Source organism: Vigna umbellata, chromosome 1 (genome assembly GCF_029865625.1).
Source record: "Vigna umbellata cultivar VRB3 chromosome 1, Vumbellata_1.0, whole genome shotgun sequence".
NCBI classification, from domain to species: Eukaryota; Viridiplantae; Streptophyta; class Magnoliopsida; order Fabales; family Fabaceae; genus Vigna; species Vigna umbellata.
In genome coordinates, this window is record NC_142165.1 from 90,752,343 (window position 1) to 90,878,451 (window position 126,109).

Here is a 126,109-nt window from a genome sequence, read left to right on the forward strand (position 1 = left end):
TAATTTTAGAAGGAGAGGTTCAAATTTTTGGTAACTTATTTAGTAAATTTTTTTAAATTGAATAGTAAAAAGTAAATAGTAAATAGTAAAAAGTAAATAGTAAATAGTAAAAAGTGAATAGTAAAAATAAATTTTCAGCATTTGGATTTCTTAGCATGGAAGAAAGTAGTAGGTAGAAATTAGGATCAGATTTGGTGAGAAAATGATTGAAATATTATTTTTAAATAATATTAAAATAATAAATAATATTAAAATATTAATGAATAGTAAATTTTTTTTTACTATAAATAACCATGGGAGGGAAGATTATTCTGCACCAAGAGAAGAGAAATCAAGTGAGAGAGAGTTAGGGAGAAATTTTTAGTTGCAAGAAGAGTAGAGGTTCTGAAAGGTTTCGGAGAAATAAATTCAGAGCAAGAGACGTCTGGAATAGAGGTAGGGGAGCTAACTTTTCTATGCTTTTATATTATGATTTAGTATTTCTATGCTTTTATATTATGACTTAGTATTGTTTTATTACTATTCATATCTTGAAATTATGTATGAATACTGTTAATGCTTACTGTATGTTTATCTATATTGAAATTCGGTGTTAATATTATATGCTGTTGTTTTGAATCTGTAAATAAGAAATTTGTTAAAAACTAGTTGAGGAACACTTTGGCTAAGGAAAGATTTGGTACTTAAGTTGTCCATTGTGACGCACCTCTCTTTCCTGGAAGTCTACTCGACAAGTTTTTAACTTAAATCTTATTGAACAGATTTTGTACTATTAAAATATTGTGCAATATATCTTGTTGGAATGGAAATGTCTGATGAATTCATTTTTGTGGTAGATATGGAATTATGAATTATAATTGTGATAATTGCATTTTATTATACTGCATTTGAATTTATGCATCTGAACATGTTATGGGGAGATTTTGTAAGGGTATAATGTGAGTTGAGGAATATTAGTATGGTATGAGTCTTGTGGAGAGATTAAATAAATGTTATGGTATTTGTGTATATGTTGATGTTGAGGGTCCCGTAGTTGGAGGTTATCCTGATACTCTAATAATCATCTAGTCTCAAGTAGAGAGGGATGAATTATGTGGTGAGAGGAGCAGGAGGTCCTGGTCTATGTGCCGGTTTTGGACATAGTGAGGGGATTAACCTTGTAAATGGTATGAAGTATTTTGAAAGTATATTAAAAAAAAGAAGAAGTAGAAGTCATTACAAGTGCATAACTTCCCGTGACCGCTCATCAACTTATCATCCGGATGAGTGTCTATTGGGTATTGTGGTGTCTATTGGGTATTGTGAGACGAGTGTCTAATAGGAATTGTGGTATGAGAGTGTCGAACATAATTATTATATGATGTTTATATCAAGGTAATTATGCATGATTTATAAATGATTTGTTGCATGTTAGCTCACCCTACTTGTTTGTGTTTGTTTTGTGTTTGGGTATGTGCGATGATCGTATAATTCGTTATACGGGAGCAGATGAAGGAATGTCGTCTGAAACAATACCAAGGAAGAAAGAGATCGAAGAATAAGTTAGAAGAATTCAAGTTATATTTAGGAGTTTATAGTTGAAATCTGAGTTTAAAATATATCAACTGTGAATTTTTAAGTGTGAGATTACGGGATGTTACCGTAAATGTAATGTTACAATATATAAATTATGAATTATCCAATGTGAGATATTGGGATGTTACAATATATATATATATATAGATATATATATAGATATATGTACATATATATATAGATATATGTACATATATGTACATCTATATGTACATATATGTACATCTATATGTACATCTATATGTACATATATGTACATATATGTACATCTATATGTACATCTATATGTACATATATGTACATCTATATGTACATATATGTACATCTATATGTACATATATGTACATCTATATGTACATCTATATGTACATATATGTACATCTATATGTACATATATGTACATCTATATGTACATATATGTACATCTATATGTACATATATGTACATCTATATGTACATATATGTACATATATGTACATATATATGTACATATATATGTATATATATATATTAACAGGAGATGAGTGAAAAGAAGAAAGGATAAGAAAATGAAGAGGTGGAGGAGGAGGGGTCAAAGTCGGTGACGATAACAAATACACAATGATAACCATGCTCAGTAATGACATGTAATGACGTAGAGATACGACGATGATGACTATTAGAGTTAGAGAATGTGGAGAAGGAAAATGAGAGAAAAAGGAGGAGGAGGAGAATGAAAAGGAAAAGAATGAGCCAGAGATGACAACCATTGATGAGGCGGTGATGATGATGGTGGTGGAGGTGGGGCAAGGAGGAAAACAAGAAAAAGAAAAAAGAGGAAGAGAAAGAAGAGGAGGAGGATAAAGATAAGTCGGAGGTGATAACAATTGAAGTAGTGGTAAGACCATTAAAGTGGTGGGGATGACAACGATGGTGGAGGCGAGAGGAGGAAGAGGAGAAGAGGAAGAAAAAGAAAAAAAAGAAAGAGAAAATGGAAAGAGATAAAAAAGGTCAATTGAGATTTTTACCGACAAATTTTATTGACGGTCAGAATATGTTAATAATTATTAGTATATATTGTTGGGTCTATCGAGGAGGAGGTTCCCTGTGCATTACACAAACACCAATAACATTAGAGCCAACTATATAAGAGATCAACACCACTCTTTACCAAAAACCTTAAGGCAATGGGTTAATGGGTCTTCCACCTTTATATACACGACTCTACTTTCTCATTTCTATCCAATGTGGAACTTAGAGCCACACTTGGATTCCCAACATATATTCGTCCATGAATACTTAATGATAGATTTTTGGTCGTTGATAATTACTAATGGACCGCGACATCTGTACAATCTATTAACAACTATTTTGCTAACGAATTTTTAATTGTCCATAATTTGTCAATAAAATTCAATTATTGATAAATTTTTGCTATGTACATTGATAATACACAATTTTTTTTGTAATATTATATAAGAAAAGGAAAAAAAATTGAATAATCAATATTAACATAAGATAAGTGAAAAAAAGAAGAGAAAAATAAGAAAATGAAGAGGTAGAGGAGGAGGATGCAGAGTCAGTGACGATAACAAATACATGATGACAACCATGCTCAGTATTAACATGTAATGACGTAGAAATGCGATGACGATGACTATTAGAGTTAGAGAATGCAGAGAAGGAAAAAGAAGAGAAAAAGGAGGAGGAGAAGGAGAAGGAAGAGAATGAGACAGGGATGATAACCATCGATGAGGCGGTGATAATGGTGGTGGTGGAGGCGGGACAAGGAGGAAAACAAGAAGAAAAAAAAAGGAAGAGAAGGAGGAGGAGGATAAGGATGAGTCAAAGGTAATAACAATTGAAGCAGCGGTGAGATCGTTAAAGTGATGGGGATGACAACGACAGTGGAGGCGTGAGGAGGAAGAGAAGAAGAGGAAGAAAAAAAAAAGAAAAAAAGGAAAAAAGAAAGAGAAAATAGAAAGAGATAAAAAAGGTCAATTAAGATTTTTACTTACAAATTTCATCGACAATCAAAATCTGTCAATAATTACTACTATATATTCATCAACGAATACTTATTGATAAATTTGTGATGATTGATATTACCAGTGAATAACAACTATTTTATTAACAAATTTTTAATCATTGATAATCGGTCAGTAAAGTCAAATTATTAATACATTTTTGCTATGTCCATCAATAATACACAGTTCTTTTTTGTAATATTAAATAGGAAACGGAAACAAAATTGAATAATCAATATCACAATGGTATGAATGATAGATTAGGTAAATATTGTTAGAAATTATTAATAGTAATTTCTTAATTAAAAAAAGAAGAACCCCTATCCCACATGCAATAACAGTAGAACCCCCTAACCCACATGAAATTTTTAAGTTTTTGAGACATTCACTGTTACAAGATGACTCATGTAAGATTTTACTATTGCAGGTTTTGACTTCTCTTTGTATTCATAAATGTGTTGTCTCATGATGATGAAGTATTGACTCACAAATTGATTTATTTCGTATCTTACATTTCTTTTTCTTTCTTTCTTTTTCCTCCTTAAATTTGTATTTAAATTTAAACACTCAGTGAATATCTACCTATCTTTCTTGTTTTGTTGTGAGTCTCTTACGGAGTTTTAACGATTCATCCTATTTTTCTGTCTTTTCTTTAGATTTGGAGGCTCTCTGTCGAGTATATTGTTCTTGAAGCTTTGATATGTTTCTATTTTGAGTGGTGCCTAGCAATTGCTGGATTTTGTATGATACAACTATGTATATAGGGATAGGATTCCCCTGTTCTTTCATATGTTAGCTGGTCCATATTCAGAGTTACCGATTCATATAAAACTACCTTATTGTTGTGAAATCTCTATCGAATTTCTGATCATTCTTTGATTTAGTAATGCCCGAGTGAACTATTATATATCACCCTTGCCAAGCTAAAAGTTAATAAGAATGTATGGCTCAAAAAAATATCTTTCACCAGGAACTATCACACTCCTTTTTCATTACTGCCCCCACCTTAGAAATCACCATTCAGGGGTAAAAATGACAGTTTTTAATGGCGAATACTCAGATAATCTGAATTATTTAATAAAGAAAGTGTCTTTGTTAAGGTAAGATTATATTAATTGTTAAAGAAATGGAATATGAAGTTAGGTTATCGATTGTATATTGATAGAAATAAAAAGGTTTAAGAAAAATGTAATGGAAGCGAGGAGTGAGATAGAAGAGAAGGGAGGAAGATTTTTATTTGATTTATTAGTTAATTGTGGGAGTGATGGAACAAAGAGAAAAAAGAAAGGGTTTGTAAGGATTGTATGTTATTATTGTTGATGGCAAAATACATATTCCATTCGATTTCCTTGTAGGTAAAGAAACCGAGATTCGTGAAGACTGCGGCCCTTTGAATTTTTTAAAAATAAACTGGAAACCACGAATTGAGGATTCTGGTTATCTTGAGCTTTGATGCACCATTCTGTCGTCCATCAATTGCGAAAAGTGAAGAAAAGAATAAATGAGGGCACACACACACCTCCCACACCCCTCCATCTCCCTCCACTGATCTGTCCACGCTTACACCGGTCAATTCTGCTACAATTCCCACCCCTTAATACTTTCTTTATTATTATTATTATTTTCTTTTATCCTAGCTCAGAAAACAAAAACAAGACACTGGTCAATTCCCCGGAACCAATAAGCCTCTGGACAACGCAGATTTATAAATTGTTTTCCTAGCGACAGAAAGTTTACACCCAGAGAATCTTCTCACCTTTCCTTTTAAGTGCAATTTGTGAGGATGTTAACCAAGTCCAAAGACTCCGCTGCTAATCACCTTAGGGTGTTGATTCCACTCCCACTTATGCCTTCGCTACTCTGTCTTTCCACGCTAAATACGTGCACCAGAAACTTGGGAGTGATTGGACTCATTATTTCCAACCCAGCAGGAGCTCACTCACATATGCCAAAGTCAAATTTTGGACCCTCTCAACTCCTGCATAGCGATCACTGCGCCTGATTATTATTACCATCAAACACTTTCAGTCAACAACTCCCTCCCATAGGTCCCACACCCAAAATCCCTTCACCGTTCATTTTTCCCTTCTTTCCTCCTTCCCTCTTAATATGTAAACCCCCTTCCCTTCCCTTCTCCAGATGCCATACCACACCGATCTTTTTATTTCCACCCGAATAAGCACTTCAAGGTTCAAACCTTGAAGCTGCCTCAACCCTTCTCCCATGAGGCTCTCTGTTTTACTTCTACTGTTCCTCACCGCTCTCGCTGCCACTTGGCCTACCCATGTACACTCCAGACCCCTTCCACCCTCACCACCTCCCAACACGCACACCGCCCCTCACCACCCTCTCAAACTGCTTCCATTTCTCATCACCTTAGTCATCACTGACAAGCCCCACACCGACAGGGTTTTGACTGAGAACCAATTCCAAACCATGTCCTCCGGACCAAGCAGAAGAGGTTCCGGTCACTAGTTCCATGCTCCGCTCCATCACTATCACTGCTCTTTCATTGCTTTACTACGGTCGGTTGGTTGGATTCACATGATAGGCCATCTTTGTACATGAACTACATATATATGGAATGTGTAACTTCTGTCTATAAGGTATTTATGGGTTGATTTTTTAGAACAAAAGTATATTAGAAAGGAAATTCGAATTTCGCACATTGTATGACAATTTCAAAGCTTGTTGAACATATAGTTCTTGGATGGATAGAAGGAAAGTTTATTGAATGTTAAAGCTCTCGATCAAGACTCCGGTCTTTTCTTATTCGAAGGATCGTTCTTTTTTACCGAGTAAGAAGTCAAGGTGTGTGAATTTCATTATGTATTTGACAGTGTGAAAATTCTGATATAATTAACGTAAAAGCAACCGATAAATAATTGTTCTGGCGAGGCATCATGCGGATTCAAACATATGGGTAATTTGCTATGGATGGTTGATATTGGTGTTGTAGGTGCCACCAGTACCATCACATAGCAGTAACGAAAATTTTCATGCCATTAGGTAAGGGTTATGAGTTCTGGTGTGGTGTGGTGCATGCAGTAAAATAAAATCAGCATGAAGACTAAACAAAGCGCCAAACCTATCAAAATCAAATGGGTAGTTTCCTTTGTTGTACTTGGTCACCAAACTATGACAAGGTAGTTGACTAGATTTTGTGAGATCCAACCTTCAGCTTGCAGGTCAATATAATGGACTTTTATTCCTCCCTCAATCTGTCCCCGCTAAAGAATTTTGAATTTAATAATATTAAAACTTTCCACTGCAACTTTGACACCATAGTGAAAGTTAGACCCTCTTTACTTGAATTCAGCACTAACTTCACTTTTTCATCATACATACTCAGACACAGACATACTTTACATTTTTGTTCCGGAAATTCAATTGCTCTAATATTTATGCATTAAATCGTCTAGTTTTATGATCACATAGTCTCTTTTCTTCTTATCTTTGCTTAACTGCAATTCCTGTTCTTAATAATTTAACAAGAAAGTTGAGACAAGGTGACCCTATAGCACCATTCCTGTTCTTAATAGTGACACAAGGTTTATTTGGAATGGTAAATCAGACAACTAGATTACAAACTTATACAGTGATAAAAGTAGGAAACAATAAAATTATGGTTAATTTACTACAATTTGCAAATGATTCTGTGTGAAATGAATAATCAGAATATTTTGGCCATAAAAAGCATGCTTAGATGCTTTGAGATGGTTTTAGGACTCAGGGTTAACTCCCACAAAAGTAAAATTGGAGTCTTAGAAGTAAACAAGAAAATAACACAAGTGTTCTCTAATATTCTGAATTATAGTATTAATGGAAGTTCCATTTAAGTACTTAGGAATGATAGTGGGGTAATCCAACAAAATAAGTCTTTTGGCAATCAATGATCAACAAAATCCAAAGAAGTTGCCCACATGGAAGGGTAGGACCTTATCATTTGAAAGACGAATGTGTCCTATAAATTTTGTAATCAGAGCCCTACACTTTACTATTTCTCCTTTTATTAAGCTGAAAAAGGAGTGTTCAAATGGGAGGATTTAAGTGAATGAAAAATGAAAGGAGGAATGGAACAAATGACATGGAGTTGTTCAATAAAGCTTTCTTAACCAAATGGAAATGGAGACTAAGTAAGGAAGAAAATGGTCTTTGGAAATAAATTCTGGAATCAAAATAAGGATCATAGAAAGACCTTATTAAAAAGAGTAAACATAAAAATAGGTCAACATTATGGAAATACTTAAGAGAGATACGCGGGGAGAGGGAAAAAGAAAGATGGATTGACCAAAATATAGAGGGGAAAGTAGGTTCAGGGTCTAGGATAAATTTTTTGGAAAATACTTAGGACAAAATCCCTTAAGCCTTAGGTTTCCGAGACTATATAGGAATTCCTAATTAAGAATAGAGCCATAAAGGAGCTTGGGAAATGGGAGAATGAGGAATGGAAATGGAAAATAACATGAAAAAGAAGATAGTTTAAGTGAGAGTTGCCTAAAGTAGATGAATTTTCGCACCTAATACAACAAACAATTGTAAAGAAGGAGGGTGAGGATGAATGTACATGAAAAGATGAGGAAGGTACATATACTGTCAAATCTGGATATGGAAAAATGCAATGTTTTGGAAAAGGAAAATGGTATGTCGACAACGATTTTTTGCCAACAATTTGACAACACCAGGTGGCGTCTTTGCATTGGCCAAATTTAATAAAAAGAAAATAGAGAGAGGTTATCAGACTAAGGGCAAAATTGGAAGAAAAATTTACAAGTTTAACATTTTTGGTTTCGCGGTTTTCGTTTTCGTTTTTTCGCTCTCACCTCTACACTTCTTTCATCCCTTTTATCTTCTCTCTCGATCTAACCTCTATCTTCTCTGTCGTTCTAACCCTATTCTTGTATCTTTTTTCTAATTCGAAGTCTGGTGGCGGTTTGAGTGTCATGAATTTAATTCTTTTTACGTTGTGTGTTATAATGAATAAATGTGTTATATTGAAAAAAGAACGCAGAATATCAATAAGTATTTAAAATGTAGGCAATGGTTTCAGAAATGAATATAAGTTGTGGAATTTGTTGACCAAAAAACCATACAAGTGAATTTAAGGGTCATTACTGGTTGGGAGGTTATGTTTGGTGACCCCAAGAAGTGGGGAAGAAGCCATTCTTACTGAGGGGACCAAGTTGGACAAGTGCAGAGCTAATCTGCAGAAAAAACATTGTCGTAATCGTTTACAGTGGCCTCGTAAACGATTACACGAGAGAAATCACTGTTTTGTACAGAAAGTTGAACTGAAGTAGTCAGTTGTGGTGTCCTAGGTGATCATTGGCAAAAACTGTTAATTTAAAGCACAAGTCCACTTGTATTTACTTGGTGTTGGTGTTTGACTAGTGGTAGAGGGTGGTAGGTGATGGGAGGTGACCCCAAGAAGTGGGGAAGAAGTCATTCTTACTGAAGGGACCAAGTTGGAGAAGTGCATGGCTAATCTACAGAAAAAACACTGTGATAATCGTTTACAGTGGTCTAGTAAACGATTACACGAGAGAAATCACTGTTTTGTACAGAAAGTTGAACTGAAGTAGTCAGCTGTGGTGTCATGGGTGATCATTGGCAAAAATTGTTACTTTCAGGCACAAGTCCACTTGTATTTACTTGGTGTTGGTGTTTCAGTGGTGGTAGAGAGTGGTAAGTGATGGGAGGTGACCCCAAGAAGTGGAGAAGAAGCCATTCTTACTTAGGGGACCAAGTTGGACAAGTGTAGAGCTAATATGTAGAAAAAACACTATGGTAATCGTTTACAGGGTCCTTGTAATCTATTACAATGGAAAAAAGGCCTAAACTTGATTACCATGACATAATTTGAAAGGTCTTTGAGTATAGATTCCAACAAAACAAGAATCAACTCATTTGGAGTTCGGTGGAGAAAGTTATGAGCAAAAGAACAAGCAAAGGTCAGAGTTGGCAAGAATATATGAAACGCTAACTTGAAAGAATAAACTGTACCAACTCAGATGTCCAAAAATTACAAATTAGTAGTCATTGGAAAGCTTTTTGAGTCTAGTTTCTAATAAAAAAAGAATCACATCATTTGGAGGTCGGTGAGAAAAGTTATCATTAAAATAGCCAGCAAAGGTCAAAGTTGACAGCATGTTATCTAACTCAAATTGCCTTTGGCTACTTATGTGCGCACAGGTGGCTCCTGCAGCACAAGTTTTTGTATAAAACTAGACTTTTGTTCGTGTGATCGTTTACAAGGATCTTGTAATCGATTACAAGACACAAAATGGCCTGCACTTGTTTCAGCACTTGAACCAACTTGGTCTTGACACCAACATTGGGTCTTTCCTTCACCATGGACTGCCCAAACCCTAGTTTCCTCCCTCTACTCACACTTAAGCACTAAAAACAACTCTCATCAACTGAAGAAATATGGAAAAATAACGTAAAATGTCTTTGGCTACCTGTGTGCCCACAACTAGCTCCTACAGCATAAGTTTTTGTACAAAACCAGATCTTTTTTCCGTGTAATCGTTTACAGTGTCCTTGTAATCGATTACAGTGTCAAAAAAGGTGTAAACTTGATTTCCAAGGCATAATTTGAAAGGTCTTTGAGTCTAGATTCCAAAAAAACAAGAATCAACTCATTTGGAGTTCAGTGAAGAAAGTTATGAGCAAAAGAACAAGCAAAGGTCAGAGTTGGCAAGAATATATAAAACGCTAACTTGAAAGAATAAACTGTACCAACTCAGATGTCCAACAATTACAAATTAGTAGTCATTAGAAAGATTTTTGAGTCTAGTTTCTCATAAAAAAAGAATCACATCATTTGGAGGTCGGTGGGAAAAGTTATCAGTAAAATAGCTAGCAAAGGTCAAAGTTGACAGCATGTTATCTCACCCAAGTTGCTCATCTCATAAACATTGTTTCTTTCCTCCATCATGGGGTGCCAAAACATGACTTTTGAACAAAAAAATCGTCTATAAAACATTATTACTTTTATGAATACTGGGTGCTCAAACATGACTTTCCAGCCTATACTCACACTCAAACACTAAAATCAAGTGAAAACCAGTTGATTTATGCCAAAAAATTAAAAATTTTGACTATGGTCACCTAGGTTACCACAACTGACTCCTCCAGTACAAGTTTCTGTACAAATCTTGGATTTTGTTCGTGTAATCGTTTACCAAGCATCTGTAAACGATTACAAGTGTATTTTTTGGTGCAGAAGTTTCAAGACTTCATCTAAGTTGTTCATCTCATAAACATTGTTCATTTCCTCAATCATGGGTGCCCAAACATGACTTTCCAGCCTATACTCACACTCAAACACTAAAATCAAGTGAAAACCAATTGATTTATGCCAAAAAATTAAAAATTTTGACTATGGTCACCTAGGTTACCACAACTGACTCCTCTAGTACAAGTTTTTGTACAAATCCTAGATTTTGTTCGTGTAATCGTTTACCAAGCATCTGTAAACGATTACAAGTGTATTTTTTGGTGCAGAAGTTTCAAGACTTCATCTAAGCTGTTCATCTCATAAACATTGTTCATTTCCTCAATCATGGGGTGCCCAAACATGACTTTCCAGCCTATACTCACACTCAAACACTAAAATCAAGTGAAAACCAGTTGATTTATGCCAAAAAAATTAAAATTTTTTACTATGGTCACCTAGGTTAGCACAGCTGACTTCTACAGTACAAGTTTATGTACAAATCCTGGATTTTGTTCGTGTAATCGTTTACCAATGAGTTGTAATCGATTACAATCGTGTTTTTTGGTGCAAAAGTTCCAGGACTTCACCTAACTTCATCATGTCACAAGCATTGTTTCATTCCTCCATCAAATATATCAGTACTAATCAAAGTGGCCACTTTATTCATTAACAATTCAAACAAAACCATATTTCACAATGACAATAACAAAGGAAATTCAATTAACATTAATAATATGTACAATTTTGTATTACTTTCTCTTAACATTGAACAAAATATATTCCAAATTACAAACATTTGTTCATCTATGTACAATTTTGTATTACTTTCTCTTAAGAAATCTATACAAATATCACTCATATTTTATTCTAAGAAATCGAGTGTAAGGAGTCCTAAGCACTCTGCTCTTGTAACGCCTTCGTGACCCTATCCTCACGTAAGTTTTCATTGGAGGTGGATTGGTGGACATGCCTCCCGGGGAAAAAAATCCAATGTTCATGACGGTTCTTCACATAAAACACTCTGTCCACCATCTCCGCAATTAGTGACCGGTGCTCCTCTGTCAAATGCTCGTTCAAAGTAGAAATATACTTTGTTAAAAAGGAGTGACTAACCCTCAACTGCATGAACAACAAACAAAATAACCAAAACATAAAAGCCCTAAAACAAAAACAACAAAAAATTTAACAAGGAAAACCCAAAATCCAAACCGAAAACGTAATGTACAAAATGAAGGAAGAATGCATTTACCTTGCTCGTTGAAGGACGATGGTTACCAGAACTTGCCATTTTGCACAATACACTCAACAAAGAGGACGACATTGACCAAAACGAAGAGATGTAACAAAAACGTAGAAGGAGAACGACAAGGAAGAGCGACAACCACAAGGAAGAGGGAGACAGAAAACCAAAAGAGAGAGCTAGAACGAAGATGATGAACGAGAAGGAAGAAAGAGAACGGTGATTTCTAATGAAATAGGGCAAGGGGTATATTTTTTCTGAAGCTCTCGTCAATTTCGATGTCACAATTTCAGAAATAAAAGAAAAAAAATTGGACCAATGCACTGCTGACACCTGACGTTGTTAAAAATGTGTTAAAATTTTGTTGTTGGAATATCACGATCCTTTGGAAAAAAACTCTGATTTGTACAAAATGTTATGGAGTGTAAGGGTAACTCCCTCAACATAAATTTTTGCTTGGAGAGAAATCATGAATAAAGTATCAATAATGACAAATCTTAGGAGGAGAGAAGTAATTAAGGCTTTGTTCAATAACGTCTCTTAATTACTGGAGTCCGTATAAAGAATATTCCTATGAATCCCTCATCTCCGTGTAAATGGAAAAGATATATTCTCCAAACGCGTGCAAGCTGATATATATTAGTAATGTACACTATGGTTTTATTAAGACCGTCTAACAGTTAGACACATGTTATAAGTATTTTGTGTCAAATCTAAATTGAGTTGCTTTTTCAGTTGTCCTCTGACCCAGCTAAAGTAGATTGTTCTGATGCAAGAGAAGAATGCATGAACGATTGTAGCCATGCTAAGCAATCTACGGCTAATTATGTGGAGATGGATAAATTCTAAATTAACATTTCAAGCACATTCACCAAATATTGCTTATTCACGTGTATAACTTTGTTGTTGTATTTTTCAGTACAGGACGATTTAGGTTCATCAATTTAATAATTGAAGTCCTAGAATTTTTACAGGAAGCTAAGGGTTAATGTTTTTTTCTTTTTCTTTTTTGATTGGATAAGGAGAAAAAGGAGGGTTTTAGATGAGACTGTTTGGATATAAGAAAATTGACTTCAAATCAATAAAAATTTGTATGAAACTTAATTGATGTGAAAGAAAAACAATGGATATTTTAATACATCACAAAAGTACCCTTGTTTAATTCTAATAAAAAGGGATATAAATTAAATTTTTAAAACAATTAATTATAATGCAATCAATTTATAAAGCTAAAAATAATATTCAATTTTTCTGTGACAAACACTCTATAAAATACATAGGTTTAAAGAATAATCAAAATTTTGAATAGAGTTTTAGTTTATTTTGTTAATTATTTTACAAAAAAAAAATTACTAATATCAAATTAATATTTAAATAAACTTAACTTTATTTCAATTGAGTGATTAAAAGTTTTGCGATCAATTTAAATATATATATATATATATATATATATATATATATATATATATATATATATATATATATATATATATATATATATATATATATATGGGGTTTGCTAACTTGCGTCCTTCTGTTTTTCAGTTGATACATTTTAGCGATGTGTACCGGATTTTAGTTGACAAAAATACTCTAATATATTATGGATTCTAAGTTATAAGGTTAATGGCGTTTTAATAATTTTCATCCTCAAAACTAAAAAAAACTAAATCCTTAGTCACCTTCCTCATTCCTCTCAACTCTTTCTCTTTCATCTCTCTCACTCCAACATTTTCTCTCCTTTCACTCCAACATTTTCTCTCTCATCCATATGCTAGTCCCAATTTTAGAAACACTTGTCTAACCTTAATCTATCTTTCTCACTTATCCAATTTTAAATTTTAGAATTTTGTTGTGTTACAAACTCCCCCTCTGCAGGCACACGATCATCAATAAACCAAGATCAAAATCAAACCAAGTTTAGCCAATTAAAAATTTAGTCAGAAGAATGTAATGGTAAATAAAACCTTTAGCTTCATAAATCACATAGGAATGAGAGAGAAAATGTTGGAGTGAGAGGGGATGAAAGAGAAAGGGTGAGAGGAATGAGGGAGGTGAGCAAGGGTTTCAGAATTTTTTTTTAGTTTTGACAATGAAAATTATTAAAATACCCTTAAATCTTATAATTTAGAATCTATCATATATTACCGGTACACATTACTAAAATGTAGCAACTGGAAGTTAGCAAACACACACACACACACACACACATATATATATATATATATATATATATATATATATATATATATATATATATATATTTAATAAAACGTTTAAGATAATTTTATCAAGAACAAAGATGTTCAGTGCATAATCTATTGTGTATTTAAGTTTATAAATAATTAATTATGCATCTTTCTCCTCTAATATTAACTTATACACGTTCTTATGAAATATAGTTAATTTCTATACAATTATAAAATATAATTAATTTCTAATAATAACAATTAAATCGAATATTTCCATTCTAAATTCAATTCGAATATATTGACGATAAATAACAGAGTTAGATGATTCAGTCTACCAATTTAAAAATGGTAACCCAATTTACATAAAAATTTATTTGACTCATTGGTCATTGATATATTAAAAATGTGGGTTAAATTTCATAACTTTCTAATAGCAGTTCACCGTAATTAATCCATGAGCCAAAAGCTGCGAAATGGTAATGACATAAACATATAAAATAAAAGGAGTAAAATGTCAAATAAATCATTATTCCTTAATTGTATTTATGAAATTTAAGCAGATGATTTTGTTTTTATTTATTTATTTATTATTTTTAAGTTTAAGAAAATATATATTTTTTCTAATAATTGCATATTTATTTTCACTTTGAATTAATTAATTTATTAAAATAAAATAATTTATTTATTACAGAGAATTTGCAAGACCCAGAAAAGCTATTAATAAATATATAAGTGTGACAAAACTTTACCTCCGTAAAAATTAGACTGGTCTCATGAGTAATTAAATTTTTAAGCAATTTGAAATTACATTACTTAAATTGATCTAGTCAACAATTTAACTTTGGTGATTTAAACTTTTAAATTATTATGATAAAAAATTAACTAGATTAAATAATATAAGTCTTATTTATTTTTTGTTGAAATTTAGGGTTGAAGAACTTGCTTTGTGTGGTGTGTGATACAAAAGGTGATATATTTAGAGATTTAAAATAAATATATATAAATGGCTCAAAATTTTGACTCTACTCAACGTATCCTACTTATCAAAATTAAGCCTTGTTCACTTGAATAGATTTGGATAAAATGATCGAATGAATATGAATTTGAGAAGATTTGGAGGTACATTTTTTTTTGTTTATTTGAGTGGATTTTGGAAGCAAGTGAGAATAAATTTGGAAGTAAATTTTTTTAATCTGTCACATCAATCAAATTTTACATTAATTCTTACAAACTTTACTTACAAATCCACTCTCACTTACCTCCAAAATTCACTTAAATAAACAACAAAAAATTTATCTTCAAATCCTTTCAAATTCATTCAATCACTCTCCCTCAAATCCGTGATCAGGAATATATTAGTTATTATATTGCTTTGCTAGAAAAAATAACAGTGTCCATAATCTTAAAGTGAAAATTTTACCTTTTTAATGATTTATTTTATCTTTTATAAGAACCTTTACTATTTTTATTAGTTTATCAGGTATAATTTATCTTTGAAAGGTTAGTCACTGTACATTGTTGATAAATGAATATGAATTTGAGTTGAAAAAAAATAGTGTTCCATTTTTTTTAATAAGAATGCAATTCAAATAATTAAATTAACTAAAATAATATGGAATGCAGTTCACTGAGTTATAAACAATAATTAAATTTTTCTGAACAATATTTGAGTTCAAGCATTAAGTTTGTTTGAACTATATTTTAGTTATTTTGACAAATTATTTATTTGACTTTTGATTTTCAATTTTTAATTTTTATAGAATTTAGTCTAGTTAAACTCTTTTACGGAAATAAAAGGAATATATAGTCGATTTTTTTCCTTTTTAAATTATGTTTTTATAATTTAGAAAAATAAATCAAACAAAAAATAAAAATAAACTCTTGATTAATAGTTCCTCCCGATTTAAAAGTAAATATTTCTTGATAAAGTCTTGGTAGATAATTTCTTTTTTTTTTTCTATTCTTAAATGGGTTAAATATGTTTTTAGTCCCTAAACTATTGGTTGGTTTTCGTCCCTCTTTCAAAGTAAGGTACAATTTGGTCCTCATTCTTTTCGAAACGTTCGTTTTAGTTCTCGAACGTTTCGAAAAGAATGAAGACCAAATTGTACCTTACTTTGAAACAGGGACGAAAACCAGAAACGGCCAATAATTTAGGGACTAAAAACATATTTAACCCTTCTTAAATAAACCTATAACAACCTATTCATATCCTATTTTCCCTAATAAACCTAATCATATTCTGCAGCGACACCTTGCCCGCGTTCCCTTCCAATTTGTCCCACATCGCACATTACGACTTATTCAACTATTAGATACAATGGAGTCATTGCAATCATGCTTTAAGTGTAAACTTTTATTTACATTATTTCTTTAAAAGCCAATTTCGGAGCCATTTTCCATGGAGAGATCGTGGCGACTCTCCCCCCTTGCACGGCGTCGCCAGAGGGTGGATGGAAGGCAGTGATATGTTTCCGGCGTCAGAAGCAAGACCGATACAACCTCCTTGAAAGCAAATGCAGCAAGTAAGGATGCTTTATTTCAATTAATATTTCAGAAATTCAGGATTCGTTCACGTTTTCAATATCTAAATTCCGAAATACGGAAGATTAGAATGATTTTTCAAAATTAAATTCTAAATGTATGTCAACTGTAAATAAATTTCGAAATTTAAATTTTTAGTTATGAACTCTGTTTGCATTAGATAGAGTATTATTGAAATGAAAACAAAGAAAAATTAGGATGTGCAAACAGCAAAAGGGGTGCAAAACCACACTGCCTAAATGACTTTCTATTTCATTGAAAATGTATTGTCTTTCCTATGGTGGCATACCATTTGTTTAAGAAGAAAAAAATATTACATATATTTAAATAAATAAAAAAACCCTAGTAGGGGCAACTGCCCCCATCCTTGTAACACAGATCCGTTTATTGTTGATCATACAGGGCTTTTAGGATGTTGAAATGAAAAGAAAAAAATGAGAAGTAGTAGTAAATTTGAGATTGGTTGATGATTAGAAGTGTTGATTACATCAAACCGCCCTTAGCTTGTACACAAAATGTGTAAAAAGGAAAAGGCTAAATGGAAAGATTAATGCAGAAATCATCTGTATTCACGCACTCAGTTTTCTTTTCACGCACTGGATTAGCAGCAATGTGTGAAGGGCGCTTTGGTTGTCACAGAATAACATTGTAGGCTTGGAACAAGTGACTTTAAGATCATGAAATAAATAAGACAACCATTGGAGTTCACAAGTGGTGAATGCAAGTTCATTGAGCTTGTTTGTAACCACAAGAAAGAAGTAAAAGCGAGAGCTTTTCATACCATTTACGTGCTTGAGACCATAAAGTGACTTCTTCAATTTGCAACATTAATAGGAATCATATAAATCCAGCCCGGGGGAATGGTCATGTACACATCTTTAGTAAGATCTCCATGAAAGAATGTGATTGATGGAGGCAAGAGCAAGAATAAGACGAATGGTTGTCATTTTTACCATAGGGAAAAATATTTCAAAGTAATTGAGCCCTTCAATTTGGGAAAAACCCGGGCAACAAGACACGCTTTATAGTGTTCAACATTTCCATGTGGTTTTCGTTTGATGCGGTAGATCCTCTGCAACCAATGGGTGTGACATTTTGAGGCTTGTCCAAAATATCCCAGGTTTTATTCAAGACCAAGACGTCAATTTCAGCATTCATGGCTTCGATCTAGCAAGGATGTGCTTCATGAGAGGTACGTGGCTCATGCTGAAAGACTCCTCAAACAGTGACGATGAGATTATGAGAGACGACTATAGTTGGCAATGGACTGTATTGGATATGGACACTTTGAGGATGATTGATTTTTCATCCTACATCCCAATTTTTTTCTAAAATGCCCATTACACCCCAAATTTCTCTAAAATGACCATTACATCATGTTGTCCAAGGGTTACATTTAGGGATGACAAAAAAATTCGCGTTTGCGGATATCTACAGAGAAATCCGCAACGGATAGTTGATATCCGCAGATATTTACTATCTGCGGGTTGCGGGTAGCGGATATTTTAATACCCGTTTATAAACGGGTCGGGTTACGGTATTACATTATCCGACCCGCGGATACTCGTTACTCACTAAAAAGTTAAAAATATGTTTTTATCCTTAGGTTTAAACTAAGTTTTATTATTTTTCCCCTTTGCCTCTTTCATCTGTGCAACAACCTCCCCCTCCTGCTTGTGCTAACGTTTTGTGCCACCATCAGAGTTCTGTGTTGGACTGTGTCAGCCACCATACGCACACTGTACCATCCTTGGTGTTCAATGTCGGAGTCGCACTTTACCGACCAAGAACGATATCTCTTCCAACTACTTCTTTTTGTTTTCCCTAATTTCTTCTTGCCTTGAGTGAGTTCTATTACGAATTTTGGAAAATCTGCATGCACATACCTCCCTCCTCCGTTTCTCTGCACGTATAGAGGACTTAAATATAAGGGCAGAATCGAAAGTCAACTTAAAACTGAAATAGGGTTTTGGAGTTTTGGGTATAAAGGGATGAAAACGAAATGAGAGAGACTGAAGTGGGGATGACAATGGGTCGGGTCGGGCAAGGATAGTGCCTACCCGCAACCCGACTCGCCGGATAAAACTTTACCCGTTATCCGACCCACTACCCGCTGGATATCCACATAAAAAAATTCGCGAATCTTGTTCAATCTGCGAAAATTTTAAAAAAAATATTTTATAAGTTTTAAAATGAAATCCAAATTAAATTGCAAAAAAAAAATACAAATAATATTTAAAACATATATCCAAAAGAAGTCAATTGATAAGTAAATAAAAGTTAAAACATAAATTCAAATTAATACAAATTAATAGTAAATCATATATCCAAATACAAGTAATTTTAAAACTAATTGTTCTAAAAATAATATTCCAAAATTTATATTTCTTCTCCCATATCTTCATTTTTGCTACTTAATTCTTGAAACAAATAAATAAAAATAAAGTCATCAATCAATGACAAAGTGACACTATTAATAAAATTATATTAAAATATTATAAACAAAACTACTAACATCATCATCAATTATCTCTTTTATTATTGTATTAAGCTTCATGTTGTCCGCTTTCAATTTTGAAGAACCTGAAAAAGGAAAATAAATTCATTTGTCATAGCCAATCCTTTGAATGAATATAAATATGTTATTTGAATTGTTCATCTAATTACCTTGTATGTCACTCCATAGCAAATCTTGAACACACATCAATGCCTCGAAAGTGTCTGGGTGTAATATACTCTGATGTGGAGTAAGAAATCGACCACCAGTACTAAAAGAAGACTCAAAAGCAACTGTTGAGAGAGGAATGGCTAGAAAATCTCTTGCAATCATTTGTAAGATTGAATAATTTAATCCATTAGTCTTTCACCAAATTAAAATGTCAAATTCTTCATCTGAATCCGGTAGTGTCGGTTCCTCCAAGTAACAATCAAGTTCTAACTTATAATTTGATGGTTCATTTTTCTTTGCAATATGGTGTTTTGCAAAATCTCTCCTCCAAGCACAATTTTTTTCATCAACAATTTGGCCTACATTTATGTTTGAATTTTAACATGAAGAAACTGACTTTTTACCTTTCATGTACATTTCATATTCTCTTACCAAGTCCTTAAAAAAAATCTTCACCTTTTCAATTTCACAATCAGACTCAATACCATATATCTGAAGGAAAAAATAATCCAACAAATCAATTTTGTACTTAGGATCTAAGACAATACCTATAGCCATCACTCCACTGATCACACTCCAATACTTGTTAAACGTTAAAACCATAGATGTAGTCATTTACTGAATAATAGAATTGGAAGAGTTAAGTCATTCCATCAAAGCCAACTTAATTTCACATACCTTTGAAAAGAAAATGTTCCAGTTGGATAAAAGGTACCAGAAAACAAGAGTGTCACATAATAAAATATTTCCAACTTTTGGCAAATTTCATGTGTCATTTGCCAATCATATGCGCTAGACAAAACTTTATATTGACTCTCTCGTTATGATAAACGATCAAATACATCTTTGTATTGTATGGCTACTTGACGCATTAAAAATGTAGAATTCCACCTAGTTTTGCAATCAACTACTAATTTTCTTCTTAATGAAATATTCAATTGAGCACATGTCTCTGTAAATTTCTCTTCTCTTTTAGGTGTAGTTGTCTAAAAATTAGCACTTTCTTTGACATTTTCAATGACATTAGCAATTATGGACAAACCATCCTTCACAATCAAATTCAATATATGTGCACAACATCGCATGTCGAATAATTGGCCACCCAAAATAAGAGACCTAGGTGAAACCTTGTCTAAAATGCGATCAATCATGGCATCATTTGTAGTGCAATTATCAGCTGTCAAAGTAGAAACTTTTCTATCTAGATTCCAATCCCTTAAACATTCAACCAACAATTCAGCAAGAACTTGACTAGTATGAGGAGCAGACACATACATAAACTTAAAATTGAAGGTCATATTTTATTAATTAAGTGAAGAACAATGTTAATATAAAAATTACACTTAAAATAGAATATAGTATTATTACCTCACAAGTCGACTTTGTAGTTTGCATAAATCATCAATAAAGTGAGCTGTTATAGTCATGTAGCCTCTATTTTGATTATTAGTAGTCCACATATCAGTTGTAATTGCAACTCGGCTTTGAATCCTTGACAACAATAATTTCAATTTCTCTTTTTCGGCATTGTAATTCTTTATAATGTCCTTTTTTAATGTGTTTCGAGAAACCACTTTAAATAGAGGTTATACAACAGCATAAAATTCTTTAAAACCTATGTGATAAACCATTGACATTGGATACTCATGTAGAATTATCATATTATGGAGTGTATCTTTAGCTATTTGTTGATTAAACACATAATTGCCAACAACTACGATTTCACCACAAATAGCTAGAGATGCACTCCGTAAGATGATAATTCTACATTAGTATCCAATGTCAATGGTTGATCACATAGGTTTTAAAAAATTGTGTTGTTGTATTTAAAGTGGTTTCTCGAAACACATTAAAAAATGATATTATGAAGGATTACAATACCGAAAAAGAGAAATTGAAATTATTGTTGTCAAGGATTCAAAGTCGAGTTGCAATTACAACTGATATGTGGACCTCTAGTAATTAAAATAGAGGTGACATGACTATAACAACTCACTTTATTGATGATTTATGCAGGCTACAAAGTCGACTTGTGAGGTAATAACACTATATTCTATTTTAAGTGTAATTTTTATATTAACATTGTTCTTCACTCAATTAATAAAATATGACTTTTAATTTTAGGTTTATATATGTGTCTGCTCCTCATACTAGTCAAGTTCTTACTGAATTGTTGATTGAATGTTTAATGCATTGGAATCTAGATAGAAAAGTTTCTACTTTGACAGTTGACAATTGCACTACAAATGATGTTATGATTGATCACATTTTAGACAAGGTTTCACCTAGGTCTCTTATTTTGGGCCAATTGTTTAACATGTAATGTTGTGCACATATATTGAATTTGATTGTGAAGGATGGTCTATCCATAATTGCTGATGTCATCGAAAAGGTCAGAGAAAGTGCTAATTTTTGGACAGCTACACCTAAAAGAAAAGAGAAATTTATAAAGACATGTGCTCAATTGAATATTCCATTCAGAAGAAAATTAGTTGTTGATTACAAAACTAGGTGGAATTCTACATTTTTAATGCCTCAAGTAGTCATACAGTACAAAGATGTATTTGATCGTTTATCACAACGAGAGTCAATATAAAGTTTTGCCTAGCACACATGATTGGCAAATGACACATGAAATTTTCCAAAAGTTGGAAATATTTTATGATGTGACACTCTTGTTTTCTGGTACCTCCTATCCAAGTGCAACATTTTCTTTCCAAAGGTATGTGAAATTAAGTTGGCTTTGATGGAATGACTTAACTCTCCCAATTCTATTATTCACCAAATGGCTGCATCTATGGTTTTAAAGTTTAACAAGTATTGGAGTGATGACTATAGGTATTGTCTTAGATCCTAAGTACAAAATTGATTTGTTGGATTATTTTTTCCTTCAGATATATGGTATTGAGTCCGATTGTGAAATTGAAAAGGTGAAGATTTTTTTTAAGGACTTGGTAAGCGAATATGAAATGTACATGAAAGGTAAGAAGTCAGTTTCTTCATGTCAAAATTCGAACATAAATATAGGCCAAATTGTTGATGGAAAAAAATTGTGCTTGGAGGAGAGATTTTGCAAAACACCAGATTGCAAAGAAAAATGAACCATCAAATTATAAGTTAGAACTTGATTGTTACTTGGAGGAACCGACACTACCGGATTCAGATGAAGAATTTGACATTTTAATTTGGTGGAAGACTAATGGATTAAATTATTCAATCTTACAAATGATTGCAAGAGATTTTCTAGCCATTCCTCTCTCAACAGTTGCTTTTGAGTCTTTTTTTAGTACTGGTGGTCGATTTCTTACTCCATATCGGAGTATATTACACCCAGACACTTTCGAGGCATTGATGTGTGTTTAAGATTTGCTATGGAGTGACATACAAGGTAATTAGATGAACAATTCAAATAACATATTTATATTCATTCAAAGGATTGGTTATGACAAATGAATGTATTTTCCTTTTTTAGGTTCTTCAAAATTGAAAGTGGACAACATGAAGCTTAATACAATAATAGAAGAGATAATTGATGATGATGTTAGTAGTTTTGTTTATAATATTTTAATCTAATTTTATTAATAGTGTCACTTTGTCATTGATTGATGACTTTATTTTTATTTATTTGTTTCAAGAATTAAGTAGCAAAAATGAAGATATGGGAGAAGAAATATAAATTTTGGAATATTATTTTTGGAACAATTAGTTTTAAAATTACTTGTATTTGGATATATGATTTACTATTAATTTGAATTTATGTTTTAACTTTTATTTACTTATTGATAATGCTAATTCTTACCATTATCTAAGCGTCATTTTAGTAGCAAAATCAACTCCTTTCTAGCTTGTAACTTGCTTAATCTTCTTCTTTTGTGTTGTTTTCTAAATAAATGTGTTTTAGGCTACATAGATGTAACTTCATCACTAATCCCATTATTTTGTAGCTAAAACTATGCTTGGAAGAATCTCTAACAATGTAGAGAGTTGAACCAGCCACAAAAGCAAACAAATCTGCAGAGAAACCAGAAAAAGAAGCAGTGCTGCTGAACCTAGCTGGGCCCTCCTAGCTCAAGGGCGTTGGAGCGCCACTACATCATGATTGTCGCGCTGGGGCGCCCTCCACACAGGGCGCTGGAGCGCCATTTTTTGCTGACATGACAGATTTGTCTATTTAACTCAAAAATGCGAAGAGCTTTAGGTCTTTGGTTCTTTGGAGGCGTGATTTCACTGTTGGAGCTCATGGAGGCCGTAAGGAGCTCTGGGGAACATCTCCTCCTCTTCCTTTGGGTCTCCTTCTTCCATCCATGTTTGTAACTCTAGGGTTCTCCATGGAAGTGGAGAACCAAATTCATCTTGTTAGGGTTAGATGTAGCCTTTGAATTCTTGTGTAATGGATGATTGATTTGAATATATATATGCGTTTTCTATCAATTGCTAGTATTCTTGTTTCCGATCTTAAAGGTTGCATGTAATAAGAATGTTCATGAGTTGATTTTGGGGTTTCATGGATTATGGGAACGTAAGATGGAACCTTGAACTGAAACATGAGTCCTTGTGGTCATTGATTCTAGGGATGGAAGATGATTCACATGTTGTCTTAAGATCCTAGCTCTTTAATGCGGGTTTGCTTGTTAGATTTTCCAAGGGATTGGAGTTTAATATGAAAAAACCTAGGCTCTTCCACCTAAGGGATTAGGGTTAGAGTTTGTTTGTGGATTGACTTTAGTAAATTGATGGAGAGGAGATGAAATTGGGTAAGCACAAGAGTGAAACAGGTGAAAACTAACTTTAGCAATGTCACTTCATACCATTTCTAGTCTTGTCCATATCTAAGTGCCTTTAATGACCAAAGTCCAACCATTGTATATTTGTGAATTTATCTCTTTGCACATGCTTGTAAATGAATGTTATTATTCTATTGAGTCTAGATGAGTTGTTAATCGCACAATTCTCTAGTATTACAAGTCTCTTGGAAAAACGATACCTGATCTTATCATGATTTATTACTTGAAGTGATTCGGTGCACTTGCCGAAATCACCCAACACTTATCCATTGACTTCTTTTGGATGTATGTTTTAAATATTATTTGTATTTTTTTGCAATTTAATTTGGATTTCATTTAAATATTTATAAAATAATTTTTTTAAAATTTTCGCAAGTTGATAACGGATATCCAACGAGTATCCTCGAGATGAAAAAGTCTACAGATTTTTTTTTATGCAGATATCCAACAACTAGCGGGTATAGTTTTATTCGAGTTGCAGGTAAGCACTATGTATGTGTGACATGACTCGTCATCCCTAATTACACTCTGCACACCAAATCTTTTCTAAAATGTCCATTACGCCTCGCGGTGAAAAGGTTAAAAAATTGAAAAGAATATTTGATTTTTAAAATCGATCTGAACGAATTTTTGTAAAATCGGATGTGGAAACGCAAAACTACTTTTATCGAATTAGAAAACTGATTTTTAATTTCATTTCTTAATGATTTAATTTAATTTTAATTAAATTATGCCTTTTTAATTTCAACTTTTTAATGATTTACTTTTATTTTAAATAATTTACAATTATTTAAATTTTATATGATTAGAATTTGTTTTATTGTTAATAAAATTTTAGTATTTGATACATATATATTTATTTTAATTAATTAATTTTATTTTTATTCTATTTTGCATTATTTAATGTTTTTATTTTTTTTTAGTTTTTAAATTTTTTTATAATTTTAAGATATTTTTTTATTTTTTTAATGAAATTAGAATTTTATAATTATAAAAGTATTTTAATTAATTAAATTTTTTTTGAATTAAATTTTTTTGTTTGTAATTATTTAATATTTGTTTAAATTTTTTATAGAATTTAAAGTTTTTATTTGTAATAATATATTAGTATTTGATAATTACATAATTATATTAATTAATTAATTAATTTGATTTGAATTAAAATAATTGTTTTGAATGATTTAATATTTTTTTAACTAATCTCTTAGTTGTGTTTTTCAATTATGGATTTATTTTTTAAAATTTTAAGTTATTATGATTTTTTAATAATATAATTGAATTATATAATTGTATAATTATTTTAATTCATTACTTTTTGTGTAATGTTCTTGATAAAAAAAATTTAGAAAAGATATGGTTCGTACTCGAGGTGCATACTAATATAAGTAATTTAATCAAGTAGATGTCACACCAACAATCTCTAGCAATGACAATCGATATTTATTGTTCTGTAAGTTAAATCCATCAACAAGCAATATTAACTGGATTCAATAATTTGATTGCATCTGGATATGTCCAGAAGAAGTCACTAACAACCTCATATTCCTCCACACATCTACTCCAATGAATGTAGTTGTCATGATCCAATATCATCATCAACTGCTGCACTTCAGTTCCAGATCCTCTTATTTTCTTTAAGAGTCAACAAATTATTTTCAAGTGTTATTTGAGGTTTAGTCATACCAACAAGTACTATTTGTTTAGTAAAATTTAACCTACTAGCAAAAGGATGATCTATTAAAGTTTCTGCGAAATCGTGGTTATGGTATCCACATATCACCTGCAATAACCACCCATTGTCATTACAAGATGGATACCACAACCACGATTTGGCAGAAACTTTAATGGATCATTCTTTTGCTGGTAGGTTAAATCCTACTCAACAAGCAGTACTTATTAATATGACTAAAACTCAAGTAACACTTGAAAATATTTTGTTGACTTTTAAAGAAAATAATGATTGTAATGTCACTACAACAAAACAAGTTTACACAGCAAAATATACATATAAACGGTCATTGAGATGATCAAGAATTGAGTTGCAACACCTGATGATGATGTTGGATTGTGACAACTACATTCATTGGAGTAGATGTTTAGAGAAATCTGAGGTTGCAATGACTTGTTTTGAACACATCTTGATAAATCAAATTATTGAATGCATTTAATATTGTTTTGTTTGATGGATTCAACTTAGAAAACAAATAAAAATTTATTGTCGTTGTTAGAGATTGTTGGTGTGACATCTACTTAATTACCTACTCAACGACATTTACATTCTTATCAAGTGAACGAAAAAATGATTTCACTTGGGCTTTTAAAAAGTTGAGAGCCTTATTTGTAACATCTTAGGACGATTTATAAGTCATAGTTAGCAATAAAGACTTATCTTTGATGAATTACATATGTACCTCGAGTAAGAACCATATCTTTTCTAAATTTTTTTATTACCAACATTATACAAAAAGTAATCAATTAAAATAATTATACAATTATAAAATTTGATTGTATTATTAAAAAATCATAATAACTTAAAGTTTTAAAAAAATCCACAATTAAAAAACACAACTAAGACATTAATTAAAAAAACATTAAATCATTCAAAACAATTTTTTTAATTCAAATCAAATTAATTATTTTATTAATATAATTATGTAATTATAAAATACTAATATATTATTACAAATAAAAAAAATTAAATTCTAAAATATTAAAAAGTAAATATTAAATAATTACAAACAAAAAATGTAATTCAAAATAAATTTAATTAATTAAAATATTTTTAGAATTATAAAATCTAATATTTTATTGCAAAATATCTTAAAATTATAAAATAAATTAAAAATCTCTAAAACAAATAAAACATTAAATAATTCAAAACAACCAAATTTAATAAAAATATAATTAATTAATTAAAATAAATATATATGTATCAAAGACTAAAATTTTATTAACAATAAAACAAATTCTAATCATATAAAATTTAAATAATTATAAATCCTATTTAAAATAAAATTAAAATTAAAAAGGCAGAATCGGATTTGAAAATGCAATTTTGTGTTCATCGGATCTGGAAAATCGACTTTTCTTTCATTGGATATTCGGTGAGGAAAAATCGGTTTTCCATATTAGATTAGGTAGTTTCGCGTTTCCAAATCCGATTTTACAAAAACCCATTTCCAGATCAATGATTTCTCTAATCTAAAACACTTTTCTAACTTATTCCCTCACACAATGCAAATTCTAATTCTACACATACAATCTAATTCTATATATATATATATATATATATATATATATATATATATATATATATACATACAATAAATAAATAAAAAATTGAACTTTGGAAAGAATGTAACAGCAACCGGAAGAGGAAGGAAGAAATGCACAAAATAGAAGAAGTTGGATCCACGAAGAAGAAGGAAGTTGGATTTGTGTGTGAGAAGAAGTGAAAGAGCTACGTAGAGAAAGGAAAGAGGGTGATAAAGTGAGAGCCGAAAGAGAAATGAACGTGAAATGAGATGGAGAAAGATTTTAGGTTTAAAAAGAATCTGGATGGTTTGGGGATCAATGGTGATACGGATCTGGTTGAAAAGGAAAAATAAATTCATCAAAGAGAACGTCTCGTAATATGAATATGTTTTTTGAAATTAAATCAAATTTGACATGGCCTCTGGTACCAATTTCAAAACTAAGAAAAACACCTTGGCAAGAACGAGCATCAAATTTTTTATGTAGGGGGTGTGAATGCATAGCATAAACAACCGTAAATTTTGAGCATAGAAAAATCAGGCGTTTGCTTTGGTATAAGTTCGTAGGGCCACGTGTGTTTAACAGCATAGGACCATAAATATTTGGGAAGATGGCATTGAAACCCCGAGCAACATCCGATGTTTTCGATCAACTCTTCCATTTTGATGGGGAGTGTAAACACAGATTGATGCTCTACTGGTACTGGTACTGGAAGAATAAGGCAATCTTTTTCGTTTTGCAAGATGGCAAATGTTGCAATTTTCATTAACATGTTTTGAAACAAAAGAGAATTGTTTGTGTAAGGCATCGAGACCTTTTCCAGAAAGGTGGCCTAACCTAAAATGGCATAGGTTGATAGAAGACACAAATGATTGTTAATAGATGAAACTTAGTTTCCTTCTTCCTTCTTGTTTTCCAAATGGTAAAGTCCTGTTGTCAATTTAGCCAAACCAATCATGCCATGTGTGTCCATTCCTGTATTTGACAAGAATCATGAGAAAATGTAAGTGAGAGTACTTAAGAGAGGAAGTTAATTTCGATCCAGAAAGAAGGTTGAAATTGAAATCTGGGACATATAAGAAATCATGGATGATGAAATTTGGAGAAAATTGGATAATACCAGTAAAGTGAGCTTGGACGACAGGTTTTATTTTGAACAATTTAAAAAAATATTAAAGGGAGGAAGCAATGTAATCTGTTGCTCCAGAATCAATAATCTGTGGAACAAGTGATGAAGGTGATAGTGTGTGCTTACTTGAGTTAAGAACGTGCATGGTAGTGCAAAAGGCAAAAGAAATACAAAGAGTTTCAGTTTCAGAGAAAGGACTCTTTTGTTTGATTTCGGAGAGGTTAACTCTAGTGGGTCGGACGTTGTTAGCTGAGCCCGTACTATCAGAAGACCTTGGTTGCTGAAGGAGGTCTCTTATACGCTAATATTGAGCCTAGGTGAGAGTAATCCCTAAGTCATGTGGATTTGCCTCTGCTATATGTGAACCTGCATGTTGCGCAATACTGTTGACAGAAGTTCCGCCAATGTTGCGGCTATTGATGCTGTTAGGGTCTGCCTGGGAAGCGAGGATGAGAAGGATAACCATGTTTGCTATAGCACACAGCAATTGTGTGACCTGTGCGTTTGCAATAAGAGCTATATTTATTGGGGTTCTGTTTGGAACCTCCATTTTGAAGAGCATCACCACCTTGACCTCTGCCATAGGGAGAGGAACAAATTGGCCCCCTCGACGGTTGAAGACGAAGAAGGAAAATGTTGATGTTCTTGCTGGACCACCATGGAAAAGACGCGATTAATGGAAGGAAGAGGATCCAAGAGCAAGATTTGGAAACGTACAACAAAAAAACGCTCATCAAGACCCTTCAAGAATCGTATGATGAAATCATGTTGATGATAGGTCCTTGCGGAACAGGTGCATACATGGAAAGGGCGAAAGTTGTCCAACTCCTTCCAAAGGGATTTAAGTGCAGTGTAATAGTCAGAGACGAATTTGGAACCTTGTTGAAGGCTATAAAGATCTTCTTGGAGCTCTGCAATGCGAAGCAAATCACCTTGAGAAAAAGTTCTCGAAGGTGACGCTCTGAGCAATGGAGGGAGACAAAAGAGTGGATGAGCCAGGACATGATAAAGTGTTGCAACGTTCCCAGGAAGGATACAAAAAATCTGAAGGAGAAGGAATGGGCATAGAACCTAGCAGAAAACCCATTTTGTTTTTAGAAATCAAGGTCATTCGAAAGGAACGAGACTGTGAATTGTAATTGCTTCCAGTACGGACAGGCATGACAGAAACAGAGTTAGGTCTGGAATGAATGTAAAAAGGACTGGATGGATTGAGGTCTAGGATCTGATACCATAAAAAGGAAAAGGCTAAAAGGAAGATTAATGCAGAAATCCTCTGTATTCACGCACTCAGTTTTCTATTTCGAAAGGTACAATATATAAAGAATGACCTAATAGGATAAAGAAAAAGGGAAAACATTACAAATTTGTCCTATATACAGCTCACTACATGTCAGGACAATTTTCTGTTATGCAACTCAGAATGTGTTGTCTGTTTTGCCATTTTCATTTTGCATTTCTGTTATGACTCGATTGTGTAACAATTTGGGCCTTTCGTTCATTGATGTGGAATAACTAACTTTTCTAACTAAGAGAGATGATGATCACTTTGCTAGAGGAGTTTAGTCAGTGTGTGTGTTCTGCCTTTGGTCATTTACCAATCTTTTTTTATAGTTCAGATCCATTTCCCTATAATTTCATACTATAACATTCAGATCCATTTCCCTAAACTTTTTTGCTTCATTTATTTCCTAATTACTCAAACTATAAATTGCTATATTGTTGAAGAGGTTTGTTCTATATTAGGTAATTATTCTAATTTAATTTGTTCCGATCATGTATTTAATTGTGATAAAATCTTTCCATATTTACATCTTCCAATATAATATCTTGATATACTTAATTAGTCTTTAGGCGAGTCAAGACTTTATCGAATCGTTCGGGATCAAGTTTATCACCACACTGGCTATCTAACCAAATTTTTAAATAGCTAATTTCGAGCTAGATTGTAAATAACAAATTGAAATAACCAAGTGTAATACCCATTCAATATGTCAGAATCAAGATGTTTAGTTGATGGCTTCCTCCTTCACACTCGGGTACATCTTTCTTAGTTCCCTCGGAAGCCGTGAAATATGCACACTGGTTTCCTTCTCTAAACTTTGGTGAACATCTACTATTTTATTTGGTAGTGGTATATAATTAAAAGTTTCAGCAGGCTTCATTTTTCTGGATTTTTAACTCAATAGGCACCTCCTTTTTTGTTTTACTACAAATTATCTCTTTGTAAGAATTGAGTGCAACAGTGGTGTCGACCACGTATATCTTTGAAATAAAAAGGAGTGTGACTTGATTTTATTTAGTGGATAGGAAGGAATGGCCATTGTTTCAATACAGTTTTTCTCGCAATAAGATATAGAAAGACACAAGATCAAGTATTAGGTGATGATAAAGTCTTGGCCAAAGGGACTATCCACACAAACCCAACATATAGGAATGTATAAAGTATAACTAACACATACGCAGTATTTAGTGGGATTTCACCCCACAAATCTAACTTAGAAGTTAAGATCCAAGATCACGTAAAGCGTTGTCTTTCAAGAACCAATATCTCTAGAGGGAATTAGACATATCTGTGGGATCTTCATCATTTTAGGAGGTTTCACTTTAAACGCTGTTACTTAAAGTGACTGTTTTTTTGGCTAGAACAACCATGATAACCATTCTTTCAACCCGATGCAGGAAAGCTTTTTCAATACCGTAATTACTGTCAAGGGTTTTCTTTTCACATAAACAATTACCCATTTTTTATTCATTTTTACACAGGGAGGTATGTTCACTGGCTGTTGATAGGATATGTAATGTATTGGACATTGTAGACAGTTTTTAGATAGTTTGGCAAAAATAAAACACAGAAGTTAGTATGAAGTGGTTAGGAGTAGTTAGGAGGAGTTTAAACCGCAGTTAGGGGAAGTTTTAATTAGTAGTTAGGCAGTTTTTGTCTTTTAAGGAGGGGTGTTCTAGTTCTGGTTGTGGAGTGTATTTTGTTTCAAAACAGGGCTTGTCCTGTGTAGAAGGGAATTTCTTCACTTGGAAGCTGTTGGATGTTTTCTTGTATTATGTTTTTCAGAATTAGAGTGTTATTTACATTGTGCAATAAGATTTGTGTGTTAATTTCTTAAACTGAATTATAAATCTGGTTTCTTGTCTCCAAGAAACCTAACAGGCATCAGTGCCACTCTCCTCTTCCTGTACAAGCTGATTTATATGCCATTGAAACCCGAAAAGGGATGATGAAAAAACGAAAGTATGTATTTAATATAGCATGGTTAGCCGCAGTCTATGGTCTATCCACCAGTGCAAACAAGTGTTGTATGAAATGGAACTATTTATCAATAATTTATTGCCAGCATAGGAATTGATTAATAATCGATGGTTTTACAATTGCTTTCATAACGTTATTTAAACCATAATAGACTGACAACAAAAACTACAGAAAAAAAAAGGACGAAAGGTTGAAAAATCTATCTTAAAAGCAGGTACATACTCAAGACATTTGCCAATAGATGACTACCTTGAAGTGCTCGATACTCTATCTGGCATCATCAATCTTCAACTGGGAGAAAACGGAATCCACAACACTATCGGATTCATCACCCCTCACAATGGTATCATCCGCTTCACTCAGTGTGGAGAGTGAAGGAAGACGCCGAACATTGGGCAATTGAAGTGATGCAGAAACACTACTAGAACTATCCTCATACGGCTCTCTCTGTATTGCATTTGCACCTTTCTGAAGCTGCAGCGCATACTCCAAGTCCCACAACACATCGCCCATGGATGGCCTATCAGAACCATCTTCTTGCAAGCATTTTTCTATCGTCTCACTAAATTTTCTGAGTGAGTTTTGATCAATTTGGTCCTTGATGGAAGGATCGATGATCTCTTGGAGTATCCCCTTGTTTTTGCAAAGCAATCCCCATTCTGCCAAGTTTATCTGATCTCTTGGAAGAGATGGGTCAATCACTGCTCTTGCACACAACACTTCCAAAAGAACTACTCCAAATGAATAGACATCAGATTTTTCTGTCAGTTGTTGCGACCTGAAATACTCAGGATCAAGATACCCAAAAGTGCCTTTAACACCAGTGGTGACATGAGGTTGAGTATCAGCAGGACCTGACCTTGAAAGACCAAAATCAGCAACTTTAGCAACATGGTTCTCATCAAGCAATATGTTTGTGGACTTTACATCACGGTGAATGATTCCCCCAGATGCTCCTTTGTGAAGGTAATGAAGACCCCTGGCAGAATCAATGCATATTTGAAGCCTCACCTTCCAGGATAGACTTGGGAACTTTGTATTATACAAATGGTCCCTGAGTGTCCCTTTTTCCATGTATTCATAGACCAGAATCATCTCGAACCTCTCATCACAATACCCAATTAAGGAAACAAGGTGCTTGTGGCGAATCTTAGACAAAACCATGATCTCTGTCTGAAATTCTGGAAGGCCTTGACCTGAACCTGGCTGGCTTCTTTTCACAGCCACTGTCATGCCATTCTTGAGAACTCCCTTGTAGACGTTGCCAAAACCACCCTTGCCAATTAGCTGACTTGCGTGGAAGTTCTTAGTTGCCAGTTGAAGATCAATCAAGGGAATTTTGAGCCCTAGGTTTATATTGGGAAGGGGAGAACCGTGACTGGTTATATCAGTCAATCTGCTGTGAGAACTCCCTCCAGCATTGACGGGGATTGGCAACCAGTCCGAATTCTCAACGGGCTTTTCCTTCCTCATTTTAAAACGCCAAAGAAAGCCAAGTAGCACCACAACAACAACAACCAAGACTGAACCACCGAGAACTGAACCAAGCAACACAGGAAGACGGCTATGCCCGGAACCGTTTTCGTCCAAGTCAGCGGGGACAGAATTTGATGATTCAATCACTTTCATTATTTCCAGCCCGTTTAAAAAGGTACTTGGTACGGGAGCGGTTCGATTAGGTGTTAGGCTGACCTTAATATATCCAGAGTTGTCAGAGCTCACCACGAAATCATAATAATAAGGGGCAGGCAACTCCTTAGACACGTTTCCGTCAGTATTTACCTGCATGACATGAAAGTCATAAATGGAAAGTTCGAAGTATGTAAGGCCAACTTGTGCACTGAGATAGTCACAGAAGTGAAGCCGAAGGAAATTATCTGTGTTGTTGTCCACCGGAAGAGCCCATGTCAGGTTGAAAAGCCCCAAGTCTGTGACATTGTCAGAGCTGTTCTTAGACTCCTTAGCAGTCCCGTACACCTCAGATGGCGCAGTATAACTAGTTGCGTTTGGACCATCGGCGTCATCACCTACACGGGGCACGATTTGACCCTGGTAAGCGGAACGATTCTTGGCGTTTTCCGGATAAGTGAGATATATATCATCTGGAATCCAGTTTCTTATTAAGATATCTCTGGTAGATTGGCCACCAACGTTAAGCCTGTGTTTGGTCTCCAACACCCGAGAGTACAAACCTCCGCTGAGGGTAGATGTACCCCCAATCGGAGTGAAACGCGACACTTGGTCGGATATCAGATGGAGGGGAAGTACGAACAGTTCTATGGCATTCACAAACGCAAACGATGATTCCAGAGGTCTGAAAGTTATTTTTATGCTGGGGGTACTGATTTCCATGAAAAACTCTTTTACTAAAGCAGAGTTGTTATTGGTATCATTTCTACCATTAAAATTTTGCAACAACCAAAAGCCAGGAACTGAAACGTTGAACCTGGCAGAGGAAAGATTAGTGGGAGAAGAGAAAGGGAAGAAATGGAGGCGTACCAGGTAGGTGCCATTTTTATCGATGTTGAACTTATACGAAGATTCCCTTAGAAAAATCCTTGCTGTTTGGTAAAGAGGAGAAGGAACCGATGACTGGTTCTTTTCTGTGTTACTGCTGCTAAAAGTGGCTTGAGGTGTTGATTCACCAACGTAGACCTTTCCACTTTCGGTGACACTGTTGTCTGACCCACAATTTATGAAGTACTTATCTGGGACGGTGTAGCCGAGTGAGGCGAACTGCAGTGACGAGAGCTGAAGAAGGAAAAGAAGTGCTATACAGAGAGAGTGTTGAATTATGTGGAGCTTAGGAATCTCCATGGAAATATGGTGATTGGGGCTTAGTATCTGCTATGATTATTGCATCTTCTGAAACTAGACTCTGTGGACTTCAATGAACACGGGACACATATGAAAGGAAGACTTCAGCAGAGGTCAAGGCGTCAGCTTTGATTTTTCTTATTATTTCCTCTTTTCCCTTTTTTTAATTCTGAAGTGGATTTATCAACTACCGGGACTATTAGGGCCGTGAAAAAGATAATCGAGAAGTATGGTTGACGTTTGAAACTTTCCATTACTTTTGTCTTTAAGCATTTGCCGAAGAGCGCGTGCATGGATACTTACTACTGTTGTAATAAATAATTAAAGGGCAAATAATGCTGCAAGGTAAATAGAGTACAAATATCTTTCCAGAATGATAAAAATTTTCCAATGGTCCACTGGCACCTATTTTGTCCTGGTTTTCTTGAATACATCATAAGTCTTAAATTCCAAAAGAAATGTCACTGTTAAGGTGTGAGACTAAACAAGTAAACTAAATAAACGACATAAAAGACGTGTTTATCTTATAAAAGTATTTGTTTATTCATTACAAAATAATTGAACAAAAGATTAGCAAAAGGGAAAAAATTACATGGTTGATTTGCTAATTATTGTTTTCTATTTTTTTTTTATTAGGCTTAATGTATGCATGCAGAAAAAAAGAAGCTATACATGATGCTTGGACCAACTGGACCGCCTCATGTTTTGTTCAGCATATTTAGAAAAATAATAATTTATTATTTTTTTTCATAAGTATAACATTTAGAAAAGTAATAATTTATTAATTTTCTTTGAGTTGTTCTATCTCGTTTATATATTGGTTTACTGTAACAATATTGAATACATAAAAGAGTAAGAACAACATGTTTCTTCTTTCTTTAAGATGTAGGTGCAACTATCACAATTGCATTTATAAAACCCTGTCTTCCTCCAAAAAATTATCAAACCATCGGAAATTTGTTTCACATCCTATAATGATTTCTACAATAAACACACCTTGATTTTCAATAAACTAGTTAGATTGTTACATACAGGCAAACTCACAAAATTTCATGAAAAATGTTGATTTATCATCCAATTGTTCTAACACCAAATTGTATTGATTAACATATGATATTAAGATCTTTATTAAACAATGTTTTAGTATAGGTGAGAAATTTTCATTATAATACATTCCTCAATTTGTGGAAAACCTTTCACCACCAATCTTTTGTCTTAAATCTTTCTTTATTTGCACTTGGTATCCCTTCCTTCTTCTTGAATACCAACTTCCAACCAATTTTTGATTTATGAGTACAACCAAAAGCAGCATCCATGTTTGATTCCTCTTCACATTGACACTCTTGACCTATTACTTTTTCTTGTGCCTCTTTGAAGCTTCTAGATTCAAAAGATTTTATCTCTCATGTTGCATTAAAGGCCTAAAAACTGAGATTAAGATATCCAAACCATTTTTGTTGGTTTAATTATCTTCCTCTCTCTATCATAAGTAAAATAGAGTCTCTACATATCTCATCTTTTTTAGTGAAAAGTAAAAGGTCGATCCTCGTTGATGATCCAATTTAAAATTGAAAAACTCTATCTCAACTTTAACTCTCTCTTTTTCTATATTTTTATCATTTGTGTTACTCACGTTTCAACTAATATAGGCGTGTCAAAATAAATAACTCAGACTTACACAAGTTTGTTTACTCGAATTGACTCACTTTGTGTCAAGCTAAAATGAGTCAATTCAATTCAATTTATTATTTGGTAAGTCAAAAATTTTATAATTTAACTTGATCCACTATAAATTGGTGATCTAGGTGAATTGACTCACCTAAAGATATTTTGTTTTTTCCAATTTATTTTATATATTTGATTCATATTTTTTTTACAACAGAACAATTAAAGTATTCATATATTTTACCAGACATTATTATAAAAATACTAACTAAAAGTTATAGTATCAATCTACATAGTTTTACTAATAAATAAATTAAGCATATAAAGTATTTAAATATTGTTTTTAATAACATATTTTTTAGAAATATCAAATTGTCAATTTACATAATTATAAGAAAATAATAATAATAATAAAAAAACTTATAAAAAAATGGTAAGAAAACAATGAAGGATTGTTATTTGTGAGTTACATATTAATACACCTTCAACCTAATTTAAATTCGTTTAACTTACGAATTCTGTAAATAAAAATAAATTTAACCCACGTTAAAAGAAAATTATTTTTTTAATCCAATTTGACATAAACTTGTGGTGATTGTGATCGACTTTCAACCTATTTTAACATATGCAATCTAATATTATAAAAGATCAAATTTTCCCAGGTTCCAACCTCCATAACTCATATATACCTTCGCTCTTTGGTATATCCTATAAAGATTCATTTTTCTACCAGTGCTTCAACTTATCTTGTTTAATACGTACAAAGGTCAACATATTGAGCATCCTTTTCCATTCCATATTTTCATGTAAGTTTTAAAATTCAGAAGAGATGACAGATAATTATTCATCGAATAGACCAGAGCTTTAGTAGTTTCTTGCAAGTATAATTCATTCTTATAAAATTAATTTATAAGATAAATTTTATTCCAACCAATAAAATTAGTAGATAATATAAAATGGATAATGATACTTTAATAACATTTTTTGACAATATTTTAACACCATCTACATTCAAAATCACTCCACAATCAATAATAATAATAATAATAATCATAAACACAAACATAAACCAATTATAATGAAACATAAATAACGTTAAAATATTGTCAAAAATATATTATCAAGTATAATTGTGCTGTAAAATACAAGATAATGTAAAATATAGAAAGATATCAACTAATGCAAACATTCAGAAAAGTGTTTTATAAAATTATTTTATCCACGAGCGCAAAATTCAACCCAAGTGTTGTATAAAATGAAAGTATTCGTCAATAATTTATTACGGCCGCGGAAATTGACTAATAATCAGTTGGTTTACAATTGCTTTGTTAACTTTATTTAAACAACTTACAGAAAAGAAAAGGAAGGGTTGAAAAATCTATCTTAAAAAGCAGCTACCCAATCCAGACATTTGCGTAATCCATAGCAATATCGGATTCATCACCCCTCACAAGAGTATCATCCGCTTCAAGCTTCACTCAGTATAGAGAATGAAGGAAGACGACGAACATTGGGAAGTTGAAGTGATGCAGAAACACTACTAGAACTATCCTCATACGGCCCTGTCTGAAGCTGCAGCGCATACTCCAGGTCCCACAACACATCACCCATGCTTGGCCTATCAGAACCATTTTCTTTCAAGCATTTTTCTATCGTCTCAATAAATTTTCTGAGTGAGTTTTGATCAACTTGGTCAATGATGGAAGGATCGATGATATCTCGGAGTATCCCCTTGTTTTTGCAAAGCAATCCCCATTCCGCCAAGTTTATCTGATCTGTTGGAAGAGATGGGTCAATCGCTGCTCTTGCACACAAAACTTCCAAAAGAACTACCCCAAATGAGTAGACATCAGATTTTTCTGTCAGCTGTTGCGACCTGAGATACTCAGGATCAAGATATCCAAAAGTGCCTTTAACACCAGTGGTGACATGAGGTTGAGTATCAGGAGGACCTGACCTTGAAAGACCAAAATCAGCAACTTTAGCAACATGGTTCTCATCAAGCAATATGTTTGTGGACTTAACATCACGGTGAATGATTCCCCCAGCTGCTCCTTTGTGAAGGTAATGAAGACCCCTGGCAGAATCAATGCATATTTGAAGCCTCACCTTCCAGGACAAGCTTGGCTTATTTGTATTATACAAATGGTCCCTGAGTGTCCCTTTTTCCATGTATTCATAGACCAGAATCATCTCGAACCTCTCATCACAATACCCAATTAAGGAAACAAGGTGCTTGTGGCGAATCTTAGACAAAACCATGATCTCTGTCTGAAATTCCGGAAGGCCTTGACCTGACCCTGGCTGGCTTCTTTTCACCGCCACCGTCATGCCATTGTTGAGGACTCCCTTGTAGACGTTTCCAAAACCACCCTTGCCAATTAGCTTAGTTGCGTGGAAGTTCTTTGTTGCCAGTTGAAGATCAATCAATGGAATTTTGAGCTCTAGGTTTATTTTGGGAATGGGAGAGCAGTGATTGGTTATATCAGTCAATCTACCATGAGAACTCCCTCCAGCATTATCCAGAATTGGCAGCCAGTCCGAATTCTCTGCGGACTTTTCCTTCTTCATTTTACAACGCCAAAGAAAGCCAAGTAGCACAACAATAAAAACCAAGACTAAACCACCGAGAACTGAACCCAGTAACAGAGGAAGTCGATTATACTCGGAGTCGGGATCTTCCAACTCAGGGGGGACAAAATTTGATGATTCAATCACTTTCATTATTTCCAGCCCGTTTAAAAAGGTATTTGGTACGGGAGCGGTTCCATTAGGTGTTAGGCTGACCTTAATATATCCAGAGTTGTCAGAGCTCACCACGAAATCATAATAATAAGGGGCAGGCAACTCCTTAGACACGTTTTCGTCACTATTTACCTGCATGACATGGGCGTCATAAATGGAAAGTTCGAAGTATGTAAGGCCAACTTGTGAACTGACATAGTCACAGAAGTGAAGCCGAAGGAAATGATCTGTGTTGTTGACCACCGGAAGAGCCCATGTCATGTTGAAAAGTCCCAAGTCTGTGGCATTGTCAGAGATGTTCTTAGACTCCTTAGCAGTTCCGTACACCTCAGATGGCGCAGTATAACTAGTTGCGTTTGGACCATCGGAGTCATCACCTACACGGGGCACGATATGACCCTGGTAAGGGGTACGATTCTTGGCGTTTTCCGGATAAGTGAGATATATATCATCTGGAATCCAGTTTCTTAATAAGATATCTCTGGTAGTTTGGCCACCAACATTAAGTCTGTGTTTGGTCTCCAACACCCGAGAGTACAAACCCTCGGTGAAGTTAGATAGACCCCCAATCGAAGTGAAACGCGACACATCGCTGGATATCAGATGGAGGGGAAGTACGAACAGTTCTATGGCATTAACAAACGCAAACGATGATTCCAGAGGTCTGAAAGTTATTTTTATGCTGGGGGTACTGATTTCCATGAAAAGCTCTTTTACTAAAGCAGAGTTGTTATTGGTATCATTTCTACCATTAAAATTTTGCAACAACCAAAAGCCAGGAACTGAAACGTTGAACCTGGCAGAGGAAAGATTAGTGGGAGAAGAGAAAGGGAAGAAATGGAGGCGTACCAGGTAGGTGCCATTTATATCGATGTTGAACTTATACCAAGATTCCCTTCGAAAAATCCTTGCTGTTTGGTAAAGAGGAGAAGGAACCGATGACTGGTTCCTTTCTGTGTTACTGCTGCTAAAAGTGGCTTGAGGTGTTGATTCACCAACGTAGACCTTTCCACTTTCGGTAACACTGTTGTCTGACCCACAATTTATGAAATACTTATCTGGGACGTTGTAGCCCAGTGAGGCGAACTGCAGCGATGAGAGCTGAAGAAGGAAAATGAGTGCCACACAGAGCTGAACAGTCGCCATGCAAAAATGGTAATCAATGTTTAGTTTTGCTTACGATGTTGCATCCGATGAGAATAGCATGGAATTCCAGCGGAGGGAAGACTTTGACACAAGTCAAGCTCTGTTATGTATGGCAGCTTTGATTTTTCTTTCTTTTATTTTAATTCTGAAAGTTTATTTATTCACATCGGTGTCCCAAATAATATCATTCATGAAAATCAAAATAGAAAATTCTTTCCTGAGAAATTTGAGAATTATGAGTCCTTTCAACATATATTCCAACAATGAAAAGACATTTAATAATGTGATTTATAATATGTTATTTTTATCTTCAATAAACAATAGAACAATTATCTTTTAATGAATGTTTGCCATTTAAGACATGCTTGAAGTCTTATCAATAATATTTATAAATTCATCTCACTAAACAATGTTAATGCGAGGGTGAGTTTTACTTGAACAAGTGATCTATGGATGGACCATGAATTCACGGGGAGATTACTTATAAATGATTAATGAGTGCGATTTCTAACTATACTAAAGATACACTAATATACTTTTATATTCATTTTGATATATAATATAAGAATAAAATATTTATAAAAAATTTATTTTTATTTTTTTTAAAATAAAGAATAAAAGGTATGAAAGAATAATATCAAATTAATGAAAAAAAATTATGTGTGTCATTATATTTTTTTTTTTGTTAAAATTATCTTTTGTAATCCTTTTCAAGGTTTTTCTTATCTTCTACTTATTATCTTGATTGATTTGCATTATAGTAGTTGAAATAAAAATATTATTTTTTAAAATAAAATATAATTTAAGTCCATTTATCTTAAAGTAGAATCCAACTTAGGTTGATTATTAGTTAAAATATTTATTGTATTTAATATTTAGTATATTACTATTTTGTAAAAAGTAAAATTGAATATTTAAGGATTCGAAAACATAAGATGCAACCTGAAAATATAATCGAAATAGAAATCACAACCTAAAATTAAGTAATGTAAATAAATCAATCCACAACCGCAACAATCAAACAGTTCTCATGTTACATTTCTTTAAAGAATCATGTACAAGTTTAAAAAAATATCTAATTTAATTAATCAATTATATCGATTATACAAATTAAAAAAAAATATTTGTTATCCCTAATTTGATTTTAGAAATCATAAATGCAATTTGCCAATTTGCAATCATAAAAAGCAAAATCATAATTAGAGCAAAAACCAAAAGTAATAAATAATCGATGCAAAACTTAATTCAATATGTTTGATTTTAATTATGTGAATCTATCTTCAAAGATTAGTTCTTTATTAATGAGAACAAAAAACACATAAGAAAGCAGAATACAAAAAATGAAGAACAAAGATTAAAAAATAAAAATAGAAGAAAAAGAACAGACAACTCTTTAAATATCTTAAATTTAACAAATGATTTGTGTCTATTAGACTGCTGCACTATTTAAATGTTCTAAAATTTAATGTAAGTTATAATTCGGTTAATAAGCCCAATTAAAAAATAAAAATTAATCAGAATAGATTCTTTATAAATTTGTCTAAACTTTTAAAAATTATAAAAGATATATTTTCACTGAAATTGTAAAATTTAATACAACTAGAAGCATTCAAAATAATATCTATGAAAAAAGTTATAAACCAAGAGCAAAGATATTATGAGTACAATCTTTAAACAAATATGTAGATTGAGCCTAATTTATTATGATTAGAAAGAAACTATTTAAAAAATGAAAATAAAAATATAAAAGTACATAATTATAAGGCTATGTTTGGAGTGAGGGATGAATTTGAAAAAGTCGAAAAGAAGAAGAAAAAATAGAAAGTGAAGATGTTTAGATTATATGGATTTGAAAAAATGAAAATTGATGAAAATAAGGAGAGAAAAAAAATGAAAAGTTGGTTGTTTGAATTAAATGAATGGTGAAAGTGGAAGAGAAATAAAGAAAAAGTTTTTAAGTAATTTGAAGGGTAAAAAAAATTAATTGATAAAATTTGAAGATTACAATTTTGTCTTTATGATTAAAATCTATTTAAAATAAAATCTAAATAGTTGAAAGTGTTGAAATATAAACAAAGTCTTACGTTAAATAAAAAAAAGTTGAATATAAATTTATTTATTGAATATAAATTTATATATAAATACATACTTCTATTAATATTAATATGAGATTTTTTCGAGTGATACTAAAAGCGAGCTCTTAGGTAATTTCATATGATCTTTATATATATTACTATATTATATATATTACTGACAATTTGTAAAAATGTAATGAAAACAACAACCACGGTGAATTTGCTTCCAAAGACTCTTGCTCTTTACTAACATCAGAATCAACATTCTTCGTCACTTATATATTCCTTATCGCCCTTCTTCGCAAACAAGGAATAGAATAGTAATATCTTTCTGAAGAAAAAGTTCCGAAACTTTGGTTAAATTCTTTTGGCAAGTGAATTTGGATTTTCAATTGTTACAAGTAGGTACATTAAATGATAATTTGTGAATGATTTGTTTATTGATATGTAATTTCGCATATTCTCAATAATATTAATTTAGCATAATGGGGTTCAAATTGGTGTATATTAGCTCTTAATTAAAGTTGTAACATAATGAATATTAATAGAACAAAAAAAAATTAAAATAAATATGTAAGTCATGATCATCTATTTAAGTTATTAGGAATCAAGTTTGATTCCTTACTGTCAAAGGAAGACAGTAACCTTGTATTTAATGTTTTCTGTTATGTTAGTTTTTAGCTTTTATTAGTTTGTTAACAGAGCTCTATAAATAGAGCTCTTCATCTCTGATCAGTGTAAGAAACAACATACAGCTTTGCAGATTCAATATACCAGAAAAACACCAAATAAGAAAAGAGAACGTTTTTCTTACCTGTCTTGTTGTGCTCTTCATTTTTCCCTTCTCCGCCGTCGTCAACCACCGTCTCCTCCGCCGTCGATCTGCACTGGAAGTCCCGGAGCCTCATCGCCTGGAGTGTTCTCTCTTTTCGCTCTGTTCTCTCTCATCACACACCTTTCAGACTTTGCTTGCGTGGCTGGAGGACTATCCATACGTTTACAACGTATGAGACATAATGGGCTGGGCCGTGTACGTGTTTACACAGTGCTGGACCAATCCTAAAATGGTATCAGAGCAGGTCTAGTGCCTGCTCTGTTTCCGTTGCCTCTGATTCATTTCTTGGTATCTTCTTGGCCAGTCTCTTCCCTCTGATTCATCTCTTGGTATCTTCTTGGCCAGTTTCTTGCAAATATTCCTTATGGAACGAATTACTGATCAGTCTTGTAACCCGTCCAGCCCATACTACCTACATCCAGGTGAGAACCCGGGTCTCACTCTCATTACACAAACTCTAAATGAGAACAATTACTCCTCATGGAGCAGAAGCATGAGAAGAGCCTTACTCTCCAAGAATAAGACTAAATTCATTAATGGGTCCATAAAGAAACCCCTAAAAACAGATGCATTGTTTGATGCATGGGAAAGATGTAATGTGATGATACTTTCTTGGATAACCAAGACTCTCTCTCCACAGATTGCTGAGAGCGTCATATACATTGAAGATGCCAAAGAATTGTGGGATGAACTAAAAGAACGGTTCTCCAAAGGAGACTATTTCAAGATCTCTGACTTACTACAAGACATACATTCTATTAAACAGGGAGAGAGAGGGGTAAGTCAGTTTTTCACTGACCTTAAAATCCTATGGGAAGAGCTGGAGTTTCTAAGACCCATACCCACCTGCACATGTAAGGTTCAGTGCAGCTGTGAACTCTCTAAAATCTCCTTAAAGTACAGGGAAATGGAGCATGTGATATGCTTCTTGAAAGGGCTAAATGATTCCTACAACACTGTAAGGACACAAATTCTTTTAATGGATCCTCTACCCAATGTCAATCGTGTCTTTTCTCTCATTATGCAACAAGAGAGACAAGAGAAAAATAGCTCTCCCGAAGTCAAGGTTCTAGCCAATGCTAGTGATAAAAACAGCCAATGGAAGGGCCAGGGAAGAGGCTCTGGTTCTCGTGCCCAAGGGAGAGGAAGGGGTAGAAATCCTAACTATGGAAAGCAATGCTCTTTTTGCAACAAGATGAACCATACCGTGGATGAGTGTTACTCTAAACACGGATACCCTCCTTGGTATAAGAAAGGGGACAACAATCAGGACAAGAGGACTGACTGGGGCACTGCAAATGCCTGCCAGAACAGCACCGAGACAGAAGGGACTCAAAGCACACAACAGACCAATAATGGAAATGTTTTCAGCTCATTCACAGCTGAGCAGATGCAAAAGCTCCTCAGGATGATGGACAAGATTGATGAACCTTCTCACAAAGTCAATCAAGTTCAAATGGGAGACACTGAACATAAACAAGGTAAGTTTTCATGGATAATAGACACTGGTGCCACAGATCATGTCACACATGATAGGGCAAATTTTGTAACCTTTTATAAAATTAAACCTATCTCTGTGAAACTACCAAATAATACAGTTCTAACTGCTGAGCATGCTGGAACCGTATGTTTTTCAAAAGATTTTGTTATTTTTAATGTTCTTTACATCCCTGAATTCTGTTTTAATCTGATATCTGTTCAAAGCCTCACTAAGGACTTGGACTACAGTCTAATTTTTTCCTTAAGACTTGTCAGATAAAGGAGAACCATACATTGAAGATGATTGGATGTGCTAATTCTTGGAAGGGTCTCTATTATCTACAAGCTCTTCCTAAATTTGATCAAAGATACACTGCTAAAACTGTTTTTTCTTTTAAGAACCTTAATGTAAACCTGTGGCACTGTAGACTGGGTCATCCAGGTGACAAGGTTATGAAACATATATGTGACATTTTTCCTTATGTTAAAGATGATGCTAATACTGTTTGTGAGACTTGCCACTATGCTAAGCAGCGAAAATTACCCTTCTCTAAAAGTGTTTCTGCTACTAATGATTGCTTTGAAATTGTACATTGTGATATATGGGGTCCTCTTAGTACTATTTCTGTCCATGGTCATAAGTACTTTCTAACCATAGTTGATGATTACAGTAGACACACTTGGGTCTTTCTCATGAATAATAAGGGCCAAACTAGAGAACTGTTGCAGAATTTTGTTATTAAAATCAAAAATCAGTTTAACAAACTAATTAAAACTATAAGATCTGATAATGGCCCTGAATTTAATTGTGTGGATTTTTATAATGTGCATGGGATTAACCACCAAAGAAGTTGTGTTGAAACCCCAGAACAGAATTCTGTTGTTGAAAGGAAGCACCAACATATTCTGAATGTAACCCGTGGCCTTCTCTTCCAATCCAGTATTCCTAATGCTTACTGGTCCTATGCCGTTGGCCATGCTGTTTATCTGATAAACAGATTGCCTACTGTCACTCTCAACCACAAAACACCTCACGAAATTCTCCACAAACTACCTCCCACCTTTTTAGATCTCAAAACCTTTGGTTGTCTATGTTTTGCCTCCACTCTAGAGAATAACAGAAGCAAGCTTGACCCCAGAGCTAGAAAAGGAATTTTTCTAGGATACAAATATGGTGTGAAAGGATATATTGTACTTGATCTACACAGTAAGGAATTGTTTATCAGCAGAAATGTCCTCTTTCATGAGGACATTTTCCCATACAAAGAGCCACATGACAGCAATCATGACAACAGAACCCACTGTGATGTTGGGAAGGACAGAGTTGAAACCCTGACTGATCTCCTACAAGATCAATACACTACCAGCAATGGTAACCATGGTGAAGTCACTGACCAGGCAGCAGCAGGGCAACCAGAAGAACAGCCCTCAGATAATGAAGAAAACAGAGCTGGCACCAACAGTAGTCCCAACAGCCAGGAAAATAGAAGGTCTAACAGACCGAGAAGGACTCCCACATACTTGAAGGACTATATCCACCAGGTGCATCAATCCTCAACTACTAAAAATAACCTGAAAACTCCCTATCCCATCTCTGATTTACTGTGCTGTGATAACCTTTCAGAGAAACACTTCAAGTACACTATGACTGTCACTGGGAACAAGGAACCCAGATCTTACAGTGAAGCAGAAGCAATGACTGAATGGGTGGAGGCCATGCAGAGAGAAATCCAAGCTTTACAGGCCAATAACACATGGGTTATGACACCACTGCCTCCAGGGAAGTCCGCAATAGGATGTAAATGGGTATACAAAACCAAATATAAGGCTGATGGTACCATTGAAAGATACAAAGCCCGTTTAGTGGCAAAGGGTTATACACAGCAAGAGGGCATAGACTATCTAGACACCTTCTCCCCTGTAGCTAAACTTACTACAGTCAGATTACTTATTGCACTTGCTGCCTCCAACAGCTGGTTCCTACACCAATTGGATGTTGACAACACTTTCCTACATGGAGACCTCAATGAAGAGGTCTACATGGAACCACCTCCAGGTCTGGATGGGTGTAATAAAGGACAGGTTTGCAAGTTAACAAAATCATTGTATGGCCTAAAACAAGCCAATAGACAGTGGTTTGAAAAGCTCTCCTCTTTTCTAATTACTGCTAATTTTACCCAGTCTAAATCTGATCACTCTTTGTTTATTAAGAAAACATCTACAAGCTTTACTGCTTTACTTGTGTATGTAGATGATATTGTGTTGACAGGAGACTCTATGATGGAAATTAACTACATAAAGGAACTACTCCACAATAGGTTCCGAATAAAGAACCTAGGAGAACTTAAATACTTCCTAGGGCTGGAAGTGGCCAGATCCAAAAAGGGCATCCACCTCTGCCAGAGAAAATATGCCTTAGACATACTAGAAGAAACGGGAATGTTGGGGTGCAAGCCTTCATCCACTCCCTTCCTGAGTGACACAAGCACCTTGTACAAAGTGGACAGCTACCTGGATGACCCAGGTCCTTACAGGAGGCTGATAGGGAAGTTGCTTTACCTAACAAATACAAGACCTGATCTATGTTTTACAGTCAATTTGCTTAGCCAATTTGTTCAATCACCTACTGATTATCACTATCGGGCCATTCAACACATTCTCAGGTACATCAAATCCAAGCCCTCTGAAGGATTATTTTTTCCAGCTGACTCCCCTATGCAACTGAAGGCTTTTAGTGACTCTGACTGGGCAACATGTCCCAACACTAGAAGATCCACAACAGGGTTCTGTATCTTCCTTGGATCCTCACTCATCTCTTGGAAATTAAAGAAGCAGAAGACTGTTTCCAGATCTTCCACTGAAGCCGAATATAGGGCTCTTGCAGCCACTGTATGTGAGATACAGTGGCTCAGTTATCTACTTCAAGACCTTCAGATAGAAGAGTCAGGAACGCCTGCCTTGTATTGCGACAACAAGTCTGCAAGGCATATAGCTCACAACCAGAGCTTTCATGAACGGACTAAGCACATCGAACTCGACTGCCATGTCGTCCGTGAGAAAGTCCAGGAACATTTACTCAACCTTCTACCCGTACGCTCTGACCAACAGTTGGCCGACATCTTCACAAAGTTCCCTCACCGCGTCAGATTTAGGTCAACTGTTCCCAAGCTTGGACTGACGACCATTCATCGTCCAGCTTGAGGGGAGGCTATTAGGAATCAAGTTTGATTCCTTACTGTCAAAGGAAGACAGTAACCTTGTATTTAATGTTTTCTGTTATGTTAGTTTTTAGCTTTTATTGGTTTGTTAACAGAGCTCTATAAATAGAGCTCTTCATCTCTGATCAGTGTAAGAAACAACATACAGCTTTGCAGATTCAATATACCAGAAAAACACCAAATAAGAAAAGAGAACGTTTTTCTTACCTGTCTTGTTGTGCTCTTCATTTTTCCCTTCTCCGCCGTCGTCAACCACCGTCTCCTCCGCCGTCGATCTGCACTGGAAGTCCCGGAGCCTCATCGCCTGGAGTGTTCTCTCTTTTCGCTCTGTTCTCTCTCATCACACACCTTTCAGACTTTGCTTGCGTGGCTGGAGGACTATCCATACGTTTACAACGTATGAGACATAATGGGCTGGGCCGTGTACGTGTTTACACAGTGCTGGACCAATCCTAAAATAAGTAATTTTTAAAATAAATAAATCAGTAATACTAATAATAACAACAACACTAGAGAATTATGTATTTCTTTTTTTAAAAGGGAATATTATAATAACTTGGTTTTTGTTCTTCGTTTTTTCTTCTTCCCTAGATTTAAAGAATAGTAATAATATATTTAATAAAAATTAACATACTTCATAGTAAGATATAAATGAAAAAATCACTTACTTAGATGTAGCATATTTGTAATCCTCAGTTTTAAATATGCATATTGTGACAATATGCAATTTTAAGATTATTTTTAAAATTAGTTTCTTTTGAAAATAAACAGCATAATAAGAAAAAAAATTCAAATATACATCTTAGAAACAATTTAAACAACAAGGAAGGTTTGGAAAATCTATCGTAAAAGACAGCTACCTACTCCAGACATTTGGGAATACATGACTGTCTTGAGGTGATAGATTTTCTATCTGGCATCATCAATCTTCACCTGGGAGAAAAGATAATCCACAGTGCTATCGGATTCATCATCCCTTACAATGGTATCATCCGCTTCACTGAGTGTGGAGAGTGAAGGAAGACGCCGAACATTGGGAAGTTGAAGTGATGCGGAAACACTACTATCCTCATACGACTCTCTCTGTATTGCATTTGCACCTTTCTGAAGCTGCAGCGCATACTCCAAGTCCTTACCAATCTTTTGTCTTAAATTTTTTTTTATTTGCACTTGGTATTCCTTCCTTCTTCTTGAATACCAACTTCCAACCAATTTTTGATTTATGAGTACAACCAAAAGCAGCATCCATGTTTGATTCCACTCTTGAACTATTACTTTTTCTTGTGCCTCTTTGAAGCTTCTAATTCAAAACATTTTATCTCTCATGTTGCATTAAAGGCCTAAAAATTGAGATCAAGATATCCAAACCATTTTTGTTGGTTTAATTGTCTTCCTCTCTCAATCATAAGTAAAATAGAGTCTCTACATATCTCATCTTTCTTAGTGAAAAAGTAAAAGGTCAATCTTCCTTAATGATTCAATTTAAAATTGGAAAATTCTATCTTAACTTTAACTCTCTTTTTTTCTATGTTCTTATACATTTTTATTATTCACGTTTCAACTAATATAGGCGTGTCAAAATAAATAACTCAGACTTACTCAAGTTTGCTTACTCGAATTGACTCACTTTGTGTCAAGCTAAAATGAGTCAATTCAATTCAATTTATTATTTGGTAAGTCAAAAATTTTATAATTTAACTTGATCCACTATAAATTGGTAATCTAGGTGAATTGACTCACCTAAAGATATTTTGTTTTTTCCAATTTATTTTATATATTTGATTCATATTCTTTTTACAACAGAACAATTAAAGTATTCATATATTTTACCAAACATTATTATAAAAATACTAACTAAAAGTTATAGTATCAATCTACATAGTTTTACTAATAAATAAATTAAGCATATAAAGTATTTAAATATTGTTTTTAATAACATATTTTTTAGAAATATCAAATTGTCAATTTACATAATTATAAGTAAATAATAATAATAAAAAACTTATAAAAAAATGGTAAGAAAACAATGAAGGATTGTTATTTGTGAGTTACATATTAATACACCTTCAACCTAATTTAAATTCGTTTAACTTACAAATTCTGTAAATAAAAATAAATTTAACCCACGTTAAAAGAAAATTATTTTTTTAATCCAATTTGACATAAACTTGTGGTGATTGTGATCGACTTTCAACCTATTTTAACATATGCAATCTAATATTATAAAAGATCAAATTTTCCCAGGTTCCAACCTCCATAACTCATATATACCTTCGCTCTTTGGTATATCCTATAAAGATTCATTTTTCTACCAGTGCTTCAACTTATCTTGTTTAATACGTACAAAGGTCAACATATTGAGCATCCTTTTCCATTCCATATTTTCATGTAAGTTTTAAAATTCAGAAGAGATGACAGATAATTATTCATCAAATATACCATAGCTTTAGTAGTTTCTTGCAAGTATAATTCATTCTTATAAAATTAATTTATAAGAAAAAATTTATTCCAACCAATAAAATTAGTAGATAATATAAAATGGATAATGATACTTTAATAACATTTTTTTGACAATATTTTAACATCATCTACATCCAAAATTACTCTACAATAAATAATAATAATAATCATAAACACCAACATAAATCAATCATAATGGCACATAGATGACGTTAAAATATTTTCAAAAATATATTATCAAGTATCATTATACTGTAAAATACAAGATAATGTAAAATATAGAAAGATATCAACTAATGCAAACATTCAGAAAAGTGTTTTATAAAATTATTTTATCCACGAGCGCAAAATTCAACCCAAGTGTTGTATAAAATGAAAGTATTCGTCAATAATTTATTACGGCCACGGAAATTGACTAATAATCAGTTGGTTTACAATTGCTTTGTTAACTTTATTTAAACAACTTACAGAAAAGAAAAGGAAGGGTTGAAAAATCTATCTTAAAAAGCAGCTACCCACTCCAGACATTTGCGAATGGATGACTGTCATCATCGATCTTCAACTGGGGGAAAGCGTAATCCATAGCAATATCGGATTCATCACCCCTCACAAGAGTATCATCCGCTTCACGCTTCACTCAGTATAGAGAGTGAAGGAAGACGACGAACATTGGGAAGTTGAAGTGATGCAGAAACACTACTAAAACTATCCTCATACGGCCCTGTCTGAAGCTGCAGAGCATACTTCAGGTCCCACAACACATCACCCATGCCTGGCCTATCAGAACCATTTTCTTTCAAGCATTTTTCTATCGTCTCAATAAATTTTCTGAGTGAGTTTTGATCAATTTGGTCAATGATGGAAGGATCGATGATATCTCGGAGTATCCCCTTGTTTTTGCAAAGCAATCCCCATTCTGCCAAGTTTATCTGATCTGTTGGAAGAGATGGGTCAATCGCTGCTCTTGCACACAACACTTCCAAAAGAACTACCCCAAATGAGTAGATATCAGATTTTTCTGTCAGCTGTTGCGACCTGAGATACTCAGGATCAAGATACCCAAAAGTGCCTTTAACACCAGTGGTGACATGAGGTTGAGTATCAGCAGGACCTGACCTTGAAAGACCAAAACCAGCAACTTTAGCAACATGGTTCTCATCAAGCAATATGTTTGTTGACTTAACATCACGGTGAATGATTCCCCCAGCTGCTCCTTTGTGAAGGTAATGAAGACCCCTGGCAGAATCAATGCATATTTGAAGCCTCACCTTCCAGGACAAGCTTGGCTTATTTGTATTATACAAATGGTCCCTGAGTGTCCCTTTTTCCATGTATTCATAGACCAGAATCATCTCGAACCTCTCATCACAATACCCAATTAAGGAAACAAGGTGCTTGTGGCGAATCTTAGACAAAACCATGATCTCTGTCTGAAATTCCGGAAGGCCTTGACCTGACCCTGGCTGGCTTCTTTTCACCGCCACCGTCATGCCATTGTTGAGGACTCCCTTGTAGACGTTTCCAAAACCACCCTTGCCAATTAGCTTAGTTGCGTGGAAGTTCTTTGTTGCCAGTTGAAGATCAATCAATGGAATTTTGAGCTCTAGGTTTATTTTGGGAATGGGAGAGCAGTGATTGGTTATATCAGTCAATCTACCATGAGAACTCCCTCCAGCATTATCCAGAATTGGCAGCCAGTCCGAATTCTCAGCGGACTTTTCCTTCTTCATTTTACAACGCCAAAGAAAGCCAAGTAGCACAACAATAGACACCAAGACTACACCACAGAGAACCGAACCCAGTAACAGAGGAAGTCGATTATACTCGGAGTCGGGATCTTCCAACTCAGGGGGGACAAAATTTGATGATTCAATCACTTTCATTATTTCCAGCCCGTTTAAAAAGGTATTTGGTACGGGAGCGGTTCCATTAGGTGTTAGGCTGACCTTAATATATCCAGAGTTGTCAGAGCTCACCACGAAATCATAATAATAAGGGGCAGGCAACTCCTTAGACACGTTTTCGTCACTATTTACCTGCATGACATGAAAGTCATAAATGGAAAGTTCGAAGTATGTAAGGCCAACTTGTGCACTGACATAGTCACAGAAGTGAAGCCGAAGGAAATGATCTGTGTTGTTGACCACCGGAAGAGCCCATGTCATGTTGAAAAGTCCCAAGTCTGTGGCATTGTCAGAGATGTTCTTAGACTCCTTAGCAGTTCCGTACACCTCAGATGGCGCAGTATAACTAGTTGCGTTTGGACCATCGGAGTCATCACCTACACGGGGCACGATATGACCCGGGTAAGGGGTACGATTCTTGGCGTTTTCAGGATAAGTGAGATATATATCATCTGGAATCCAGTTTCTTAATAAGATATCTTTCATTGTCTGGCCACCAACATTAAGCCTGTGTTTGGTCTCCAACACCCGAGAGTACAAACCTCCCCTGTCGGAAGATGAACCCCAAGTAGGAGTGAAACGCCTCACGTTGTCGGATATCAGATGGAGGGGTAGTACGAACAGTTCTAAGGCATTAACAAACGCAAAAGATGATTCCAGAGGTCTGAAAGTTACTTTTATGCTGGGGGTACTGATTTCCATGAAAAACTCTTTTACTAAAGCAGAGTTGTTATTGGTATCATTTCTACCATTAAAATTTTGCAACAACCAAAAGCCAGGAACTGAAACGTTGAACCTGGCAGAGGAAAGATTAGTGGGAGAAGAGAAAGGGAAGAAGTGGAGGCGTACCAGGTAGGTGCCATTATTATCGATGTTGAACTTATACCAAGACTCCCTACGAAAAATCCTTGCTGTTTGGTAAAGAGGAGAAGGTACCGATGACTGGTTCCTTTCTGTGTTACTGCTGCTAAAAGTGGCTTGAGGTGTTGATTCACCAACGTAGACCTTTCCACTTTCGGTGACACTGTTGTCTGACCCACAATTTATGAAGTACTTATCTGGGACGTTGTAGCCCAGTGAAGCGAACTGCAGCGATGAGAGCTGAAGAAGGAAAAGAAGTGCCACACAGAGCTGAACAGTCGCCATGCAAAAATGGTAATCAATGTTTAGTTTTGCTTATGATGTTGTATCAGATATGAATAGCATGGAACTCCAACTAGAGGAAGACTTCAACACAGGTCAATGGCGGCTTTGATTTTTCTTCTTATTTTTTCTCTTTTATTTGTATTCTGAAAGTTTATTTATGTACAACGGATGAAAATGGAAATGGAAAAGTGTTGCCACAAATTTCAGAATTATTACGAGTCCTTACAACATTTCCTCCAACAATAAAAAAACATTTAATAATGTGATTTATGACAGTATTTTATATATATATTAAAAGAACAGAACAACTATCTTTTAATGAATGTTTGTCATTTATATTTTAGCCCATGTTTGTCATTTAAAATGTCACTTTTAATGATGTCTTACATTTTTTTTCGGCAAATTCGAAACATATATTATTTTATGAGAATAAGCAATGCAGACTTCACACAACTTTATAGTGCACCACCCCAAAACAATTTCTCTTAAGCCCTCCCAATGTAAAAAGTGAAAGTAGTCATGTTCCTTAACAACTTCATCGCGATGTAATCGAGTACGACATATGGTAATCGATTACGTAACTGTTGTCATCCCTGTCTTCATTTCAATTTCTTTATTAGTACTGTTGACTGAATTGTAAGCCGATGCATCTACCAATACAAACTGTTTTTTACAGTTTTGGAAATTTTGCGTCATAAGAAATTTGATTTCTTGGAAAAATTTATTAAACAGCTGAGCCAGAATTAGGACTTCATCATTTGTTAATTAAGAAATGGATTAATGTATAGGTTGAAGATCACAATGATCCTGAAATGGGAAAGGAGGATCAGAGTAGGATCCGTTAAGAATTGCAAAGGTAGTAAGCTTGTTTGCAGCTTCTGTGGCATGAATTCCATCCCAGCTCACGTAGTTGTAGGGGTCATTGCATGCAGTTGCTGTCACTTTGCTGCCTTTTATCACTTTGGAATTGCCACAGTAAACTTTAGGATCGAAGTTGTAGTCACCACCTCCATAGCCGCAGCAAGCTTTTGTACCATACTTAAGCCCTGTTTCACAAAGGAGATAAAAGTCAGAAAAATAATGAAGAAATTCCGGTACTCTTAAACAAGTGTAGGGATTTGTGTTTGAACCATGAGAATTGGGATGCCGGAAGAGCTCCAGCAGAACAGTGGAAGTATCCACATAAACGACAGAAGCATTGGAAAGACTTTCTCTGATTTGTCTCAGTGACTGTTTCAACATATTGTTGTATTCCCTTACTGCATTATTGTAAGAAACCAAGCATCCAAACTCATCAATGTCTGAACTGTTATGAGGAAGCTGGACCAAGAATGAAGGGTAGCATCCCACTGGTGCAAGATTAAGAACCAAAAATGTACGTCCTCCAAGATTGTATAACTCCTATAAATTCATTGAGCTAAACTCAATTATACATCTTTTCTTTCACTAATTATAGATTTTAGTTGTTATTGACTGTTATGGTAATCTCACCTTAATGGTAGCAGCAATTTGTGAAACAACTTGAGGGAGGTATTGCTGTACTCCACCTATGCCAATGGAAGCTAAGTTGGAAGTAAAATCATTTTGGCCAATGTAGAATGTGTAAAGAGACTTTCCAAATATATCTGGTGAAGGAAGCTTGGATCCTGAGGAACAATCAAAAGAAACTATTACAATGCTTTAGAATTAAAAGACAGAGTGAGAACTAGGAAGTTTATGCATTTTGTACCTTGTTCATGCACTTCATTAACTTTGGTTTTGAACTGCTTCATTTGGTTGAGCTGGATGGCAAGAGAGAAGGGACTGATCCCAGTGACAAACAAAGAAGTATTAGGTAGAAGCACAGTAGATGCCAGTGTAGCATAATTAGCTCCATGTGTATAATCAGATCCAATTGATTGCAGATATGGACTCAAAAATGGCAATCCAAGAGCTTGAGCTGCCCAATGAAATGCAACATATAGCTTCTCTAATATTAGTGCTGTACTACTGATAGAATGGTTCTCATATTGCAGTGAATAAAACAGATTTTATTGAGAAAGAATATACTAAATTGACTGTTTGCTCCACATATAACAGCTCAAGCAGTAAAGCATGTCTTTAATCTATGAAAGATAAATGGCAAAATACACGAGAAAATTGTCAATTTAAAAATTTTTCTTTTCTTGAACTCCCAAAAGGAAAAAAACTGAAACATTTGAAAGGTAGGAAGGTGAACATGTAGTTCAGGAAGTCCCAGAGACGTATTAAAAAGTGACACCATTAATTACTAGGGATGTCTAGAAGATAATGACAACCCACAGCTATTCAACTCTTTCTAGCTGGGCGTTTTTTCTTGTGAGTAAGAGTGTGACAGCAATAAAGACAAGTCTTAGATTTTCTCATTAACAGACGAAAAATGTAGGATACATACAAATCTATAACAGATTAGGAGAAATTTGCTAAACTCTGTTAGATTTCCCAATTTCAAGCAGATATATTACATCCAAAGATCAAGGCACCGACTTTATCACTATGGTGCAGTCAGTTTCTTTCTTTTGTTAAATTTCAGTAACATGTTTGTCTTGGCTGTTAGAACTTAGTACCTGCAATGCAAATCAGAAGCACTGATACTGTATGAAACACCAACGAAACACTGAAACAAAATCAATAAAATCTGCTGATCCATGTTTCCCACTGGCGCATGTTGAATTTTTTCATGACCTTGTCACGTGAATCAATAAAATCTGAATGATCTATGTTTCCCAGTGGGGATGAGAGTTTAATTTTCACATAACTTGACTATGTTTGTTTGTACTAAAAAATAGCAATGGTTAAAAAATGATTTTTATAAAACTTAAGTTGCTTCTGAAAACAGAAGTCCAGACAAGATAATAATCGCAATAAGTGATTATTTTATTAAAAAAGATACTTTCTTTATATATAAAAAGGACTTAAGCGTGCCCTTGTCACGTGAAATTGTGTTTATCTTACCCTTTATAAAAATCGATAAGGTCTCACCTAATGAACAAGGAGAGCAGAACCAAAAGCTTAAATCTTTCCTTAAAATTTTCATTCTTCTTCGTTTAGCTTCAATGTCCAGACTCATAAAAGGCGAGAGATATTATATAAAAACAAAGAAAATGAACATATTCTGACAATGGTTAAACTGAAACATTAGAAAACCTAAAGAAAACTAAGATGACAGAGTTTTAGTTACCAAGAAAATCAACTATGAGTCTCCCATCAGTAGCTCTTCCTACTGGTTTCTTGAAGTAAGTCACTCCAAAGGGACCAGATTGAGAAGGAAAAGCTGCCCAAAAGCCACCAGTATCTGAATTTGAATCACCAAAGTTGAAAATTGCCTCGAAATCACACTTGTTCTGACTTGAACCGATCATGCAAAGCAATACAAGGGTGAAAAAGACCAAGAAATTGGAGGATGCCATTGAAGTCATTTTTGTGAGCTTTAAGACACTGTCCGATGAGATAGTGCTGGAGGAATAATGGATGACCTCTCCTTCTCTAGTTTTGTTTCTTATGGCAGTTTTAACTGCATTCATTTTACAATAATGTATCACAATAATTGATATTCAACATACACATTCCACATTTTCAATATAGTACATATGGTATTAAAAATTATTACTGTGTTCGTATAACTAACTACCTTTATTCTCTTGGAAATATTAGATAGATGATATATGTAACATTTTAAAACAAAGCATAAAATATATAACATAGCCTAATTATGGTTCATATATAGTACAAAGCATGTCAAAGTATTACATAATATAAGCACTATATATATATATATATATATATATATATATATATATATATATATATATATACATATATATATATATATATATATATATATGTATATATATTTAAAGTCCTAATAAAAATCAGTAATTTTAAGCAATTCAATTAAAATTAATTTTTTTAACACAAAAAATATTTAAAAATATAAAATTAAACATTAAATGAACGAAAATAAAGTCAAAAATATTATTATTTTCAAATCTATTTTGGCTTGAATGAAAATAAGGTGCAGAGTAAAGTTATGTCTTTATGTTAGTTTGAGTAGAAAAATCAATCCTTACACCAGAACCACATAAATTCCACGTCCCCCTCCAAAAAGAAAAAATTAATTCAAATCAATATTTAAATATATTTTTTTACTAAATTCAAGTATACATGTTCACAGTCACATTAAATTCATAAAGAAATATATATTAATTTTCTCTACTTATCTAAACCATATTCAAAAATTCAATTTAAATAAACTTTATACTTAACATGCATGATCTAGTTACTGAAATCAAAGTATTAAAATAAAAAATCCATCAAATAAACATTTACCAAACATAATTCAATAATATTCAGATTCAATCATTCAAATAATTTTTTAATTAATAAACTAAAATTAATAATCAAGTCACTTTCACAGTCAGATAATTTATCCTAATGTTATATATATAAAAAAACATAAACAGTTTTTCTTACATGTAAAAATTATTTTCTAAACAGAAATTATAAGTTCAAACAATAGAACTACTTGTTGGAAGTCTCACATCTACTAAAGATAAGGTTAAATTATAATATATAAGTGAAATGCAAATCTCATTTTACAATGTTAGACTTAAACTCATTTTCTAATATGGTATCAGTATGTTAGTATTGAAAATTTCACATCTCTTAGAGATAAGGCCACGTTAATTCTATCAAAATTTTATTATCATCAATCTTTTTATGAATTTTATGGTGTTTTCTTCAAATGTTCATTTTTTTACTTTAGAAATAAAAATTAAAATTGTTCTTTCCATGTAATTTGTTAGATACAAGCTTGAGAAATCCTAATTTGATGTGTTGATTAATGGAAACAAATGATAATAATCTTAATTAAAAATATTTTTTTTTCATGCCTACTCGTGGATATACATATATGTGTTATGTTTAAATAATTTGTTTGTCTTCGGTTTTTTATGAATAAATTCTTCTGCATGTGCTTATTTAGAATTATGTTGCATCTATTAAATGTTAAGACTTATCATAAAATAAACATTTTTATTATAAATGATTGGTTAGTACATGATTTAAGGATATACATGCACTTATATTTAATTTTATGCGAGGAATATTTATGAAAAGACAAAGTAAGTTAACAAGACTTAATATCAAATTTGTCCTTAATTTTTGTTAATTGTATTTAAAGTGGTTCTCCTATTTTTGAGTTGTTTAGAGTGATATCCTGTCTTCCAAAAATGATTTAAGTTGATCACTAAATGACTTGTCTAGTTTTTCATTAAGTGCTAATAGGTTGAAAATTTTGGTGAAATTTATCATCTAATTAATTTCTCTTTTATTAGTTCAAATTCCAAATGGTAGTTTATCATTTACCTTAATTAGAATTTTAGAAACTCTTTCATTTTTGGGACTTTATTTTCTCAAACAAATCCAACAGTGTGATTCCTTGTCGTGTAAGGAGACACCCTCCTTCTTCCTCTCCTTTGTTTTTGGGTTGGTATCTGCAATTGTATTATGATCTTACACTTTTCAAATTTTTGGAATATGTGATCTTGCGTTTTGAGGTTCTTTGAGTTATGTTTTTGAAATTAAGCTTTGATAGTAGATTGCTTCTAATCTAATTGTAATTTTAACTTTAATTTTTCCACATCAATAACTTTAACTAATGAATAATTGGATAGATCATTCATTATGGGCTAAGGTGAATATTACACCGTTAAAGTAGATAATACACTGATAGACGCGATCAACAAAAATGATTAACTTGAACCATTTATAATAACATGAGACCACTTTGAACAACTCAAAAATAGAAAAATCATTTTAAACATAACTAACAAAATTAAAGACCAAATTTGATATTAAACCAAGATAAAATTATAGTAGAATACATTAGATCTTTTTAACATAGATATGACAGAGTTAATTTTGTGGATGACAAGTCAACTGACAAATCAAGCAAATTTGACAACTTTATTTTTTTTGTTAAGAATACTAGCTTCCAAGATGTCCAAGATAAATTCTTAAACTAGGTTAAAAATATGATATATGAATTCCTACACTTTTTTTAACATAGGTAGACGTTCTTGCCATATTTAATAATTTATATTTTTAAGAATCGAAATTAAATATAATTTAAATATTTTTTTCATTGATCAAAATATATTTTAGAGACAAAATCATAGTGAAACATAAATTACAAAATGACAATATTTCAATAATAATTAATTTCAATAATATCTTTAGACGGACTTGAAAATACAAATATCTTAAGAAAACAAAATCCCAATTGAGTATTGTCACGCCCCAATAATTACTCCGCTGAGTCACCACTGTGCTCCCATAAATGCACCGTGACACGCACACCATTCCATTAAAACGCACTCACACTCACACTGCATGCATGCTGACAAGTGTCACTTTAGAACGTTCTAAAACGTTAATGGAATCCAAGTGGCAGCAGGCGGTTGGACGATCGTCCTGTGTGGGGAAAGAAATGATTTTCTGAAAAACACTCTTCACATTCCTCTGCACGCTTCATCTTCTTCCTCAAACCTTTGATTTCCAGATTCTCTGCCTTCTCTCTAGAACCTCCACCTTCTCTCTACCATAACTCACTTTCTTCTTCTCCGATTACGTTTCAGAGACCACAGAAACGTTCCCTGCACCGTGAGCTTCACCTTGAACCGAACCATTTCCAGTTCTGGTAAGTTTCACTTGAACGCTCGTCTCTGGAATTTCTGCAAACCATAATCATCTGCATGCATGGGCGTGAACTCAGTTCTTTCGTTTTCTTTTGTAAATTTTAGTTGAAGAGTTTAAGAGGAACGTTGAGAATAGAAAGTCACCTTGGACGAGTAGAAACCACTCATCTTAGAACGTTCACTACTGAATCCGGGTAAGGGGAGCTTATTAAATTTAATTCTTGAGTTATGCTGTGTTGCATGAACGATCCGTGATGTTGCACTGTGTTAAATGCATGTTCTGTAAATATTATTGAGTATGAATTATGATATCAGATTGTACTATATGATTTTGATGAGGAAATATGCTATGGTTTGATTTATTGGAAACATGAACTGTATGATGAGATGATGCAATGAAAATGTTTGATTTGTACTATGATAGTAGTGAATTAATGCATGAAAGTTTTGCTGGAAAATATGGTTACTGTATGTAGAATTTAAATATGAGAATCCTATGAAAATGAACGTTCGTTATCGAAACGGTCTTTGACCGTTCGGTATTCGTAGTAAATTCTTTTAATGAGTCGAACCCTTTCATTTGGAAAGGATTATCCTCGAGGACGAGCGCTCTCTTATATAACTTTACGTTGTGCGTTCGGCCAGACGTAAACATCACGAGTGTTGTGTGAGAATTGAGAAGCCTGATAATATCCCTTTGAATTCTTATTCAAATTTATTAAAACATAAACTTTAAATATCTCATCTTATATAAATCCCAATTTTCTATGATTTTGAATTCAGCTAAGAGCCTCGACCTGAAAACGTACGTCCTAGGTAGCGCTTGGTCTTATACCGAACGCTCGTCCCAACAGTGTAAATGATAAGTAGCGCTCGGTCATTTACCGGACGTTCGTTCCTTCCGTAATTATCAACGAGCGGTAATAGCGTTCGTCCATAAATTTAAATAGCGTTCGTCCAATAGTTCTATTGATGTTCGTCCAAGACTTAAGTGACGTTCGTCCAAACTTCATTAAATGCCTAATTTTGCGCTCGGTCATTGACTAGCGATTTGTCTCCTAAATTAACTCGTGTTCGATTTATTTATTTAAACAAGTTTGTGATATGTCTATCCATTGGATTCGGTCCAGAGTTATTGAACTAAAATTTTTCTAAGTATTATTTGGATCGTACTAGAGTCAGTCAATCTAACTGATTCAAAGGAGTCTTTTCTCGGTCTCACTCTGAACGTTCGTCCTCGTTATGAAGGGGAGTGAACGTTCGTCTTTTTATACAAGTGGAACATAGAATGAAAATGTATTTAAGAGAAGGAATTAAGATGTGCGAAAACCATGAGAAATGAAATTGTGATTGTGGATTTTGAACGAGCGTTCCAGGGGGGAACGACTCTTGGTTGGAAATTGAGATTTTGTAAGTATGAACGTGGTAAGCTTAGATGGTGGTTCATCCTGATATTCCGTGAGTGCTCGTTCTCAAGTAGAGAGGAGTATGTCATGCGTGGGAATGGCAGGAGGTCTAGTCCATAACTGTAACTTGGACAGAAAAGACTAACCTCAGGTGGCTACTGATGAGCATTCCAGTTACCCCACCTGAGTGCACGGACGCCTTAGCTACACATGATTCATACAGTCCGGACGGTCGGTCTAGTATCAGGATTTTGGATTGAATAAATGTATGAATTGTATGAATATGTTATGAATTTACTTGCTGGATCTTGATATGTATGGAATGTATGTTTGACTTGAATTAAATTCAATAAGCTTACCCTTGTATTTTCCATTGTGTTGTCTGGTCTATGTATGTCCGTCTTGTCAAATGCAATGATCATCCGTGTGGATGTGAGCAGAGGGTGATGCATCTTTGGAGCAAACACTCGAGGAGGAAATCATTGCTGAAGAAAACTTAGTGGAAGTCGAGGTGAAGGCCGAACCGTAAATGCGTTCGGTTTTAGTTAGTATAGATAGGATATCGAGCGGCTGTGAGCGAGTTGCTGTACATATTTGGACGTTCGGTCAATTTTTGTAAACCGTTCGTCCTCATTCCTTTTGTAAACGCTCGATTAATTTATACATGAAAGGCCGTTCGGCCATTTATTTAAATCTGTTTCCTTCACTTTTAAAACTGTTTTGAGTTATTGATACGTGTAATTATTCTAAGTATATGGTTGATGACTGTATAATTTTGGGATGTTACAAGTACAAAGTTCTTTCCCACCATACAACATAGTTTTGAGAATTAAATTAACGCAAATCTTTGTTTACATGTTTCATTATCTACTACCGAGAGGATAATCTCAACCCATAAAACTTGGAAGAGTTAAATTTCTCGTTATTAAGTTCGTTTGGTAATTCTCTTAGAAAAACAAGTTTTTTAAATAAAACAATCACTTCTGAATTATTTTAGAAACAAATAATTGCTTAATTATTTTAGAAAAAAAATGCTTTTTTAATACAACAATCAATTCTGAATTTTGAATATTTGAGAAACAATTTGAAATTGCTTTTCATAAAAAGTAGGTACAGTAAAAGAAAACAAAATTACAAAATATATCTTTTGACACAAAAAATAAACACACTAATGTATACTTTATAAGAATCATTTAAATGCATAAAATACTTTTTAACAATTACTTTTTAAGCACATATAAACACGTTCTTTATGTGATCACACTTGGACACAATGAAATAATTAATATTGTGAGTTGGGTCGTAAAGCCATTAAACCAAAAGAATGAATGCGTAACTAATTATAGAGTTCACACAAAACTCATTGAAGAACTAACTCTACCATACAACATTTTTTTATTTATTTGAATAAAATTGTTTGTTATTAAAAAACACACATTCACACACACACACACACATATATATATATATATATATATATATATATATATATATATATATAATTTTTTAATTCGTTCTTTTTAAATAAACGCTATGTTATGCTTAAATATAAAAGAAAACCCAGGTTTTTCTTTGAAATCAGTCTCATTTTTTCTTCTTTTTTAAAACTCAATTAAATATTTACCAAAAAATTTTGGTTGACTATTCATATCATTTCACATCTTAAATGAATAAATAGTGTAAACCAGTGCTAAAAAAACACCACCATTCAATTATAAACTATTATTATAATAGATATATTAACTTTTATCTAAATTTCTTAATAATTATTATGTCAGCAACAATTTCTTACGCATTTAAGGTGAATTAAGGAACAAAAGTTTGATTCATTGATTAGGAGAAACGGACACAGACATGCTAGATTACAATTAAGCTTAGTTTTTGTTTATTTGTATCCTTTTGATGAAAGTAGTTAAAGAATAAAAATGAACATAAAAAAATTAACCCTTTGGGGTGGGTGTATGTCCCAAAATTGCACGCAACTAGCCGTATCAGGCCTAAACGACATTTATCAGTCAATTATAAAAAAAAATTATTAGTGAGCAAGAATATTGGAAAAATTAGGATTAATTCATATATATGGCTGTATTTCGCCGTCGTCACCACATTGTAAACTCGGTGGTCGTTTCCTTCTTGGGCAAAGGAGTCTGTTTACTTGTCTTTCGACGGCTCCCAATTTCTAATTCCATTTTTCCTTAGCCGCCTTAAAGTCTCTGCCCTCATCCTCTCTCATCCCCGTCTCTCGCAAGCCTTGGTTCGTTGGTTGTATACGATGCTGTTTTCTCGGATATCGAAAAACCTCAGAGGAAGCTTCAACTCATGTCGGGGGTTTCTGTCCATTGGAGACCACAACCACCGGTTTCTTATCCCGCATAATTTTCATTCGCGCGGAGATTCTACTCATCAGGTTTTCTGTTTTATCATACCTTTTTTCTCTGTGTTGTTTCACTTAACATGCGCGTTTTGGGATCCTCATTTTTTGTAGTCCGATTTCAAGTCTCAAATTTTGTTGCTTCTGCTTCCGCCCCTTTTCTTTTAATTGTAATCTCGTTTCGGCAATGCCGCATGCGGGATCACTTTCTGAATTCTATTGGTAAACATCAACGATGTGCCTACTAACTGTTTGAAGTTATACCGGTAGAACTTGTGATTGGGACTGAGTTTTAGTAACGCTGCCTGGTCTTGGGAGCTCAAATTTAGAATTGTCTTGTTGCAAATCAAAAGTGAAGAACTTATAGTATGGTGATTTAACCTTTTGAGGAAGTAGAATCTGTTGTGGTGAATTGTGAATGGTTAAGCTATTTTGTGGTCACTGAGCCTCCCTGCTTGTACAGGAAGTTTATGTTTTGCTAGTAATTAACAGTTATGTTTATATCATATAATGTAATTTACAAGTAATGGATATCTGTGCCCGGTGGAGAGGAATCTCTTTAGTAGATTTGGAGGTACAAGAGAGCTCTATTATATCAGTGGTTTAGGTCTGATTGGTTAAGAGCATTGGAAAATTTGGGTTCTGAAATCTCTTTTGGCGGCTCCTTGTTGTCACATAGGATTTAAGAATACTCATTAATTTTTATTCTAATGGTAGAACTTGAGTTCTTAATTTATTTTTAGTAGATCTCATTCTATTGTTCTTCTTCCACAAATCCTCATTTTAACTTATATATATATATATATATATATATATATATATATATATATATTTATTTATTTAATCTTTAAGTGACCTTGGTGGTAGTTGTTATGTAATATAAGAATGTTATTCAAACGTTCGATCAATGGTATTCTCAAGGTGCTCAACTTATAAGGAACTTCATTTCAGACTCACTAACGTCAAATTATGTTTTGCACTATTGCCTAGAGACTATTCAGGGAAGGAGAAGTTTTGTCCTTTAGTATTCAATCGGGCCCTAAATTGCGGTTGTGTTTTGCTTCTTTCGTAGGTTCATTTTTATTTTTATCAATTTACCTAAAGAAAACTTCTTATCCTCTTTCTGTTAATTAGTCTTCTTTCATCATCTTAATATCATCTTTTTATCTTATTTCATTCTCATAACATCGTCTTCTTCTGAAGGAAAACGTCTTGCAACACTTAATTTTACTTGCAAATGATTATGGTGTGATGCAGGTTATGAGAAGTTTAAATTTTTCAAATGGCCTACCAGCATTGCATAGTTGTAGATATCTGATCCATCAACAAAGCAGCTCCGTAGTTGAGGTTAGTTCTGTGTTCTTTCTTGGTAACTTCTCATTTTTCTGTTCATTGGTTGGAATCCCCATTTCTTATTGCTTCAATCGGTTATGCTGTTTTTATATGGCCTGGTTGCATTATAGTTCCTTGGATAGATTGTAGAATTTTGTTCTGCTAGTTTTCAAAAACACCAATTGTCCCTCAAGTTCTCTCCCATCTACAACCAGGTCCCTCCATTCGATATTTAACAGATTTACTGATGTGGCAAACTAACATGTCATGACAGAGTAAATACAATGTATATGCTTAAAAACACATATTTGAACACTAAAATCATCTTATGATTGTATTGAGTTAGTTGTTATATTAATGAGGCTCTGAGGGTAAATTATAGTTTTTATAACACCAACGAACAACAAAAGGAATGTCTTTTCATTCTAAGCAAATCAATGACTTAAAATATTAGATGGAATTGGGATGGAGGGACTTGATTGTAAATAGGAGAAAACTTGAGGGACTTGTTGGTACAATTGAAACATAGGATACCAAAGTCATACAATCGCAATACTTGAGGGACAGAAAATGTAATGGAACATTTTTTTTTCCAAAATTTTATTATATTCTCTTACTAAAAACCCTAATTACAAAGAGTTTCCCTAATCATGTTGGTGTGTTTATGAGTGTGGTCACATGCATATTTATTCAAAGGAAAAAAGCAAGGGCATTATAACATAGTTATCAATCATGGAATTTAGTGTGGAGTGGCTGATTCCAAGACTGCAATAGTAGGATGAACTCTATTGTGAAATTTTAGATACAATGTAAGTTACACTGAAGTTATCAACAACTTCATACAAAATGTGATTTTATCAATTGAAGTGTTGAACTATAACTATATAACAACTTGGATGTTCTTGTCAAATTTTATTAAAATTAAAAACTATAAGTATGTGATCAAATAGTTCTCACTTAACATATTAAAGTTATATGTGACATTGATTTTGATGTTTATCAATGGAATATTAAACTATTTTTGATAAATGTAAAATTTTGTAGGTATGATCCATTTAATAAGACTTTTCAATTAATAGTAGATTTTTGGATAATATTTTTTAATAAAAATTTATTGAATGATGTAATGGTTGAGGTATCTTGTAGTGGTGTAATTTGGTTTCTTATCTGAAAATGGGTAGCATCCCAGGGCTGTAATAAAGTAGAGTGTGATCTATATAATAAGGCTTTAGAATTAATAGCAGATTGAGGTAATATTTTCTAATAAAAAGTTATTCAATGATATAATAGTCGGGGTAACTTGTAGGGTGTATTTTGGTTCCTCCTTATCTAAAATTGGGTAGCATCTCAGGGCTGTAATGCAATAGAATGTGATTGACAAACATAAGTAATACAAATTTCATTATTTATCCACTGTGCTATTCCCTATCTGTTCTCAGGAACAACTTAAACCTTTTTTGTTTTGAACAAATACTGATAGATTTAGGGCTGCTTGTTTTTCTATTTTTAATTTTATTTTTTGAGAAAAATAATCTTGTTTGATAGTAGTAGTTTTGAAGCCTGTTTTCAACGCTAATATACCTTTTTTTTTTTGTTTTTTAAATAAAAAACAATATCGTTTAGTTTTCTTGGTTTTCTATTTTCAGTTTTTTTATTTTGACTCATTTTTTAAATAAAAACATAATATCTTTCACATCTTCCTCTACTACCCACTAAAATAAATAGTTTTTGAAATTTTTTATATAAAATACTTTTTAAAACTAAAAGACGAAAATACAACCAACCAAACACATCCGTAATAAAAATTGAAAGATTCATTGAAGACTCTTGTATGTATTTTTCAATTATCTATCTATATTTAATTCTCCATTATGATACATGTGCTCTCAGGATGAACATGATCCATTTTCACTGGTTGCTGACGAATTGTCACTTCTTGGTAACAAACTCCGAGCAATGGTAGCTGCTGAGGTATGAGATTGTTCTTGATTTACTTTCTAGTGTATGCATTGAATCAATGGTTCAGTGCTGGGTCATTTGCTGCCTAGAAATCAGACATAATTCACGGTGAGAATTGTTTATTATGTATCAGGTTCCTAAGCTTGCCTCCGCTGCTGAATACTTCTTCAAAATGGGAGTGGAAGGAAAACGATTTCGCCCTACAGTAAGCATATTCTCAATGCTATGTAGATGTTCTTATATTCTTTTGCATCAATGTTTGCTGCAGATCTTCTATGCTTGTGCAGCAATTACTTTGTTGGGTTTAATATCTGCACATCAATTGTTGTAATAGTGGGAGCTAAACGAGCATTAAGTTATGCTTGGAAAGTTGTGAATTCTTTTACAATCACTTGACTATCAAGTTACCCCTTTGAAATTAATACAAGCAAGCTTACACATCCATACTTACTGACTCTTTTCCTCTGTTGTATCGTGAGCTCAGGTTTACCCAATTCTGTGAAATACAATTATTGACAGTTGACAGATGTTTTAAGGGTGTGCTTGGGTATCTTGCTTACGTGATTATTGAATAAATTCTTATCATACAAGAGCATTAAAGTCAGTTTTATAATCAAAGAAGAAAAAGGGTTAGATTGTTTGTGTTGTAAGGCTGTAAGCTGTTTTGACAAGTTATCTTAGGGAGTTTACTGAAATAAGCTAAAACAGCTTATGGACACATCATAAGCAATTTCGTATGTTTAAGCTTAGTAGTTTGGGCTATGTTAGGGACAATGATATTTTTAACAATAGGTGCAACTTATGTTTAAGCTTATTTTTACTTGTTCTGATGTCAGAATCAGGAGGTCTTCCTAGCATTATTACTTTTTCACTTCATGGTGCTATTTAACTCTGATGACTATGGTGTTTGTTTCTCCATCTTTTTTCCCTTTTGAGTGTGCATATAGTTATAAGGTGATAAAATATCTATTTTATTATTTTGTCTTTGTTCTCCTGTATTGTTTAGTGTTAATCTTGTTTCGTTCTTTCACATTCAGCATTCAGGTTAACGATTTGATGTTTCTGCAGGTTTTATTGTTAATGGCAACAGCCTTAAATCTACCAATAAATGAAGCATCTGCTCCTATTGAGCTAGGAGGTGACTTGACAACTGATGTACGGTCAAGACAACAACGGATAGCTGAAATAACTGAGATGATTCATGTAAGTCCTTCAGAAATTTTATCGCAGTGTATGTTTTTTACAAGTTAGCTTTGATTTTGACAGTTTCTCTATTGGAAATATAGAGCTTTTTCCAGTGTAGAAACTTTTAAAACCCTTCTAGCTTTGTATCCAATTAGACTCTTGTTAAATAAAACAATGCTTCCCTGATACTACTGATAATATTAGTTTTTAGTTTTAGAATACATATAAATTAAATTTTAGGGCATGGCCCTGATTTAGGTGATATCCGATGTTCATACTTTGTTTAATGATATGTTCTTGACTGCCAATAACTTCACAAAAAGAAGTTCAGACATGAATGTGTGAAAAGAGATTATTACAATATTGCTTTACATTTTTTTTTATTTCCATCTTTGAGGCACTGCTTATTGCTTCTGTCTTTTAGTCTAATTTTGTTGATTCTTTTCAAGCAATGTGACATTGGCTAAATGATGTGTCGTTTTCTCCTGTAATGTTTAATAAACACACGGATTATAACTGGTGAAAGCAAAGCACTGCTTCACAGTTTATTGGTTTGACCATGGTCAAACTGGTATATATTAAATTAATATTTTAAGTAACGAAATAATATAGAATTATAGAAATCATGATATAAAATTGTGCATTAATATAAATGTATAAGTTTTATGTTTTATATAATAAAAAACGTTTTATTTATTGTAAAAACGTTTTAGATTAAATTAAAATTTAAAATACTGATTCAAACCAATATTTTATATATTTTATCAGTTCAATTGGTTCTTTACTAGTTCCAAATGAGCCAATTTTTTGGGGTTGGCAGAACAATTCCTGGTCAGACTGGCTGATCTGGCTCTCCATTTATTTGTTTTCTATACAATATTGTAATTTATTGTTTTATGAACACTGTTATTCTCTGGTAGGCTTGCTGTTGACATTTTATGCATCTTTCTGGCTCTTGTGATTGTATGATAAAAAATTCTTTGGGGAAAAAGAATAACCTGAACTACTCAGTTTATTAACTGGTGGTCAGAATTGGAAGAAATTGGAAGAAAGGGCATTTACTTGTCATAACTCTGAGGAAAGCTCATGATTGTGTTTATGGTCTCGATCTATTTGTGGTTATGGTTGTGGTAGAAGATTAGTAAGGGGATCATATGATAAAAGAAAAGTGAAGAATGAATGAATCTGGAATGTCACATATTGAGGAGAACGTTACAGAAGACAAATAGATGCTCCAGTAAGAAGGCCAATAGAGGAAGGCTGATGAAAACTCCAGGAGAAACTGTTAAAAAAATCTTGCATTAAATGTATTTATTGAAAATTTGTTTTGATAAAGCTTACTCACCTTGTGAGATAAAGCAAAGTTTTTTTTTTCTTTTTTATTCCAAGAGGTAAGGCTTCGTTGTTGTTTCTATGGAAAGGGAATAACAATTTCAGACAAGAAAAAGACTAAACAACTCTATTGCAAATTTTTCCTTGGGTCTCTGTAGTTCCCTTTTTATTCGTTTGTGCTTTCTAGTTTAGTTTTCCTTTTATTTGTTTGAAAAATATCATTTTGATAAACCCTTGTACCCACTGTGCATGACCTTTCAGATTTTTGGAAATTAAATTTTTGACCAAAGTTGTGTTTCCCTGCTCTTGCGCATATGAGAAAGATTCTTCTGAAGCAGAGAGAGCTATTTTTTTTATACCACTCCAGTTTTGTGATATTAATATCTTCCAACTTAAATTCTAATTATATTAATTTTGTATTCTGTATGTGGTCGCTGAAGTGATAGCTACTTATTGTTTATGTTTAGCCATGTTAACAAACTGAAAAATTCTGTATATGAAAATGAGAATCATGCAGGTGTGATATTAAATACACTGTTTGACGTGCTCTGTCAAATAAGGTTCTCATTATTGTTATTATTTTTAAGATACCATATCAGTTTAGCATTGGGTAAAGTACCTGTTATAATGACTATACAATTTTCTCCACTTGAGTTAGTTTTTGAGGCTGAGTTAGGTTGAGTTTGTTCTCAATTCCAATAAAGTAACAAGCGTATTCAGTCTTATTTTGGGTCATCTGCAAATGTCCAAATCAGAAAACTTAATGCCTCAAAATATTAGTCCTAGGAATGGGTCGTGTATAAATATACCCAAGTGGGTGGTTGTATGGTTAAAGTCCCTCTTTATACTGTTGTAAGAATATTTCTTTTTATCATTATTACAAATAATGTTGACATGATGTCATCACAGGTGGCCAGTCTTCTTCACGATGATGTATTGGATGATGCTGATACCAGACGTGGTATTGGTTCCTTGAATTTTGTAATGGGCAATAAGGTATATATAAAGTTGTGTTCCGTTTGCCAGCATATTATATGCCATTGGTGCAGTGTTGTTTAGTTATATTTTCTATACACATACTGTCAAGTGGCGGGCGTAGGTTGTTTATTTTTTTTTTCTTTTTCTATGCAGTTGGCAGTATTGGCTGGAGATTTTCTTCTTTCTCGGGCTTGCGTTGCTCTTGCCTCTTTGAAAAACACTGAGGTAAGTTAAATGGGTGCTATGCTGTGTATGCATACAAAACTTGTAAAGATGTGTGATGTATCTAGTTTCCTTGATGGGGGCACACAATTATTTTTCTGTCATCTGCCTATGGTAAGGATTGCATCCCTGTAGGTTGTATCTTTATTGGCAAAAGTTGTAGAGCATCTTGTCACTGGCGAGACGATGCAAATGACTACAACGTCTGATCAACAGTGTAGGTATGCTTGAGTCCTTTTCTGTCATGTATGTATGCATTTTCTTTGCCGAGAGGTTAACCTTAGTTTTGTAGATTTTTATATCCTATCAGTGGTTAATGTTTTCTTTATAAAAATTCATTGATTTTCCTTTGCCCAAACATTTATTTATAGATCAGTCTTAATTCGTTAGAATGTGGGCATGTAAGGCACCGATATATGGTTAGAATGGTTTCTTATAATTGTTAATGTTTTCAGCATGGAGTATTATATGGAAAAGACCTACTACAAGACTGCATCTTTAATATCAAACAGTTGCAAGGCAATAGCCATCCTTGCAGGGCAAACAACAGAAGTTGCAATTCTTGCTTTTGAGTATGGAAAAAATCTGGTTTGTATTATTCAATTTTTCATGGATTTATACTTGGAAGTATGATACTTTACATAGTAAATAGTTTGTTTAATTATTAATAGTTGAAGGCTTTGCATAATAAGATTAATGGAACTACTGAAACGTCTGGTACTGGGAAATTTTTTTCATGCCACTGGAAATTATGAATCCCCAAAATATGATTTCTAAGAATTACTAAAATATGTTCAGTTGGTCCTGAATATTCTTAATATACACACAAACATAGGAGCCTTGGTAATCAAAGAGTAACATCCTGTTTTTGCCCTAAAAGTTATTTAATATATTGAGTTATCTGATAAGAGTATTGTATTGTGTTATTTTTACTGCAATGAAACTGTTTTTTTAACTCGAAAAAAGTTAGATTCCCATATCTCCCATTCGAAACAATTTTGTTGGAATCAGCTAAACACATTTTCATTCCTAAGAATTAAACATAGTGTAGATTACAAACTTTTTTTTTTATTTTAAATTATTGGAAAACTAGAAATTTTGTTGTGCCAAACGCTTATCCACCATTTTATCTGGCGACATTTGGTTGATATCTATGTTCCTGTCTGTACATGTTATGCATATGTTGCGGTTTATAATTTACTGGAAACTTATTTCCCTCTGCACTGTTTTGCAGGGTTTGGCATTTCAATTGATTGATGATGTTCTTGATTTTACTGGCACCTCTGCATCCCTTGGAAAGGGTTCTTTATCGGACATTCAACATGTAATTTCATAATTTATTACTTATTTAAATTTCATCCACTTTTGAATTTTATTCATGTTTAAATAAATCTTACCAAATGAGATAAAGAATAAAAAAAAAGTAGGCTTAATTTCACCTTTGGTCTCTCAGATATGGCAATAGTGCAATTTTGATTCTTTGGCTTCCTAGTGCATGAATTAGAGTGTTCGAGTATCGTAAAAGTATGATTTTGTTCCTATATCTGTCTTGCATTAAATATTAAATAAATTTTGTTGATGTGACAATTGATGTGTTGCTTGACACGTGTTATTGTGACTTAATTGCATTTTTTGTCTCTTTGGTATTGCAATTGTGAGAAACCGTTAATGTAATTAAGTCTTGTTAGCATATACATCTAGCAAAATGCCAACAAAGTCTGGGAAAAGTTTAATGGAAGACTGATGAGGGGATCAAATTCATATAATCGCAATACTTGAAGGATCCAATTTGCATACTTTCAATTGTGGGAGAACTCACATAGGAATGACCGAGGGGATTAAAAGGGCATTTAAGCAAAAAATTATATGACTTGAAACATTTCATTTGATATCCGTAAACATATGTTATTGTGCTTATTTCTTGATCCTGTTTTAACAACATGCAGATATTTATTTTTACACTGATATTAAATTTCAATGCTAACAAACCTATGTTGGGTTGGGTGTCATTTAGAAGAAAATATTTTATTATTACTTTATGGTTTGCTTTGCCTTTTATTTTTCGTGAGACCTGTCGTGTTTTGTTTTACCTGCTGAATGACTAAGTGTCCAAAAAATGAATGCAGGGAATTGTGACAGCTCCCATACTGTTTGCGATGGAGGAGTTCCCACAGTTGCGTGCAATTGTTGACGAGGGCTTTGAAAACCCTGCCAATATTGAGCTTGTAAGTTAAATTATGTTTCATGGCTGCGTTTATTCTACATAATTAGTTCTTGTGCCTCTAAACAAAAGAAATAACCATGTTTAGATCAGATAACTTCCGTGAATCTGTCATTTAAGTGATTGCAGTTGGTTTTGTCATTTCTACGATTTTAGTTTGATGATCATTGATGGCCTTTCTGACAGTCCCGTAGTCTCCTACTTTTAGATTGCAGTAGGAGAAAAAGTGAGGTTGATTTTCCCTGCTTTTATTAAGGTCAACAAAATCCATAATTACTGTGTGTTTTATTTAGTTTTCGTACCATAGTTACTTTCAAAGTTCAGGAATGCAAATATGAGGATCCTTCACGGTAACCTACAACTATGATTGAATTAAACCCTTTTCATCTATCCTCCAAACCAAACTCGTGGTGCAGAAAATCCACATCAAACTAGCTTAATATTACGCAGTTCACATATTTTTGTATTTGCAATCTTGGTTTTGTAGGCTTTGGACTATCTAGGGAAGAGCCGAGGCATACAGAGAACAAGGGAACTAGCCGTGCAGCATGCTAACCTTGCAGCAGCAGCAATTGATTCCTTACCCGACAGTGACGACGAGGAAGTAAGAAAATCAAGGAAAGCCCTAATAGATCTAACTCACAGAGTCATTACACGAACAAAGTGAAAGCAAAACTCCCCCTCGCCCCCTTCTTTTTTTCTTTTATGTGGGTAGTTAAAGGAAAAAATATTTGGTAATTCAAAACCAACAGTTGTCTTTTCTATAATTGTTCCCCTGAGCCCAATTTGTGGGGGAAATAAGGTGTTTCTAGGATTAATGGCGTTGTTCGTTTTTCTTAATTGTTTAGATTAAATTATCTTAATTGTTTCTATCACAATAATGACCTTTGGTAAGTTTTGCCAGTTTACCTTGCTGCTGCTTCTATTCGGAGCATGGAACAACTGTATAGACTCATTATTCATAAATTTACAAAAATCGTCTTGTAAATTGTATGCTCATAATCAATTGAACAGCATAAAAAAGGATTTTTTCAATTCAGCTCAAAATACTCAAGAAATGGTGTTTCGCTACTGGTTTGACACTTTAGTTTTTTAAACAAAGTCTAGGGTTTGAGTATGGTGGGAGATATTGTTTTATCCAAACAATGGAATAATCCAGTGGTAGAGCGACTTTGTCGCCAAAGAAAGATTACATATAAAATGTCTGCTAGAAAAAGAAAATCATAAAATTCTTTTTTCAATGTTAAATCATTTTATCTTTTGACATAAATATTTGCAACTTGCTTAGAAATTTTAGGCAGCGTATTTTCTGACATGCACGGTTTACTAAGTTAAGCCAATTAATATTTCCTTTGGTTTGAGTTTAATCTTTCTTTCTTGTATTAAATATTATAATTATAATAATATGAAAAATTAGATAGTTTTTAAAATTAATAATACTTTTCAAAAAAATTTAAATAAATGTAATTTTATGGATTCATTAAAAATTATTAATTATAAATACACGTATCTGTTAACGTAATTTCCATAATATCAAATAATTATGTGTTATGCATTAATATTTATTGTATTTATATTCCTAGAGAACTATAAATATATACTTATAATTAGCATTGGAAGAAGAATAAATCAACAATAATATTTAGTAGACTTAATGTTTTGGAAGGAAATATTTGTTTCATTATAAATACAGTTAATCGTTAGCTCAATTTAGTGTAATTATATTTAATATACTCCTAAATATTTGAAAGTAGATAATTTTATTTATGTATGATGTATATACATTATAAATATATTAAAAACAAATAAAAAGTATATAAGTAAAGTACAACTGACGAGGTTTAAAATCTAGTATTTAATAGTTTCTCAAATATTCAAAGCCTATATTATTTGCTCAAACATAGTTTTTAAAATCGTTAAACCTATTTGACAAACGGTCAGGTTTATTTCCACCATTAACTATACAGACTCAATTATCAAATGTTTAATGTATTAAAATAATGGATAATTCAATCAAGTCCTGAAAATGGGATAAGTTGATTTGAAGTGTAAGTTTAAGGAAAACACACTTATAAAATTAAACACATTTTAATGTTTTTTAATTCAAAAAATTAAACGTATTGTAATAAATACTCCTTCCGTTAAAAATGACTTTAGTTTTGACCATGTAAAACGGTTTTAAATTAATTGCAATTCCAATGAAATATTAATGTTATTTTCTTTCTATCAGGCTTTGATATTAATTAATATTTTTCTGGTGTAATTGCTTTGAATTTTTTTTTGAAAAAAAGAGAAATTAGACGAATTTTTTAAACGAGTAATATGTATTTTTAAAAAGTTGAAAAAGCGGAGAATTTTTTCTCTCTATACTGTTTTTTTCCTTGTTTTTTAGTCACTAAAAAGAATCGTCTAAAACAAATCTAGATACCATTGTCTAAAAGACTAAACACTCAAAGCATATGTTAATACGGAGGAGAAAAAGTAAAATAAAATAAAAAAACATATTTCTCAAGTAAATGACTTTCTTTTTCGTATGACTTAAAACAATTAAATTATATCATTTCACAAGATATTCAGTCATCCATAAATTTGAACAAAATCAAATTAATTTTCCCAATACTTTAAATGAATATCGAACAAATATAAATTTGCCTAAGCTAATTCTGAATTATTTGAATATTTAAACCATTCTTAACAAACATCTAATTTTAAAAAAATAAATATCTCGCATCTTCTAACATGATAAATAACTTCAATAATTTATAAAAGATAAAACAGTAAAAAAATAATTTCAATAATGTTTTTTTCGGTGAGAGTTGAGGTGACATGATTTGTGTGTGAATAAAATAAAATAAAAAAACATGAAAGAGCATGACACTGTTTTTTAGGTTTAAAAATAATGAATTAATGAATTAATGAATTATAAGAAGGGAGAAGTAGAAGAAACGGAAAAGCTGTGTAAAGTAACAGAGGCAGACGGAAGGAAGGGAAGCTCTGAAACCCGTGAGCTGAGCGTGACTGTTGCAGTTTATAATCCGTTCCTCTGCTACCCCTTACCATAACATAACCGTTCACCTTCGCATTCACCTTCACATTCACCTTCATTTCCAATTCATACCTCAATTTTCCTCTTCATTCTCTCTCTTCAGCTACTGCTACAGGACTCATGCTCGTGTAGCGGAGGACATGGCTTCAATCTCCGCCGCCGAACTCAACTTTCTAGTTTTTCGTTATCTTCAAGAATCAGGTTTTCTTCCGCGTCTTTTCTTTTCTTCTCTTTGTTTTTTCTTTTTGTGTTTCGAAATCTATTCATATGCGGTATACTTGTTTCTTTCTCTTCTCTTTCCTCTTTTTATTTCCTCTTTTTGTTCTCTCGCTCCTTCTAAGATGTTGTCAATTTCCTAGTTTTTTTTTCTTTACCTTCAAGAATCAGGTTTAAATGCGCTTTCTTTTTTCTCTGTTTGTGATTCAAATTTTATTGATATTTCATATATTTGTATCTCCTTTTTTTTCCTCTTTTTTCTCTTGTGTGTGTGGGGTCTGGAAAATGTTAAGGTTTTAAACGTTTCGACGAGTACGGAGTCCTTTGTGTTTATAATTTGACATTTTTGTGCTTGTATGGGCATTTCAATGTTGTTCCAGTGGATTAGGGTTTCGTATTGCTAGAAAAAGAAAATTACTCACGAGGGAAAAAAACTTGCTTTCCCTCTTCTTTATTGTTTTCTGGGTCGAAGATCTAAGAGGGCTGGGAATTGTTAGATCTGCAACTGAAAAAAATAGGTGTGGGGTGTTTAGGGTTGATATTTAATGTTCTGAAATTCTCTGTTTTGTTTGATCAGCTAAGGTTTTTAATTAAGATACATTGAGGCTGCAGTTATATTTTTATACTGAGATGGTGCTGCCTTGTGTTTGGTATAGGTTGAAGTTCATTTTGTACCGAATGAAATGGGTATAGTGAATGAAAATGACGACTGTGAGGAGCTATAATTTTTTTCTGCTCCTATTTAAGTATCTTTTAAATGAATTATATTGCAAAAAGATGGTGGGATTGTTGATTTAAAGGAAGCTTGATGAAGCTTTGAGCTATATGAAACTGAGTGCTCAAGGTAACTTTGAAAATGACTCTTGGGTGCTTTGAAGAATAAAATTTTGCTTGATCTTTGGACTAAATGACATTGTTTACAGAACTGCTTAACAAGCGATATATAACGTGAGATATAAAACCATTCCATGCCTTTTTACCAAACAGTTTAGGCAGGTATGTATGTTTGGATTTAAGTTGGCAAAGTACTTTTAGCAAATTCCAATTAACAATTGCGAATTCCAATTCACAAAATGGAAAATGAAGATTTTATAGGTTTGTTTGTAAAAATGGGATGTACTAACTGCTTATCAGTAGTGTGTGGAAATTGGGGAGGGGGTGGTGTTAGGGATTCGGAAAAAGAATTCCTAACCAACACTCTCTCTATCTCAAACACCACAATCCAAAATAGGAAAAGAAAGAATAGTATGAATGATATTCATAGCAATGAATCACGAATACACTATATCTTAGGAGCTTAACCTCCTCCACCTGGTGCTAAGACCGGTCTACACATACAAACTACTCAACTAACTCCCTGAAACATTAAAGGATCCTAATATATAGGCCTTTTCCCGCTCCCTCACTTAATTGACTAGCAGTTAAGTGTTCTGTTTCCCTTTTCTCCTTTTCTGTACTCTCTAAGTCCTAACATTACTCCCCCTTGAAGATCAACCTTGTCCTTAAGGTTGGAAACATGAGATTTGATCTCGTTGCGTCGCTTCATCATCGTGTACTTGTATGAATGGAACCCTTTGGCAACTGCCCTCCAATTCAGGATTGGAGGTTTGGGTGGTGGCAATTCTTCCTCTAATAACTTCCATCCTTTTTGGATTTTATTAGCTTCCAGCATTCTGGTCACCTCATTTCTAGAATTATAAGCCGTGAGGAAATGGTTTTCGATTTCTTTCAAAGCTTCAAAAAGTTCTCTCCCCTCTGCAGGTGCCTCACGAACGACAAGGCCCTTCTTTTGTTCGCTGGTCCACTTCTTCACCAAGTCTGTCCTTCTCTCCCGGGCATTGATTCTTCCATCCACCTTTCCCTCCTCATCCTTCATTCTAATGGTAAGGCCATTTGGCCAATTACTGAGAGGTTGTTTGGACGGTAAGACCGTTCGACCAATGACTAGGAGACCGTTTTGAGTGTAAAACCGTTCGGCCTTTTACTGTAGTTATAAGACCGTTCGGTTCCTCCCGTCCTCCTCCATTCTGGTTCAACTGTCCTCTCCCGTGCGGATTTGGCAATCCTCTCACGTTGGCTTCCCGACGTCCTCTCCTGTTCGGTTCTAGCAGTCCTCGATCGTTCGGTTCTAGCAGTTCCCTCACGTTTGGTTCTGGTCTTCTCACGTTCGGATCCAACAGTCCTCTACCGTGCGGTTCTCTTCTCCATATCTTTATGCCGTTCGGCTCCTCCCCCTTGCATGCAACAGTTCGTTCTTTAATGACCAATATCGTTCGGTTCCTTGCAGACCGTTCGGTTCCAACAGTTCCCTCACGTTCGGTTCCGATCTTCTCACGTTCGAATCCAACAGTCCTCTACCGTGCGGTTCTCTTCTCCATATCTTTATGTCGTTCGGCTCCTCCCCCTGCATGCAACCGTTCGTTCTTCAATGACCAATACCGTTCGGTTCCCTGGCAGACCGTGCCTATTCCAAACTGACCCCACACTCTTGGCGGCTCCCGATCGGCCTGGGTGATTGGTTTCGAACCACTCGGCAACTCCCGATCGGCATGGGTTATAGCAATCGACCTACGACTGTGTCACCTCACCGCTTGTTCGTCCCCAAGACGACTGGTCTTCTATGGCCTCGGACTGCTTGGCCAATGACTGGTAGACCGTTTTGATTGTACGATCGTTCACGTTCGATGCTGGGAAGTATTCTTCTGCGGTTCCCGACTGCTTACTGGCCGCCACCCTTTCAAAGATGGTACCCCCGTTCCATTCTCCGAATCGCACCACCATTGCCCCCTTCAGACCTTCCCAAGAACGATTCTTGGCTTTCTCCTCCCAGGCTCTGAACCAGTAGCCAGCGCTCCCCTCCATACTGATGTCAGCCAGGCGCACCTTTTCCTCCTCTGCCACACCTTGCAACTCGAAGAACGTCTCTGCCTTAGAGACCCATCCCAACGGATCAAACCCTTCGAAATTGGGTAGTTCTACCCTTTTTCCCCGGCTAGGTTGGGCGTCTCTTCGGTCTTCATCCAGTTCCTCCTCCGAGCATTCCCTTCTCCTCTGATTCTCGTTAATAGAATGTTGATCTTCATCTACAGACCCTGGAATGCCTTCTAATCCCTTTTCCTGGGTCCACACCCTTCCTCCAAGAACTCGCAAGAGTTCTCTAGTTTCCTGCCACAATTCTTGCATATTTTTTTCCCATTCTGCTAGCTCCCTTTTTTGTTCGCTGATTCTCCTTTCCCAAGAATTGTCTCTTCCTTCCATCATGCTCCTTCACCCCCACTCCGATCTGGTAGGTCGGACCACTTTGTTAGGGATTCGGAAAAGAATTCCTAACCAACACTCTCTCTATCTCAAACACCACAATCCAAAATAGGAAAAGAAAGAATAGTATGAATGGTATTCACAACAATGAATCAAGAATACACTGTATCTTAGGAGCTTAACCTCCTCCACCTGGTGCTAAGACCGGTCTACACATACAAATTACTCAACTAACTCCCTGAAACATTAAAGGGTCCTAATATATAGGCCTTTTCCCGCCCCCTCACTTAACTGATTAGCAGTTAAGTGTTCTGTTTCCCTTTTCTCCTTTTCTATACTCTCTAAGTCCTAACAGGTGGTGTGTGGGAAATGTTTTAGAGAATAGTGGTATAAATGGATAAAGGTGGATTAGGTTGGGCTAAATTGAATTTGGGACCCTTGGGAGAATTTATGGCTCTTGAAGTGCCTAAGGGGGGTTCTCTTATTGTTTTCTTCCTTGTGAATATGTATATGGTATAGGGGTAGAGGAGACAAAAGGAAGATATCAGTGAAATCCATCATAATAACTTACGGTCAATAATTTTTTTATAAATGTGGTTAATGCGGAATGTTATCAGTGTTTGGTTTGGTCCATGTAGACACCCTCTTGTAGTGGGAAAAGACTTGGTTATTGTTGTTGGTTATACCTTGCAAAAGCTTTTGGGAGAGTTTGTCCTTCAAAACATCTGTCTGAAGTTATATTGTAATGATAACAATATGTTGGTGTTCACAAGAATAAGGAAAACTGGATGATGTTGTGTTTATAGTATAATTTGTTTACTGGATTATAAAAAGTCATGCTTTCCATGTATATGAAATGGCCATATTACTTGCAATTGAATTGGTTTAAGTGTTACTTGTTCTGCATCACTACTGCAGGTTTCACGCATGCTGCTTTTACTTTTGGTTATGAAGCTGGTATCAACAAAAGCTCCATTGATGGAAATTTGGTGCCACAAGGTGCTCTTGTTACATTTGTTCAGAAGGGTTTACAGTACTTTGAGATGGAAGCCAACTTGAGTAATGTTAGCATTTTCTACTTTTTGTATTCTTGATTTATATCAACATAACATTTATCCATTTGAATAGACCTTTTTAAGCTTTTAAACCCTAGGTATCATGTTGATCAATGTTTCTTTTAAGCCTGCCAGTGTGATGCAGACCTGGAAGAAGATTTTTCGTTCTTACAACCTTTGGATATTATCACAAAAGATGTGCATGAACTTAGGCAAATAATAAGTGAACGAAGAAAAAAACTACAGAAGGAAAGAAAGAAAGAAATTGAGAAGGAACATGAAGGAGAACGTGTACGGGCAAGAGAAAAGGAAAGACGTGAAAGAGAAAAAGAAGTTGAAAGGGATAGACGTGAAAGGGAGAAGGAAGTTGAAAGGGATAGACGTGAAAGGGAGAAAGAACTTGAAAAGGAGAGGCGTGAAAAGGAGAAAGAAGTTGAAAAGGAAAGACGTGAAAGAGAGAAAGAAGTTGAGAAGGAGAGACGTGAAAGAGAGAAGGAACTTGAAAAGGATAGGGAGAAGGTAGAAACTGATAAAGACCGAGAACAACAGCATGGAGATCAGAATGTTAGAGACATGATTATAGATCATGAAGATAGGGTCCCTGTAAAGCATGAAGAGAATGGAGCAGTTGGAGGTATTGTTCTGCTCCGTGGAAATGCTTATGTAGAATATGTTTTTTCTGCATGTTTTAGTACTTGGCTGCATTTTCTTTCTGAAATCTGTCCTAAATGCCTTTTTCAAATAATTTCATTTTACTTTGTTATCTCTTATTTTCTGTTCATCTTTACATGTTTCTATCATTGCTTGCTGCTAAAATTTGTATTATATTTGCTTTTGAACATTATGGTTAGGTTATGAATCAGGAGTGGTTAGTAACTAATGATAAATGACTGATATTGTACCTTGCTTGGAAATATGATTTTTTTAAAATAGTTTGATCCATTTCTTTGAAATTGCTTATCATAGTTGCCTGTGTTTTTACCACTAGAGTCCCTTGCCCCAAATAAATATTTCATTGTATGTTGCAGTAGCACACAAAAAATGCAGACTAGGGGTCTATTTCAGTTAATATTATTCCTTCATTGGAATTTTTCATTTGCTTTAATAGGGCCAGAACCAATGGACATCTCTACAACATCAACATCTCAGCTATGTGAAATTCCCAGTTCATGTGTAACAATTTTGGAAGGTCATACATCAGAGGTTAAGTATTTATTCAATGGTGCTTTTGTTTCTTAAATTTTCTTATCATTTAGAGATATTTTTCTTTATCTCTCTGTTAATTAGCTTGTTCATCATCTGTTCTTAGGTGTGCGCTTGTGCATGGAGCCCTACAGGATCTCTTCTTGCATCAGGGTAGGCATCCAAATAAATTATTTCTCTTTATAAAAATATGTATTGAAGTGTGCATAACCTAATGGATAATGCACATTATATCATATTGGTGCATATTGGATTTCCATTTATAATGCTTACAATTTTGTTTGATTGAGGAAAACGGGATGCATTCAGTTATTATTTTTTAATTAATTAAAGCTGTTTGGAAACATTGTTTTTGGTATTCAATTTCTGAAATGGAAAATAAAATCAGGATGATTTTAAAAACTTGTTTTTCTGGAATTGGATTTTAATAGCATGTAAAAGTGGCCTCTGGCTGCTACAGGGCCTATTTAGTAGAGCAGTTTAGTGTAGTTGTGGTAGCTCACTGAATAACAGACACAGTGGATGGTTTAGTGGCACTACTTTTTGATTCCAAAAGACCCTTTGAACGGAGACATTGAGCTTTGTTGGGATTTCAGTTAAAAAAAGCGAAATCTTCCACTGTAATGTTAGTAAAAATCGTGAAGAGTTACTTTCATTTAGAAGATGATTATTGTTGATTCCTGTCTAGAAAAATTGTATCTGACCTATGTTTGCATTTATTTCTATGTTTTGTTTAAGACATGCATGGCTTTTTATTGTTAGATGAATAGTTGAGTATTTTTTGTCCTTTTTAAGAATTTTATATGAACTATATAAGAAGAAAAGGTAAAATTGTGTTGCATCTTTGTAAAATCTTAAATATATTAAATACATCCCCAAACAAGTTTTGTCCCTTTAAAATTTAAATTTATTTTTAGGTCCATGTTAGTCCTAAGGATAGAGGGAAAATTGATGTAGATGATGGTCGTAGGATGTGGATTTTACAATTAAAAGTGATTCGGTGCATAATTAACACTGTTAAAACCTGTTAGAATAGGTATTAAATATAAGTAGTTGGCGATTTGGAAAAGTTCTATATGTTGTCCCTATGAGCTGTTTACCTGTATGCATAATTAATTACCTTATGTAAATTTCTTTTATGAATATCAAAGGTAGGCTGAGAGACAGTCTCTCATTTTCAATCTTAAGTTGGTACTGAATCTGCTAATTTTGCAGTTGTCCATCTCTCTCCACCATTATCCTTTGCTGTCACTGCCATCCGCTGTTGACTACCTTTTTGTCACTAGACCAAATCCAATTATTCTCCACAAGGCTCACCGGACCTCCTTGTCCTTGTTTTGACCCTTATTTTTTTGGTTTCAGCCTTGTTTGGGAGGCTCCTCTCTCTCTCATACTCTTCCTCCACCACTGTTTGCCATCTTTTACAATTGGCACTAGCTGTGAACTGGAATATTAATTGTTGGTGAATTCTTCCCTTAAAGTGGATGCAAACATCCTCAATGTTCTTTTTGTGAGAGAATTGTAATGCTTAGATAGTTTTCGTCGCAAGATATCAAACATCTTCCAATAGATTGATGTTGAACCACTTTTCTAATGAAGTATCTTTAGTTTGAAGTTCGGCAGCCAAGCACATAACCTTTCACTAGTTTGTTAAAAGCTAGCATATCTCAAATCTGGGAGTGTCAAATTCTATGGATAATTGACTGGTGCTTTTGATCATATTTCCGATAGTGCTTCCTTATTTTCTTTCATTCCTCATCCTAAAGTTCCTTATGTTATTACTTTTGCAAATGGATCCAAAGTTACTTCTCAAGGAGTGGGTTGAATCTTCCTTTCTCGGTCATTGAACCTAAAACACTTTTTGTCCTAATTGTCCTTTTAACCTAATTGCTTCAACTCAATTAACTAAATCTTTAAATTGTTCTATAAGCTTTGATGTAAATTCGTCTATTATACAAGAGCACAGTAGAAACTGACTGATTGGTGGAGGGCATGAATCTAGGGGACTCTAGTATCTAGGGACTAGAGTGTCGATGTCTTATTTAGTATCACCATCTCCTAAGCTTCTATCTGATCTCTTAGGTCATCCACCTTTATCAGAATATGATTTATAGACATCATATAATTTATGTAGGGATAAAGTATCCTATAGTTACCTGTATTTATTGTCATCAGTTTGTACAAAATGAACTTTGTTGTGTAGTCTAGACATACCAGTCTTAGCATCACTTCCATTCATTTTTCATGGACCAAACAAAAGTAGCACTTTACATTGATAATAACTGTTGCTAAACTTTGTTCATTTTTTTCATAGATTTCATTGAGAAACACTCAAACAATTTAAATTTGTTAGAATAATTACTGTTACATATCATCATTAAGGCCAGTCTGCTAGACCAGTAATGAGTTGTACCTAGTTCTGTACCTAGAGGTTTAGTGCATACTCTTGATGTTCCATGTACTCTTGTGTTTTCAATATATATATAGAAGATAATGAGAGGGATCTGACAAGCCCTCAAGAATATATTTTATCAGTTTTAATCTCAAGTTGGTATACCAAAAGAAAAAATAGACACTTGGTTGAAACTGCTCGTACCCTTTTGCTTGGTGCCCATATTCCTGTTCATCATTGGGGGATGCCATCTTAACTGCATGTTTTCTTATTAATAGGATGCCCTCCTCCTCTCTCAATAATAAAGTCCCTTTCTTCATTCTCTTTCCCAATGATCCTCTCTTTCACACCCCTCCTCGAGTTTTTGGTTGTGTATGTTTTGTTCACGACATGTCTCCGGGGCTAGACAAGCTCTCCGCTTGTCGATCAAATGTGTCTTTTTAGGCTATTCTCAGCTTCAAAAAGGGTACCGGTGTTACTCTCCTGAAACCAAAAAGTACTACATGTCTGCCAACGTTACATTCTTTGAACATACACCTTTCTTCTCTCCATCTGTTCAAGTTGTTCATATCCTCCAACAGGTCCTTCCTCTTCCAGTGGTTGAGTCCAATATCTCCAATGTCTCAGTCAATCCAAGTTTTGCTCAAGGTCCTCCTGAACCTTCCTCTCCACATATTGATATCTTTCGACACAGTACCTCAATGGGTAGTCCTCTTCCAGAAAATGGTGGATCTCCTCGTTCAGATTCTTCTCCCTCACCTCCTGCCACACCTCCTGGTGAAGATGATTCTGGTTGTCCCATTGCTCTCAGAAAAGGTACTCGTTCCACTCGAAACCCTCATCCCATTTATAATTTTCTTAGCTATCACAGATTGTCGCCCTCCTTTTATTCTCTTTAATCCTCAGTGTCTTCTGTGGTTATACCCAAAAATGTGAAAGAAGCACTTGATCATCCTGAATGGCTACAAGTCATGATTGCAGAAATGCAGGCTCTTGACCACATACTTGGGAGCTTGTGCAACTTCCCTCGGGCAAAAAGGCTGTTGGTTGTCGATGGGTATATGCAGTTAAAGTCAGCCCTAATGATGACATTGATAGGCTAAAAGCCCGGCTAGTTGCAAAAGGGTACACTCAGGTTTATGGCCTTGATTATTGTGACACATTTTCTCCCGTGGCCAAGATGACTACCATTCGTCATTGACCACTTCATCAATTGGATATCAAAAATGCCTTTCTCCATGGTGATCTTGAGGAAGAAGTTTATATGGAGCAACCTCCTGGGTTTGTTGCTCAGGGGGAGTCTGGTATGGTTTGCAAATTGCACCGATCTCTATATGGGCTCAAGCAATCACCACGTGCTTGGTTTGGAATATTCAGCTCCATTGTTCAAAAATTTGGGCTAAAACGCAGTGAAGCAGATCATTCAGTCTTTTATTATCATTCGTCTATCGGGAAATGTGTTTACTTAATAGTATATGTTGATGATATAGTCATTACAAGAAATGATACTGCTGGAATATCTCAATTGAAGGAGTACTTGTGTAGACATTTCCAAACCAAGGATCTTGGAAGCCTCAAATACTTCTGAAGCATTGAAGTAGCTCAGTCAAAAGATGGAGTTGTAATCTTCCAAAGGAAGTATGCTCTGGATATTTTGCAAGAAACATGCATGATTGATTGTAGTCTGGTTGACAGTCTTATGGACCCAAATCAAAAATTAACAATAGAAGGTGAGTTATTCTCCGACCCGGAGAGATATAGGAGGCTGGTTGGAAAACTAATCTATCTCACTATTATAAGGCCGAATGTATCTTTTGCAGTTAGAGTGGTTAGTCAGTTCATGCAAGATCCATGTGTTGGCCATTGGAATGCTATCATTCGCATTCTAAGGTATGTGAAAAAGGCTCCCGGGGAAGGGATGTTATGTGAAGAAAAAGGAAGCCTTCAGGTATCAGGATATTGTGATACTGAATGGCAGGTTCTCCTATTGATAGACAATCTACTACTGGATATTGTGTTTTCTTTGGAGGAAACATTATCTCATGGAAAAGTAAGAAACAAAATGTAGTGGCTTGATCAACAACTGAAGCTGAATATAGGGCAATGGTGTCACTAACATGTGAACTTATATGGGTGAAGCAGTTCCTTCAAGAGCTTAGCTTCTGTGACATCCAGAGTATGAAGATGTATTGTGATAACCAAGTTGGTCTTCACACTACATCAAATCCAGTGTTTCACGAGAGAACTAAACATATAGAAATTGATTGTCATTTTGTTCGGGAAAAATTATTGTCAAAAGAAATATGTACTGAGTTTGTTGGATCAAATGACCAACTTGCAGATGTGTTGACTAAGTCATTAAGGGGACCTCAAATTGAGTTTATTTGTTCCAAGCTTGGTACATAAATCTGTATCTCCAGCTTGAGGGATCGAGCCGCTTTGGTACCAACTTGAGATTAAAACAGAAAAATGTATTTCTAGAGAGCTTAAGAGATCCCTCTCACTATATTCTATTTATAATTAAAATACAGGAGTACATGGAATATTAAAGGACTGCACTAGACACCTAGGTGCAAAACTAGGTACATTTGGGTATTAATGATGATACATAGATGTAAAACTAGGATTGCACTACACCTGCTTAGGCTTAATGATGATACATAGATGTAATTATTCTAATAGTGACAGACATTTGGGTATTAAAACTAATATAGTAATTTGCAATAGATGGAGGGAGTAGCCCATAGGTTACTTTTTGTCTGAATGTTTCTGCTTTATGATATTAATGATATTCTTTCACTTTACCATGATCACTTGAATTTTTAGATCTGGGGATTCAACAGCTCGTATTTGGACAATAGCAGAAGGGAGATGTAAGCCTGGTTCACATAATGGCCCTTTGAGCGTGTTGGTGTTGAAGCATGTTAGGGGTAAAACAAATGAGAAAAGTAAAGATGTTACTACACTTGACTGGAATGTGAGTTCAGTTGTCTGCTATGATTTAAATCTTAGATAACTACTTTCATTTCTGTTATTTATATGTTTTAATACCAAAGCTGTTTTTATAGGTTCATTGTTGTAAGTTTTGTAAAGCCCTCCCCCCCCAAAAAAAAAGTAGCAAGCAACGTTATCAAACTCGGGATTTTATACTAACTCGTGAAAAGTCCATAGACTTTAATTTTAAACTCATAAGAGTTACTTCATATAAAAAAATATTAAAACAACAAGTAATAAGAAAATGATGAACGTTTTAATTCCACAATAATGCAAAACATTAAACCTCAATAGAAAAGTAACAAGTCAGGTAGTTCATTACTAAATAATTTCAAACAACACCAAATAAAACATAAGTTAATGCAATATACAAGTTAACATTTAAATAAGTAAATAATAAAAATGAGAAATATCTTCAAATTCTTCATATATGATAAAGCTTCAAGAAATATGCCAACCACAACATTGCAGGGAGAAGATTGTTGCTGTTTGCTTGAGCCTCAAGGAAGAACAAACAATGACCTGAGAAGGGATGCAACTGAGTTGGATGTTTGTCATCACCACCACTGAGATGGGCATAGTGACTGCCAAGAGAAAGGGGTGGCGTGATGAGAAGAGTATCTCTGTCACCAAAAGCAAAGAGAAATAGCATATAGATGAGTGTCTCGGAGAACCCTAATTGTGGGTCATCTATTTCCATTTTTGCATGCCAAAATGACACAAAGGGAGTGTTGTTTTGGTTATGAGAACAGTGGGAACATATTTGTTAAAAATCAAGGCAATAGATGGAATTTAAAATTTTCCATAAAATACTGTTGTTTCTGTAACTTTTTTTTCTGAGAATATACAGAGATTGTTTTTAAAATTATCTGTAATATTTGCTAGTGATTTACACCTTATGGAGAGTTGAATCTGGCTGTTTTACAGGGGGAGGGGACTCTTCTTGCAACTGGTTCATATGATGGGCAAGCAAGAATTTGGACTACTAATGGTAGGTCATTCTTTTGTATCCTTGGATTCTCTTTTAAGGAAATTTAATTGACGAGATAAAAGAACTAGAAGTTGCCTTGGAATCATATTTTTGTAAGTATGCATTTGATTCCACAATCATGAGAAAAAAAAGTTTCAATATTATTTGGAACAACTAGCGAATTCATGTTTAGATTGATCTTGCTGCAAATCAATGCATGATTAAAGAGACAAATTATTAGAGAACTTATTTGGGCTACACTCGTGTTCTGGAGATTAACTAGTTATTTATTACATTCAATTGGAGAGTAATCTAAGCTGATAGCTCACAGAATACTATCCCTTTCTTAGTAACTAGAAATTGATTATTCTAAAATAACTAAAATATAGTTGACTATATATTCTATAACAATGCTCACAGAATACTATCCCTTTCTTAGTAACTAGAAATTGATTATTCTAAACTAATTAAAATATAGTTGACTGTATATTCTATAACAATACCTCTAATGGCAGTGTGGGTTGCTTGGTGAAACTTTTGTTATTTTCCCTATCCAAAATGATTGGGGAGGAACATGAATCGTATGTAATGTTTTTTCTTTCACAGAATTGTTTTAATAAATGCCAAACGGATTGATTTGAGTGCTAAGGATATTATGCTTTTGTCGTACAATTTAATAGTTTGTGCATGTCTGAATATGCACATATCTTTTAATGTGTCTTCCAACTGTCTTTTCTAGAGAATCCTCTATGGACTTTTATAGTTGCATTCATCCTATTTGGAAAAACATTGAATTCTACTTCTGATTTATTTAAATAGACTCTGGGTGTATTTCAATTTTCTTTAGGTGTTTTGATTCTTGCTATCTATGATTAGGTGAACTGAAGAGTACATTAAGCAAACACAAGGGACCAATATTCTCCCTGAAGTGGAATAAGAAAGGCGATTATCTCCTCACTGGAAGTTGTGATCAAACTGCAATTGTGTGGGATGTGAAAGCAGAGGAATGGAAACAACAATTTGAATTTCATTCAGGTGCGAATGTGCAATGAAGGGAAAATTCTATAACAAGAGCTTTTAGTGAGAGTTTTCTCTGCCATATTTATGAATGATTGTTTAATTCAGGATTGATATGATGTTTAGGTCCCACACTTGATGTTGATTGGCGCAACAATGTGTCTTTTGCCACTAGTTCCACAGACAATATGATATATGTTTGCAAAATTGGTGAAACCCGCCCTATAAAGACTTTTGCGGGACATCAGGTTTGTACACGAGTTCTTATTTTTGCAACTATGCTATAAGCGTATATTGTGAGGAACGATTCATGCCCTGCTTTCTTTACAACTTAAAAATATATGTTTGTGTGTATTGTTAAATATTTTTTTTTATTTATTACCGAATTTTATCTGTTGAGTGTTCAGAAACTTGAGATATTTCTTTAAATTACATCTGCTAATGACCTTACTGCATTTTCAGGGTGAAGTTAATTGTGTCAAATGGGATCCCACTGGTTCATTGCTGGCCTCATGTTCTGATGATATCACAGCAAAGGTAATAGTTGACCTCTTAATAACTAAGCTTGTGATCTTATTATTTAATATTGAGGAAACTCAAGTCCCATTTTGATTATAGAAAAGGCTGATAGGGTTTATGTAAGTAGAGGGCAGCTCTTGCTTATAAACTGGGTTTATGGGATTGAGTTAAACTCAAATTCATATTCTGAGGTGATATCAATACCTATCCTAAACTTGTTATTGGACCACCTACCATACAACTAGCAGCATGTCCAATGGTCCATGTAAGTGGGTGTTTTGGGAAAAACTGGGTTTCGTGTTGTCTAGATATAAAGCCAGATAGTATATGTATAAGTGGAAGGTAACTCTCACCTCCTCATTATGAGTTAGGCACAAGTCTACACTCTTGAGATATGTTATTTTCATACTAGTTGTATTTTTTTTACTGATACAGCGGGCAATTGTTTTGATATTTTTATAAAATTATTTATTGTCTGAGAATTATGAAATTATCTTTGAAAATACTGTATGTTGGTTTGATGTTCTTGTTTGAATTGGTTCTGATTGTTTTGTAGATATGGAGTATGAAGCAGGATACTTATCTTCATGACTTGAGAGAACATTCCAAGGTACCCTGAGTTTTGTTTGTTTTCCTGTGTCTTCCATTTGTGTCGCATTTTTGTAATTTGCAATTATAATTGTTGTTGCGTTATGCATGTTGTTGGGAAAACTAAATAATTTGCTTTGTAGGAGATATATACCATCCGATGGAGCCCCACCGGTCCTGGTACAAATAATCCTAATCATAAACTAGTGTTGGCCAGGTAAGTTAGTTTCATGATGAAATTAGGTGCTGCACTTGTGATGTACATACATGCTTCTGTGTATACTTTCTCCAAACTTAGAATGTTGTTTGACACTGCTTGTGTATACTTTCTCCAAACTTAGAATGTTGTTTGACACTGTTTGTGAACCCCTGAATCCCAGTTGAAGGGTGTGGAGTGCATTTCTTCAGCCAGTAATGTTGTTTCTTGTGTGTTGCCTTGCACCGTGTTAACTAAACTACACAGATTAATGTTGTGTGATGCCTTGAAATTGGTAATGTTGTGTTGCCTTTGGCTGCTTGCTGATTCCAATTGATTATAATTGTGTTCACTTAGTGTTATACTGTTTTTCCTCTTTGATTGACCGACCATCCCTAAAATTAAAATTGTTTAACATAAATAAGGTTTACATTCTATATATTTGACTGCATTGGAGATCTTGTTAAATTACTCTTTTAAACTTTCTGTAAATTGTTCCCCACTTGACAGTTTGATTATGATGATGGGTGCCTGCTTGCTATTGTTTCTTTTGTTGGTTAATTTTTTGGAACTTAGTTTTCATTTTATAAACTTTGCACTCATCTGATATTTTTGCAGTGCTTCATTTGACTCAACTGTAAAGCTGTGGGATGTAGAACTCGGGAAACTCATCTACAGCTTGGATGGACACAGGTACCGTTTTTATGGCTAGATCTTGTTTATTTGAGGGTTTTCTGAGCTTTGGCTAATTCTTTGTATATCAGCCTCTTTTCATTCTCTGTTTCGAGGTTGTAGACTCATAGGAGGCTGATCAACATTTAATCTAACCCTCAATTTAAGGTTGATCAATACGTTTACATGTGGAAAACATCAGGCATAGTGCAAAGAGGCACATAGGGCCTGTTTAATTCCTTCTCACTTTTTGTTTTGAACACTGTTTTTAAAAATATGCCACACTACTCACCAATCAATTTCCCATCAAAATTCTTTTTATGAAAGCTGTTTCCAGGACAGAATAACATAGGACAGGCACTTAAATAAGCTCACAAAACCAAAAAAAAAGGAAATAAGCGAGGCCGTAAGAATATATATATATATATATATATATATATATATATTATTTATATATATATATATATATATATATATATATATATATATATATATATATTTTTTTTTTTTTTTTTTTTCTGATATGTCTATTTGATTCCACAGGCATCCCGTATATTCTGTTGCTTTTAGTCCCAATGGTGAGTATTTAGTTAGCGGTTCTCTTGACCGATCCATGCACATATGGTCATTGAAGGAAGGCAAGATTGTCAAGACATACACGGGAAATGGAGGCATTTTTGAGGTCTGTTGGAATAAGGAGGGGGATAAGATTGCTGCATGTTTTGCTAATAATACAGTTTGTGTTTTGGATTTCAGAATGTAATATTTGTGAAGTCTTAGTAAATTAAATTCTTTCTTTTCCACCCTTGAGATGAGATCGGTGGAAGTGTATTTTGGGTGGGTGGGTAGGTTACCCATTTTAACCTTAGTTGTAGGTATAACTCATTGTTCGTGGATCCTGTTGTAATTTGCTCTATAACTTAAGTGAAAGTAGTTTGTAGGAGTGTATTCTTAATAAGCAAAATGTATAGATTTAGTTGGACAACATCCTGTTCAAGTATCGATAGACTTGTGTATTTTGTGTGCTTGCCTTTCTCTTGCATTTTAGGCTACTTTGTTCCATTAAGGCAAGTTATGAAGGAAATGCGGAAGGGAAGGTTATTGGTAAATAATATATCGTTTTTAACAGCTCCATAAAAGGAAGGAGGAAAAGTAGATTTTCGCGTGGGCTTCTGAAACGGTTAAAAGTATAAACATTATTTTTAGTGGGACCCTAAACAGCATTGATGGTTTCATATACTTCGTAAGTATAAACTTTATTGTAGGCTGGCTCGGGATAATTAGTATCTTATTTGTTTGATAACAGTTGTTTATTGACAATTATGTGTGATGAGGAATAGCAAGGATTTAAGTTTAACAATTGCATTTATAAAATTACAGATTATAAATGAAATGTTAATAGGCAACAGCAATTCGATCTTAAATTTGTTTGTGAAATTTGGAACTTGTGCGACTCTTCATACGTTAGCTGCTATTGCATCCAAATCTATTGTAAGCAACATCAGCAAATAAGGTGCTTCTCTTTTAGAAGAAAGGAATTTTATGGACAAATATAATAAATTAAGTTCACCAGTAATCCCGACATGAACACGAACCGTTCTCAAAATGGTGGAACCGATTCCGGTCTCTCATTATTATTTTTCTGCCAGAGATCTTGGACATCATCTTCATCACGGCATGGCAATCCAAACACACTCGAAGGTTCTTTACAATCTTGATAGCAGTTCCTGGACTGGTACTTATAAGCCCAAATGCTAAGGCAAGCTTCTCACTGTGAACTTCCAATGAATGCTCTTTCTGTTGCTCTCCTATATCATGTAATACCACATCTATTTTTGGGGTATAACCGCGTGCCTTGAGCCAACCATTCATTTTCCCGAGCATCGAATATATATCCTTGCTTCTCCGGTGTCTTACATCACCAGCAAGAAACTCGTGCACTCTGTTGTTAACTTCAATGGAACTACAACCAGGTTCCTTCTCAACCCCACTTTCTTTCATAAATGATCTGACCTTAGCCACGCCAACCCAGTTACGAGCAGCAGCATACATGTTAGAGAGAAGGATACAAGTCCCTGAAGTAGCCAAATCATTGCTCACAAGAAACCCTGCAATTTCCTCTCCCAATGAAACATCGTTATGGATTCTACAAGCCCAAAGCAAAGTACCCCACAGGATAGAATCAGGCTCAACCTCCATGCTTCTCACAAGGTCATAAGCTTCTCTTACAAGCCCAGCACGGCCAAGAAGATTAACCATACACCCGTAATGCTCAACCTTTGGTTCCATCTCATACCTATCCTTCATCAAATCGAAAACCTCCCATCCTTTGCCAACCAAACCTTCATGCGCACATGCAGTCAAAACAGCGACAAATGTAATATCTGAGGGTCTAACTCCAACACAAAGCATCTCATGAAACAACTGCAAAGCCTCGTCACCAAACCCATGTATGCCATACCCCATAATCAAAGAATTCCACGCCACCACATCCTTTCCCACCATCCCATCAAACACCTTGCGCGCATCCTCCAAACTCCCACATTTGCAGTACATATCAACCAACGCAGTACCCACACGTAAGTTTACCTTGACCCCAACCCCAATACCACTATTCTCAACATACGAATGCACCCACCTACCACACTCCAACGCACCAAGCTGGCCACAAGACGACAACACAGCCAATACAGTTATCTCATTGGGCCTAACCTTCTTACCCAGCATTTCCCTAAAAAGCACCAAAGCCTCGTTCGGGCACCCATGCTGAGTATACCCATCAATCATCACGTTCCAACACACCACGTCCTTCACCTCCATCCCTTCAAACAACAGCCGCGCCTCCCGGAGCATCCCGTGTTTCACGTAGCAAGTAAGCATGGCAGTCAAAGAAACCAAACTCCTCTCAGGCATTGCGTCGAACAGTTTCTGAGCGGACACGACATCACCGCCCCGTGCGTAGGCATCAACAAGGCTCGTGGAGACGTAAAGGTCGGAACATAGTCCGAACTTAACGGCGTGGGAGTGAACGACCGTGGTGGGTTGCAGGGTGCAACCTTTGAGGAGGGAAGAGAGGGTGAAGGCGTTGGGTTGAACGTGGTGAGCTAGCATTTGGGCGTAATAAGAGAGAGCGCAGTCCCAGAGAGCGGAGTGGGAATGGGCGTTGATGATGGAGCTCCATAGGAAGACGTTAGGGGCTGGGGTGCGGTGGAAGAGGGTGACGGTGTGGTGGAGGAGGCCGAGGGAGGAGTAGGAGCGTTGGAGCTTGAAGTTGAGGATGGGGTGGTGGTGGAGGCCGCGACGGAGGAGTGCTGCGTGGATTTGGTAAAGGTTGTTTATGGATTTAGAGTTGTCGATTAGGACGGCGAAGTTGTCTACCTGAAGTGAGGCTGAGGTTGCCGAGGGTGCTGCCTTCGTCAATACACTCACTTCGATTGGGTTCATCTTTCTTTATACACCTCCACACACTGCATCTATGCCCATCTTATCATGCATCATCCTTTCTTCTCTTTCACAACCCACTATCTTCATTTTCTTAAACCCTTTAATACCTCTCAACAACTCATACTTATTGCTAATATTTTCATTTTCACTCAATATATCAATTATTTAGTGCATAAATTTTTTATTTTATTTTATACAAATATTACAAGTCAATGTTAGAAAATTTGAATGGGCTAGATTATTATAAAGGTAAATCTCATGTTATAATTTGGATCTAATATATGAAGAAAGTTTTGGACCATTCATAATGTCATTGATAGTTGTAAAATGTAAATTACACTTAATCAAATCAACAAGCACCTAACATTTAAAATTTAAGTCATGATTTATTTCCTAATTTTTTATTCAAAAAGAACAAAAATTGATTTCTTTTTTATAAGCCACAACTAAGATGGTAGACCTCATTCATGGGAGTTGGCTTTGCAGTCATTAGATTTATTTTTATTCTAAATAATGTCATTAAAGTGTATCTCTATTTATAATTATTTTTTCGTTTCTGAAATTAACCTTCTGTCTTCCTTCGTACTTTTTTTTTCTCTACTTTCTTTTCCTTTCCTTTGACGATTTCATTGTTAGTGTTAATATAACAAGACATTCAAAACACTATGTAACACATTCCTCATTCATTCACCACTCAGCCTTCAACGACAACATATCTAAAAATTTTGTAAAAAAAATTATATATCTCTTTTATCTGCATTCTACGTCTAAGTTCAACATGCGATTTTTATTTTTAGAAATTTAAGTGTAAGTTAAAATTTTTACATTTAATAAGAATAAAAAAATCGAATAGTATATAAAAAAAAACAATACTCAACACATTAAACTTTAGCTCGTGTATTTTTCAGGGAAGCAAGTGTCATCCTTTCGTTTGTTTCCAATGATATGATATGAGAAAAGCCTGCTAGTGAGTCAAAAGTGATCAATCTTTCAAATGGTTCCTAGTAAAAGAAATTCAAACAATAATATCAAAATCGATGCAACACTACTCTTTACAAAAAATCTTAAGTCAATGAATTAATGAGTCTTCTACCTTTATATACTGTTTTACTTTCTCATTTCTATCTAATATGGGACTTAGACTCATACTTGGATTCCCAACACAAAATTGGGTTAGATAAAATTAACGAAACTTGGAAAGTGGATGCATTTTAGCTATTGTTGCACATTGAACGACGATGACAACCTTCGGATTCAATGAAAATTTTGTCCGCACGACATTTGTCAGGGAATGATGAGCATGGCAATACATTGTGTTCTTTCTTGTTTATTATTTTTCGTAATGTGGATTGTTATTAGTTTGTGCTTTTGTGTCCTGTGACTAATCGAAGTAGTTGAAAAATTTTCAGGATTGAAGAATAAGATAAAGGGAAGTGGAAGAAGATAAGGGCTTCGGCATAGCTTTGCCGATTAATTATTCAATCCAAAAGTTTCCATTTCATAAGATAATAGTTTATTATGGGTAACGTGTATTGTATCTCCCTTTAATTGTTCTCCATTTTCTTTTGGGATCTCCTTTGGTCCCATTGGTTGGGTCATGATAGTAGAGATTTTCCTCTTGCGCCTAAGATATGGTTAAGGTATCTAGGAATCCTTACAACAACATTACTTATCTTTTTCTCAATATCACGTTACAAGAGCATAACCCTATCCCTCGCAAAATGTTTAAGGGCAATAGAGTGCCCTTAAAAGATTTGTTCACCCTGCTACATTCAGATGTGGTTTTGTAAAATCATTTTTTAGTTAATGAAAAAACCCATACTCTTAACTTGTTTATATATGCAGTATTGCATAATTATGCTGCAAAAGTGTTGAAGTTTTTGATAATTACGCAACAAAAGTGGTTAAGTTCTGGATATAGTTATGCAGCAAATGGTTAAGTTCTGCATAATTGTGCTGCAAGTTGGTTTCTGCATACTTATGCAGCAAACTTTTTGTAGTGACACTTCAATTGAGAAAATAAACTTTCCTTTTGCATTGTTGAGTTGAATTTACTTTTGCATTTGTTGCATATTATAAAGCTATATTGAAGGGTATATTGCAGTGTTTGACCAAATGCAATCTAGAAACATTGTTTCTGATTAGTTGGGTGAAATAAGTTGTTTGCGTAGTACTCACGAGGACTTGGACATGAGCTTAAACAAATTTATTGCAATGAACTCATAACATGAGCTTTGCGATATTTTCTTTTAATTCAAATAAACTTTTTTTTTCTCTATAGAAATATATGCACTTTAGAAGAGAAAAAATAAGAGTAATTTAGCAGGTGGTAATGTTTAAATTTCGAGAATAATTATTTAATTCTTTTTTAAGTTTATAGAGAAATTAATATTTTTTTAAAAAATAAGTTACATCAATTAAAAAATCCTTAAATAAGTAACATTTATGCTTATTCACAGTGAGAAACACTAAAATATTATGAAAACGGATAAATTGTGTTAGCTTAGTATGTATAAGTTCGAAATGATTTTTAACTTTTATTAAAGTGAAGTTATATTTATATTATAGGACTTATTTGTAAGTAGTTAAGTCATGCTAGTCCAACATGACTTTATTTAGTTTTTTATTTTAATTTTTTTAAAATTGTGTTTGAGTATATGACTTTAGTATAGTCTCATTTAACTAAAGTAATGTAGAAGTGATACTATTACATGACTTTAATTTTTTATAGAAATACATTTTTTAAAAGTTATTAAAAATATTTAAAAATTTACCAAAAGATAATTGAATATATTCAATTATTTGTCAACAAATTTATCGATAAACTTTGTTAGTTGAATTATCGACGGATATATTCATCGGTAATTATTTATTATCGACGAATTTATTGTGAACTTTGTAGATAGTAAAGTTGAGACGGATTGTCCACATTGATGAAGTGTTTCAGCAAAGTCATTTATGTAAGAGATCTTGCCAATTTGTTGATGTGAGGTCGCAGATGACACATGTAAACAAACTCTTTTGCAAATTTAAAACTTGCATTATTTTGTTCCTTTTAAACTTCTTCCTTATATTGACACTCTGCATATTCTTTAAGAGAAATATTTTCTACTAAACTATCATAAGTCAAATCCGAACAAGGTTCATGGTCTCCTAATGATACATCACAAGCAAATATTGATAACAATGACATCATTAGCACATAATGTTGTGTGGATTTCATCACTGGAAAAATAAAGTGAGTATATGGGACAAGACAACTTGCTGTCCATTACACTACTGGAAGAGGTTCATTGAAGTACCAACCATCTACATCCAGTAGTGTTTACCATAGTTTATGAGTTGAGACAACAACTACAAGCTCGTGACGAAGCTTATGATGATCTCAAACAACGATTTGAAAACCTCCAAAATTTGGTCATGAAGTTCTTGGTTCTAGATGCACAACCCATGGTCCATCAACCTTAGTCCACCCCAACACCGTTCCAACCACTTCCCCAGCAACATTAGGATCAAGAAGAAAAAGACAATAACTCTAATGATAACTACGATGATTATTAAATACTTAGCTTATGTACATATCATAAGATTCTATTGTTGACATTATATTATGTTTTGTATAATTGAAATTATTTTAGGTTTTTAATGATATAGATTTTATTGTCATCACTCCATTGGTTCATTTATGAGCATATATATTTGGATTCTATGGTTGAAGTTGTCTTTGATTATGTCCAGGTTGAATGTGGTGGAAAGAAAATGTTATCCATTACACCTCAATCTGTTTCGCGTATTACCGACAAATTATTGACGAATATATCTGTTGATAATTACTAACAAATTATAATCATCAATAACTATCAATGATCATAATCCGTCTGTAATTATTTTCAACATGATTACCAACAAATCTTAGTTAATGTAAAAAACCATGAAATACCAATAAAATTGAGATTATTAACAGCATATATCCACGGATAATTATTGCATTCTTGTAATATTTAGTGTTTTACTCAAATTTTTTGTGATAACTTATTTTAATATACATATATATTTGATAGAGAAATCTTTACATTTGATAGAATACTCTGATTTTGAGATACAAAAGTTTGGTGGATAAAAAATTAAAATGCTGATAACTTTTGATACATAGCTCGGGTTAAAACGTTTTATATTAAAGTTGCTCAAAATTTTGCAAGTAATGCATTTACCAATTCCCATTGCTGTTCCAAAAATTCAAAAAGTCTACCATTTACTAATACATTTTTATTTTTTTAGTTTTTAACCTCTTTTCTACATTTTAGACTTTTAATAACATACTTATACTTGTCAGAAAATTCTGATTTTTTTATATTTTCTTATACTGAATAAATATTTATAAAAAATTTACATTTTACACATTTCATACCTTCATGTGCACAATTTTTCATTTTCTAATACTTTCATTTTACAGGTTGTCGTTTCTGATTGATATTTTACAAAGTTGAATTAATATATTTTACATACTTTTAATCATGAGATTGGTAGATATTAGATTTTATATGCTCCTTTATTAATATAAAAATAACAAAAGGAAATTAAAATAAACTTGCAAATAATGTATATTAAAAAATATTAAATAATTAAAATTGTGTCATCTTTATACTACTTAAATTTATATCACAATACACGTAACACAAACACGATTTCAATTAAAATTGAAAAATGAACACTGAAATCATACCATGTAAGTACTACTACACCTTAGTTAATCAAAAGTTTAAACTACCGTAACTTTTTTTACAATAAAGTGGTATCTAGATGAAAAAAATTCACCATATATATATATATATATATATATATATATATATATATATATATATATATATATATATATATATATATCATCCCCTCTCGAATTGTTAAATTGGGTTTTGAATTCAAAAACTAAAACTCTTCAACTACATTTTTTTTCATCTATTTTGATTGGATTGAGGTGGATTTAATAGTAATCGATCCAATAAAGACCATAAAATAAAATGAAAAATCAATTATATTTAAGTGTTATACAATTTTATTATTAATGGTAATGTATTTAACATAAATGGATTTTGGGTCAAAACTGTTTGATACGATTCCATATATACTGATTCATCCATATAGTGTATGCATTTTGTGAGTAAAATGTGATGTCATATAGATTGTGGAATGAGAATCCCACAATTTTTATTATGCAGTTGCACCTTGATTAGAGAAGGATTTTGATTTAAGATTTTGGGTTAAAACTGTTTGATATGATTCCATATATATTGATTCATCCATAATCTATGTGATGTCATATAGGGCAACATAGAGATGCATAGGGTGTGTGGGATGAGAACCCCACAATTTTTATTATGAGAAGGATGACATGGCAAGTTAGTTCATGCTATAAGTGCTCGGAAACCTTGATTCTCCATATATAGTCGTTTATGTTTCAACTGTCATTATTTTCAATCTTATAACTTTTGTTAAACTCTTATTTTCTGTCACATCCCTTGTTAACTTTTTTTTCACTTCTTTATTATGCATATAAAAACAGAAAATGTTTGGTTGTGATTAGTGAGATATTATTGTGCAATGGTTTGGTTTGGGCGGTGAGCATGGCGAGAGGAGAGTGGTGATGCATATTATTATTGTCACATGTGACACACATTGGTTTGCTTTGTAGTTTTGATCACGTGGCAGTGTTAGAACTTTGGGATGCATTATGGCCCACAAGAGGAAAGATTATATATATGCAGTGTACTGTTACCTTTCCTTCCATGTATTGTTCTTGTGCTATTGCATGGATGTGTTTCTGTTCATTTTGGAAGGGTTTTGGACCTTGTCTCTGCATTATTATTAGATACCAGAAAATAAACTACTGTTTCAGAATGCTGCCACGTCTTACTACTTCTCCCAAACAAACCCTAATACTTTTTTAATTTCATGTTTCCAGAACACTCATCTTTGTCACTTCAGTCAGCCTCATCTTGCTTTTCTGACAGTCTGTCTCTTTGATATTGCGCCTATCCAAGTTGCTCATAAAGCTCATTAGTCATTTCTTTGGTCGAATACAAAATGAAATAAATTTAAAACACTGTGCTATTAAAGGATGATAACTATTCATTTTGGTATTAAAATTACAATACATAATTATATTTTAATGTTACTTTAATGCACACTTAATCATCATATAATTGTATATCAATGATAAAAAGGTTTAAGCGATATTTGTATTTGGATTGAATTCCGATTTATTAATTTTTTTGTTGTTTTGATTGAGTTTCTGAAAAATTGATGCAATCAAAATTTTCAAAGTTAGTATAGTACTAACATTCTTGAAAAGGTTATCACGTGGATTTTCTTTTTTCTTACTTTTTGATGTTAAAAAAATGAATGAAGAAAATAAACATTGAAATAAAATGCGAAAAAAGTTTGGAAGAGCACGAAAGAAGAAAAAGAAGCAACGAAAATGACTTTTAATAATTAAAGATATATTTAAAATATAATTAACATTTATATAATTAACTCAATATAAAATATAAATAAACATAATTTTGTTAAAAATATTTAATAAAAATATAAATTTCAATAAAAATATTTGTATAACATTTATATAAAAATAAATTTCTTTTTAATTTGTGGAAGAATAAAATTGTTTAATTTGAAAGAAATTAAAATTGAATTGAGACAAAATAAAAATATAGATATCAAATTGACACTAGTATAATAACATGTGACATGACACTGACATATAACATTGTCGATGTTACTGCAAAATCACATCTGCGTGACAGATTTTTATTTAAAAAAATATATAAAAAAGGTTAAAAAAATTAAAACAATATTTAAATAAATTAAAAAAATCAAGAACTAACACATGAACTTTTCTTTAATTGTGATCGTACTACACTAATGGATAGAACCTGATTTCTTCAAATTTTAAAAAATAAAAACCTAATTGAGATAAAAAAAAATCATTGAGGAATCCTTAAAATGATTAAACCTTTAAATAAATACAAATTTAAATTTAAATAAATAAAAATTTGGTAAAGATTATTGTGAAAAGTTTTAGTAAAGAGCTAAAAGTTTCACAATGAGTAAAAATAAACAATATATAAAAGAATCAACACACTTATTATATCTTAAAATTTTAAGTTAGAAGTGATTTCAATTTTCATAATCAAATTTAAACTAAATATTTAATAAACCATCATTTTATGTATACAATCGTACATTAATATAAACTAAAAGCAAACCAGAACACAAAAGAATTTTAATGATGAGAGAACAACATAGTTTGACCTTCCGATCAACACATATTTTCTTTATAAAATATTTAATAATCTCTCTATGAAATGTGATTGAATGTGGAACCTAACTTATTGATGATGGATCAATGAGATTATTATTTGGTACTTCTATTTATCCATTATAAAATAAAATTACCTTTTAATTATCATGCAAAGTTGCATAACCTTTTAAATACATAAATATCAACATAATTTAACACCATTTCGTTAATTTATTATTTGTCATTAATATCTTTAATATATAATTATTCATATATAAGACTAATGTTGGATAAACAATTTAACACATATTTTGCATGTACTTACTTATAACTCATTGGATGTAAATTTTCCTTATTACATACCACCTCTCTCCAATGTTCATTCAAATTTATATAAATATTTATAAAAGAAGAACTATAATAAATAGTTTAAAAATATCTTTATCTTATAAGTTAAAGTTAGTTTATCTTAAAAGTAAAATTAGTTTTTAAACAGAGTAAATGAATAAGTTAGTTAATTTTAATTTATTAATTAGGTTAATTCATTTGCTTCTTTGTATTATTTTTATAAGTATTTATTGATAAATTTATCCAAACAAATCAACTTTAAGTCTTGTGAACTTAAGATTCATATGATATGTTTCATATTAAATATGAATAACATCCATCAAATATATAAAATGATGAATTAACCAAAACTTCATTATGTCTTCATTTTTATTATACTTTGAAGAATTCTAAGTGTAGATTTGGAAATCTCACATAAAAGTGGATGAAATAAATAATATATAAAAGATATAACTGTTAAGAAGTAGACTTTTAAGCTTAACTCAACCCTACAAAATGGGCTTGTAAGGTGAGGTTTGCACCTTACTTATATATTATAATTCGGCCTTGTCTATAGTCGATGTGAGACTTCCAACACACCCCCTTCATGCCGAGGTATAGACATCTCTGGCATGAGAGTAAAATTAATGGGTGGTCCGATAGTGGCCCGATAACGGGTGGAACAGAATGCCCACATAGATCTCACTAGAAAAGGTTCCAACCTGGCTCTAATACCATGTTATGATAAAAGAAAGGATGAAAATTGTATTTCCTATTCCAAGGAGGAGAGAATACAATTGACATATACAGCTGTTTAAAACCATATAAAAATAAAATATAAATATAAAAACAGAATATAAATATAGGAACATAAATGCATATATATGAACATAAAATAAATTAAATCCAATAATAACACACTCCAACCTCTGTCATCCCTACTGTAGTCCCAATTGAAAATATCAGAAACACTTTCCTTTAAACATTTGCCTTTGTAAAGAGTTGAGTCATTGACATATTCACCTTCAGGCAAAGGTTCATTCAAGATCTCTTCAATTTCACCATCTTCACTAATTTCTCTAATTTCATCATCTGCATATGTTGAATCATCATCTCTAAAAAAAAACCCTCCAGGCCAATTACCAATTCTTTCGGATGTCAATTATGCTTGTGAAAATTAGATAAAATTATATACGACAAAAATTATAAAATGAAAACTCATTATAAAGTCATTTTTTGTAAGAAATTGTTTAACAACGAGCGTTTCTGATTTTTTCCAGGCCAATTACCAATTCCTCTGATGTCATTATGCTTGTGAAAATTAGATAAGACAAAAATTATAAAATAAAAACTCATTATAAAATCATTTTTTGTAAGAAATTGTTTAACAAGTATTTCTGATTTTTTCCAGGTCAATTACCAATTCCTTCATGCTTGTGAAAATTGGATAAAATTAGATGAGACAAAAATTATAAGATCAAAACTCATTATAAAATCATTTTTTTGTAAGATTGTTTAACGGCAAGTGTTTCTGATTTTTTCAATGGGGCTACAGTAGGGTGGTTCTGATTTTTTCAATTGAGACTCCAGTAGGGATGACAGAGACAGGAGGGTGTTTCTGATTTTTTCAATTGGAACTACAGTAGGGATGACAGAGAAAGGTTAGAGTGAGAGAGATGAAAGAGAAATGATTGAGAGGAATGTGAGAGGTGAGCAAGGGTTTGAGGGTTCTTTTTTTTTTTTTAAGTTTTGAGAATGAAAATTATTAAAATACCCTTAACCTTAAAACTTAGAATCCATGATATATAAGGATATTTTTGTCTACTAAAACCCGGTACACATTGCTAAAATGTACCAACTGAAAAACAGGCGTACGCGCGTTAGCAAACCCCTATATATATATATATATATATATATATATATATATATATATATATATATATATATATATATATATATATATATATTGTAAATTGATGTTATTCTCGATGTGAAACTTTCAATACAATTCTTTATGCTGAAACATATACATACCGAACATGAAACTAGACATTAATAGATTTGATAACAGATGAAAATATAAACTCAATAAACAATTTTTTTCTAAGATAAACTCAAACTCATAGCTATAATATTAACAAACATAATTTAAGACTATAAGTTGAAAGTGATGTCCAAAAATTAAAATTAACTCTCTTTATTCAGTTTCTTTTAATTCTTAAATACATTTGATCAAAGCAAAGACTACGAACAGAAATTTTATTTTATTTATTAATTACATGTTACGTAACTTGTACATGATTTATTACTTAATATTTTTTATTCTATGCATTAATTATAAATACTCTAGCTAATCCTACAACTTTACAAAATATCATAGTTTTGAAGATCTTGCTTTTTGAAATATTTTAACAAATTGAAAAAAAAAAGTCTTGTATAGTCTTAAACAAGCTTCAACGACAAGGGTGAGATCTTTTCATATCCCAAATTGGTTTTCAAGAGAGAAAAAAATGGTAAAATAAATCAAAATAGCCTAATATATTAAGAAGTAGACTTTAAGCCTAACTCAATCTCACAAAACCGATTGAAGTATACTCATCTCGTTCTGATACCATGTTAAGAAATAAACTTTAAGCCTAAATCAACCCCACAAAATCAACTTGTAAAAGGTGAGGTTTGCACCCACTTATATATTTTAAATTGATCTTATCTCTAGCAATGTGGGAAAGTCGTACAAGTATTAAAGTGGGAAAGTCCAAATATCGTTGTCCTGAGAGACTTATGCAACACTAGATAACTCTCGTAATTCACAACTCAATTAGACAAAAAAGTTCACAAAAACACAAAAAAATCTTTTTGTGATTTTATCAAATAGTTTGTGTGCAACAGAAATTTAACAGATTATTTACAATTGTCAAGACTAGATTTCATTCACTTCATTTTCATGCATTCACAAACATCTCAATTCCAATTTCATGTTAAAATCAGCTAACAAATATACTCAAATTTTATCCATGAAGACTTTGGACCTATGATAACTCATCAAAGTCTAATTTCTTGGACATCAACAAGTGAAATCATGCATTAAGTTCACTAATGGAGAAAGTCTATCCCTAGATACATTTTTCATTAGGTACTTAATTTTAGTTTAAACATTTTCTAACACCTCAAAAACCACAATCAAGCCATGGGTATTTAAGAAACAACAAGTATTAAGCATAAAATCAAATACTAACATTAAAAATGGAAAAACATTTGTATTCACAAAGTACACAAGAAATCAGTTTATTACATATAATATCAACAAATAGGTTTAGCTCTTCATGGTGGAGAACTAAGGTTTACAAAATTGAAGAATAGGAAAGAAATTGAAGTCATAAATCAGAATCAATGCCTCTTCCAAGGTGTTGGGTAGCTGGTTTACGCTCAAATGGCCCCTCTCATTCACATCTCCACCTTCAATTTCGTGACCCATCTTCCTCCTCAACCCAAAAGGGGTAAATCCTCCATAGGTGAAGATAAAGACCTAAGGAGAAGAATGAAGCTTCTTAGTAACCCAAACAACCTCTTAGAGTATTTCTCTAACACCCTAAGTGAATTCTAGTCGTGAAAATGAGAGAAGATATTGAAACCCTCATGAAAACATATGTTTAAACCCAATTTCGCGTAATTGGTTTGACATTCACATTAGACGACTTAGTCTTACTCGCTGAGCGAATTGGGCCAGACTGACCGAGTGTGAAAAATGTACTTGAATGAATTGTAACAAAATAATAATCCTTAATATATTCTTCAATATTTATGGATTTACACTTATCTATAACATATTTCACAAATAAAAACCAAATATTTTTCTTTCCAAAATTATTTAATAAAACCTTAATTATTAAAAACGACATAATAAAAATACCAAAAAAGGATAAAAATAAACAATAATAATGACAATTATCAGAGAGGGAGAAGCATGGATCATTCTGGAAGGCCCCAATATGATCAAGATCGAGCAAGCCTAATCTTTAAGTTTAAGGAATCAAAAACCAAGTGGAATATGATGCCTTAGTGATGAACCTTTATTTGATGAAAGAAATGGGCACAACAAGGGTGTGTTGCAAGTCGATGTGTAATTGGTGGTTGGTCAAGTCAAAGGAATATTTCAGGTGAAAAATGACCTACTGCTTTGATATTACCATAAAGTAGTAAACTGATGAAGGAGTTTGAAGAAGCAACAATAGACACATCCCGAGAATTGAGAATACTAAGGTTGACATCTCGTCTAAACAAATAACAAAGGAAAAGGGTAGTTGAGCACAATAATACAACAAGTAATGATTAAGCCAACAATGGGGGAATGTCTATATGTTACAAGAGTCGTCAAACCGACTTGAAAGAAGACAATAAAGCCTTGATAAAATAGTTTAAGATACTTTGATACTCAAGTCAATAAACGTCATAATATATAGTATATTAAAGGTTTAATAGGTTCGGAGGTCCCTATATTTGCGGGTTCGTTTCACTTGGGTCCTCCAATTTTAAAAGTGATCAATTAGGTCCCTAATTTAACAAAATTGAGTCAATAATACCCTTTCCGTTAAATGCAAGGGAATCTGAATGCAAATTAAAAATTGCAGAAATTGCCACGTATTAAGCTCAAACTCTGCCACCTGCAAATAAAATGATGCCTCAGCATGCCACCTGTTTAATTTGCATTCAGATTCCCTTGCATTTAACGGAAAGGATATTATTGACTCAATTTTGTTAAATTAGGGACCTAATTGATCACTTCTAAAATTGGAGGACCCAAGTGAAACGAACCCACAAATATAGGGACCTCCGAACCTATTAAACCTATATTAAATGATGTAATGAATATTAACTAAGTACTTTGCATGGATTCTATATTTATACTATTTGTAATGGATTTGCACTTACCATCGGCCAAATTATGGCTCAATCATAACTTAATGCTATTATTTAGTTTATTCATGATAACTCATGTTTAAGGTGGTGAATTATGTTAAACAGTTATCGATTAGTCGTGTTTAGTGTCAACGATCAAAGTGACCGATCAACTTGCATGCTGGTCAAATACTTCTTTATGTTTGACAAACAGGTCTATACCATACATAATAAAAAAGAATATACAATATAAATATTATTATGTCATGTAATGTTAAGTTGTTCTGTATGTTTTATGTTAGCTTAAAATTATTTGTTATGATATATTGGCAATGTAATGACACTCACCAACTCTCACAATTCACATTCAATTAGACAACGTAATTCACAAAAAAAGTAAAAAAAAAAATTGTATTTTTATCAAAGAGTTAGTGTACCAAAAAAAAATGAAGAGAGTATTTATTATCAAGACTAGATTTCATTCTCAAATAATATTCCTAGTAACTTTAAGAAATTGTTTGGTTTACATAATTTTGTAGGTAAAGAAACATTTCTCTTCGGAAAAAAGAAAGAAAGTAAATTAAAGCCCTCCATTGCATAAAAGTAAATAAGTTTAACAAAATGTAAGTAAAAAATAAATCATAAATCTTTATATAGTGTTTACGGCATTCACACGAAGGCACAGATTTACCGTTCCCGATTGTACATGGTGATGGAAGTGTACAAGCGTGTGAGTGAAGGAAATCACCTTTGCAAAGTGTAATAGCAAAACTTTTAAAGAGGACCACACTTTATTAGCATCTGCTACATGATCAGAATTTGTTCTCCTTCACAGTTTTTCTTTTCCAAGCCATCTGTGACCTTTTTTGTCTTCTATTTTAGTAGATGTTTTAAAGCAGCATTAAACCAAACAGAAGCACACCTAGGAATATATGAGGATAAGCCAGCCCAAGATCACTTGGGTTATTCCTTTTAACCACTTCAGAGCCAACAGTTGTTGCTTGCTTGCTTGGATCTTTGTCACAAAATGCTTCAACTCGATACCCTCATCACATTTTGACTCAATATGCACTTACTATCCAATCACCACTTCACTTGTTTGGCTGACTTTAATTATCAAAGAAAATAAGACCTTTTGGGCTAAAGGCTTTATTTAAACTCTTATGTTTGAACAGATAATGGATATTGCAGGGTCTTTTCACCGTCTAATTTAGCACTAAGCAAAGTTAATATTCTGATTGTTCCCAAATGGAAGTTGATTAATTCAGTGATTGTGATATGTGAATACAAACAAAAGGAAGCGACGAAGTGATTGTATAGTTGCAAATGGTATGATGTTGAATGAGAAAAGAAGGCACGAGTTAAAGAAAGGGTTTGGGTCGATGCTGATTTGAGTGTTCTGTAGATCATTGACAACTCTTTTGGCTTATAATCCTAGTAATTTTAAATTTATTATATTCGAACAAGATAAGACATGTCTAATTCGTAACTTCCGACTCATCAATCCAACAGCTGAATTATTTATTGGAAAGGAAGGTTCAACATCAGAATGGCTTCATCACCCCATTACTGGGGAAATCATAAACTTTGTTAAGAATGGCATTGGAGTGTGATTCTGATATCTAAGAATAAGCACAAGTGGCTGAAAATGCACTTGTACTGTGGATGGACGTAGCCCACTGACAACCAGACACCACACAACCATCATATCTTGCTTACAAACTGATTTAAAAACTCAGTATCACTTCTCCCCTCTACCCTCTAACTTTATCGAACCATTATTGACACCTTTTGCGGACCCCTTTAACTTCCAGAATAGGAGTATTACATTATTATGAATAAAAATAAAGATTCAGCACAAGCAGCGACAACTCGATCCACTATCTTTAGTGTGTATTTGGTCCTTTTTCTGATGTTGGGCATAGACTTTGCTTTTTTTTCTGTACTTAAAATCTGCCCCTCTTTTCTATATTGCCTACCATGCCTTATTTGCCGTGACTTCTCTGAGTAACAACAAAATCAACTCCATCTTATGTCTTTGATGGACCATACCCTCACCAATCCCACGTTATTACTGTCCCACTATGCTTATGTTTTTCCCTGTCAATATGTAACTTGTGGTTTATACAAAACTAGATCTTTCCCCCATCAAATTTGTGGCTTCTGAAACACCAACACTCCAAGATCACTACCTATGCTTCGTCGCTTATTTTTCTTTCCCGATACAAACCAAATTTAAACTTACTTCACCTTCAGATCTTCTCACTCCTTTTTTTTAAATCATTCAAACAAAATTTGTTTCTTTATTATTATTATTATTATCAATTATACGTTTGAGATTACTAAAATAAATTATAAATGATATCCTTCAAAGATCTAAGAGCCCGGTTGTTCAAATATGAAACTTTACTTCACTCTACCAACCCCGTTAGTAAATGTTAATTTTTTACACCCAAACTCTGTAATTTCCTTCTTATTTCCATCATATAGCAAGCAACCCAGACAACCAAGAACAGTAAAGACACGCAGGAAAATGTACACCGAAACACCTATTAACATATATTATTGGCTTTATTATTTCTTCCCTACAGCGTATTTCTAAGAATTAAAAAGAAATATTTTTTGGTTTAAAAATATTATTGCACGAGAGATATATATTCAAATTACTTTTTTCATTAGTTATGGTTATTCAATTTCTTAAACTTACTTATTTCTGTAAGAGTTTAGCTTGATCCTCTTATGTTTTTTCACTCTGTTTCAGTATTTGTTTGTTTTGATGTGCTAGAAATGATTGATGAACATGAAGATGCTAATCTAATTGAGATTTTTTTTTTAAACTCGTAATAATGCTTAGCACGTCAGTTTTATAAAATAAATAAAATACTTGCTTTATTTATTAGACTCTTCTTGGATGGTATCAATAAAAAGTAATAATAATTTTTTTTAAAAAAAGAGAAATATTTTCTCCATAACAATAACACTATCTTCCTATTAGTTATTAATCACTTAGTCTTTTTTAAGAACAGAGGAATAAAATAAAAGAAAAATATAATTTACATTCAAATTTTGTTTTTTGAATTTGAAAAGTTTACTTTATAGTCATTTAAAGGGTTCTATTTTTTAAAAAAAATAAATAAAAGACGGGATGATGTGTATCTCTCTAGAAGTACAGAGAACATACCTTTATTATTAATTTATTAAATGTGATTTAGTGAAATGTGACAAATTATGAGAGATGACCATCAGATGCTTGCCATGTTAATAAAAATATCAACGTAAATGAAAAAATTCACAAACATTTTAAGGAATCAAAGTGTATTTGTTTAAACTTAGGAAACCGACCTAAAATTACATGAGGGATAATGTTATATTTTAGCAAAAATGCATGAAACATGATATCTACACCAGTGTCCAAAAGTTGAACATTTGAACAAAATTTCTGCAATTCGATCACAAGTAGAATAAAGTAGATGTTGACACTCAAATCGGTACATGGTACAAAGTGGAGGGTGAAATTAGAGATATAGAATCTTTCTTGAGACTTTATTTGGTCTAATTATATCATTCTTAATTAAGTTATCATGATGTTTTTTTATGTTAGGATTGTGATAATATAGGTATCCATGAATAAATACTCATTAAATACGAGTCTCGTGTAAAGTATTTATCAGAGTGTTGGCATCAACACGTCTTATACTTACACCTATTCATATATATACTTAAAACATGTTAAATGTTATTGTTAATTAAATTACTAAAACTGTTTTTCAGGCTAACTAAGACGACTTGATAATTGATTTTCAATTTAGTTCTAACAATTTCTTAATTAATATTTTTATTATATATTGACTTTAAATATAAGTAAAATGTAGATGTCGATGGATCAGAAGTTGAAATTAAAATTATCCACGTTGAATATGAGATGGATACAAGTATTTTTATTTTTATTTTCAAAATGAGTTTGGGGATGGACACTATGGCCTATATCTAGATTATACTAATTATAAGATGTGAGATGACTTGAGAATTGCTACTTAGACAAAATTTTACTATATAGTCGTTACGTAGACTTAGTGTTTTTCAACTCAATCGAAGTTTAATATTCTCTACACACAAAGATAGTGAAAAATGTTAGTACCAACGGGAACACCCAACCTACTAAAAATGTTTCAACCTACCACTCACTCATACACGCCTTTGGCCTTAACAAAGTTTAGTGTAAATATTTAATTTCTCACGGTGAACCGAAGTTTGAATTATGAAAAAGAGATGCATTCATATTCTCTGTTAGCCTTTACGTATGTGACTTAAAAGAAAGAATTGAATTATTTGACCTAAAGCAATTAAGATAATATGTTTAACCTAGAACGATTCCAATACGTATTGTTCCTGAAGAATGTTGCGACGTATGTGAAGTATAAAATTAAAAAAGGCAATCTGAGTGTAATAGTACATAACACTTTTAATGGTCAAGGGTCGATTCGAAATCCACCAGCGAGCACCTATATAGATGCTAGAAGTAGTGTAAATGTGAAGACAAGTAGGAATCTGAAGCCATAAATTGCCAACACTACCAGATGACATTAGCATTGTCCCAATTCTCCCCTCTAAAGTATATGCAAAACTGGGTGGGAACACAAGACATGGCGTAGTGCTGAGTTCATAAAGATATAACACTTCACCAAATAATATTCAGCTCCCACTTCCAACTTCATATCAATCACTCCCCTCTCTTTCTTTCTCCTTATTTAAGCTCAACAACTTCTCCCTCTCCCACAAAACTATTCTCTACCATGACCTTCCTCACGGAGGATCAACATCATGATCATCACCATATGTCAATCAATGACAATCAATGTGAAATTCTGACTCCCGAAGGTGGTAACTTAGGAGAATGGCTGAGTTTAGGCCTTAAAGGAGACATGACTGTGGAGGCAGCAGAAGAGCAAAAGTCGTCAAAGGCTGAGCAGAACAAGGTATTCTCATGCAACTTCTGCATGAGAAAGTTTTATAGCTCACAAGCCTTGGGGGGTCACCAGAATGCACACAAGAGGGAGAGAGAAGCAGCAAGAAGCTACCAGTCTCATAGGATGATGACAGCAAGATCACCAATGGGGTTTGCTTACACTTCTCTGGCATCTAGGTCACTGGGAATACAGCCTCACTCCCTTGTGCACAAACCAGGCAGAGAAAGGTCTGCCATGGTGGCTAGATTCAGTGATGCCAACATTAATGGCGCTGGAGTGGCATCCTGGACACCCTTTCTGCTCGAACAGGCCGTGGATTTCTATTGGCCAGGTAGCTTTCGGGCGGACTTGCCAAAACAAGAATCAGATGTTCATAAGATTGACTTAGATCTTCGCCTCTGATTCAACATCACAGCCTACTACTGTTTTCTTCTTCATTTCCCAATAAGCTCTCATGGCTACTATCCTGATTCACTGCTTTAATTGGTTTCGCAAGAGAAACAACCATCTCCATGTAATGTCTATCACAACTCAATGCTAAGTGTGTTTCTTTTCTTTTTCTTAAAAATATATTTTTCCTTTTTTAAATTAATATGATCATCGTTTCATTATTTTAATTTACGTTTTTTAAAATATTTTGTAAAATATTTAAAAGTATATGGGAGAGGAAGGTTAGAGTAAATAAAAGGTATGTATTTTTATAAATCCGAAAATGAAAAGAGTTGGATCGATTTTGGACATTAGAAGGGAAGGTAGAGGACAAGAAAATGGAACCAAATCGATTCCCTAAACGTTGAAAGTACACGAATTTTAGTCCAACCTGCAAGCGACAATATTGCATCAGTTGTCACAGGTTATAGGAAAAAGCTACCAAATAAGTGTGTGTCTGATTGGCATTCAGGTTTATTTTACTCATTGTCACACATATTTTAATATAAAATGAAAGCTAAATTAATTCTATGGCCTTATAATATAAGATATCTCAGTTATGTTTTTTCTTCTTTAATTTTTTATTTTCTATCTCCACTCTTTGATATTTACTCTATTTATTAATTTTGACAATGATAATGTTATAATAATGTCATCGTATAATTTATCAACTTATATTAGTATTACCAATGTCATGTCCGTACTATAAACTAAAATAAAAAATACATATTTATAGAGGCTAAAATAAAAATTAGTTTTTTATTTATAGAGACTAAAATAAAAAAATATGAAAAGTATGTATTTTTCGGGAATAAAAATAAAAAGTATTTACCGGAAACTAAAAACAAAATAATATATTTATAAAGACTAAGAAATTGTGTATTTACGAACGGGTGAAATAAACAATGACATTCATAAAATACCCTTGAGTGCTCCATTAAAGTTGGTTGATAATCATGTTAATATAACTGCAACGATTCGTTTGAAAAGGTTTTTCATCATCATTTTTAACATTAGCAAAACTTACCAATTTTTTCATCTTATTTAACTAATTTAATGTTTATCATTATACAAAATTTATAATAGTCAACTAAATATAATTTTCCTCATACTAAAACAATTATTTGTAATTATCGATGTTTAGCTCTTTGATAAGAAAAAATATTTGTAATTATGATGGACTTTAACACAATCTCTCAATTTCTTTTCACTTATACACATTTTTGTTTTGAATGGAAGTATAAGAGTACTTTTTTAATAATAATTAAATTTACATTAATCTCTCAAGTTCTTTTTACTAATTATACACACGTTTTCTTTGGAATGGAAACACAAGAATACTTTTTTAATAATGACTAAATTTATAAATGTAAGTAAAAACAAATCTATCTTCCATTTTGTAAGATTAAATTAAATTTAATGTTTATTTTTTCTTTTTAACAAAACTATAATAATCTCATAATTGCATCTCTTTTAATTGTTCACTAATAAGAGCTACAAGCTTTTATATGAAGTCTTATATGAAGTCAGACGAGCATAAAGAACTATGCAAAGAAACTAAAAAAAATGAAAAACACAATCTCATATTACTAAAAGATAAATAATGGTTAAAATAATACAATCATCACTTGCCTCACAGTGTCACCAAATAACACAATCATCAATTGCTACTGTGTTATTTTTTATTTATGGATAGATTAAAAAACTAAAGCACCTTATATTTTAGAGATTACAAATTTAGTTAAACCTATAATGTGTAATTAAGATTAATTTTTGCACAAAGTTCGTCAAGAATAATAGTTAAAAATCAATTTATCAAAATCAACTCCAAAACAAGGAGTACTAGTTATTAAAAGTAATTGTAAGAATAAAGAATGGTTGTCATTTGCTGTAAAAAAAATATATTCTATCTCAATTCTGTCAAGTTTTGCTTGATATTGTATTACCATTACTAGTTACTAAACGTTTCTGATAAGCAAGAAAAAAAAGAAGAAAAAACTAATTACTTAACATTCAATTGTGGTAATCATAGCAACGTGAGAAACATCGTTGAATATATTAAAAACTAGTAGAAGCTAATGTGATTTCATAATTTTTTACATAAACCTGTAGCAGGATACCAGCTTTAAATTTATATTAATGCTTAAAGGAATGGTAAAACCAAAATAGAATCTACTTTTTACTTAGTACTTTTTTTGTCGGATTTCACTTCGTACCGATTCTACTCATATATAAAAAAAGTTTATTCTTACAATTATTTTCTATAATTATTTCCACAATTATGAAAGAAAAATGAGATGACAAGAAAAAGAATGGAAGATAAAATAAGTGATGTGATAAAGAATAATAAAAATGAAAAAAAAATACATAAAATACATGTTGTAAGAATATGGTTATTTTATTTTTAATTAAAGAGTTTAAAAATAGCAAGAGTGTTTTTTCAACAATAGATTTTTAGTTCATTCACTTGATTGTTTCTACATGTCTTCGTGTTGACTCCATTGTTGGTGATTTGAAGAGGGTGACAGCCGGTGGAAGATAATATTGAAGTATGGTGTGCAAATTATACCCACTTGCTTTCTACTGTAGAATTTTTACCAATATTATGACTAGCATCGATTATTTTAATTAATTAATAACATTATTAAAAAATGTAAATTAAAGTAAATATTAAAATATATTTAAATTAAAAGCCCTAAAATTTTAAATTTTAGAAATAATTATTTTCTAATAAAAAGTTATTTACTATTTGTTTAGGGTATAGAGTTGAAGTCTCTTACTCAAACTACTACAAGTTATCCTGAAGACTGAACGGCCTCCTCAATGGTCCTCCATCCTCTCTAAGTTACGTTGTTCGCTCTCCTTCCTTCTTGTCGAGGTCTGCGGGGGTACCTATTAAAGTCACATCGACGCTCAAATTAGTAATATAACCGAACGGTTGGCACAGTAAGTAATGCATATATTGTGCATCGTGATCCTAAAGTCATACCTGAGACATTTACTTATACTAGTTGTGATGAGTCTTTACCTTTCGCTGGTGTAATGACAACTCAATCACACTCTGCATTAAGAGCTTAATAAGTTATTACCACTTGGCACGACCTAGGTGGATGATCATGGAAGGACAGCTTAGAAGAACGATAGACAACCTGGGAGGTGGGCCATGGGAGGATTGCCTAGGAGAACCGCTTGGAAGGATGGCCATGGAAGGACAGTCATGGAAGGACGACCATGGAAGGACGGCCATAGAAGGACGACCGTGTGAGGACGGTCATGGGAGGACCGTGTACACTATTTAATTTAAAAAAATATTCAAAAACCAATTAAAAAATTAACAAAATAAAAATTAAAAGCATTAAGAAAATAAAAAAAAATCACACTTAAATGCAAGATTTCATTAGGGAAGTAAATGCTTGCGCAAATAATTTTAGAATAAAAAAATGAAATAATACTTCTAAACACAGTTTAAAAAATAAAAAATATACTATAAGACGTGATATGTTGAAATATTATTTTGAATAAACTTTGGAAATATAATTTCTTCACTTTAAAATTGTGTTTACAGTACATTGAAAAGCACTAACATATCACCACTGCTAGCAGTGACGGAACTTCTTAGGATTATAAGAGATTTCGGTCTCCGAATTATTTTCCAGTATATATAAATTAGTATATATAAATTAATATATATAAATAATAATTTATTTTAAATTTAATATATTTTACACATATAGTACTTCCAAAAAATTTGTATATATGTTTTGACCTTAAAATATTTACTGAAAATCGATCCTTGACTGTTAGGCCTGTCATTCTATCTGTGTAAAAATATATAAAGTTGATAGGCTCAAGCATTTATTAGAAGCTTTTATTTCTTTGTATTCTCGTTATTTCTATCTGCACCTTTATATTATCAGTAAAAATATTAAAATATTTATACTACTGTCACCATCATTTTCGTTTAGTTACACCTTTATTTTTCATTGTTATTGTATTCTTTAAGAGTAGAAAAAAAAAACCTGATTCAGAAATCCTGTCATAAAACGTATCTCTTATGCGGGAAAAACTGATTTAAAGAAGTATTATGTTTTCGAAAGTTTGTTAAGAAAATTCTATTTAAGAAATTTATTCTAATATATATATATATATATATATATATATATATATATATATATATATATATATATATATATATGAACTACGTGTTTCAAAAGTCCCATTCTAAAAATTTCACTTCAAGAAATCATGATTTGGAAATCGAAAAAATGTAATCTAGAAGGCACCTCTATGAAGGACAAAATGATCATTTTAATAATTAAGAGGCTGCAGTTCAAAATAATAAGGGTGCAGAAAAGAAAAGCCGTCCGAAAAATCATTCTCAAGTATTATGTCCTGAGTTTGGGCTTAGGTATAATAGCCATTTTCAGCCCAAATTTTGTTTTGCACCTGAAATTGCACTTTGCCCCAACAATCAGTTAACAGCTAACAATGATAAACAAATAAAAACCAGGGAGGATGAGGGTAGAGATAGAAATGCAACTAAGCAAGTAATTTTCAATACCATTTTCTATATATATATAAAATAGAACTACATACCCAGTAGGCGTACGATAACTGAACGAGGAATACTAAATATTTCACAAAAAATTAACTAATTCCTATGGAATGTGTGAGATAATATGACTTACTTTAAACTTTAATTATTTTTTTAAGTTCTAAATGAGTCGCTTCTCTTCTCACAATAACTTGACTGATTATGGTTACTGGAATATAGGTTCAATTCTCGTGGACATTGACATTTTTGTAAAACTTTGATTTCACTTTTTAATAATAAATGACATTCATTTAATGTGTATTTTGAATTTTCATTATTTTTTCTCTTGGTAATATTTTCATTTACACAGCTTTTTCCTCGTTTGCCATAATATTAGTGTTAGTATGTTCTAACTTTAGTATTGCGTGAAGACATTTTTTTTTTCAAATCTTCAAATATCAAATGTTATTTACGTTTCATTAGTCATTATCCTTGTTGGAGTGTTTGAAAAATGACATAAAAATGTTGGAGTGTTTGAAAAATGAAAAGTTATTATAAAGATTTTAAGCATTGAAATTGAGACATTAATAGTTGATAAAGCACTTTTCCAAAAAACATCCATCAAGTCTTATCCAATCATCTCTCAAATACACTGGATCATTGCTTCCCATACATTGGGATTACTTCTTATCCATTTCCCATACTCCTTAAACTCTCTATTATTTCTATGCCCATCTTCTTAATCTATTGTTTCTTTGGAATCTAGTCAATATCACACCTCAATTATATTTTGCCTTATTAATTAAAACATTATGTTGGAGATCATATTATTATAAATAAAATAAACTCATACTTCATTTTTTTAATATCAAACTTCATAATCAGTCTAACAAGCCTCTAGTTTTAGTTTGTGTACTATTTTTTTAGTGTGATGATAATTATTGGTATCCTGTAAGCTAATTATCGAAGAATGTGTTGTGTGATGCATTTCACAAATTATCCTTTCGTTGTGATTTTTTACCAACTAAACATTTTGTTCTGTTGCATAAGTTGCCCTCAATGATGTGAAAATTTGAGCCATCAGTATTTCCACCATTCTATAAATTATCGTCCTTCTTGATCAACATAGTCAATTGATAAAAGTAAGACGGAATTGCTTTCTTTTGCGAAACTTTCTCAAGCATGGATCAATTCGTATGAAGGTGGAAAAATGAATTTTGTTAATTATGGTAATCAGTTATAAAGAATTTATCATAATTTTGCTATACTCTTTCTCATTTTATATGTAGGTTCTATGAATCTCTCTAGCGATATAGTTGGATCTCTACTCTCTAGCCCTATTTAAAAATACTTATTTTTAAACTCCTAAAAAAACAGAAAAATATGAATATTTGTCTACTAAAATGAAGGCACCTTGGGCTACAAAATCTTTCACCTAGATTCAAACTCCCTTGTTAGTTCTGATTTCCGGAAAACATGCAACATATTTAAAATCCTAATCCAATTAATACACTTGTAGAGTAGCCTTGTTATGTGATGCTCCTCAAAGCTATTCAATGCTCATATGCACAAATAATGCATATTATATCACAATATTTCAAAAGCCTTTCACCCATGCATCTATTCTATATATAAAAAAACTTGTCCTACATATTTTATATATATACATATATATGTATATGTATATATATATATGTATGTGCATGAATATGTACTATGGCTCATCCTTTATAATATATGATTTGGATTAACAATATGAGATTGTAAGTCATTAGTCGTCTTGGAAATTTTGTAAGAAAAGATATATGAAAAAACATAAAGATAAGTATAGCCAGAGCAGAAAAAAGTCACGGAGAGCTATTCATGTTTCACGCTGTCTTTCTTAGTCATTGTGTCCTCAAGACAAAAGCTGCCCTCATATTTTAAGAACTAATTAAATCATTATCATCATTTCTATACTTCACCATTTGATTCTTCAGATTTTTCTTTTCAAACCAATAATAATTAAAAATATTATTTTTGAAAGTTGCGTGAATTATCATAGATTTATTATGCAACAGTGGAAAGGAAACCTGATAAAGGGAAGAAAAGAGAAGAGAAAAGCTAGAAAAAAGTAGGAATATGAAGTTTATTAATTATGTAAAGAGATACACGAAAAGAAATATATAGAAAAAGAAACTAAAAACAGAATGACAGAAACTAAACAGAATAACAGAAACTACAAGCCTAATTGTAAACCAAGCAATGCAAGTCAGTGGGATTGAACGGTGTAATGAATCAACACAACCGAGCGCTTCAGGTCAGTGATACCAAACGGTGTAATGAATCAATACAAGAGCGATCGACACAATACAAGAGCGATCGACACAACAGTATAACCGAACGGTGTAATGAATCAACACAACCGATAGGTCAGTGATACTGAACGATGCATTGAATCAATACAAGAGTGATCGGCACAATACAACCGAACGGTATATTTGTTATCAATTTATATTCAGAATGTACGTATTAATATATGATAAAATTTCTTTAATCAATTGTAATGAAATATGATGAAGACAATGCAATATACTGTTAATGAAGAGTTTAGATAGAAAGGGGAAAAAGGAAAGCAACAAGAGGGATAGCATGCTTTTTTATTTTTTGTACTGATCGTGAGAAGACAGAAAGAAATCAAATTTTCTCATTCCATACAAGACAAGTATGGATGTTTGTTTTTATTTGGATGCGTATGTCAATGTATTATTCCAACTTATACTCCCTGCTTCTCCTGCTATCTTATCCAAACTGTTTGAAAAATAAGTACACAGATATCATATCAATGATATATATACATATAAAAAAATAATATATACATATATATACTTATAAAATATGTCATGGAATAATTTATATACACTGTTATAACCAATACAACAAAATGTTTAACCCACATCATAAATTCGTTTATTTAAAATTAAAAATATTTAATTAATTGCATAAAATATGATAAAATTAGAATCATATACATAAGTTTTATTATTTTCGGTTAAAGGATTTGTTAAAAGCACAAATTAGCCCCAAAAAATAATGAATTAACTCAAATTATTTAAGTAAATAATTTAATTTAAAAATATCAAATAACTAATTATGATAGAATATGTCAAAATTAAGTTAATTTTATCAGTTTTTGAACTTTTTATGGGAATTAGGAAATTGCTGATAACTTTCGTAAATAGTTAAGCATGCAATATTAAACTAACTAAACACTGTATTAAATCAATTAAAAAATAATTTAATTTATAAATTAAAATGAACGAATTGATTATAACAAAGATATGTTAAGTGAATTTACCATAAAATTATAATATAAATTTATAACTCTCCTAAAATATCATTTATGTTTCTCTCTATATATAACTACATTACGTAATTGGTTAAACATTGAACTGTGGATTGATTACACATTGAACTACAAAATATATCCACACAGAGGAAATGGTTGACTTTAGGATCAAATTGATGAAAATAATGGTTAGGCCAACAAGAAAATCATATTAATATGAGAAAATCACAAGTACACACAATTTTTGTCAAATAATAAAAAAAAATATCATTACCGATTATCGCAAGTTTGATAACAAATAATCGAGAAAGATTTAATTATTGGAGAAAATAATGAATATTGCAGAATATTAAATTAAAAGATAAGATAAGATGTAGGTAATGTTAAGATTAGCAAAAATTTAAAAAGGATGAAATATGATAAGAAGATTTCAAGAATTTGTGGTCCATACAATGATATCTAAACCGGATAATCATTTTACTAATGTATTGTTTAATTTTTATTAAAGTACCCTTCCTACTACTTTCAAAGATAGGAAGCTTTATACTATTGTGCTTATCTCCAATCCTTGTGTTATTTTCAACTCAGCATTTGACGCTCTTTTTTAATTCTGCTAATTCTCAGAGGATAACACTTTTTTTGTTTAAAACCTATGTTTTGATCCTAGGTAGCTTTACCTCTCATTTTTTTTCCGATAGGTATAAAATTATGTCAAGAGTCCATTATTCAACATATGAAATAATATAAAAGAGATCAATAGGAAAAATTGTTACTCACTTAGCCCATTTAAGTGACTTAGCTTTCAACACTACATACTCATTTTGAATGAAATAGCAATGATAAAAATGGCAGGAGCATGTAATCAGTGGTGTATACTAGGAGGCTCTGATGTTGTTAGGAAACCCAATGAGAGAAAGGGACTAAAAGAAGGGGGAAGTAACGAAAGAGAAATCAAGGAGTTTAATATATTGGAGTCTCACATCGACTAAAGATAAGGTCAATTCATAATTTATAAGTGGGTGCAAACCTCACCCTACAAGTCGGTTTTGTGGGGTTGAGTTAGGCTTAAAGTCCACTTCTAACATGGTATCAGAGTCACTGTTTATTGAAACTTTTTTTATTATATCATGAGTAGATTTGGATTTAGTAAATGGATTGGATGGATACAAGCTTGTTTAGAATCATTAACAATATTTGTGTTGGTGAATAAGAGTCTGACTCAACAAATTTAGTCCATCGAGAGGTTTGAGACAAAGAGATCCAATTATCATATTCTTATTCTTGATAGTAGCTAAAAGAAACAAAAAATTTAAGATGAAGTGGTGGAAAAAGTGAGTAGTAAGCTATCTAACTAGAAAGGTCGATTACTAAATTTTGCGCAAGTGTTTTTGCCTCATTAAGTCAATGATCTTAACCCTTCCATTATTCTACTTATCTTTTTTTCAAAGTGCCAAAAAGTGTATGTAAAGTTATTACAAAATTACAAAGAAATTTTCTTTGGAGTTTGAGTTTGACTAACAGAGGATAACTTGGATTAGATGGAAAAATTTGTGCAAACTTAAAGAAGAGAGGTTAGGAATTAGAAGTATTGAAAAGTTTAACATAGAGTTACTAGAAAAATGAAAATGGAGATTGGAAATGGATGAAAGATTATGGAAAGAGATATTAGAATCAAAATATGAATTATTTTCGTGAAACTTAAATAAAGGAAGTAGAGCTAAAGATGAGTCATGGTTGTAGAGAAATATACATCATGCTTGTGGAGAAGGCTAGCAGGGTAATTGGTTCAGTAACAATGTAATTTGGAAAGTATGTTTTGGAAATCAAATTAAATTTTAGGAAGATAAATTGTTATATGAAATAGCAGTTAATGATAGTTTTCCTAGATTATATGTCATATCAAATTATAAGAACAAAAACATAGGACAACTGGATGGATGGAATATTGATGAAATGTGGGTTTGGGAACTGAATTGGAGGAGAGCTAGAATGGTATGTGAAATAAATCAGGAGATAGCACTAATGGAAATGATAACTAAAACCAAAACTTTGAAAATAGAGACTAATTTAAACACTAATATCTTAGTAGCTAAAACCTATTAAAAACTAATTTAGCTTTTAATTCACAAATAAAATATAATTTTGTATTTATAATATAAAATTTTAGATATTAATAATTTTTAATTAAAAAACTAATATCTAAATTAGTGCGTAACTAATTATTTTTTTCTCTAAAATTGGTTTATGTTTAATGATTTTTTTTTTAAATGTAACACTTAATTACACTTTAAGCACTGATTATCTTTCTTCACCTAGTTGTATCGATTATGTGTTTTATTAACAAAACATTATATTCTCATTTAAACAATTGTTAGATGAATGCATTTAAATTTTAGAAATTTCCATATACAAATCCTTTTACATTAGGTTTTTATTTCAACAATATTTTCCGTTACCTAACTTTTTTATATAAGACAAGGGTGACTCAAAAAGTATGCAAAATGAAATGTTTGTATAATTTCTTGTAGTTCAGATGAAAAAAAAAATCATAATTCTTAACTTGCCAAATTTTTGAATGTAAAATATCGCAGGAAAGAAATTTAAAGTATATACGAGGAAATAAATACAATTTTTTGATAAAAAGAACTTGAACTAAACTCTATCACATGCAAAACAGCGAACTCTGAAAAACAAATCTATCTCATAAACTTCGAGAAAATATAATAAAAAATATAATTTTAAAAAATAATTTATATAAAAATAAGAATGAAATGTTCTGCTATTATAACAATAAAATTGGTGTATTCATTCACCATTTAATTTAAATTATTTTCTCCAAAACCTAAAAAAACCAGGATCTTACAATTCCAAAATCATGAAAAGAAAAAATTATTCAAGAAAGAGTTAATTATATTTTTATTCGTTAATGAAAATTCAAATTAGTTCAAATTTAAAATTTTGACTCAATTTAATTTTTTAATTTTTGAAAATATGTAAATTTAATATAAATTTTATTAAGTTTATTTAAAGTTTGGAATATGTTTTAAGTATTTGAGTGGTTTATATCATTTACATATTTTCGTTTTAATATTAGTTAAGAAGCGTAAAATAAATTTAACAAAATTTTGTTAAAAAAAATTAAATATACACATTTTTAAAATAAAAAACTAAATTGATATAAATTTAGTTAAATCTACACGTTAAAGTTAAAAAAAAACTAATTCAACTTTTACTTAAATTTAAAGAACAAAAACCATATTTAAATCTTGATAAAATTATTACTTTTCTTTTTTTTCTTTTGTTGGACATCACAGCCAGAAGTGTTAACGGCAGTAGGAAATATATTTTAAGCATCAACTTAGGGTGTTATTGGTAAGTTTAGAACTTATGAATAAGAGATGCTAAAAATTGAATTCAGTTTCCCAACTGAGTAACAAACAACTAACAACGTAATTAAGGCTAATTTAATTGGTGCAGTATATTTCTGATCCTCGTTGTTCTTATTCTATCCTAATATACATATAACATAATCATTACATACGAATGATAATCCTGGCTGGAAATTTTTCTTAGCCAGACTTTGTATCTAGACAAATTGGAAAAAGGAAAGAAGACGGATTCTCAAACGTGTGTCACGTAGATAAGCAAATGAGTGGTTGAAGGAGTTTTGGCTTCAGTAAAACCGTCGAAACAAAACTGTATCCTTTGAATCTCAAAATCTTTAGATCATCAAGTGACATATTAAGAAAAATACGTTTCTTTTTTCACAAAGAGATACAAAAAAGTAATCGTTGTTATAAAATTGAAAGAGTGGGATTTTTTTAAAAAAATACAATTTAATATTTTCATTTACCTGATGTTGTTTTCGTTGTCTTCCTCCATTAATTGGAATACAGGTCATACAGATTTGTTTTTCTCTTTTTATTTTCTTGAGACTGTGACAAGGTTAGTTTTTGTTTGGAAAAGCATACACTATTATTGTGTCACGGACCTGAAAGATATTGCTTGCTGGTACCCACTAACCGGTGTGAGGACCACGTACAGCAGAGTTGTATGTACGTGTAATCCATCACGTCACAATTATACAACCAAGGTAACTGTCGTTTGTGCTTTTTGTTCTACCCTTTTTGTTTTTTATTTGGAAAATGTATTTTTAACCATCTTTTTTAATCATTTTTTTACACTGTTTTTGTGATAAGGTGTGAATCATCGTTTCATACTTTATTCAATTATATTTGGAAAATTTACTCACTGACAAATAACAACCTAAGGATTTATTCTATGAATTATACTTTATTCAATTATATTCATACATATTACTTGGCCCACCGCTGTCCCTCCACATAAAATTTGTGGTTATATAATTGTCGTATGATAATAACGTTATCTAAGGCTCATTCATTTTCCTAACTTTCTATAGCTTTTATATTAAAGATACTAATATTTGGGATATATTATATATATCTATATCTATATATATACTATTGCCGACAAAAACAATTTGTGAGAATTCAGTATCTTTCTACCTTAAATGCAAGAGTTCGGTATAGAAGTAATCGAAGTAAATCTGTGATTGAATTCCACTGAAAAACCTGCCTAATATGCTTTTAAGACAGTAATTACAACGACAACATTTTCCTTGTTTTGGTTGTCAGCATCTTGTCCCTTCATAAATTAGACTGGATTCGAATGAACCGTGGTTGCAAGTAAAATCCAGAATCCATTCCGATGGGTTATCTGCAACTCAAACATGAGTCAATATAACTACAATGGTTGACAAAGTGCACAACCATAACATTGAATTAATGTCCGCGTGGAATAGTCAATCCAATACAATGAAGAAACGTATTCAAAGTTGATTTATGGGCTTGATGTGGTAGTCAACCATGATATTTAGGCTTGATCAGTTGCTTTGGCTTTGCAAATTTGTGTCTTGTCATGTTCATATGTTGTAGCATTTGGCGACAGAAAGTTTTCCCAAGTGGAAACTCTGTGGGATAGATGGATTAAAAATGCTTTTTTTATGTTATTGTCGATCAAATTTTATCTGTTCTCGGTCTCTTATCTGGTATATATCCTCGGAAAACAATTTGAACTTGTCAAAGCTTCTGCGAAGCTTTTAGAGGTTTCGCCGCAGTAAATATTATGATAATTGGTAACTGATTTTTGTCGGTCAGCAAATACGCTTGATATATAGTATAGCTGGCATCAATTTCGTATCATTGCACACTCAAAATCTTTGAATTGCGAAGCATTTTGCTGTGTCAATGTGAAATCATTTTTCTTTCCACTAATACCTAATCATTCATGTCACGTAGCGTGAGATTACTTTGGTCAAAAAATGAAGGCTACTGTTCAAATTTAATTTTAGTTTTGTGTATCGTTACCATTTAATACGATCTTGACAGTCCCCTGCCTTGGCTTAACAAAGCATCAGAATCGTGTTTGGGATAAAAAGATAAATATTGCTGAAACAACTCAAGCATTCCGTAGTTTGAAAAGGTCTTCGATCTTAACAAAAGTGACCAGGAATGGTAAAACGTGATTGAATCTATGCAAAACAGTAATACCAATAAATTTTCTTTGGTTCTCTCTTCCTTCACTATATATGGAAGTTGTTAATTTTAGAAAAGCTTAAGTCACTTTCGAAATTTTTTCATACGAATTAA

At 32.9% G+C, this 126,109-nt stretch overlaps 8 protein-coding genes and 1 pseudogene across 10 annotated transcripts; 4 read left to right on the forward strand and 5 right to left on the reverse strand.

Moving 5' to 3' along the window:
* Nucleotides 1–28,183: 28,183 nt before the first annotated feature.
* Nucleotides 28,184–34,847, reverse strand: LOC124834596 (putative receptor-like protein kinase At2g23200). The gene is made up of 2 exons (XM_088104697.1): nucleotides 32,130–34,847; nucleotides 28,184–28,461 (listed from the first exon to the last, which is right to left on the reverse strand). Exon 1 carries the CDS (start codon nucleotides 34,695–34,697, stop codon nucleotides 32,148–32,150), a length of 2,550 nt encoding a protein of 849 aa, XP_087960823.1. The 5' UTR covers nucleotides 34,698–34,847; the 3' UTR covers nucleotides 28,184–28,461; nucleotides 32,130–32,147.
* Nucleotides 34,848–37,539: 2,692 nt separating this feature from the next.
* Nucleotides 37,540–40,519, reverse strand: LOC148206772 (putative receptor-like protein kinase At5g24010 pseudogene; annotated as a pseudogene).
* Nucleotides 40,520–43,656: 3,137 nt separating this feature from the next.
* On the forward strand, nucleotides 43,657–44,959 carry LOC148206773 (uncharacterized). The gene is made up of 2 exons (XM_088104699.1): nucleotides 43,657–44,644; nucleotides 44,919–44,959. Exons 1-2 carry the CDS (start codon nucleotides 43,657–43,659, stop codon nucleotides 44,957–44,959), a joined length of 1,029 nt encoding a protein of 342 aa, XP_087960825.1.
* Nucleotides 44,960–48,747: 3,788 nt separating this feature from the next.
* On the reverse strand, nucleotides 48,748–53,688 carry LOC124827747 (putative receptor-like protein kinase At5g24010). 2 transcript variants are annotated; one of them, XM_088104701.1, is made up of 2 exons: nucleotides 51,038–53,688; nucleotides 48,748–48,941 (listed from the first exon to the last, which is right to left on the reverse strand). In XM_088104701.1, exons 1-2 carry the CDS (start codon nucleotides 53,368–53,370, stop codon nucleotides 48,770–48,772), a joined length of 2,505 nt encoding a protein of 834 aa, XP_087960827.1. In that variant the 5' UTR covers nucleotides 53,371–53,688; the 3' UTR covers nucleotides 48,748–48,769. The 2 variants fall into 2 exon arrangements, with proteins under 2 accessions (XP_087960827.1, XP_087960826.1); XM_088104700.1 differs by having other exon boundaries at nucleotides 48,748–49,007; nucleotides 51,065–53,382.
* A 312-nt stretch (nucleotides 53,689–54,000) lies between these two features.
* Nucleotides 54,001–56,883, reverse strand: LOC124827753 (GDSL esterase/lipase At4g01130). The gene is made up of 5 exons (XM_088104698.1): nucleotides 56,570–56,883; nucleotides 55,100–55,309; nucleotides 54,862–55,016; nucleotides 54,501–54,771; nucleotides 54,001–54,416 (listed from the first exon to the last, which is right to left on the reverse strand). Exons 1-5 carry the CDS (start codon nucleotides 56,805–56,807, stop codon nucleotides 54,148–54,150), a joined length of 1,143 nt encoding a protein of 380 aa, XP_087960824.1. The 5' UTR covers nucleotides 56,808–56,883; the 3' UTR covers nucleotides 54,001–54,147.
* A 6,685-nt stretch (nucleotides 56,884–63,568) lies between these two features.
* Nucleotides 63,569–74,080, forward strand: GPS1 (geranyl diphosphate synthase 1). Its single transcript, XM_047300869.2, has 12 exons — nucleotides 63,569–63,899; nucleotides 65,121–65,210; nucleotides 67,086–67,166; nucleotides 67,288–67,359; nucleotides 68,223–68,357; nucleotides 70,581–70,667; nucleotides 70,803–70,874; nucleotides 71,007–71,092; nucleotides 71,327–71,459; nucleotides 72,106–72,195; nucleotides 72,998–73,096; nucleotides 73,580–74,080. The coding sequence occupies exons 1-12, from the start codon at nucleotides 63,765–63,767 to the stop codon at nucleotides 73,757–73,759; spliced, it is 1,260 nt and encodes a 419-aa protein (XP_047156825.1). The 5' UTR covers nucleotides 63,569–63,764; the 3' UTR covers nucleotides 73,760–74,080.
* Nucleotides 74,081–76,043: 1,963 nt separating this feature from the next.
* On the forward strand, nucleotides 76,044–92,245 carry LOC124827752 (WD40 repeat-containing protein HOS15-like). 2 transcript variants are annotated; one of them, XM_047300872.2, is made up of 14 exons: nucleotides 76,044–76,339; nucleotides 80,531–80,676; nucleotides 80,803–81,301; nucleotides 81,776–81,870; nucleotides 81,977–82,023; nucleotides 87,089–87,239; nucleotides 88,184–88,247; nucleotides 89,103–89,261; nucleotides 89,370–89,491; nucleotides 89,706–89,780; nucleotides 90,319–90,372; nucleotides 90,494–90,567; nucleotides 91,165–91,239; nucleotides 91,762–92,245. In XM_047300872.2, the coding sequence occupies exons 1-14, from the start codon at nucleotides 76,279–76,281 to the stop codon at nucleotides 91,979–91,981; spliced, it is 1,842 nt and encodes a 613-aa protein (XP_047156828.1). In that variant the 5' UTR covers nucleotides 76,044–76,278; the 3' UTR covers nucleotides 91,982–92,245. The 2 variants fall into 2 exon arrangements, with proteins under 2 accessions (XP_047156828.1, XP_087960828.1); XM_088104702.1 differs by lacking the exon at nucleotides 76,044–76,339 and adding an exon at nucleotides 77,165–77,198.
* Nucleotides 92,246–92,619: 374 nt separating this feature from the next.
* LOC124827751 (Tetratricopeptide repeat (TPR)-like superfamily protein) lies at nucleotides 92,620–94,750 on the reverse strand. Its single transcript, XM_047300870.2, has one exon. It carries the CDS (start codon nucleotides 94,660–94,662, stop codon nucleotides 92,785–92,787), a length of 1,878 nt encoding a protein of 625 aa, XP_047156826.1. The 5' UTR covers nucleotides 94,663–94,750; the 3' UTR covers nucleotides 92,620–92,784.
* A 16,984-nt stretch (nucleotides 94,751–111,734) lies between these two features.
* Nucleotides 111,735–112,717, forward strand: LOC124846982 (zinc finger protein 7-like). The gene has a single exon (XM_088114754.1). It carries the CDS (start codon nucleotides 111,976–111,978, stop codon nucleotides 112,549–112,551), a length of 576 nt encoding a protein of 191 aa, XP_087970880.1. The 5' UTR covers nucleotides 111,735–111,975; the 3' UTR covers nucleotides 112,552–112,717.
* Nucleotides 112,718–126,109: the final 13,392 nt, after the last annotated feature.

Excerpts from the sequence above, each read along its gene's own strand:
- LOC124827747 (XM_088104700.1), bottom strand. The coding sequence starts at position 53,370 with ATGGCGACTGTTCAGCTCTGTGTGGCACTTCTTTTCCTTCTTCAGCTC. Across the intron at positions 49,008-51,064 it reads GATGTGTTGTGGGACCTGAA|ACAAAAGATTGGTAAGGACT; the intron begins GTATGCTCTGCA and ends AAAAAATTTAAG.
- LOC124827752 (XM_047300872.2), top strand. The coding sequence starts at position 76,279 with ATGGCTTCAATCTCCGCCGCCGAACTCAACTTTCTAGTTTTTCGTTAT. Across the intron at positions 81,871-81,976 it reads TGGAAGGTCATACATCAGAG|GTGTGCGCTTGTGCATGGAG; the intron begins GTTAAGTATTTA and ends ATCTGTTCTTAG. Across the intron at positions 87,240-88,183 it reads TTACTACACTTGACTGGAAT|GGGGAGGGGACTCTTCTTGC; the intron begins GTGAGTTCAGTT and ends GCTGTTTTACAG.
- LOC124846982 (XM_088114754.1), top strand. The coding sequence starts at position 111,976 with ATGACCTTCCTCACGGAGGATCAACATCATGATCATCACCATATGTCA.
- LOC124827753 (XM_088104698.1), bottom strand. The coding sequence starts at position 56,807 with ATGACTTCAATGGCATCCTCCAATTTCTTGGTCTTTTTCACCCTTGTA. Across the intron at positions 54,772-54,861 it reads AAATTGCTGCTACCATTAAG|GAGTTATACAATCTTGGAGG; the intron begins GTGAGATTACCA and ends ATGAATTTATAG. Across the intron at positions 54,417-54,500 it reads CCGGCATCCCAATTCTCATG|GGCTTAAGTATGGTACAAAA; the intron begins GTTCAAACACAA and ends TTTGTGAAACAG.
- LOC124827751 (XM_047300870.2), bottom strand. The coding sequence starts at position 94,662 with ATGAACCCAATCGAAGTGAGTGTATTGACGAAGGCAGCACCCTCGGCA.
- LOC124834596 (XM_088104697.1), bottom strand. The coding sequence starts at position 34,697 with ATGGAGATTCCTAAGCTCCACATAATTCAACACTCTCTCTGTATAGCA.
- LOC148206773 (XM_088104699.1), top strand. The coding sequence starts at position 43,657 with ATGAGAAGAGCCTTACTCTCCAAGAATAAGACTAAATTCATTAATGGG. Across the intron at positions 44,645-44,918 it reads AGACACTGAACATAAACAAG|ATAAAGGAGAACCATACATT; the intron begins GTAAGTTTTCAT and ends AAGACTTGTCAG.
- GPS1 (XM_047300869.2), top strand. The coding sequence starts at position 63,765 with ATGCTGTTTTCTCGGATATCGAAAAACCTCAGAGGAAGCTTCAACTCA. Across the intron at positions 67,360-68,222 it reads GAAAACGATTTCGCCCTACA|GTTTTATTGTTAATGGCAAC; the intron begins GTAAGCATATTC and ends ATGTTTCTGCAG. Across the intron at positions 71,460-72,105 it reads TTGAGTATGGAAAAAATCTG|GGTTTGGCATTTCAATTGAT; the intron begins GTTTGTATTATT and ends ACTGTTTTGCAG.